Raw genomic sequence first — 144,179 nt, 5'->3', positions numbered from 1 at the left:
TGAGTGAATTTCGTTTCTTTCTCTCTATTAAATAAAACGACTTTTTCGAATGTTTGTCTCTGTGTTTTGTCTTGGTAGAGTAATATATTGCTCTACTTTCCCCTATTGTATTATTAATATGTAGCCGTTGTCAGAATGCCTAATCTCACAGACTTACCACTGTTTATAAGGTATTATTGTATATAACTTATCCCCACCTTCCCTTCTATATCTATAACCTCAGGCAATTAGATGTAGTAAAAAGACAAGCAGAAGTTAAGTTGCAGTTTAAATAATGTATTATTGATAATATTCATAAATAATAACAAAATGCAAAGTATATTTGAATATTGGCAACCATACAACCTGATTAAATGGTGATATGTAGTTCAGACGGCACACAGACTTGTAGTTACTTAAATGTCTCTAGTTAAGGCATCATTTGGTGCTCAGCTTTCAGCAACATGTCTGTTGAAAATGGCTGCTGAGCTGTGCTCTTCATTGTGTTGTCTTCATCACAGGTTAGCAAGAGAGAGATACTTCTTCATCATATGTTGGTTGGTAAGAGAGAGATTGTGAGGTTAAACACATATATTTATAGATGTTCTGTCCAACCCCGAGAGCCAATAGGATATCATGGTACTTAAAGGCCTCTGAGAGAAGCCAATTCCAAACAGCCATACCTTAGACCAATGGGGGAATAGAACATCTTAACACCTGCCACCCCCAAGACCATATGTCTTTAAGTCTTTCTTGCAGGGGTAGAAATGAATTAAGCAAAGAAACACTAACCAAACCGGTTTAAGGCACATCTTCCCCCAAATCCTGTTGTAAAATTCAAAGAGGCTCAGTCGTAAAAGCGGGGGGCAAACACGAATGCTTCTCACCAAAGTAACACTAAATTACATTGCTTTGCCTAAAACTCGAATAAAGACATACAAAATATTCATCAAGTTATATGTAAAATCTCACATCACAACACTCTGGGACTGCCAACAAGAAATCATTTCTGCTTTAGGGGGCAATACCAGCCTCTGAAACTGAGGATGGATTCACTTTTTCCACTGTAGACCTGAACAAATAATTGAAAAGGCAAATTTTCCTTCAAACATGTCCCCTTTATCCATAAGCACTGTATGCATGAAGATCTACCGTTTTGCTTGTTCAAATATGTTGAAATAGTTGACCGTTTCCATGGGTGTACTTCCTTTATAACATGCCTGGTGACGCTGCATTGTTTTGTCTCTTCAGGTTATTTCTCGGAAGTCTGTCTTTCATGTTTATCAAGGAAGCTGAAGAGCTTCCTCGGAGTCTCCCTCGCCCGTTTTTCTTGCTAACTCGTCTCCACTCCAATAAAGTGCAGCTCCTGACGCTCTCCCTCTTGTCTCCTTTTGTCCTCCCCCCAGGTATTACTACGATGGCGATATGATCTGTAAAGTCCAAGGCAAACGTTTTGTCTACAAGTTTGTGTGCGACCTGAAGACCCTCATCGGCTACAGCGCAGCGGAGCTCAATCACCTGGTGACGGAGTGCGAGCAGAAGAAGCTGGCGCGCATGCAGCTGCACAGCCTGGGCCAGCCAATGACGACTGTAACTCTGGCCGCTGCCTCCCTGCAGGGCGATAAGGACAGCAGCTGAGGAGAAGGGGGGCGCACTGCAGGGCAAGTCGGGGTCAGGGTTAGCCGTATAGAGGGCAGAAGGTGTGAAGGAGAGGCCTCATTCCTGCACTGCTGAAGCCCATTCCCATTTGGAGAGATGTTAAAGCCACTCGATGCACTACCAGAGGCAGCAACCAAACCCAGAATTCTCTCCCTGATAATGTTACATGCGTGTGCTTTCTCTCTACTTCTCTTGGACACCACTCTTCCTCCTCCTCCTCCTTTTTTTGATGTAGGCATGTTCTGTAATGCTGAAAAAAAAGCCTTAAACCAAAAAAAAAAAAAAAGAAAACTCTGCACTCTTCTTATCCGACTCTGGAAGTCTCCTGAAGTAAGAGTTGTGCTGGACTGGCCTGATGGGGGCGCCTTGGAGTAACGTCCTTGTGCTCATGTGTGTTTCTGGTCAGCTGCTGGCCATGTAGCAATATATAGAACTGTCAAGCTGCTGGCCTCCACTTGTTGGCCCAAATGTAGGTAGGACATTTACTAACATGGACGTCATCAGTGAAAAGCTGGGGCGCTAGGACAGTTGCTGGTCAGGACGTGGTAGACTAACCTGTGCCGGCTGACCGCTCTCGAGTAGGATATTACTACTGCTTGTGACCTGTCCTTGAAGACCAGGAGATGAAATATACTAGTTGACCACAATTTGGTGCCCATGACAGATTGAGCAGTGGTGGAACTCATTAGCTCTAGTGCCTGACCACCAGTAATGTTAAATCAGTATTGACAGGTTGCTTGGTTCTGGTCTCCCACCTATGGTCAGAGTGTCCATTTCTGTACATGCAACGTTCTGTTAGAAATTTCCCACAGATGCCAGCTGCACATGTTGCTGCTTGGTTGAAGTTTTCAAATTGTTTATATATATTAAAAAAAAAAAAAATCTTTAACCTGGTGGCAGCTGCAGAAGTCTGGATTGCTGTGACATGACTTGCTGAGAGATCTGACAAGCTTGCAGGAAGTCATGGGACACCAAGTAGCATTGTTAATACCAGCAGGGAAGGTCACACACGGGCTCTGTAATGCTTTTGGACAAGAAAAAAAAAAAGTTCCTTGTCTATTAGGTGGAGTGAGTGTGCGTGTGTGTGTGTGTGTGTGTGTTAGTGGACAGCAGCTGCTACTCTCCAGGAGCCGCTAATGAACTCGGACACCAAGTCCTGCCATGTGTGCAGTGACCCACAACTGCTGGCTTTTCCTTCTTGCTGTGTCCTTCACTTGGGACGGTGCTCTCTCTCTCTCTCTCTCTTTTAGGCCCCTCCCCTTCTGACAGTCTGTCTCTCTTCCTTTTAGGCTCCTCCCCTTCTGACAGTCTGTCTCTCTTCCTTTTAGGCTCCCCCCCTTCTGACAGTCTCTCTCTCTCTCTCTCTCTCTCTTCGTTATTTTTATTTTTTTCCACACTTGACATTTCCTTTGTATATAATTCAGTTTTAATACTTTTTTTTTTTTTTCTTCTTCATGTATTCACATTAGTTTGCGCTTTTTATACCGTTATAAGAATGTTTGCTTTTGATTTCCTTGTGTCGAAATCGGACATTTAATCATGATATAAAAAGATTATAATAAAATAAACATTTTGCATTTGCACATGTTGACCAATGTCTGGGCTCTCTTCTCTACCTTCTCCATCCCACCCAGCCCCACGTGGATACATTGGGGGTGGGTGGGGGGGGTCGGACTACATTCTGAGGTTCAGGCGCTTTAGAGGTCCTGGAGGACCACCATGGGTGCAGGTTTTCATTCTAACCCTTTTTTTTTAAATGAGTGCCCTGTTTGTGCTGCCAATTAACTTTTTGTGAATTCATTTTAATTGAATTGCTTGTTTTTTAAGTTCCCCTGAATTTCTTCATCATTCCTCTAAATTGCTTCATTTCTTTCCTTAAACAGAAATGAAATGTGAAGTGAGTGAGCCAACAGAAGACCAACTAAGTCAGGGCCTCAAACTCCACAAACAATTTCACTCCAACCAGCTGCTTAATGAGGTGCCGGTTCTTGCTGTTCATTAAACCCATTCTTTCATTCCATGGCTTGTCGCTGCTCACGTGATGCATTAGCGCAGGGTTTCCCAACCTCGGTCCTGGGGGCCCACTGTGGCTGCAGGTTTTTGTTCCAACCAGATTCATAATCTGTAAGTATGTAAGTAAGTGAAATAATTATTGTCATTCATACCATACAACAGTACAACAACGGATGCATAGCTGAACGAAATTACGTTTCTCCAGGCTCAATGTGCAGACATAAAAGACAACATACAGACATTACAAACATTTCACTTCTTACACAGAAAGTACAGTGCATCCAGAAAGTATTCCCAGCACATCACTTTTTCCACATTTTATGTTACAGCCTTATTCCAAAATGGATTAAATTCATTTTTTTTCCTCAGAATTCTACACACAACACCCCATAATGACAACGTGAAAAAAGTTTACTTGAGATTTTTGCAAATTTCTTAAAAATAAAAAAACTTGAGAAATCCCATGTCCATAAGTATTCACAGCCTTTGCTCAATACTTTGTCGATGCCCCTTTGGCAGCAATTCCAGCCTCAAGTCTTGTTGAATATGATGCCACAAGCTTGGCACACCTATCCTTGGCCAGTTTGGCCCATTCCTCTTTGCAGCACCTCTCAAGCTCCATCAGGTTGGATGGGAAGCGTCGGTGCACAGCCATTTTAAGATCTCTCCAGAGATGTTCAATCGGATTCAAGTCTGGGCTCTGGCTGGGCCACTCAAGGACATTCACAGAGTTGTCCTGAAGCCACTCCTTTGATATCTTGGCTGTGTGCTTAGGGTCGTTGTCCTGCTGAAAGATGAACCGTTGCCCCAGTCTGAGGTCGAGAGCGCTCTGGAGCAGGTTTTCATCCAGGATGTCTCTGTACATTGCTGCAGTCATCTTTCCCTTTATCCTGACTAGTCTCCCAGTTCCTGCCGCTGAAAAACATCCCCACAGCATGATGCTGCCACCACCATGCTTCACTGTAGGGATGGTATTGGCCTGGTGATGAGCGGTGCCTGGTTTCCTCCAAACATGACGCCCGGCATTCACACCAAAGGGTTCAATCTTTGTCTCATCAGACCAGAGAATTTTCTTTCTCATGGTCTGAGAGTCCTTCAGGTGCCTTTTGGCAAACTCCAGGCGGGCTACCATGTGCCTTTCAATAAGGAGTGACTTCCGTCTGGGCACTCTACCATACAGGCCTGATTGGTGGATTGCTGCAGAGATGGTTGTCCTTCTGGAAGGTTCTCCTCTCTCCACAGAGGACCTCTGGAGCTCTGACAGAGTGACCATCGGGTTCTTGGTCACCTCCCTGACTAAGGCCCTTCTCCCCCGATCACTCAGTTTAGATGGCCGGCCAGCTCTAGGAAGAGTCCTGGTGGTTTCGAACTTCTTCCACTTACAGATGATGGAGGCCACTGTGCTCATTGGGACCTTCAAAGCAGCAGAAATTTTTCTGTAACCTTCCCCAGATTTGTGCCTCGAGACAATCCTGTCTCGGAGGTCTACAGACAATTCCTTTGACTTCATGCTTGGTTTGTGCTCTGACATGAACTATCAACTGTGGGACCTTATATAGACAGGTGTGTGCCTTTGCAAATCATGTCCAGTCAACTGACTTTACCACAGGTGGACTCCAATGAAGCTGCAGAAACATCTCAAGGATGATCAGGGGAAACAGGAGGCACCTGAGCTCAATTTGGAGCTTCACGGCAAAGGCTATGAATACTTATGTACATGTGCTTTCTCAATTTTTTTATTTTTAATAAATTTGCAAAAACTTCAAGTAAACTTCTTTCACGTTATCATTATGGGGTGTTGTGTGTAGAATTCTGAGGGAAAAAATAAATTTAATTCATTTTGGAATAAGGCTGTGACATAACAAAATGTGGAAAAAGTGATGTGCTGGGAATAATTTCTGGATGCACTGTACAGGTGCTGGTCATAAAATTAGAATATCATGACAAAGTTGATTTATTTCAGTAATTCCATTCAAAAAGTGAAACTTGTATATTAGATTCATTCATTACACACAGACTGATGTATTTCAAATGTTTATTTCTTTTAATGTTGATGATTATAACTGACAACTAATGAAAGTCCCAAATTCAGTATCTCTGAAAATTAGAATATCAATTAAGACCAATGCAAAAAAAGGATTTTTAGAAATGTTGGCCAACTGAAAGGTATGAACATGAAAAGTATGAGCATGTACAGCACTCTATGTAGTTGGGGCTCCTTTGGCCTGGATTACTGCAGCAATGTGGCGTGGCATGGAGTCGATCAGTCTGTGGCACTGCTCAGGTGTTATGAGAGCCCATGTTGCTCTGATAGTGGCCTTCAGCTCTTCTGAATTGTTGGGTCTGGCGTATTGCATCTTCCTCTTCACAATACCCCATAGATTTTCTATGGGGTTAAGGTCAGGCGAGTTTGCTGGCCAATCAAGAACAGGGATACCATGGTCCTTAAACCAGGTACTGGTAGCTTTGGCACTGTGTGCAGGTGCCAGGTCCTGTTGGAAAATGAAATCTGCATGTCCATAAAGTTCGTCAGCAGCAGGAAGCATGAAGTGCTCTAAAACTTCCTGGTAGATGCTGCGTTGACCTTGGACCTCAGAAAACACAATGGACTAACACCAGCAGATGACATGGCACCCCAAACCATCACTGACTATGAAAACTTTACACTGGACCTCAAGCAACGTGGATTCTGTGCCTCTCCTCTCTTCCTCCAGACTCTGGGACCTTGATTTCCAAAGGAAATGCAAAGTTTACTTTCATCAGAGAACATAACTTTGGACCACTCAGCAGCAGTCCAAAGGCGAGACGCTTCTGACGCTGTCTCTTGTTCAAGAGTGGCTTGACACAAGGAATGCGACAGCTGACACCCATGTCTTGCATACGTCTGTGTGTGGTGGTTCTTGAAGCACTGACTCCAGCTGCAGCCCACTCTTTGTGAATCTCCACCACAGTTTTGAATGGGTTTTGTTTCACAATCCTCTCCAGGGTGCGGTTATCCCTATTGCTTGTCCACTTTTTTCTACCACATCTTGTCCTTCCCTTCGCCTCTCTATTAATGTGCTTGGACACAGAGCTCTGTGAACAGCCAGCCTCTTTAGCAATGACCTTTTGTGTCTTGCCCTCCTTGTGCAAGGTGTCAATGGTCGTCTTTTGGACAACTGTCAAGTCAGCAGTCTTCCCCATGATTGTGTAGCCTACAGAACTCGACTGAGAGACCATTTAAAGGCTTTTGAGTTAATTAGCTGATTAGAGTGTGGCACCAGGTGTCTTCAATATTCAACCTTTTCACAATATTCGAATTTTCCGAGATACTGAATTTGGGACTTTCATTAGTTGTCAGTTATAATCATCAACATTAAAAGAAATAAACATTTGAAATACATCAGTCTGTGTTTAATGAATGAATCTAATATACAAGTTTCACTTTTTGAATGGAATTACTGAAATAAATCAACTTTGTCAGGATATTCTAATTTTATGACCAGCACCTGTATATATGTGTGTGTTTGTGTGTGTATGTATGTATATATATGTATATATGTATGTGTATATGTATGTGTATATGTATGTGTGTATATATATATATATATATATATATATATGTATATGTACAGTGGTGTGAAAAACTATTTGCCCCCTTCCTGATTTCTTATTCTTTTGCATGTTTGTCACACAAAGTGTTTCTGATCATCAAACACATTTAACCATTAGTCAAATATAACACAAGTAAACACAAAATGCAGTTTTTAAATGGTGGTTTTTATTATTTAGGGAGAAAAAAAAATCCAAACCTACATGGCCCTGTGTGAAAAAGTAATTGCCCCCTGAACCTAATAACTGGTTGGGCCACCCTTAGCAGCAATAACTGCAATCAAGCGTTTGCGAGAACTTGCAATGAGTCTTTTACAGCGCTCTGGAGGAATTTTGGCCCACTCATCTTTGCAAAATTGTTGTAATTCAGCTTTATTTGAGGGTTTTCTAGCATGAACCGCCTTTTTAAGGTCATGACAGAGCATCTCAATTGGATTCAGGTCAGGACTTTGACTAGGCCACTCCAAAGTCTTCATTTTGTTTTTCTACAGCCATTCAGAGGTGGATTTGCTGGTGTGTTTTGGGTCATTGTCCTGTTGCAGCACCCAAGATCGCTTCAGCTTGAGTTGACGAACAGATGGCCGGACATTCTCCTTCAGGATTTTTTGGTAGACAGTAGAATTCATGGTTCCATCTATCACAGCAAGCCTTCCAGGTCCTGAAGCAGCAAAACAACCCCAGACCATCACACTACCACCACCATATTTTACTGTTGGTATGATGTTCTTTTTCTGAAATGCTGTGTTCCTTTTACGCCAGATGTAACGGGACATTTGCCTTCCAAAAAGTTCAACTTTCGTCTCATCAGTCCACAAGGTATTTTCCCAAAAGTCTTGGCAATCATTGAGATGTTTCTTAGCAAAATTGAGACGAGCCCTAATGTTCTTTTTGCTTAACAGTGGTTTGCGTCTTGGAAATCTGCCATGCAGGCCGTTTTTGCCCAGTCTCTTTCTTATGGTGGAGTCGTGAACACTGACCTTAATTGAGGCAAGTGAGGCCTGCAGTTCTTTAGACGTTGTCCTGGGGTCTTTTGTGACCTCTCGGATGAATCGTCTCTGCACTCTTGGGGTAATTTTGATCGGCCGGCCACTCCTGGGAAGGTTCACCACTGTTCCATGTTTTTGCCATTTGTGGATAATGGCTCTCACTGTGGTTCGCTGGAGTCCCAAAGCTTTAGAAATGGCTTTATAACCTTTACCAGACTGATAGATCTCAGTTACTTCTGTTCTCATTTGTTCCTGAATTTCTTTGGATCTTTGCATGATGTCTAGCTTTTGAGGTGCTTTTGGTCTACTTCTCTGTGTCAGGCAGCTCCTATCTAAGTGATTTCTTGATTGAAACAGGTGTGGCAGTAATCAGGCCTGGGGGTGGCTACGGAAATTGAACTCCGGTGTGATACACCACAGTTAGGTTATTTTTTAACAAGGGGGCAATTACTTTTTCACACAGGGCCATGTAGGTTTGGATTTTTTTTCTCCCTAAATAATAAAAACCATCATTTAAAAACTGCATTTTGTGTTTACTTGTGTTATATTTGACTAATGGTTAAATGTGTTTGATGATCAGAAACATTTTGTGTGACAAACATGCAAAAGAATAAGAAATCAGGAAGGGGGCAAATAGTTTTTCACACCACTGTATGTATGTGTATATATATATATATATATATATATATATATATATATATATATATATATATATATATATATATATATATATAATATGTATATATGTATATATATGTATATCTGTCAGTGGAGCAGGTCATTTTATTTTTATTATTTTTGAAAGTTCATTATGGGGCATGGCGCAAAATGAAACATAACGTTTGTAAGTACAGTGTAAAGGATGAGTATGGGAAATTTGGGCTTCTGACGTATATGTTGGAAGTCGCAGCAATAGTGAGGAGGGGTTTCCCCTATCTATACATACAGTTTAGGGGGTACACCTGTTCTCTCCCCCCTAACCCTAACCCTAATTTTATATGTACAGAGTTAGAAATATTTCTATAGATTTAAATGCTTAACTCGCTTTTGTCAATTTTATTATATTTTGTCCTTTCTCTGCACAGTTTTCCCTTATTAATGACAATGAAAAATTAGCAGAGCAAACACTGGATAGTCAAAGTCTGCAACTACTTTAGCATCAGACCCACTAATTAGTAAATAATGGATTAATGAAACAGAACAGCTAGAAAAGCAGAATGAAAATCAAGATGAAAATATTGTTAAATAGAAAAACAAATACATTATTCCCATATAACTGGTACATTTTAATATTTTTTGTATATATTTCTAATGCACTTTTATTACTATTCTTTTTCTTGTTTAATTCTTATGCCTCACATTGAGTCGACAGCACCTTCAATTTCATTGTTCCTTTGTAAATGTGACAATGACAATAAAGACTTAAGTCATATGAAAAGGTTTGTGAACCCCTCTCAGCCTGCATAATAATTGACTCTCCTTTCAACAGTAAAGATAACAGTGGTCTGTCTTTCATTTCCTAGGAACATCAGAGTACTGCGGTGTTTTCCAAACAGATTTTTAGTGACGCAGTATTTAGTTGTATGAAATTAAATCAAATGTGAAAAACTGGCTATGCACAAATGTGGGTCCCCTTGTCATTGTGCTGATTTGAATGCCTGTCACTGCTCAATGCTGATTGGTTGATGAGCTTATTAAGCCTTGACCTTCATAGACCGGTGTGTCCCATCATGAGATATAAAGGTATTTAAGGTGGTCAATTACAAGTTGTGCTTCCTTCCCTTTGACTCTCCTCTGAAGAGTGACAGCATGGGATCCTCAAAGCAACTCTCCAAAGATCTGAAAACAAAGATTGTTGAGTCTCCTGGTTTAGGGGAAGGCTACAAAAAGCCATCTCAGAGGTTTAAACTGTCAGTTTCTGTAACTGTAAGGAATGGAAATGGAAGGCCACAGGCACAGTTGCTGTTAAACCCAGCAGGTCTGGCAGGCCAAGAAAAATACAGGAGCGGCATATGAGCAGGATTGTGAGAATGGTGACAGACAACCCACAGATCACCTCCAAAGACCTGCAAGAACATCTTGCTGCAGATGGTGTATCTGTACATCGTTCTACAATTCAGCACAATTTGCACAAAGAACATCTGTATAGCAGGGTGATGAGAAAGAAGCCCTTTCTGCACTCACGCCTCAAACAGAGTCGCTTGTTGTATGCCAATGCTCATTTAGACAAGCCAGATTCATTTGGGAACAAAGTGCTTTGGACTGATGAGACAAAAATGGAGTTATTTGGTCAGAACAAAAAGCACTTTGCATGGCGGAAGAAGAACATCACATTCCAAGAAAAACACCTGCTACCTACTGTCAAATTTGGTGGAGGTCCCATCATGCTGTGGGGCTGTGTGGCTAGTTCAGGGACTGGGGCCCTTGTTAAAGTCGAGGGTCAGATGAATTCAACCCAATATCAACAAATTCTTCAGGATAATGTTCAAGCATCAGTCACAAAGTTGAAGTTATACAGGGGTTGGATTTTCTAACAAGACAATGACCCAAAACACAGTTGGAAATCTACAAAGGCGTTCATGCAGAGGGAGAAGTACAATGTTCTGGAATGGCCGTCACAGTCCCCTGACTTGAATATCATCGAAAATCTATGGGATGATTTGAAGCAGGCTGTCCATCACATTGAACTGAACTGGAGAGATTTTGTAAGAAGAATGGTCAACAATACCTCCATCCAGAATCAGACACTCATCAAAGGGTATAGGAGGACAGCGTCTAGAAGCTCAAAAAGAGCAAAAGGCTCAACTAAGTATTGATGTCATATCTCTGTTGGGGTGCCCATATTTATGCACCTGTCTAATTTGTGATGATGCATATATTCTGTTAATCCAATAAACTTAATGTCACTGCTGAGATACTACTGTGTCCATAAGGCATGTCAGATATGAAAAGGAAGTTCAGCCAATGAGAAACACAAATCCAAAGAATTAAGAGGGGGTCCCAAACTTTTTCATATGACTTTATATGTGTCTGTGTTGGTTTCCTCCCACAGTCCAAAAACATGCAGGTTGGGTGCATCGGCGATCCTAAATTGTCCATAGTGTGTGTGCGCCCTGCGATGGGCTGGCGCCCTGCCCGGGGTTTGTTCCTGCCTTGTGCCCTGTGTTGGCTGGGATTGGCTCCAGCAGACCCCCGTGACCCTGTAGTTAGGATATAGCGAGTTGGATAATGGATGGATATATATCTTATGTAGTGCATTTCACTTTTATATATTATGTAAAACTATCTTATATGGTGCCTTTTCCTAGTCTTCTGGTGTAAACATCTTGCAGGTACACCTCAACACATTTTGTGATTCTATGTAAAGAGCAGAGAGTGGTCATTTTGGGAGGATCAAGTGACTTTTCTGTTGATCTGTAATATAGTGCCTTACCCATCTGTCATATATTGCCTTTGCTGTCTAATATATATTACTTGTCTGTCTGTCTAACCTTTATAAAACACACTATATAGACTGATATTAATTTTATAGTGAGGTTTAATATAGTGCCTCTAGTTGTACGTTCACGGGTCCAGCTGTATAAATAAATGCTTTACACGCATATCTCTCCTTAAGCCGAACTCTTGAAAGTCGTTATTTAATTTTTAAACTTTTGGGTGTTTTGGAATGATAAAGTAAATTTCATAACTTTCATAGAATATGTTGATTTTTGTGAAAGGTGCTACATAATGTGCAGACGTTTTTAAAACAATAATATTTCAAGTTAGTGGCCGAGGAGAGGGAAGTCTAGGAATCTCTGCTCAAGCTGCTGCCCCCGCGACCCGATCTCGGATAAGCGGAAGAGGATGGATGTTTCAACTTTTCAAAAAGGGCATCTATACAGTAATTTTGCCTTTTGACGAGTGTAGTTTCCATTTTGACCAGCAGAGGGCAGCATTGTCTCTAATTTTTTTGGATTTTCCGCACAGCCTGCTGGCCTTTTCTTTTGAGGCTGAGCTAACGCGTCTGGCATCCGTGTGTCCCTTTTCTTGTGCATAGTGCCTTAGAATTGACACAATTTTAAAGTAAAAGGTCGACAACATTTTGAGAAAGCTATGCTGGTTGATGAGATCCAGCTGAAGAGAAGACCCTGCTCATTTTTGATTGCCCCTAAATGGAGCTGCTGCTGCTGGTGGTGGTGGTGGCTCACCCTGTGATCATCCCCTCCCTCACTTCTATTCCCCCCCTTTAGTCTTTGCCATATCATTTTCAAAGTCCACTTCATCCTGAGCACAGTCACGGAGGGCTGGAGCCCATCAGAGCAAGCACAGTACATCGAAGGGTGAACACACTGCCCCCGTGTGCCCTCCCAAAGTGCTCAATTACAGCTTTCCTTTCTATGGCGTCTTTATCAGGGCGACGAACGTGGCGATCCCGAAGTGGTCAGGCGGCATTTTTATACAACAGTATTTTGTTAACCTTATGAAATGATACATAAACACGACAGTTAAGTGACTCGCGTGGCAAGCGCCTCCTGTACAGACAAGTAAGCGAGAAGTGTCCAGCTACAGTCAGGACCAGGGCCGTGCGGTCAGGGGAGGCAGGTGACGGTCATCATACTAATAATGATGACATAAAGTAAATGTGTCCTCTGGTCTGCGCTATAAATTTTGTTTTTCTGTATAATTTGGATCATTTTTATGGTCAAAGTTCGCTGATTTGGCGCATTTCCTGTTCAATCGCAGGGGAGAAACGCGAGGTGCGGCGGCGACGAGACAAGCCGAGCCTCGGACTGCGCTCTCCTCACACACTGACGGGGTTAAATGGCGCGTGCCTGTCGCTGTCTCTCCGTATGTCACCAATGTAATGTGTGCAGTCTCGTGTATTACACATCCTGACTTACCACAGTGTGCCTAATATCTTTAATGAATGTGGGTGACATATTTAGTCTCGCTGATCGGACATAAAACTGCAGTGAAAAGGCGCAAGTTAAGGCCGACAGACAGACAGACAGTACCGTGCCGCCCTGAAGGGGGCGCATGTGAGCCTAACACGTGCAGAGGCGCCGAAAATATTAGAAAGTCAAGTGCACTGCAGCGGGCCGTTTATTTGTATTTTTTGTTCCGACTGACTGCCAAAATGAAAGATTAAGACTTTTAAAACTTAAGTAATATAAGGAGGAATTTTAAAAGAAAGTGAACGGAGATTTTCATGGAGAAAGAAAGGCGCATGGACTTCATTTACAAATAAAGGTAAGACCATAAACGGTTTTCAGTTTTATAAAAGATGGAATCAGACTAAGAGAAAAATCCAATATTTAAAAACTAAATTTTGACCTTAAATAAAATATTTTGTTTTTCTTGTTATCCATCCATCCATCCATCCATTTTCCAACCCGCTGAATCTGAACACAGGGTCACGGGGGTCTGCTGGAGCCAATCCCAGCCAACACAGGGCACAAGGCAGGGAACCAATCCCGGGCAGGGTGCCAACCCACCGCAGGACACACACAAACACACCCACACACCAAGCACACACTAGGGCCAATTTAGAATCACCAATCCACCTAACCTGCATGTCTTTGGACTGTGGGAGGAAACTTTCTTGTTATCCTTTTGTTGTAAAACATCAGAATTAAAAGCTGTTAAAAACTAAATCTTTCAATTAAAGTCAAAATTGAAATGCGTTTTTTTTTGTACACCACTCTATGCTTTCATTTTGTATTGAATGAGTTTGAATTGTGGAATTATGACAACAAATTAGAATACATGGAGGGTGAGGAGGAAATGCGCTCTCTCGCCGCTATTGTACCACTCTTTCTTAACCAAATATACACCTTAGCTGTATGTGTGTAAAGAATGCTGATGAGATATGAAACATAACCAGTAGTCAATATCCCAACTGAATAGTCAATAAGAGACTATTTTTGGTTCATATATTTGTAATTCTGACTATGGAGTCCGTGCCTCACCAGCCATGAACCTCGCCGCACGTCCCTGATTTAGTATTGCTGATCGGACATAAAACTGCAGTGAAAAGGCAGACAGTACCGTGCCGCCCTGAAGGGGGCGCATGTGAGCCCAACGGGTGCTCGTTGCTGCTGCTGCTGCTGTTCTTCTACGCAGAGGCGCTGATAAGTTAGCGACATCAGAAAGTCAAGTGCACTGCAGCACAGTGGCGTAGCTAGGGGTGGGCAGAGGAGGCGATCCACACATTTTTGGGGGCGGCATTATTGTCCAAAAGGCTCCGTACAATTCGTCTGCAAAGCAGCAGCTTTCGAAATATATCACTCCTGAATGAAAAAAGTTAAAATTCTCTAAATTTTTATGCACAAACACTTCAAAAATATTTTTCAGACTGTCCTTCTGTGACGGCATCAGACACCGCAATTGAAATTTATAAGGCGATAACAAAAAATAAACATAAACGTTACACCGAGAATAATTTCTAAGAAGATGAACAACTACTTTACAATTCATCATTTCGTTTCGTTATCAGTCCGATTGCATTGTTGCTCTGTGCAGAAAACATCCCCACCTATCACTTGTACACTACACTGGGTCTGCTTTTCGCAGCGTAATTATATTAGAGCACGGCTTATCAGTGCGTCTATACTATATTCTGGTCTAGTTATAAATATATGTGAAAAATTATTGCTGTTTATATATGAATAAATTATGCAAAATGTATCTTCATTTTTTACCTATACGTCATTTTTAATTTTCTATTTAAATAGGTTAACTTATTCAGATATGTTGGAGGGCGGGCAAATTGAAGCCCCGCCCCGCCCCGCCCCGCCCCAGCAGCACGAACTCGAGCTACGCCACAGCTGCAGCAGTTCGTTTATTTTCATTTTTTGTTCCCACTGACTGTAAAAATGGATGATAATATACAGCGCCCTCCACAATTATTGGCACCCCTGGTACCAAGATGTGTTCTTAGGCTTCTAATTGTTTTTTTTTTCCCCAAAAAAATAAAGGCTCACAACACAAAAAAGAGAAAAATCCAACCTTTAATTGAAGTACGTTTATTCATTGGGGGGGTTGGGAATCCACATTAAGAAATACATTTTTTTACATGAAATTATGTGTGCCACAATTAATTGGCACCCTTGCTGTTAAGATTTTGTATAACCCCCTTTTGCCAACAAGACGGCACTTAATCTTCTCCTATAACATTTCACAAGGTTGGAGAATACAGAGACAGGGATTTTTGACCGTTCCTCTTTGCACAGTCTTTTCTAGATCGTCCAGAGTCCTGGGTCCTTTCTTATGCACTCTCCTCTTCAGCTCACCCCACAGGTTTTCAATGGGGACTGAGATGGCCATGGAAGGAGCCTGATTTTGTGTTTTCTGAGCCATTTTTGTGCAGATTTTTGCCATATGTTTAGGGTCATTACCGCTTAGGAAACTCCAGACGCTTACGTTTGTGATTGGAAGTGAGAAAATATTTTTTCCTTGCATGTCTCCCAAACAGCTTGTTGGCATGGAGATAGCATCTTATGGTTGTCATGGAGACTTCGTGTACCCCCCCCTCAAGATACCACTCTTTGGTGCAGTTCTCTAACAGTGAGCTTTGGAGAATGATTTACTTCTCTTACCATCCTCCTCACTGTGCGTGGTGGCAAGATAAACTTGGGTCCTCGTCCAGCCTTGTTTGTCACTGTTCCCGTTGTTTTACTCTTCTTTATTATTCCTCTGACTGTACTGTAGATACAGGCAGGTTTAGGCGAGTTTTCTTGTAGCCATTACCTGACTTATGAAGGTCGACACACATGTGCCTTACTTGAACGGCATGTTCTCTTGTCTTTCCCATGTTGAAGAGTGGCTGTTGCAAAGTAAAAAAACGCAGATCGGGCAGGGTCGGAATAGTAAAGCTCTGCGCATGCGTGCGCTTGTGCGCGCAAATCGGGTAGCGACAGTGGCTAAGAGCAATAGGACTCTGTGTCACGTCATATTTATACCCCAGGGACACAGGGAGTCATTAATTACTAATTAAAAGTTCCAATTTAATCTGATCAACTTTAAAAACTAAACTAGAAATTTCAAAAATGCTTCAATTACATTTATTTAATAGGAATTGTTAGGGGTGCCAATAATTGTGGCACACATGATTTCATGTAAAAAATGTATTTCTTAATATGGGATTTTGTTCTTAAATGAATAAATGCTCTTCAATTAAAGGTTGGATTTTTCTTTTTTTATTGTGTGTTGTGAGCCTATATTTTTTGGGAAAAAATCATTTATTAGAAGCTTAATAACACATCTTAACCAGGGGTGCCAATAATTGCGGAGGGCGCTGTATATAATTATATAATATATACTAGCTGTGTAAGCCCGTGCTGTAAAAAACCCGAGGTTGAAATCGTCAGAAAAATACCAGCGTGCTCGCCTCGCTTGTGTATCCTCGAAGGTGGCGCTTTTACCCTGACTCCACTTCTCACTTCCAGGCCGGACAGACGGACACACTTCCACGCGTAGATGTTTATATATAAACAACTTGTGTATATTATAATAAAAGAGACATCAATTCAGTGATTTTGCTTCAGGATGCAGAACTGGGAGACCTCAAAACTACCGAGTCCACTGATTTGAGAGCAGCAGCTCAAAGGAACTGAACTCTACATGACGGGACGTGTAATGTAGGAGTCAATAAATCGGCAAAACAGGGGCGTGGCTCCTGGTAAGTGGGCGTGGTCAAAAGGGATGCCGCTGACAAGGGGAATCGTCTTGTGGGACTCGGCATGTCTCAGGTCACTGAATCTGTCAAACTGTCTAGCCTGCAGTGGGACTCTACTAGGGATAAGCGGGTTAGGGACACGGATGTTAAAAAAAAAAAATGGCGGGCTGTCGGACTCCTGACGAAAAAGCGCGGCACATCTCGGCCTCTCCCGGAAGTCGCTGCTCTCCAATTGTTCCCGCCTACGAGTCAGCGTGCACAGCGTCTCTGGAAGCAGTGAACGAGAACCCGATGTGTTTCAGGTTTGTGTGAATATAAAGTAAGGGATTTCACTTGAACTTATTAGCGTTGGGTGTCTTGTTCTGGGTCGGTAACGCTGCTCGGGGGTTCATTCATGGAGAATTCTGTTATAAGTCTGAGCGGGCTTCGAACGTGTTGCGGCGGCTGCCGTTTGTGATTAAGAGCAATGATTAACTGTTATTATGTATGTAGTGTATTTAACATTTGTTAATGTAATAACTTGATTTGAACTAGACATCGTGATTATGCGAGTTAGTTAAGAACGGTGTTTAAATTCTTTTTTTGTTGTCCCGCACCCCCCGACTCACCGGTCCGAGACGATCTCCACTTATAATACGCGACGGCGAGAAACTCTAATGTACTATTTAGGTGTTGGACCAAATTTTGTGCAAGGAATTGCACCCTTAAGATAAAGAGTAAAGCAACATGTGTCTTCAGCAATGATCAGCAGTGACTTGAGGTTGTGCATGCCACCCCAGAAGTTATTGGATAATAATAATAATAATACATTTTATTTGAAGCGCCTTTCAAAAAACTCAAGGTCACTGTACAATCAGGTTAAAAAATAAACATTCAATAACTAGAAAATTTAAAATCCAAATAAAACATCAGATAAGACAGCAATAACAGTTACAATGAATAAGCAATTTTGAACAGATAAGTTTTAAGATTAGCCTGAAATTGGTGAAGGGTAGTCATATTCCTAAGATAAGCAGGTAACGAGTTCCATAAGGAAGGTGCCGATCTGCTAAATGCGCGATATCCCATCGTAACAAGACGTGCTGGTGGATAATTTAAGTTAATGGAAAAAGAGGATCTGAGCATACGAGAGGGTTTAGTGACTTGTAGGAGCTGTGAGAGATATGTGGGGGCAAGATTATGAATGGCCTTATATGTAAGGACTAAAATTTTGTAGTTGACCCTAAACTTTATTGGCAGCCAATGAAGCTGCTGAATAACGGGTGTAATGTGATCAGAATAGGGTGTTTTAGTAATTATACGAGCAGCCGAATTTTGAACAAGTTGAAGTTTATGTAGTAACTTTTGAGGCAGACCAAAGAGAAGTGAATTGCAATAGTCCAGGCGGGAGGTGACCAAACTGTTGACTAAAATGGCAGTAGAGTGATTTGACAAAAATGGACGCAAGCGATTAATGTTTCACAGGTGAAAGTAAGCTGCTAGAGTAACAGAACTGATGTGAGACTGGAAAGATAACGTGCTGTCCAGAATTACACCAAGGCTTTTTATCTGATCAGTACAGGTAACAGAAGCATTGTCTATTAATACTGAGATCTTTGATGCCTTCACTATTGCAGATTTCGTGCCCATAAGAAGCACCTCAGTTTTATTAGAGTTCAACTGCAAGAAGTTGGAAGATAACCAAGACTTGATCTCAGCAAGGCAATCAGTAAGTGAGGATGGTGGAAGCGATACAGATGATGAAGTGGAAATATATAACTGATATGAGGGGCCAAAGGTGGTACTTTTCATAAAAATTGGGATAGACATTTGCAGCGCCATTTTATGCTCTTTCAAGGTTAGTGATCACAAATATGATATTTTTGATATTTAATTCTTTATCGGTGGTCCTAGACCTGTGGTAAGGTAAGGTCCGCGGCTGATCTTTTTAAATAAATAATTGAAGCATTCGCATTTTGGTATAGTCAATGAGAAAAAAATGTAATTATTTGTAGCAGAAACACGTAGAACCCAAACATCAACATACAGGAAGAAAGGCATGCATAGTGTCCACTGGTGTGCCTTTGCAGATTTCGTACACGTGTTCCATGTGATATGTTTTGATAAAGTCACCAACGTACAGCCTGACATCGCAGTCAGGACAGTAGAAGTCTGTTTCTTTGTGCATTTAATTTTTTTTTCTGTTGCTTGCATGAGAGGGTAGAATGTCCGTGCGAGATCCACCCGATCGGTGTGCTCCTTGTGTCACTGTAGGCGACCACAGCCTAAGACATAGAGACGTCAACATTTCCCCTGACGTGAACATTGACAGTTGGGCAATGATTTCGCCTACCAGCCACACACCTACTTGCACAACAGTGAACCTCAGGTGTCCAAATTCATCAGGCAGTTTGGTCGTAAGGTGCCATATGCACCCGTTTCACAATCCTTGTCAATGTCTGATGTCCAGTTCACCCTGTCATCACTATTGCTTGATTCAACTATTGGTTCAGTTTCAGTTTGTTCTAAAACTGGCGTTACAGCTTCTCCTTTATGTGCCATTGTGCTTTGCTCTAAGGCTCCACCCCACTTATGAATATTGATGAGTTATCAGAGTGCTAAAAACGCATAGCAACATTTTTTTTGCAGCATATTATTATTTTATCGACTAGATTGCATCAGAATCCTGTTCTGAGCCTTATTTGGGCTTAACGTTGTACATTGGATTATAATATTTGTATCCAGAGAGACATGGAGGACAATCATTTTATATAGAATTTCGTCAAAGAAGTTAACGTCAAAGAGATTAATATTTCAAATATTTTTTTCAACTATGAACTTTTACATCATGATGTAAATCATTATGGTGGCCTACAGAAATGTTTTAACAAATGAAATATAGCGACTGACAAAATGAATTTATTTTATTTTTTTTTACTTTACACGAAGAAAGACAAAAAGAAATATTGGTATTATGTTACACTCTTTTATAAGTAAGCTCACGCCTGCACTCGGGTCCCAATCTGGGTGGTACGTGGTGTGGTGTGGTGGGTGCGGCAATGCGCTGTAATCGGCGCATGCTCCCAACCTCCTCCTCACATCTTGTAGCAACACTGGAGATGCACCTTCCTTTTTAAAAAGAATTAGAGAGTGAAAGTTTCAAAGAAATGTAACACATTGGCCCTGTTCTTATGAAAACCCTAAACTAGGACGGCTTGCACTAATTTAGACATTTATTTATTTTTTGGTTGTGTCAATGTGGAAAACACGTGGTGGATATTCAATACAAAGAAAGGGTCGTCTCTTTCAAGCCCTTTCAGTAGGGCACACTATTGATCTATTGCTGCCATCTAGTGGATATGGAAGGCTTTTAAATTTGTAATATTTGACTTGCGATCTGTGGTGATTTATGATTTTTTTTTTTCTAAAAGATAGGAAATTTAACTATCTGATTTTAATTTTGTAATATTTCAGCTGAGATTTATTATTATTATTTGTGGTGATTTACGGATTTTTTTTGAAAGATAGTTAATTTCCTATCTTTCAGAAAAAAAAATCCATAAATCACCACAGATCTCTGCTGAAATATTACAAATTTAAAATATTTTATAGTTCATTTCCTATCTTTTAGGAAAAAAAATCATAAATCCCCATAGATCGCAGCTGAAATATTACAAAATTAAAATAATTGTTAGTTAATTTCCTATCTTTCAGAAAAAAAAAATCATAAATCACCACAGATCTCAGCTGAAATATTACAAAATTAAACTGTTAGTTAATTTCTTATCAATTATTTTAATTTTGTAATATTTCAGCTGAGGGTAGCACGGTGGCGCAGTAGTAGCGCTGGTGCCTCAAAGTTAGGAGACCTGAGGTTCGCTTCCCAGTAGTTTGCATGTTCTCCCCGTGTCTGCGTGGATTTCCTCCCACAGTCCAAAGACATGCTGGTTAGGTGGACTGGCGATTCTAAATTGTCCCTAGCCGGGTACTCCTGCTAGTAAATATATACACACATATATACACACACTAGCTGTGTAAGCCCATGCTGTGAAAAGCCAGGGGTTCTAGAAACTATTGAAATCGTCAGAAAAACACCTGAAATGTAGAGATGTCCGGTAACTGAAAGGAACTACTCTGGGCGTCTCTCTCCTAGGAGGATTCGTTTTGCCGAAGTGCTCGCCTCGCTTGTGTAGCAGTGGCTAAGTTAGGGTTTACAGAGATTACTTACCCCGAGGGGTAAGAATGCATTGGTACACTTCTACGTGCGTACAAACTGTACTTTTCCTTCTTATACAGACACCAATGCAAGGTTTATCCTAAAACTTTATAAATACCCTTCCCTATTGCCCTCAAAATATATTGTCCCAATACCTTTTAAAGTTTCCTAAACTCCCGCAACTTATTAATATTCTGTACCCAAAAATGCATCCAAACACCAGATGTGCATTCAGGGTCAGATAAACTCCCTTTTTATCTATGGAAACTATTCCTATGAATAAAACCGACAATCTCCAATTTGGCAATTTTAAGGTATGTCAAAGTTATAGATACCGTTAATACTTTTTGCTGGGGTTACTCTGAAAAATTCAACTTTCACTAGATTAGGGTTATCTAAACTAACTAACAAGGGTTACACCTATTCACTAAAATTAGGAACTCTACAAACAAACAAACAAGCAGAACACAAACTTAACATTACACACCCTTACTATTTAAGATTAGTCCCCTTATGTTAATGTTGATTGGACGCCTAAAGGAGACGAATTTAAGATTAGGCACCCCTTTTTTTTTTTACCATTTAAGATTAGGCACCCAATCTCGGACTTAACGAGTTTTCTGTTTCCTCAGAGGTGGAGTCCTTACCCCGACTCCACCTCTCACTTCCAGGCCAGACAGACAGACACACTTCCACTCGTAAATAGAGATGATCAAAGTGAACAATTAATCACAGAGAGCAAACAGAGCCATGACATTGGGGGGTATACTGAGGTGCCCTCGTAGGTAGAAGCCATTCCGCCACAGACAGAACTACTCTGCCTACTGGACAGGCTCTGGGAGTTACATACATAATTCAACATGTACAGAATCTCACAAAAGTAATTACACCCCTGACATTTTTGTAAATATTTTATGATATCTTTTCATGGGACAACACTGAAGATATGACACTTTGCTCACTTTGCTTTACGGGATTCGAATCGGCAACCTTCCGATTGCCAGTGCAGATCCCTAGCCTCAGAGCCACCACTTCATTTGGTACCTAGTACTTCTATAAAAAATGTGACTGACCTTAGTGAAAGCGTACTCAGGTTATCGTATTAACATACAGTATCTCACAAAAGTGAGTACACTGACTAAGACAGCTACTCTGAAATGTCCTACCATCTCAGGGAGAAGGAGCAGCTGCAAAGGCAGGTGTTAATGTAATCGAGCAAAATGACACCTCCACACAATGCAGCTGTAAAGTGTCATGGGAATAGCAGATGTTAAGGAAGCCCTGTCTGTGCCCCCCAACCCGATCTGCCATTTACTCTCATGCCATTGGGTGCTTACTCAGAATAAGCAGGCCATACATTGGCCAAGAAATTAGTTGGGTCCAGTGTTATGGAATTTGATTTGTATCAAATTATATAAATAAACAGGCAAATGAGATTATATATACTGTGTGTGTATATATATATATATATATATATATATATATATATGCGTATATATACACACACACACACACGACTGTGCCGTGAGGCGCCTACAGTATCACACAAGCTGGTGACCCTCAGAAACTTGGCTTCTGATTGGGTGGTGACTTTGGGTCTGCCAGATCTCCTCCTATCAGAGTTTCCAATTGCCTTTGCATTGTGTAAGACACCACTGGACTCAGGGAGACTTTTATTTGTTGTTTTTCGAATTTCTCCCAATGAAAAGGCGACACGTTGTTAGGATGATAATGCTCTGTCTTTTTTAATTTGTTTACTTGCCCTTAGCACTGGACTATCCTCCACGTCGTCCTGCAGAGGGTGGAGTAACACAGTCTGTTCCAACTCTGCTTTAAGACAGACAGGTGCGTTTTTAAATCATCGGTGCAAGTTGGGACACCTGTGGAAATTGTTGCAGAATATCTGTATGTCATGACCTGTTCCCTGAAGGCCAGTTTGCAATACTCTGAAATTCTCTTTTTTTTCCAGTTTTTGTTAACCTCAACTTTAAATTTAAGTTTGCTCTTTACCTTTTCACCAGTTTAGGTCATTCCTTGGGATTCAACGTGATTACAATTGAAGAAAAACTGAGGTGTTCTAAAACTTGTGACAACGTACACGAGTCATGAAATTGGAGGGAGTTTGAGGCATGGGTACAAGATTAAATAAAGGTTAACTAATTATCTCTCTATTATATTTAAAAAAATCCCGGGACGAGACTTTTTTGATGAGATTTTTTTTCAAGTCCCGCGAGACAAGACTTTGGCCACAAGATTTTTTCAAGTCCCGCCCTCCTCTCAACCATATTAAACCACACCCACGGTCCTCTCACTTCTCATTCGTGTGAATGCTTTTGACAGACACACTCTACTCTACTCTCTCAGCTCTTATAAATCTTTACGTTTTCCTCACTTTAAGTTCCCAATTAAAGAAGACACATTACAGCTCTGCTTGAAAGTTTGTGAACCCTTTAGAATTTTCTATATTTCTGCATAAATATGACCTAAAATGTCATCAGATTTTCACTCAAGTCCTAAAAGTAGATAAAGAGAAACCAGTTAAACAAATGAGACAAAAATATTATACCTGGTCATTTATTTATTAAGGAAAATGATTGAATGTTACATATTTGTGGATGAGCGACCTGGCCGTTGGGGAACCCATGTCTCAGTCCGGTAAGGTAGCTGTACAGAGCCAGGGGACGGAAGGCAACCGGACAGAAGTGAGGTCAGCTGCACCTACTGATAGGGCGACTGCCCTGTTGCAGGGCCCGGTATGGGCGAAGCAGGGGAGCTGCCAGTTGAACGGAGAAGACATTGGGTTTTTGAAAAAAGGGACAGCTTCCAGCCATTGTGGTAACTGTTGTTGTTTTTAAGTTTTTCTATTGGATTTTAACCTCCAGTCATCACTCGTTTTTATGGATTATTTATTTATGGATATTTGAGAGACACAGCACTTTATTTGGACACTGTTTTGTTGGTTTTAATAAAAGCACTTGTCATTTTTACACCATCCCCTTGTTTCACTGTTATGCCTCACTCACTGCCAAGCTCATCGGTGACATTACCAACGGTGTCGGGTTCAAGAGCTCCCTGAAGCGAACCCGCATCGTCACAACTCCCAGGACCGTGGGGTCAACTGCTACTACTCTACTGTACTCTACACTTCACCATGCCAATTCTAAGGCCCTGGGTTCAAGTCTTGCTACTGCCTTCTCAGGGAGGATAAGCAGCTGACGGGCACAGACAGATTTTAATCACAGGTGTAAAATGCAGCTAAATTTAATAATCTGGACACAACACAGAAACACAATGCAAGCAGGGGTCACCAACTTCAGTCCTGGAGGACCACTATAGCTGCCGGTTTTTATTCTAACCCCTTTGTTTTTACTGAGTGCCCTGTTTGTGCTGATAATTAACTTCTTGTGAATTCATTTTAATTGACTTGTTTTTAAAGATTTGTTCCTCTGAATTGCTTCATTTCTTTCCTTAAATGGCAGCCAAACAGAAATGAAATGTGAAGTGAGGGAGCCAACAGCAGACCAGCTAAGTCAAGGCCTCAAACTCCAACCAGTTGTTTCATTAGGTGCCGATTTTTGTTATTAATTAAACTCGTTCTTTAATTCCATGCCTTGTTGCTGCTCTCATTGTGCAATAGCAGACATTTCTGAAATTTTCTATGTGCACTGGTCAAATGTTTTTTTGGACCTGAGCAGATCAACATTGCTGAGACCTTCATCTTTCTTTATGCCAGTGGTTCTCAAAGTGTGAGGCGGGCCCCCCCGAGGGGGTGCGCGAAGATGTGAAAAAAAGAAAACAAAAATCGAAAATATGAAAAATACATCTATTGAAACTAAAACAAATTAACTTAAACTACATTCTGATACTAGAAAAATAAAGATAAGAGTTAGATAAATGTCAATAAAAGTAGGGATAATAAAATATGCATCTGTGATAGATCATTAATTTAAAAAGAACAAATTGGTATTAGTGGGCACCTTTCAAAAAAATGTTAGGGGGTGCACGATTAAAACTGTTATGAGAACTCAGGTCACAAATACTTAAAAGGTTGAGAAACACTGGCTTAGCCGTCCTGTTAATCTTTCTCTCATGAAAATCCCTCCAGATAGACAGACGTGTTCAGTGGCAACTTCAAGCCTTGCCCCCCCGATGCTGAGTAGGTGTTTCACTTGCACGTTGTTGAGCCGCGGAGTTTCCTTTGTTTCGCCGTTGTGTCTCTTCATCGGTGTCATCAGCACAATGTCGTTCTTGTGTGGCGGCGTTTGCTGCCCACAGGTCTTTCATAGCAAGTACAGAAATAATGTAAAAATGCATGCAGGTGCCATCTAGTGGCTGTGATTGAGTGAGAGCAGAGGGGACTGCTCCATACACACACACACACACACACACACACACACACACACACACAGAGGTCTTTCATTTATATACTAGACCACGTGTCGAACTCCAGTCCTGGAAGGCCACTGTGGCTGCAGGTTTTCATTCTAACCATCTTCTTCATCAGTGACCAGTTTTTACTGCTAATTAACTTCTTTTTCTTTAGTTTTAATTAACGTGACTCAGGCCCCTTAGTTGTTTCTTTTTCCTTAATTAGCAGGCAAACATTAATGAGACACAAAACGAGCCGCCACATGACCAGCTGATCACACAATATCTGAAAATAAAGAAAGGTGAAGGTGGTCTCAGTATGGCTGATCTCTCAGGTCACCAAAACATTTGAACGGTGTTCTTAGAAAAAAAACGAAAAATCAACAGCTTTGGAAATGTTTGCTGTGGCAAAATGGGAGCAGCAACAGGCCATGGAATTAAACAACGAGTTTAATTAACTGCAAGCATCAGCTGCTCATTAAGAGATTAGCTGGAGTGAAATTGGTTGGAGTTTGAAGACCCAATTTAGCTGGTCATCTGTTGGCTCGTTTCACATCTCATTTCTGTTTGGTTGTCATTTAATAAAAAAATGAATCACTTCAGAGGACTGAATCCTTAAGAACAGGGCTATTAAAATGAAGGGAAAAGAAGTTAATTAGCAGTGAAAACTGCTCACTGATAAGGAAAAGGGTTAGAATGAAAACCTGTAGCCACTGCGGCCCTCCGGGCCTGGAGTTCGACATCCGTGTACTAGACAAAGAGCCCGTTTCGACAACGTAAGATGAAACAGGCACGAGTGCAATAGTAGTAAGTATAAGCACCACAAACCTGATATAGGTGTATTGAATGAATGCGTAATTAGGCCTGGAGCTGTAGTCGAAATCGCCTTTCAGGCCTCTAGAGCTTTAATCGAAGTCGCCTCTCTCTTTGAATTTTTGCGGCCGTAAATCCGCCACCTGCCACGATGTCGGTCTCATAAGGTTTTTCGAGCAGCTGTGCAGATGGCAACTGCGCATTTGGCTTCGGACAAACGTGAGTGAGTGAGGAGACTGGCAAATTATATATAAGATGTCTAATGGTGCTTTTCCTATGTGTCTGTAATCTGTTTCAAGGCAACTTTAATATTTGTCCATTATGTATGATCTACAGTAGTGCCTTTCCTGTTTAAGTACATATGTATTAAACAGTATAGTGCCTTCCATATGTGTCTATATTTATTATATAGCACATTATATATCTGTCTATAATTCAAGTAGGTATAATAAAATATGCATCTATGATAAATCATTAATTAAATAAGAACAAATTGGTATTAGTGGGCTCCTTTCAAAAAAAACGTTATGGGGGCACGATTAAGACTTATGAAAATTTGGGTTGCAAATACTTAAAAGGTTGAGAAACGCTGCTTTATGTGCTGGTCGTGTTTTGGCTCATTTTGTATCTCATTATTGTTTGGCTGCTTATTAAGGAAAAAAAGAAAAACAATTGCAGGGTCCGAGTCTTCAAGAACAAGTCAATTAAAATGAATTCAAAAGAAGTTAATTAACAGCACAAACAAGTCACTGATTAAGGGTTAGAATGAAATGTGGCCCTCCAGGACCGGAGTTTGAGACCACTGGCCTAAATGCTGACCTGCTATTGGGCAGCTGCTTGTCCCTCCCACAGAATAAGCAGGCCACACATTGGACAAGACAGGAATTTAGGCCTCACTCACCCTGAAAGAACCACCCAGAGCTGTGTGTCTGATCAGTAGGCCTGTGCTCCAGATGAACCCAGAGGCCCCCCCCCCTAAGGGCACACAAAGCCTCTGCTTGTCCCTTTCTGAATCGCGGCCCCCGGGGAAACAAAGCCAAGGTGAGACACTTTTGTTTTTTTTTCCTTTGTAAGTTTATTTATGTAATACCAGTGTAGAAAGCTCTCCAAACAAAGCAATGTTTGTACAGTCCCACAGAAGTCGCTTTGGAGTCCAATCTAATTCTTCATATCAAAGCATTTCCGCAGGGCGCTGGGGTCCCTTGTTGTGGTGTTCCAAATGGGGGGGGGGATGGTCTGAAGTCTGAAAGACACATAGAGCCATGGAGTGCTCAGCTATGTATGCACTTTTAGGGGAACCCTGCACTGACCAGGCAGTTTAAACAAACAATATATATATATATATATATATATATATATATATATATTGTACAAATTCACCAGGGTTGGAAAAAGACTGCATGGATCACCGACAAACTGCCCCTCCTTTATGGAAGGCAGCACCACAGGTGGGGGGGCGATTGGGGGGGGGGGGTTGGGGGGTGGTGGCCCACCCAGTCAAGCCACCTGAGATTTGGATCTGATAACCGGAAGAACAGAACAGAATGGGTGTGAATTTTTAAAATTGTTAAAAAAATAAAAACAATGGAAAGCTGTCTTCCGGCATTAATGTCACATGGTGTCCAACTCCTGACCCTGGGAAATTCACTTGGCGAATTAGCAGGGACTCGCTGGAATAGAGAAATCAGCTTAGGAACACACAACAAACTGTAATGATGGAACGAGAGAACGTGAATGCCGAACATCGAAGGGGGGGGAGGGGCAACGCGGCACGGAAGAAAACAAATAAAAACGCAGCCAATTGTGTGTTGGGATGCCAGCGGCTATGACCTTTAACCTCTCGTCTATACACTGGGCTTGCAGGTCCCCCCCCCCCCCCCCACCACACCTTAACGTACGGCACCACAGTCAATGTGAGGTTTTATGGGGTTTGTTTTTTTTTTTTGTTTGTTTTTTTTTAATTTATTTTTTTAAATTATTTTTCTGGATTTCTTTTTAATATCACAAACACAGAAGAAGTGACCATCTATACAGAAAGTAATAATTAAAAAAAAAAAAAAAAAGCAGGTATACAATCAATCTCAAAAAGAAAGAAAACGATTCTTACAATGCATAGTCGTCCCCAAAGCCCTTCCCCCAACCTAAAAAAAAAAATAATCAAAAAATGCTGGCGGCCCCTCCCCGTCTCACAGAAGGGGGGGTGGCCCCCCGTGGACACCGACAATGAAACGTGAAGAGTCTTCATTTAAACCCCTCCCCCTGTTTCGTTTAAAAATCACGTGATCACAAGATACTAACTTTACAATCTCGCTAATACACAGTTCTCTACGTGAGAAAGTACAAGTCAAAATGGCGGCACACTTTTTTTTTTTCTCTTTTTTTGTTTCCTCGTCTTTATCTTTTCATGCACTAAATAGTTACAGCTATCGTCATAATATATTACACGGAAATTTAAAAAAAAACAAAAAAACATTCAGTTCGCAGTGATAGTTTCTGTCACGGTGCCTTTTTTTTGTTTTTCTCTCTCTCAAAGAAATGACAAATTCCATTTAAAGTATAGCACAGCTGTCACCCCAGAGCAGAAAAAGAATGGGGACAGAGGTGGGGGTCAAGTGGGGGTAGCCTTTGGAGCGCTTTGAAGAATTGCCGACAGGCTTGCGGGAAGGATGGGGTTAAGGGCTGCAGACTGAGCTTCCCGGCTGGGCACGCTACTGTGTGGCCTAGCAGTCGACACTGCACAAGGGCACGCCGGGCTTCCCAGCCTGGCACCTTCGTCCTTCACTACCCCCCATATATATATATATATATATAGATATATATATATATAGATATACATATATAGGTGACCTGGTAGACCACTGAACAGGGCATGCTGGGAAGCCAAAGCAGTCAGTGTGTCTGCATTAAGTGTGGGTTGAATGGCGACTGCTGCTCCAGTATCTTTGTGTGAGATGGGGAAGAGGGCACTGCAAGACGAGGGAAGAGGAGGTGGTGGTGGTGGTGGGGCTGAATGAGCCGGAGGTCAAGGTTTAGGCAAGAGGGAATGGGGTGGTGGTGGGGGTGTCAGTGTGATGTGGGCTTCCCACAAGATAGCAATGGGTGGCCCTAATTCTGCATCTGCTCAAAGAATTTATAGGTGGGGTTCTCATAGCCATTCTGCTGCATCTTTGAGAGGTGGCGCTCCTCAGGGGTCACTGCAGCATCCACCTGCAAGACAAGGAAAGACAAAGCAGTCAACTCTGCTATCCCCTCGTATTATAAACCCAGTAAACACCCTGACTATCATGTGCCCCTCACACACATACACGGTTGTACCTGCAACCCTTGCCAGCCTGTTGCATTAAATTAACCCTCCCAGTCGTCTCCCAACCCCCACCTCTTACCACAGTTCTGCCATTAAATAATAATAATTAAATGATTCCATACTACCTATCACCTGCCTGTCTGCACCTTTTCTCTCCAACACCCCCTTACTACTCCAAATGTGTGCCCCCCTTGCATTATTCACTTCACCACCCATCCCGTCCTTGCCCCCTTATTCTTCACCCTTCTACAAATTGAGAGTTGCCCCCTTCAGCTCCCCTAACCCCCAATTCCTTGTTACACCCCTCAGTCCCCTGACCAGAGACCTCTACACACACACACCTCACCCCCCCGTTATACGTACCTCGACCACTCCGTGGTGGATGGACGTGTACTGCTTCTTTCGCAGCATCACCAGTGTAATAACAATCACTGTTGCTATGACAACACCTCCCACCATTAGCCCAATAATAGCTCCTTTATTTGAACCACTATCTTCAGCAAAGAACACCTGCAGGGACACAGAAAGAGGGTCAGTGAGCCCACCAACGTGTTACAGTAAAACATTTAATACCGTCAAAATGGGTTGACTGGATGCCAAAGGATGGGCAGTGAGATGGCAAGGAGGGAGGTGGCAAACTTGCATAGATTAATCAACCGTCTAAATCTTGTGCTGTAAGGTCTTGCCAGTTACCTACTTGTATCTGGCACCCTGTTGTTTTTACATCTCTGTGCAGGCTGACCTTTCACACATTACCTGTTACTATGGTAACACGATGAAAGGCCGATGCCAGAGATTCCCAGAAACGGCACCATTTTACTGCCCCCTCAGGTGCCCAATTGCAAGCCAACAAGGCCACTCGGGACTAGAATCAGACATCTCCACCTCCTTCTGCATGTTGGCGCTTCGTGTTTGCACCACTGGGCATAATGCAACTCTATCACGCGAACCACAGGCAGCAAAAGCCAGTCACCAGGGAAGCAGTAGTTTCCATGACAACACAGAGGCACAGCACCTTCATGGAGTGCTAGATCAATTCACTTTCTAGGAAATGTTGTTAAAAGAAGAAAAGGAAAAAGGCATTGGCTGCCATGTCTCCTTATCTTCAGACAGTCACCTACCTCCTGGAAGCAGAGGTCTGCTGCTTTTCTTCAACTACTCCAGAGCAATAAGGTCGCAGAGTACACCAAGGGGCTTCACAGGAACAACTTCGAAGGCACAAAATGCAGGAACTACATCCTGAGCCAATGGTGCACACCCCTGCAGAGGTCAGCATGGCACTAGTCCTCGCTCCTGTTCTTATTTTGGCTAAGCAGGCCAGCATCAACAAGCGCCAAGGTAGGCAGAAAGCACACCCATCTGGGATGGGCATTCCTCCTGCTCTAACCCTCCACTTCCCAGGATCTGCCAGAGGTGAAGAAACTCTTACCAGTTTTTGGTGATGCACCTCATATCCCGAGTGTCGGACTTCTGCCTCCATCCTAACTTCAGGGACATCTTCAATCTTGATTCCTGTCAGGGCTGAGCCTACAACGAAGGAGGGTGCAGAACAGGGGAAAAGACATAGGAGTTAGGCATGGTATTGTGTCACGCCAGCGGAGGACATAGGAATAGCTGACTACTTCTGCATGTGGAAAACAACAAAAGGAGGGACAGCAAGAGAAACTGGTTGGAGGTCCACATACCTGGCCTTGTGGTGAGTCCTCGGTCAGCTGCTGGGCGGGCATCCACTGGCTCAACTGCGTGACAGGAAAACAAAAAAAAGGGAGGGGAAGGGTCAGCGGAGGGTACAGGTGTGGAGTTCGGTCAAGTAGCACCAAAACACCGGCTATTCTCCCAGCTTGCCACAATAGAATTTGGGCAAGCCGGAAGGCTGAATATTAGTAATGTAGGTGGAGCAGAAAACACACAGTTAAAGGTTCACAACCAAAATGAAAGGGCAAAAACATAAACCAGAATCCTAAACTGATTTTATTACCAACTACACACTCAAGGACTTCAAAAACATGGACGCTAGAAACGGAGCACCGCTCCTATGATATCACACGGTGATAAACAACATGGCTGGGACCATCTTTGGGAACTTCTATCCAAAAGCATGATACAAAATGTTGGCATGGAAACATCGCAACAGAATTAAATAACACCTTCTAAAGTGTACATGAAATGCAAACATGTATTCTGAAACAAGACAAACCTCACATCCTGCCGACTACACCATTCACTGTTAATGAACAAACTTAGAAAGCAAAATGTCAGAAACCTGAGCCTTGATTGTCAAATCTAGCTTTCATTCGATCACCTGTACCACCATTGGCACAGTCCAGCTTTTTCACTCCACCTTGGAAATTATTTGCCATGATAACTAGAATTCCCTCGTAAGTTCAAGTTTGCTTGGATGGAATTCAAAGATACACCCCCTGGCATGCCACCTATCTTGGTACGCTTTTTCACACTGAACACTGAAGAATACCACAAAGTAGTGTGTGTCGTAATGATTTTGGGGGTTAAGGAAGCTACAGAACACCTTCTGCTGTACATTTTTGATTTTGAAATGATAACGTTATATTTGTGGGGGTTTTTTTTTTCCTGCACTTCCATTTTGATTCTCATGGCCAAAATGTTTTTTTTTTGTAGTCAAGGATGTTTTGGTGATGCTATGATGTCCCTTTGTTACCTTGTGGTTCTCATAAGTTTCTACGTGTGATGTCATCACTATGACTGTATAAAAGATGGTCCGAAATGCGTCCTTTATGTGATGGTTGTGTTAGTGTCAAAATCAATTCAGGGACACTGGACTTTGTGTGTATGCTAGACGGAGAAATCAGATTGTTGAAATCTATTGAACTTACAGACTGATTCTCCAGAGGTCTTATTAACCTTCGATGCAGAAAATGCCTATTATTAGGTTCAATCTAGATATCTGTTTACCATACTGTGCACATTTGGGTTTAACTCTAATATATCCTGGGTTTAAAAATAGTTCAGAAATCTCAGTGTATATAAACAGTTTAAGCTACCGCATAAGTAACTCAAAAAATCGATCATAAAATTAGACCTCGACTTATACGGCCGTTCAAAAATGTGACACTTAATTTTTTAACATCTTCTTGCCTCCTCCAATCTTGTGTCAGTTTCTCAAACATATCGAATTTTGTTGCAGCAGCACAGTTACCAAATTCTTTCACCACTTCAACAACTTTTCATTTAAAACCAGCTTCATATTTTCTTCTGATCGAACGCTCCATCGTAGATAATGATAAATGTGTATGAGGGTGTGAGATACAAAAAACACAAATCAGTGCAAACGTCGCTTCGAAATAGATAGGGTATTACCATGTGGTCGCATAGGCACAATACATAGAAATAAAAGGCTGTGGGCTCAGTGGTTACTCTCTCAGGTGGGTGTTAGCATATCGTAACCTCTTGGATCAATAGCACGAGTTTTCCACATTCGACTTATATGACCGACATTACAAAATACCAGAAATTATACCGTAAGATTAAGCCCCGACTTATCTGCCGGCGAACTTAAACACGAGTATATACGGTATGCACAACCAGGGAAGGATGTTCTTGCCAAAACTTAGATAATTAAGTTTTAAGGATTTGGAGACGGAGAAGCAAACTCAAACGATATACTAAACTTTATATAAAAAAAAAATAAAAAGGACCCAAAACACTAATCAAAAGACAAAGTCGGAAATTATTGCAAGTACAGGGTGGTCCAGATCTAATTATGCAACTGTTCGACTGACAATCGTCTCCCCACCATTTTGGAATGCAGGGCAGGTGCTGCCATCTATCCGCAACAAAAAGAATTTTAAGTGAAATCTCTATGTGCAGGGCAGGTGCGGTGAATTCTCTATGTAATAAACTTAAGTTATAGCGTAATGAAAATTGCATAATTAGATCTGGACCACCCTATAGAAACACACTGAGGATTTTTAAATGAAATCTACGATCTCCAGCAGTGTTTTCTGTGATGCCGACCTTTAATTGGTCATGCCCTTCTAACAACAAGTTGCTACATCATAGCGAAGACTCAACAAAAACCCATGAAAAAAAATTATGCTGCAGAATTAACGAAAAATAGCAATAACCAAAATAAACTTTCTAACCAAAACGTACAAATAATTCTATAAGGAAGCCCTAACATGGAAAAATCTCAGGGAACGTATTCAGTGTGGGAATAAATTATATTGGTGCCCATTATCGCCTATGCTTTATGCAATTGCCATTGAACCACTTGCTATTCATCTCCATAAGAAACTATCAATAAAAGGGGTCATAAGGGAAGGTCTTTAAATGAAAATATTTATTGATGCCAATGAAGTGTTGGTTTATATCTCAGACCCACTGTCATCCACTAGCAATAAACCTACTAGGAAACGTCTCGGGATTCAAGATTAATTTTGATCATTCTTTGGCATGTCAGAGCAGGCTGTATAACATTGTGCTGATTGTATCACAATAGTTTAAATAACCGGTAGTTAATATTACAAGGAAAAATCTCAAACACGACTAAGTAGTATGATGGGAGACATCAAACATGATGTTGATAGATGATCCTCCCTCCACTCTAATTCACTCTGGAGAATCAATATAATCAAAATTAATACCCACACAAAGCTCCTGCATCTTTTTCAAAGCATCCTAATGTAACCCATCAAATCCTTTTTTATGAAGCTAGACTGAATCGTAACCTCGCTTTTTTGGGAATTAAAATTATCCACGCACCAAAAAAGGCGACTTGACAGAGGTCTAAATTTGAGGTTGACACAGCATCATCTAACATTCAGTTTTATCGCTGGACTGCAAATATTTATACAATAAAAAACTGGGAACTGGCAGAAATCCACAAATCTGTAGCTGCTTGGTTAGTCATGGAAAGGAAATCCTGTTGTAAATCCCCTCTGGATGCTTTACTCTGTACTCAAGTCAACACTAATAAGCGTCAGTTTACCAGCAATCCAGTGCTTCACCATTGATTAAAGACGTTGCGCTAACAGAGGACACATCCGAAAGCAGAAAAGCTTGTATGCATTACCTCATACAGACCATGGATAATCAGCTCTCTCAGCGGGCTTGAGCCAATGCGGTATACAAATATGGAAGACACTCAAGGTTGTGACATTTAGAGCTCTGTGTATTGATAAATCACCAGAACTAGGAAGCTCCAAGTTCTTCCAGCATAATCACTATACATATATATAAATAAAATCCAACGTCTGATTGTCCGTATGTCTGTCCATGAGAGACCTACTTAATGTTTGTTTCTATAATTTTCTTGAACATTCCAGTTGATTTTGTGACTTTTCTCAATGCGCTAAGAATCAAAGTTGGCTTACAGCAGCGATTTACAAGTGCAAAGTGAAGAGAGAGGCTGTGGGCCGACGGGGAGGCATAAGATTAATCAATTGGTGCTCAAATTATTTGACACGCTATCTCAGACATACACTTCAATAAATATCATTTTAAAACACAACAGTTCAGTCCATTATCCTACAGAATTTTTTAATTCCATTAATCCTCCTGGCATGCCACCCTACAACTTAGCATTGAAAGTAGGAGCACCGATTATCCTTTTGAGAAACCCGAGCCCACCCAAACTTTGCAGTGGTACCCGTCTCCAGGTCTGTCAGCTTCAAGCTGTCAGCTGGAAGCGATAATCATCACGGGATGTGGCATTGGCGAGAAGGTTTTAATCCCTCGCCATCCTCTAATCACGACAGACATGCCCCTTTCAATTCAAGAGATTACAGTTCACTGTGAAGCTTTGCTTTGCAATGTCAAGACCCCGGGATGGACACTCAAGTTGGCAAGGGTTGACCTTCGATCAGCAGGCTTCTCGCATGGTCATCTTTACATCGCTTTCTCCCGAGTTAGTTCCCCAAGAAAGCTATATGTCCTCACCCCTGATGGCAAAACCAAAAATATTGGATATCAAGAGGCCCTTGGATAGGAAAGCTATCAATAGAAATTCTTCTCAATACAAATTACATTGTTTTTTTTATTGATTTTTGAAGTTTGTCCTGTTTCACTACTATGCAGGCAGCCTGTAGGTCCGGAGTAATTACATTCATTGCATTCATAGTCTGAGTCTCGACGACCTGAATTGTGTGGGTGGTTACCTACCAGGTAACGATTTACTCCGGACCTACAGGCTGTCAAATAAATGAACCACATGCCGTGGCGCAGCGTAAAGGGGCTTCGTCTCTGACTCTGACGTCCGAGGTTCGATTCCTCGAGAGAGGAGCAGTAGAGTGTGTATGTCTGATGAGCCCAAATGAGGGCGAAACACATGTTGCGTACTCTGCATTATTTCACAGTATATTACATATATTCACACATATACATACATATACACACACACATATATATATGTATATAGATATATATAGATATATATATTCACGGCATTCGTAGTCTGAATCACAATCTGATTGTATGGGTGGTTACCTACCAGGTAACGCTTGTGGTTGGTCAGCAAGTCGGCTAACATCCGCCACGGTGCCCTCTTTCAGTTGCGCGAAGCAGATCATAGAATGGTTGAAATAGTTTGCTGTCATATAATGTAAAGAGTGCGCAATATATAGATAGATATAGATATACAGATAGATATAGATCAACCAGAATGTTCAAGCAAATTCTAAAAAAAAAACCCCGATCTAAATCCAATAAGTAGTTCTCTCGTGAAAAGCGGACAGACATACACTGGATTTTATATATAAATCTTTCACTAAGATTTTATTGATTGATGAAAAGTGTCCATGCTTTTATTTTACGAGTGATGTATGAGAGACTTATTTTTTTTACTTTTTAGTACAATTTTTAACTTAAACATAAGCATGGTTTTTAAAAAGTATTTTTTATACAGTGCATCAGGAAAATATTCCCAGCGCATCACTTTTTCCACATTTTGTTATGTTACAGCCTTATTCCAAAATGGATTCAATTCATTTTTTTTCCTCAGAATTCTACACACAACACCCCATAATGACGTGAAAAAAGTTTACTTGAGATTTTTGCAAATTTATTAAAAATAAAAAAATTGAGAAAGCACATGTACATAAGTATTCACAGCCTTTGCCATGAAGCTCCAAATTGAGCTCAGGTGCATCCTGTTTCCCCTGATCATCCATGAGATGTTTCTGCAGCTTCATTGGAGTCCACCTGTGGTAAATTCAGTTGACTGGACATGATTTGGAAAGGCACACACCTGTCTATAGAAGGTCCCACAGTTGACAGTTCATGTCAGAGCACAAACCAAGCATGAAGTGAAAGGAATTGTCTGTAGACCTTCGAGACAGGATTGTCTCGTGGCACAAATCTGGGGAAGGTTACATAAAAATTTCTGCTGCTTTGAAGGTCCCAATGAGCACAGTGGCCTCCATCATCCGTAAGTGGAAGAAGTTCGAAACCACCAGGACTTTTCCTAGAGCTGGCCGGCTATCTAATCTGAGCGATCGGGGGAGAAGGGCCTTAGTCAGGGAGGTGACAAAGAACCCAATGATCACTCTGTCAGAGCTCCAGAGGTCCTCTGTGGAGAGAGGAGAACCTTCCAGAAGGACAACCATCTCTGCAGTAATCCACCAATCAGGCCTGTATGGTAGAGTGGCCAGACGGAAGCCACTCCTTAGTAAAAGGCACATGGCAGCCCACCTGGAGTTTGCCAAAAGGCACCTGAAGGACTCTCAGACCATGAGAAAGAAAATTCTCTGGTCTGATGAGACAAAGATTGAACTCTTTGGTGTGAATGCCAGGCGTCACGTTTGGAGGAAACCTGGCACCATCCCTACAGTGAAGCATGGTGGCAGCATCATGCTGTGGGGATGTTTTTCATCAGCAGGGACTGGGAGACTAGTCAGGATAAAGAGAAAGATGACTGCAGCAATGTACAGAGACATCCTGGATGAAAACCTGCTCCAGAGCGCTCTTGACCTCAGACTGGGGCGACGGTTCATCTTTCAGCAGGACAACGACCCTAAGCACACAGCCAAGATATCAAAGGAGTGGCTTCAGGACAACTCTGTGAATGTCCTTGAGTGGCCCAGCCAGAGCCCAGACTTGAATCCGATTGAACATCTCTGGAGATCTTAAAATGGCTGTGCACTGACGCTTCCCATCCAACCTGATGGAGCTTGAGAGGTGCTGCAAAGAGGAATGGGCCAAACTGGCCAAGGATAGGTGTGCCAAGCTTGTGGCATCATATTCAAAAAGACTTGAGGCTGGAATTGCTGCCAAAGGTGCATCGACAAAGTATTGAGCAAAGGCTGTGAACACTTATGGACATGGGATTTCTCAGTTTTTTTATTTTTAATAAATTTGCAAAAATCTCAAGTAAACTTTTTTCATGTTGTCATTATGGGGTGTTGTGTGTAGAATTCTGAGGAAAAAAATGAATGTAATCCATTTTGGAATAAGGCTGTAACATAACAAAATGTGGAAAAGTGATGCGCTGGGAATACTTTCCGGATGCACTGTATATAAATGTTATTTTCAACTTTTTATTCTTGGGTTTGTTTTCTATCTGTTACTAGCACCATCTATTGGTGAAATTTTTATTCTTAATATGGAAATTTAATTTCTTAATTAACATGGATTAATTGATCAATTAATGAAACTGATTATGTATTGTCATCGGAAGTGAGTAAGTGTGCAAAATTTCAAATCATTTGGACAATAGGAAGTGAGTTAAATATCGATTACAAGATTTGTACCAGACAACAAACAGGGGAAGTTTAAAGAAGCATGGTAATAAATATCATGTTTGACACACGATTGTCAGATTACTTTGCGTTCTTATGAGGGTTGGTATGAAAGGTGTCCTATAAATGAAACACCAATATCAACAACTAGTTGACGAGGGTCATTTATGTAGCCTGCTGAAATCCACCAACTTCTTCACTCACAGTGCGCTATTTATCCTCTTTCTTCTCTGCACCATCATCTTCTCATGGCTTACCTTCATTCTCTGTGTTGGCAGGCAAAAAGTCGATGGGGTGAACATAACCCAGACCATCCAGGCCGATGACCCCCTCCTCGGATGGAAGCAGATCGATGGGGGCGGTGCGGCTCTCTGTCAAGGAGGGCATGAGGGCGTCATTTCCGTAGCTGATCCTGGGCTCACTCTGCAGGGCGGCCAGTTGCTCCTCTGCCTCACCCTGCTCCTTCTGTATCAAATCATCTGTCAATGACGGGAGGACAAACACACCATTATAAAGTGGGCAGAAATCACTCCAATCAGCTTTGGACTCCCGCCTGTGCTCCTTGAACTCATTTTTGCGCCTTCCAGTGCCCACAGTGACTTCGTCAGAGCAGGAGTACAACACGGAATCTCATTTCCTTATCTGATGAACCTTTTTTTTTTTTTAGCCCAAATTAGATGAACACACAGATATAGTTACTTCTTATAAAGGTTTTTCTCAGTAAAAACTGTATTTCAACAAAATCCATCGCCCATCAAATGATGACAAACCAGGGGTTTGTAAAAGACTGGAAAAAAAAGTTACAAAAAACTAAAGAGGAAACTTACAAAAGTGTAGATAAGGCTGTTTACAAAGAAGCAAAATATCAACTGCAAGTACCCGAGGCCATTAAGGGTGTCAAAAAGCAGATAAGCAGGTCAAGCAGGAACTGAACGTCTGCACCAGTGATTACTCCTCTGCTTTACAAGTAATTCCTGGTTACAAATGCTAGCTATTAAACCCAAAACACCCACAGGCCCCCAAAACTCTCAAGTAACCCATGTGAAAGAACAATGAACTGCTTAATCAAATTACTATTGAGGGTTAAAAGCTGACAAAGGCGTTCTGCTCTAACGGCAGGGTCTTCATCCAGGCGTCTGTCATAAGACAGGGCGCAGTAAGCTGACCGAGGACAATTTCCAGTTTCTTTAGGAACGTCTCGTCTATTTGACTCAGGAAAGATGACCTTCCCTTCTTTAGGGTCTATCTGACAAGTGAAGAAAAAATAAGAACAGATGGCCTATTAGCGTATTAAATTAAAATGCTTAAGTAAACGATATTGTTTTTGTTCTAAATAAGGGGAAGGAAGAAGAAATTATAAAAAGCCAATAGAAAGAAATGTAACTTTGCTCTTCTGCCTTGCAACGTAGAATCCAAGTACTCATCTGTGACTGAATAAAAATCGAATCAATTGAATCTGTCCTGTCTCCCTTTTTGGGGGAACGGTGGTTCTTCCACAATCCACCTAATCTGCGCACAGATTCGCTACCCGACCAGCTTAACAGTTTTTATTGATGATTTTTAATGTCCCCGTCCACCACTCAGATAATCAAGCCACCTTAACCTCTGAAGGGCCGTTCTTAGCAGTATGTGGGCCTTACGTGGTTCAGAAATGTGTAGGCCCCAGATGGTTTGGGGGGGCTCAGGAAGGTGTTCTAATAAAACATCCGGAAAAGGCCTTAGATGACCAGTAGGCCTACATGTACGCTTGTGTGTATGCAGAGTGGTAAAATATTGATTTTGTTCTGGATCTGGTAAAGGCCGGTAATATAGGGATATTTCATGATTTTATGGGGATCTCTCTGAATGAATCCAAAACAAACCTCTAAAATTAACGTTTGCCATAGTGCATTTGGCAAAGTTACGATGGTGTGACAATATTATTAGGGATTTAGGTGAAGATTGCAATTTGGATAATAAATTACCACTGTTAGTAAGACTAAGAGATGCACTGAACTGAATTTCCTGGGACTGGCACAGACGGCTGCAGTGCCAGGGGCATGACATGCCCCAGGCCCACAGCCCGACGACAACAACAAAAAAAAAAAAAAATTGTATGTCGGGGCAGTCACGGTTGGGGCCCTACGCGGATGCGTAGTTTGCGTATGCCTAAGAACGTCCCTGATCCCTGATCTCTTTCTTACAATCCAACTAACACCTCCCTTCCGAACATTTCTGAGCATCCAGTCCAGTGTGACAGAAATGTCCTAAAGCTCCTGGTCCGGGGACAGCATTACTCCCTCCACACCAAGACATTGTGCTGATCTTATTCAGACTGACGTAGAAACGGGACGGTTTGTGTTTTTATTATTTTTGTAATATATTATATAACCCATGTACAATTGTAACCACCTCCCCTATAGTTATGTCTCATTCTCCTGTAGTGTACTGCGTTTTTAGTCTTATTGACGACAGGACTTATTTTTATAACATTTTAAAATAAGGTGATACTGTAGTTTTTTTTTTTTTTATGTTTACTTTTTTTTTTACTTTTTAACTTGAATTACTTTTCAAAATAAGTTGATACACTAGTGATTCACTAATATACCATACGAGTACGAAATGAGTAGTAAACGGTATTTATCTATCATTTAATTTCATATATGTTTATAAACAAAAATAATATAATTGAAACAAACCGGGATCAATTTTCCAGCCCTTACAGAAAGTGTTAAACATATAATTACAAAATATGTTTGAATAGGTGCAAAAATATTTTGGAATTGTATTGTTTTTAGATCATTAACCCAGCCACAGGGGATGCACAAACCAGTGTGGTTCTTCGTGCTGGTCCCAAGCCCGGATAAACGTGGAGGGTTACGTCAGAAAGGGCATCTGGTGTAGAATTTTGACAAATCAATATACGGACAGTATGATCCACTGTGGCAATCCCTAACGGGAGAGTTGCCGAAAGAAGGAGAAGAAGATAGCTCGTGTATTCCCATTTAGGTAAAGCTTATGTTGCTGCTGGGAGAGGGGTCAGTGAGGCCAGCGGGGGTGGCGCTTACCCGGTGGTCCGAATGTGGATCCCAATGCCCCAGGGAAGTGACAGGGACAGGAGAACTATACATTTCGTATTCTTAATTCCAGTTAAGGGACACCTCACACTTAAAAAAAACAAAACAAAAAAAAAAAAACAGAATTATGGGTAAGGGGTTAAGGAGGACTTAAAAATGCAACACAAACAACTGAAAGCAAGGAATCGGTGGAAAAGAACAAACCTCCAAAAAAATAAATCCTAAGACAATCTTGGAATGGCATTTAGTGCATAATGGACCTTGCAAGGTGAAGATTGCATTGTCAATGAGCTTGTTCTTCAGCTTGGCTGGGCCTGCTCAGCCTTGCGAGAAGCAAGTCACTGCTGTGACAGATCCTTATCCCTTGTCCACTCTACTCTTCACCATATTGTGTGGCTCCTGACAAGATGACCAATGACAAGTTCCAGAATGACAGCCTGGAATGCGGTCGACAATCTCCACCGCCGTTCAAGCGTGTAGCAGCAAGATCACGAATGGCTGGGAGGCAAGATCAGTCATGCACATGGGCTTGATGGGCAAGACGATGCCTGTCATTTTTTTTTTTGGTCAGATGATAGCAGTGATGACCACCGCTAAGTGCTGCGGCAGCCATCAGTGCAGTCATGCACCTCCAGGGCTTCTAACAAATTGCCACAAATGAGCCGCTCGAGCTCAAGCCACCACTGCCTACTAACGCACAAGCTGTGCAATGAGAAGGGGACTGAAAGGGTGGGATCGTGTCGTAATTATCTTCGGCCACAGGGCCCACCCTAACCGTCTTCATTTCTCACTCTGCTCGTTCACACACTCACCAACTTGGTCCTGGATCTCCTCGGCAATGCCAGGAACCTTGTAGAGCAGCCCCAGACTCTGGTTCATTCGCTCCTCGATCACTCGCAGGTGAGTCAGCACCTGAGGGAAGAGAACAGGTAAAGTGAATAGGAGGGGTAACGCAGCAAGTAGAATAACCTGCACCGCCATGACACATGGCTGGGCTGAAGAGTCCGTCTGCATGGTGTAACCTCCAGCATTTTATATTTTATATATTATATATACACACACACACAGGCAGTCCCCGGGTTACGTACGAGATAGGGACTGTAGGTTTGTTCTTAAGTTGAATTTGTATGCGAGTTGGAACAGGTCCATTATTTTAATAAATACTATTGCTGACCAACTGTAACCAAGAGCTCTGCCAATGATGGAGTGTCACATCCCTTTCTGACCTTTTTATTATTTCTACTTTATTTTCCATGGTGATGGTTTTTCTCCTCTTTACTGTATCACCAGCACTTGCATGAGATTTGTGTTTCAGAGACATTGTTGAAGGGTGAAGACAAAAGGTTAAGATGAGCTCTTCTGCACGGCACTGTACACGCTATGACAGCAGGAAGGCACCCCTCGTCAGCACGTCTGATGTACTGACGAAAGACAACTTCCTGCTATGTACGTAACAGTGCAAGCAGGCTTGCTACTGAGAATGAATTGGGGCGGCGAGGGGCAGTTCACTACCCGCCCACCACACAGTCCCCTCCACTTGCAATACTGTATGCTGCCTGCAGCGTCCGCCCACCGAGAACGAACAGGGTGTGGCCAAAGGTGGGTAGTGAATCGCCCACCACCGCCCCCATTCCACAGGCAGCTTGAGGCACACTACAATGCTGCCCCACCCCATTCACCCTCAATGGCCTCCATTCAGCCACAACCGGGTCACCGCTTGCAGTATCACCAGCCGGCCACCGAGAAACGAACGGGGCAGCTGTATGTAGTGGGCGGGCAGTGAAACGCCCCCCTCTGCTCCATCCAGCTTGTGTCCTGTCAGGAGCAGTAGCTCAGTGAACTGCCCTATCAAGCCTCTGTCCTGGACACGAATGATAGCTGTGGCCCCGGTGATTATGGACCATGGGTCACCTTTTGCTGCCAGGAGCCGCCCGAGGGACACTACACTGTGCAAGCAATGAAATCGCCCGCCTCCAGCCTCCGTCCAGCCACCCGCTTGCAGCGTCCCCAAGCCGAAGATGACGGAGCGGCAGTTACAGAGGCGCATGCGTCGCAGCTGTGGCCCCGTTCGTAAGTTGTAGGTTGGATGTCCGTAACTTGGGGAGTACGTGTATATATGTATAAACTGCTCAAAAAATTAAAAGAACACTTTGAAAACACATCAGATTTCAATGGGGACAAAACTCCTGCTGGCTATCTCTACTGCTATGGTGATATGCGAGGAACAAAAGGATGGAAATAAAAATGATCAACCGACAGAGCAGGCATCGTCATGCACCAGGAGGAACCCAGGAGCCACTGCACCAGCATAGGGTCTGATAATGGGTCCAAGGATTTCATCCTGATACCCAATGACAGTCAAGGTGCCGTTGTCTAGCTGTTGCCTCCCCAGACTGACCATCACTGACCCACCACCAGACTGGTCATGCTGAATGATGTTACAGGCAGCATAACGTTCTCCACGGTTTCTCCAGACCCTTTCATGTCTGTCACATGTGCTCAGGGTGAACCTGCTCTCATCTGTGAGAAGCACAGGGCGCCCGCCAGTGGTGGACCTGCCAATTCTGGTATTCTATGGCAAATGCCAATTGAGCTCCACAGTGCCCACTAGAGAACGTCAGGCCACCCTCATGAAGTCTGTTTCCGATTGTTTGTTCAGAGACATTCACACCAGTGGCCTGCTGGAGATCATTCTATAGGCTCTGCCAGTGCTCATCCTGTTCCTCCAGCCCTGCTGATGGGTTAAGGACCTTCTATTAGGGGCCCTGTCCAGCTCTCCTAGAGTAACTGCCTGCCTGTCTGTCTCCTGGAATCTCCTCCATGCCCGTGAGACTGTGCTGGGAGAAACAGCAAACCTTCTGGCAATGCCGTGTATTGATGTGCCTGCCAGTGGGAAGAAGGGTCCGAGAGGACCAAGAGGCAGATCGGAGCGGCATCTGCAGTTATGCTGACATTGTAGCAGTCAGTGGTAATGAAGAGAGAGCCAAGTCCAAAGGCACAGCTCTCAATTTACTGGTCAACCTACAGTACGTTCCTGCCCTCACCTATGGTCATAAGCTAGGAGTACTGACTGGAAGAACTAGACGAGGGTGCAAGTGGCAGAAATTAGTCTTCTTTGCAGGGTGTCCAGGCTCAACCTCAAGAGATACGGTGACGAGCAGAGGCATATGGGAGGACGTCATAGTAGAGCCACTGCTCTGCTGCATCAAAATTGGGTCCTGGGGGGCGGCTTTCTAGGTGCACTCAAGGGGTGTGCCCGTTGAGGTGGTTCAGGCATCTGCTTAGAAGGCCCTTCAAATGGTGTTTCAGGCCTGGTCAACTGGGAAGAGACAGACTACTGGCCTGGAAACACACCTCGGAGTTGGAACTGACTGAGGAGAAAAGGGACGTCTGGGAGTTCTTTTTTTTTTTTACCATGATTGTTGTCCTTGGTGAGCGACAGAAGACGGATGGATGGATGGATGTGAAACACCAAACACTTGAACTTTCTAGTAAAACCACCTGGTGAAGAAAATCTGCCTCCTCCTCCTTCTCCTCCTCCTCGTCCTCCTCCTCTTCCTTCCCCTCACCCTCCCCTCCTCCTCTTCCTTCTCCTCACCCTCCCCCTGCTCCTCTTCCTCCTTCCCCTCCCCTGCTCCTTCTCACCCTCCTCCTCACCCTCCCCCTGCTCCTCTTCCTCCTTCTCACCCTCACCCTCCTCCTCTTCCTCCTTCCCCTCCCCTGCTCCTCTTCCTCCTTCCCCTCCCCTGCTCCTCTTCCTCCTTCTCACCCTCCCCCCACTTCTCTTCCTCCTCCTCCCCCCGCTTCTCTTCCTCCTCCTCCTCACCCTCTCCCTGCTCCTCTTCCTCCTCACCCGTCTCCTCCTCTTCCTCCTTCTATGAACCTGCTGTGGGTGCCCATCAGATCGTCTCCATCATCCTTCCATTTCTCTTAACAGGGTGGGTTGCTGATCCATTTACAATTTTTTTTAGCTAAGTATTTACTTATATTGTTTTATTTCCGCACTTTATTAAATATTTTATATTAATAAGAATGTGATTAAAAACACACACACACACACTTCTTCTACCAGTCCCTGGTGAAGTTCCCCATCTGCAGACTAGCATGCTGGCAGTCCGCCAAACAATGCCATCTGTCTGACAGACCTGGCTGAGCCCACCATCATGTGGGCATGGCCAGCCTACCCCAGCACTTTTGTCATTTCTAAAGGCAATTGAGGAATAACAGTGAGCCGCAGCTGCTGTTCCCAAAAAGCAATGTCTCTGCTCTCGCCGATATCCCATGAGGCACCTGAGGCAGCCAATTAAGATGAGGCGGGCGGGAAGTGGCTGGCTGACGAGTCCCAGGGGTCCGCTTGACTGCTGCCGCCATCGTCGGAGACAACAGCCGTTTATTAGCTCAGACCTCACACCTCTTGCTGGTAGTATTGCTGTTTACGTGTACAACGTGGCAGCGCACGGTAGAGGGCGCTATATAAAATACACAGTAGGCCACTGGGCCCAGTCTGATGCCCTGGTGCCAAAGGGATGCTGTATTTGAGAAGGTAAAGAGGCTTTCACCAGCATCAGCCACCCAAAAGTCCAAGGGCTTCAAAAGTCAAATAGCGACGTCCACCAGCCCTCATGTTTCATTGCAGGGGCCACCTTGAACTGAAAAGCACACAGCAAGACGGCAGCAGAAGGGCACAAAGGCTAACCAGTGCCAGAGAGTCTGCTTACCATTCATTTACGATATTTCTATTACATCTGTCTACCAATTAATCCGTCTATCATCTCCACCGACTTTAGCCCATCAAAAAAATAGCAAGGAGCTACTGGGTCAAGACGAGAGTCAGAATGGGGTGGGAACAGAAGACAACCAAACTGGTATGGTCACATTCAGCCAACTCAACGCCACCTGGAGAAGGGCAATGCTGGGCAGGGAGATTAATGAACATGGGCAAGTCAGGAGGAGCCTATGACCTGATACAACTATAAAGACATGAAAGGCACTATATAACAGATACTCGATAGATGTGAAAGGCACTATATAATAGATATATCAATAGACGTGAAAAGTACTATATAAAAGAGACAGCGAGATAGATAGAGAGAGAGAGAGCTAAGTGGCATGCCCCCCCCCCCCCCCATTAAAATATGTTACTGTGAGCAGTTCAGAGAGCAGAAGATGACCTGATCAAGTTAAAGATGACACCGTACTTGAATAAGTTAAGCCAAGATTTCATTTGTATTTGCATCATTCAAAAGCACAAAATACCAAAAAAATGGAAAGGGCCTGAAACAAAAGTTGGGGCTCAGTACTTAGCAAGACCCCCTTTGGCGAGTACCACAGCTTGTAAACGCTTTTTGTAGCCAGCGTAGTCTCTTTCAGTTCTTACTTGGGGGGTCTTTTCACCCCCTTCATCCTCCAAGAGGCTCCTAATTCTGTGAGAGGCTTAGTCTGCCTGGCCTGCCCTGCTCTCTACTGTGAGATCTCTCCACAGATTGTCATCAAGGTCAGGAGACTGCGAGGGTCTTGGCAAAACCGTCAGCTTGCGCCTCCCGAGGTGTTCCATTGGAGATTTGGAGGGGTCTTTCAGATCATTATCTTGTTGTTTAACGTCAACTTTCTAACAGATGGTGTGTTGTTTGCTTTCAGAATGTTCTGGTATTGACTCCACTCTTCCCACTTCCATGGAGACGTTCCCTGTGCCTGAGGGCTGCAACACAACCTCAAAGCCTGATTGATCCACCCATCCATCCTTAATAGTTGGGGACGTGGTCTTTTCCTGGAATTCGGGCCTCATTTTTTCTCCAAACATTTCTTTGCACCTTGTGGCCACAAAGTTCTATTTTGACTTCATTGCTCCACAGCACTTGTTTCCAGACTGCATCAGGCTTGTTTAGATGTTCATTTGCAGATGTCAGGCGCGGAGTTTTGTGGCTGGGATGCATGAGAGGTTTTCTTCTTCTGACTTTACCATGAAGGTCACATTTGTAGAACAGTGTATCACCACTGCAGGGTCTGCCAAATCTTCATGAAGGTCTTTCACAGTCAAACTGCCTTTCTAGCAATCCAACGAGCAGTTCTGTCAGAAAGTTTTCTTGGTCTCCACTGTTCCCGTTAACTGCCATTTCTTAATGTCGTTACAATCTGAGGAAACTGTCACCTCAAAATGCTTTGCTGTCTTCTCGTCTCCTTCCTTCTCCTACTTGGTGAGCTTCAATTCTTTAATTGCTTCAGAGTGCCAAGCAGCTGCTTAGAGGAGCCCAAGGCTGCTGATTGTTGGTTGATAAGGTCTGAGGAGTCGGAGAATTTCTACAAGCTTTGCACTTTGCATCACTAGTGGTTTCCTAACAATGACAGAGAACAAAACCAGAATCCTGACGAGGTAATGAAGGTCTGAGACCACATTGGGAAAGGTTATCTGAGACCTCAAATATCTTGGGGTGCCCATCACTTCTGCACAGTGCTCCTTTCCATTTTTTTCCCACTGCACAAAACAAAAACAATACACTCATCTAGCATAAAATGCCAAAAAAAAGTGTCATCTGGAACTTGAGGCCTTTTGGCGATCAGCTCACCTTTTGCTCACTTAACTATTCACAGGAACAGACATTTAAAGCAAAGGGGGTCGCAAACATCTCTGCAGAAGGGTTTCAAGAAAGATGATAGAGACAGAGAAACATGAAAGGTGCTATATAACAGAGCTAGATAGATATTAAGAAAGGCGCTATAACACAGAGATATTAAGAAAGGCACTCTATAACATAGATGTTAAGAAAGGTGCTATATAACAGATATTAAGAAAGGTGCTATAAAACACATATAGAAAGGTACTATAAGACAGATATTAAGAAAGGCGCTATATAACAGATAGATATTAAGAAAGGCACTATATAACAGAGAGATAGATATTTAGAAAAGATAGATGGATGTGAAAGGCACCATACAATAGATGGATGGACACGAAAGGCACTATAAGTGATAGACAGATAAGCATAAAAGACACCATAAGCAAATATATACGAGGTGAAAGGCACTATAAAAAGAAATATATATTTATGAAAGGTACTATAAACAGATAGATACAAGAGGCAGATGTGATAGGCATCAAGGAGACAGATACACTAATATGAAAGGCACTATATAAAAATGTATAAAAGGCACTGCATAACAGATAGATATAAAAAGCACCATATTAAAGAAAAATAATATGAAAGGCACTATAAACAGATACAAAGTCACTATGAAGAGAAAGTAGAATCATCGATATGAAAGGCGCCATAAAGAGATACATGGATGCACAGATATAAAAAAAATGCTATAAAAGGAGAGAGCGATATGAAATGCACCCAACAGACAGACACACACATGCTCTGTACAAGACAGGCAGTATAAGCGGATACACACTGTACATATACAGTAAAGGCACTAGAGACAGCGAGGAGGACGAGCACTAGCACTATAGCACTAGCAGTAGTCAGATTTCAGTCAGATTCTTACCTGGCTGTCTGATCAACACGCCACACGTCTCCACAATCAACAAAAGTGGCTTCAAACACAGAACTTCCTTTATAATTTTAATAAAACTGACAGCTTTAAGGTGCAACGAATCCTTTAGCAGACAATCTGATGTCCAAGTCTTGTTTTCCCTTTCAGGGTCGTGTGCTTGGACAACAGCTGGACAGTTCAGTGCACCACACACACACGCACACTTTCGAGTTGCTGTCCTTATATGAAGCTGGTAAACCCGAGAACGTGCAAACTCCACACTAAGGGGGTTACACCCTGGAGCTGTAGGGCCACAGTGCTAACTACTGAGCCACCATGTTACCCCCTCTTATCTTTATGGTCAGGCTGCTTTCATTTTGTACAGTAACTTGGGCAGCAACTATAGAAAACTGTATTGTTAAAATTGGTAATTTGCACATATTAGAAAAGCATTGAGAGAAGTAGATATAATATTTCGCCAAGCATTAAGATGTAGAAGATATAATTAAAAATATATGTGGCATAAGCCCTTTTATTATTTTGTATAAGCCTGAAAACACCCAACAGTTCATACGCCAAAGGTCAGACGTGCTAGAGAGCTGAAGAATGGGCCCCTCGCTTAGAGCAGGGAATGTGAACTCTCTGGTTGTAAATCACTGTAGGGGGAAGAGAATAGCCCCTCACCAGACAGATAAGATGGGCAGAGGGGGGGTTTGACACCCCCTCAGTGCTGAGAATTATTGGTGGAATTAATGGAGCAATGTGTTAGGAGTCAGATGAGAGAGAATAATAGCTGAAATGATAAGAATTGTAATAAAAGTAAAAGGTGCCCATTGCTGGGGGGCTCATTGTTCCATCTGAGTCGAGTCTGCATGTGTGCCATACAATTAATCCCAATTCTGCTGCCTGTCCTGAGACTCGGGGTGACTCTACTGAGGCTGAGGGCGCCCCTGCCGTGTCTGCCTTCTTCCACACAACCTTCATCACCGAAAGCAACACAAGAATGCGATCCAAAGAAAGAACACACTGTGAGGTGCAGTACCACCAATGGGCGAGATTGGACCTGATGGGGCTAACCTGACCAGCAAGGAGTGCTGATCTCAACCCGAACTGCAAACTTCTGAAAAAAAGGGGAAATCAGCTATGGGGAGAAGGAAAAATGAGGGGCAGAAAAGGAGCAAGAAGCTTCTAGACGGTGACATGAAATATCTGTAGGCCACCACTGTGGCCAAGGACTGTGCCACCCATTAGAAAGTGAGGTCCTTTAATCCCAGCCGGGTCAGATTTTCTTTTGTTTTTTTTTGTTTTTTTAAACCCCGGACATCTTATTCAGTACTATGAGGATTAAAAGTTGGTCCAGCTCTGATTATTATTTCTGAAGGGTATACTTAAGTGTAAGGATGACAATATTACTGACCAGTAGAGCTGCAGACCTCCACAGCTTTGCTCCGTGGACAAGCCAATCAAATTATAGCCATCCGATAACAGTCTGCTGCCTCTGTAGGACATGTCCGTCACGTTACATGACACACCCCTCTGTCACTTTAACACACACACAAACACAATGCACATTCTTCTCATAAAATATTTGTGGAGATTGGGGAGGCGTGTGCTATAAGTGGGCGTGGCCCGTGTTGGAAGGGTTTGTGTAGAAATAGGACTGAAGAATTAAATGTTTAAAGCGATACCGAAAATACAAATATTTAATATATTGTAAATACAATTCTCACATTACTGCACTTTACTAAAGGCAATAATAATAAAAAACAATACATATTAATAAATAATAAACAACATATAAATTATTGTTATTTATTGTTTATTAAAATAAATTGTTTACTATTAGTATTACTATTAACAATAAAAAAATTATTAACAATATAAACAAAATTATAAAAATAAAATATATAATCATTATTAAATAAAAAATAAATTATTGCTAATAGATAAATACAAATAATCACAATTATAGAAATAATTACTGCTTATTATTAACAATTAATAATAAATTGTATTTTATTGTTTATTATTATTAATTAAAATACTGTTTATTGTTAACAATTAATAAAAAAATAATAAACATATATAAATTGTTTATTAAATTATATAATTTATTAGTATTACTATTAATAATTTTTATTGTTAATATTAATATAACAAAAATAAAAAATACATGAAAAATTATAAAAAAACATTAAATAAAAAATTAAATAAAATAAATTATAGAAATAGTGTGCTTGGTGTGTGGGTGTGTTTGTGTGTGTGTCCTGCGGTGGGTTGGCACCCTGCCCAAGATTGGTTCCTGCCTTGTGCCCTGTGTTGGCTGGGATTGGCTCCAGCAGACCCCCGTGACCCTGTGTTCGGATTCAGCGGGTTGGAAAATGGATGGATGGATGGAAATTATAGAAATAATTATTGCTTATTATTTCATAAATAAATTGTATTTTACTGTTTATTATTATTAACAATTAAAATATAATAAACTGTTTATTATTAACAATAAAAAATATTAACAATAATAAACAATATATAAATTATTTGTTTATTAAATAATTATTTAATGTATTATTAGTATTACTATTAATAATAATTTTTATTGTTATTAATAACAAAAATTAAAAATACATCAAAAATTATAAAAATAAATCATTAAATAAAAAATTCCTAATACAAATAAACAAAATTATAGAATTATTGCTTATTTAATAATAAATAAATTGTATTTTATTGTTTATTATTATTAACAATAATAAATTGTATTTTAGTTTATTATTAACAATTATGAATAAAAATAAAATATAATAAATCATTATTAACAATTAATAACTATTATTTATTGTTTATTACTATTATTATTGCTTATTAATAATCATACAATTAAACGAACAATTAAACCAATTTAAGGTAAAATGACTTGTGTATTGTGAAAGTGGTTGAGACCAAAACCCGCAGCACCAGGAGGGCGCCACTCCTGAACTTGAGAAGCAGGGGTGTGAAGTGGCAAAATAACAAAATAAAGTGCTGCAGACTGAACATCCTGATTGGCTGTAACTCATGAGTGAGGATGAAATGAAAAGCTCCTGCCACTGGGACAGAACTCACTTAAAAAAAAAAATAACCCAAGCGCACACACTCTGGATAAATAAACAAATTAAAAAATAAAAGAAACACTAGAGACCCAAGAGGCTTGCTTTCACACTACTTTCCAGGCAGCAGAGGTGCGCTCGTCTAGCAGAGCCAACACCCACCGCCAGATGCTTTCCATAGCCATGCATATGTTTTTGCGCTACCTACTGGTGGAAAGCGGCATGACCCCCCCACTGCCTTTACGCCCAATGGAGCTCTAAAGAGGAGGACCTCATGGCTGTAGGGTGCTGTTAAGACAAATATGGCTTTGAGGCTGGGACACATTCAAGCTGTTAGCGCCTACCTGTGGTCGGATCTGGGCAGCCTTCTTGGGGTCGACCATGTGCACGTGCTCAAAGTGTTTCAGTGTGTGCTGCCGGTCCTTCTGCTCTGCACGCACATACTTCTTCAGAAGGTTAAACACATGGCGAGGCTGTGGAGAGGAGGACAGTCACTAGCCGGGCACAGTGGTGGTAAAGCACTCTTTAGACACAAGATGGAGGGATGAAGACGAGGGACAACATACAGAAAGGAGGAGCACAGGGACACCACCTGCCAATGAGAGTCTGGCACAGAGTACACAGAGGAAAAGAGCACACTATGTCTGATCATGCTGAGGAGGACGTGGACAAACACAACAGCAATGGGCACACAAGAGGCCAGGCACTACATCTGTGGAACACGCAGAGGACAGAGATGCCACCTCTGCAGCTGGTATGATGGGAACAAACAGGCCTGACTGGACAGAACAGTCTCACTACCTCAGAGGAAAGGAGCATTACAGGAAAAATAAATAAATAAATAAAAAACGGTGACGACATTGAGAGAACAAGTACTAGCTGTCCCCCCCCCCCCCCATAGCCTTACAAAGAGGAATAGGCTGAAGACAGAGAATGAGCTCCAAGGGGAGAGGCACAGACGATGGACCATTCAGAAATACATAAAAGACACAGAGGACAATTAGTATAAGGGAGACGGGCACCACACGGACGAGAGGAACTGACCATGTGCCAAGTAGTAGAAGGAGTAGATGAAGTGCAATGAGATCAGAGATACCACCAGCCTACTGAGTGTTAAAACGATACGGAGAGAGAGATGCGGGATGAAGACAAAGAACAGGCAGGGGATGGACCACACACAAAATGAGCTCAGAGTGGACGGGAACATCCAGAAATATGACAGAACACACGCCTCAAAGACAAACACCACTTGGACACAAGGAGCTGACTGGGTGCCAAGCACAGAAAGAAAATGAATGACTGGGAGATGAAGTACAAAGTACGATACAGAGAGAGATGGACTGAAGACAAAGACCACACGTGGAAATGAGACACAGAGCTGTCGGACCAATCAGATACGAGGAAAACCAAGTCTGCCTGGACACGAGGAGCTGACTGTAAGCCAATCACTTAAAGGAGAGGAGTACTTGGAATAGATGAAGTACAAAAGAGACCACCGGCCTGCAGTGTGTTCAGAAGAATAAGACAGACGGGCTGAAGACAAAGACCAGACACACCACTAGCAGATTGAGTGGCCAGGGCACAGCTAATGGACCAATCAGATACAAAGACAAGTACAAACGAGGAGATTAAAAAGATAGAGGAGGTGACTTTGTGCCAATTACTTGACACTAGAAGCCCTGAAGCCTACGAAAAAAGTCGTAATTCCGGGTCACCGTAAATTCCTTTGCACCTTGCACCTACATTTACCCAAATCATTGTAGACACGGAACACACATGAAATACAAGTGTTCCAGATAATGAGATATTATTTACCCTCTACAGCTCCCGGCACCTCACACCCAGATAAACAGATTTGAGCTGCGTCGGTGGTAATGGGACAGCAGGCTGCTTGTGCTGATCGACACATTTGCAAAACAAAAGACGCTGATGAAGAGGTGCAAAGGGATTTAAAGTGGGCCGAGATTACAAGTTTTTTTCGTAGGCTTCAGGGGTTCTAGTGGTAAAGGAGCAGAACAGTTGGAATAGATGAAGTACAAAGGGAGACCACCAGCCTACTGAATGTTAAGATGCATAGAGAGACGGGCTGAAGTCAAAGAATAGACACACCAACAGGTGGAATAAGCTCAACGTGGACACACAGTCAAGAAAATTATTCAATAGAGAATAAGTAAAAAGGAGACAAGCACCACCGGGAGATGATGAGCTGAAAGAGAAAGAAGAGTGCACTGCGTGCCAAGTACAGAAAGGATGCAAAGACAATGATGGAAGTTCAAGGAGATGGGAGAGACCACCAACCTACTAGCTGTTAAAAACATACACAGAGATGGGCTGAAGATAAAGAACAGACGCACCACAAGTGGAATGAGCTCAAAGTGGACACAGAGAGGCGCAGGCGCGACTCACTAACCAGAGAGAACAGGAAGGAAAGACGCCACCTGCAGGCTAACCTGAGGAGTGAAGGAGGTGCAGAAGGAGACGGCACAACAGCCAACGTCACACATTCGCATCTCATGTGTTTAAGTTCCGTAATGTGACCTCGTTGTTAACCTCGTCTTTTTCTCATTATGTTTGATCTTCCCTAAAATGTGCGTCCATACAGCTGTTTTAATAAGCTGCTCCTCTCTCTGCATTTCAATTTACCGTAATGTCCAAACCGCCCCCCCCCCCCCCCCCCCCCCCCCCCGACCCGCTGGTGTCAGAGCTGACTACAGGCCCACAACCTGACTCTCCTTTTTTTTTTTTCTTTTGTTTTATTAATTCTGTTGCCCCCCCCCCCCCCACACCTCAACGCCCCCCCTCACATTTCCCGCCTGGTAATGTTGATAGCGTGGCAGAATTGATCGCCTCCATTTCGCTGAGCTTGCTTACTTCACGAAGGGATGGGTCCATTAATGTCAAATCCTGGCTGAATTATACTGCTGTTAAGATTACTGTATAGATTTTATTTCAATTTAGGGTCTTAATGTTTTCTAAGCCCTCCCTAAAACTCATTTAAAGTGTAATCACCTGATGGGATTTCTACATTTATTTTTGTGAATTACAACTCTCCCCAAACACTCCTTAAAATCAGAAATCACAAAAAAAAAAAAAAAAAAAAAAAAAAAAAAAATGGGTACATTTAATGTAACGAGTACTGAAAATACTCAAGATGGGGCCACAAAGGACAGCACGGTGTCATTTAAATAAGGTCGCGCTATGATAATACTGGTCAAAATAAATTACTTACGTTCAATACATTAAATTAAGTTTGTTAAAGAAACGGTTGATTAAACCTTATAAGCCAATCGGGGTACACTAATTGTTAGCCGTTTACCTTATTGAACAATATTCTGAATTTCCCTATGGGATTAATAATATTTAATGAAAAAAAACAAAATTCACCTAAGAGACGGCAATACTCAAGTTGTCCACCAGAGGGGGCAGGATATAAGAAACTGCTGTGGCGATTTTATCCTTTAACTGTAAGAAACACTTCAAACTTGGAAAATGTGGCTGGGCTACCACAGTCTTAGTTAAGAATAATAAAAAGGAGTGGCACTGAAGAAGGAGTTTATTTTGAATTGAAACTCGTGCGGTTTACGCTCATTTCGGTTTCAAATCAAACAACCAAGTAGAGCCTGAAAATGTAAAAAAAAAAAAAAAAAAAAAAATGTCAACACGGTTTCAAAAACTCAAAAATCAAATGGTTTGTGACTCGTTTTCTTTGGTTACTTTATGTTAATAATTTTCCACTTTTAAGTTAACAAATTTGTTAATTCCCATCATTTGGAATTTACTTTGGCTTTCTAACGATCTTTTCATTCTGTTAGTCATAGGGTGAGCCTGAGGGGGCAGGCCCCCCCCCCAACACTGGAGCTGGGGCCACCAAGGGCCTACATAATCCATGAGGAGGGCCTCATTTTGCTTTTTTGCTCTTGCTTGTTTGGCGGTCTTGTATTTGGAGTTCTAGATTACCGTAGTCCCCCCGTTTTTGAAATTCAGGGTTCAGAGTAAAAAAAGCACAGCCATCGCACTTAGGAGACAGAGACGATTCACACGAGAGCTGTCAGATGAGAGGAAATCTGCAGATTATAGGTCCATGTCTGAAGATTAAAAGTAGAGGGGCAGAACCAGCGGAGAGGGCCGAGGTCGACTTGTAGACGGAGACTCTACAGATGGGGTTATGGCACAGGAGACACACAGGACGTTAACAAGGGAAATGTGGGGAGATGCAGCCTGGACAAACCGCCTACAGTATGAGCAACCATCCCGATGTGGCTCTGAGTAAAGAGACGCGACCCACAGGCGTAGAATATGGTGGAGAGTCACATGGAAACGCCAGCAGAGACGAAATATGGGGAGTACAGGCCCATTTCCGAAGGGTAAGAACAGAAAGTAGAAAGAGCGGAGAGGACGGGGGGTCTACTTTGGGTGAGAGACTCTACCGACGGGGTTATGGCACAGGAGACACGCATGATGCTAGCAAGGGTACAGTGGAGAGACACAGCCTGGACAGCAACAGGCAACCACCAGCAGAGAGAGGGGATGCGCTGAAGGTCGATTGAGTAAGGAAATGCCACCTCCAGAAAACAAGAGATGCTACTTGAGGACTGAAACGACTTGCACAACATAGACCAGGCTCAGAGTAACCAGACACAGCCCGATGACTTGCAACATGGATGGAGAGTCACGCAGAGATGCCAGCTGAGATGAAATATGGAGGGTAGAGACCAACGTCTGATGAGTGAGGGTAGAAAGCAGAAAGAGTGGAGAGGAACTGAGGCCTACTTGTGGATCGAGGACCAACAAACAACCACTTGAACAGAAGAGACTCACAACCAGACGGACCAGCCTGTAGGCTCAGAACATGGAGAAGACTCACACAGACATGCCAAATGAGGTATAATACGGCCCAAATCCAAAGCCTAGGAGTAGAATGCAGAAAGAGCAGAGAGGAGCAAAGACAACGATGTCTCATAAGAGACTCTACCGTGGTACAGAAAACACACACACACCATTATCAAAGGAACAAAGGAGAAACGCGGCCTGGGGACCATCGGACAACCCCCTATAGTAGGAGCTGACAGAAAAGATGTCTCTCAAGGCCAAACGAGTAGAGAAGAGCTGACAGCATGCAATGTACACAGGAATTAGAGAAGCCACCTGAAGTACGAGTAGATGGAGATGGAAGAGAAGCACACCCTTGTGGACCTACCTCGGCTTACAGGCTTAGAAAACAGAGATGGGTCACACAACGAGAAACTAGCTGAGAGAAAATCAGGAGAGCGCGGGGTTCCACAGGAAGCATATGAAGTATAACAGGCTGAAGGAGGAGAGACCCACAGGTTTAATACGTCAAGAGCATAAGAAACAAAACGGCAGAAGCAGAAAACAGCCTGGAATGAAAGGTCACCCCAAGCGCTTAAGAATGAAACACACATAAGACCAGAGGTGGACCCCACCATATGGAAGAGACACGTCCATGCTCTCTGGTCAAGCAGAAAGAAAACACACTAAAGGAGAATTCATGATGAGGGGCCACCTGCAGATAAGGTTTATGGAAGGACAGGTACACAGGAAAGACACCTTGGGAGTCTGACTGGGCAGAAGTCACACGAAACAAGAGAAGGGGTTTCAACTGAAGAGGCATCAACTACAACATCAACAGGATTCATAGAGACACAGCAGCAAAGACCAACTGTGGAGCCTACAGTTGTGGCCAAAAGTTTGGAGAAGGACCCAAGTGTTGGTGTTCACCAAGTCTGCGTCTTCAGTGTCAGATGTTTCTCTGGTAGACTGAAGTAGAATGACAAGCAGTTCAGAAGTTTCAAAGGCTTTGACTGACAATGACATGAAGTTGATGCCCACAGTCCATATTTGCAGTGTTGGTCCTTCTTTCTTTTTCAATTGGCCCTGGCAGGCTGGCAATCAACCTCTGGGCCCAATCCTGACTGATGGCAGCTGCCCATTCTTGCAGAATCAGAATTGGTGGGTTTTTGTTTGCTCACCCGCCTCTTGAGGATTCTCAATGGACCATCTTCACAGCATTATAGCAAACCCCCCCGGGCAAAGCAGTGCACTGGGACCTCCTACCTACACAACCACTCAGCAAGTCACAACATACATAGACTAGCATGGGGGCTTGTGGGGGGCAACTGCCCAGTGTGCCCATGCGTTAAGACTGTCTGGGGAGTTTCCTGTCCTTGGACCCACAAATTTCCCCAAGCCACTTACTTGTCACTTTGGCCTTATGGCCCGGTGCTCCGTCATGCTGGATTGTTCATTGTTGGTCACCAAGCTGTTGACAGAACTTGATCTCGGAGGATGTTTTGGTCCCATTCTTTATTCCTGGCTGTGTTCTTAGGCCAAATTGTGAGTGAGCCCTGCACTGCCTTGGCTGGCATGAATGGTCTCAGGATGCTTTACTTTTGGCGTGACACAGGACTGATGGTAGCACTGCTCACTTTTTCTTTTTTTCTGGAGGTCCCAAACAATTGGAAAGGGGATTCATCAGAGACAATGACTTGACCCCAGCAGTCCAATCCCAGAATATCAGTCTGTCCTGGATGACTTCTTTGCTGCCCTTCTTGACACCCACCAGGCCATCTTCTAAAAGTCTTTGCCTCCCTCACATCTGCCTTCTGCCATTCCTGAGGAAGCTCTGCCCTGGCGGTGCCCCCTGATCCCAAGCCATGAATAAAGAATGGGACCAAAACATCCTCTTAGTGCAACTTCTGCCAACCATCCAAGAAGAGTTTGGTGACCAACAATGAACAATCCAGCATGATGGAGCAGCGGGTCATAAGTGACAAGTAAGTGGCTCGGGGAACAAAACATTGACATTTGGGGTTCATGGCTTGGAAACTCCCCAGACCGTCTTAACGTATGGGCACACTGGGCAGTTGCCCCCCATGAGCCCCCATGCTAGTCTATGTATGTTGTGACTTGCTGAGTGGCTGTGTAGGTAGGAGGTCCCAGTGCATTGCTTTTGCAATGGGGGGCCTATAATGCTGTTAAGATGGCCCATTGAGAATCCTCAAGAGGTATGTGGACAAACCAATACCCACCAATCTGGATTCTCCAAGTATGGGCAGCTGCCATCAGTCAGGATTGGACCCAGAAGTTGACTGCGAGCCTGCCAGGGCCAACTGAAAAAGAAAGAAGGGCCAACACTGCAAATATGGACTGTGGGCATCAACTTCATGTCGTTGTCAGTCAAAGCCTTTGAAACCTCTGAACTGCTTGTCATTCTACTTCAGTCTACCAGAGAAACATCTCACAAAAAGATCTAAAAACACTGAAGACACACACTGGGTGAACACCAACACTTGGGTCTTTCTCAGAACTTTTGGCCAAAGGTGCACAGGTCCACGGAGAGAAGTGTAAGGTGAACAGAGGAGTGAGTCTGACTCGAGGACCGACACCAACCAGCTTTATGGGGTACAGAAGACCCAAGTGATATTAGCATGGGGGAAAGAAAGTGGTGGGACGCAGCCTGAAGAGCAAGGGAACACCCACACCTGCAGTAGGAGCAGGTAGAAGAGATGCACCAAAGGCTGAATGAGTAAAGACAGGGGGACTGCAGAGAAAGAACAAAGTCATGGCAGTCACTGCCTGAACGATAGAAGAGATGCACGCCATGCAGACCAGGCTCGGAGTAAAGAGACGCCGCCTGATGACTTCCAACATGGAGAAGAGTCACACAGAGACAACATTTAGAGATTACAGGTCCATGTCTGAAGAGTAAGAGCAGAGAAGATGGTAAAGGACTTAGGCGGACGTGCGGTTCAAGGTTGCTCGTCAAGTATCGATGAGAGGGGTGGTAGGAAACACAGAATGGAGTCAAGACAGCATGGTGGCCTGCCAGCAGCATCGTTGTGAATGAAATGACAAAAAAAAAGGTCCAAGTCTGGCCAGTGACACACATACACATGCACGCTGGCACAGCCGCCTTACCTTGGGGGGCTCGGCCTGCAGTGCGGTCAGGTAGTTCTCAAGGGCAATCCGTCGGCGGTCATTCAGCATCGCCTCCACGCGGGCCATGTGGGTTTCCACCAGCTGCTGCCGCTCGCTGGCGGCCTCCTGCTCCAGTGTCTCGACCTTTTCTTGGAAGTGCTGCCATAATAAAGGGCACACACACACACAAAAAAAAAAAAATCAGTAAATGAGGCCCATTGTGCCCACGAGACTGGCATCTTACTGTTTGTTATTCAAGCAGATTTCTGCATCCGGCCAGCAGGTCTCTTCATCAGGCATGTCTTTGGCAAGCCTGTGACCGATGCCATCTGTGCCCTGTCCTGAAATGGGACAAAGGACGCCTTATCGGTTTTATGATGATCTCAACTACTACCACTTCTTCTTTCGGCTGCTCCCGTTAGGGGTTTCCCATCTTATGACGATCTCGACGATGCTGTTTCCATGTGATGACTGGCACCACAAAACAAAATAAGGGGCATATAGACCTGGACATTCACTCGCCATCTGTCTGTACACATGTGGGTCACTTTGGCCTCATGCCAAGCTGGCCACTATGCCCACCAGATGACAGATACGAGCCCTGGGTCTGCACCCACTATACTCACCCTGACTTGCTTGGTATCCACTGGCCACTCTCAATCTCAAGAGGAAACACTTCAACATGGAGGTCCTTAACCTGTCAAAGGCCATGAGGTCCACAGCCTGAATTGTAACCTCATTCTGGACGTTCTTTTGGCTGATCACACATGCCCACCTCACTCTGGATAAGCACATTCAGGTGGTCTTCAAGGGCAATTTGTCGCCAGTTGTTCGGCTGAATGATGATCAATGAATCAAGCCCTCTGCTCCCAGCTGACTGACCAGTGCCCTCCATTTACTTAAACTCCTTCACTAGGGAGAGCTACAAGACGACCATGACCTGGAAATTTGAGGTGCCAATACTCCTCCTAACTCTGGGAGCATGCATGCTGGGGCCTGATGTGAGCAAACTGCACTGATGACCCCCTCCCCCCATGGGTCCAAACAAAAATGTCAATCTGGTAAAGCAGGTACCAGCTGGCATGCAGCAGCGCACCCTACTGGACACTATGGGATGAACAGCTCGAGAAGGCCTCAAGTGTTCTTGGGTCACCTGTCGCGCTCGGTGGGGGGATTCATAGGCCGCTGCCCGTGTGCAGCTTGTTTGAATGGACCAAGGAGGATATGCCCACCGCTCTGCCAACTCAAAAGTCCGGGACAGGCTACTGGCCATGAACTGATAAACTGGTCACTTTACTTTTGGTCTTCAATCCGATTCTCCTCCACGGCAAGCAGTCTTATTACACAGTGAGGGTCACTTTAAAGTCAACACACGTCCCATTGTCCACTGAGGTTCCACGTTCGCTTTTCACACTTGCGATATTAATAACAGATTTCATTATCCTGCACATCAACACGCAGTTTCAAGCTGGAGTTTTGTCATCGTCTTTGCTAGCAGCGTTGCCCGTCACTCCTGAACTCACCTGGATGACGGCCTTCTTGTCGGCACGTGGCAGGTTCTTGGCCTGTCGCTCTGCCTCTTCCCACTCCCTCATCACCTGGAGGAACAAGAAGATGGAGATGGCAAAATAAGAATTAAAAAAAAAAAAATTATTTATACTGTGGACACTAGAGGTCGCTGTTGCCTCTTTCAATCCAACAGACAGACACACTGCACACTGGGTAAAAATCACCAAGAAGATCTTTAATGGAGTTTCTTCTTAATGCAGTGCCCAAAAGCACCTCCACAAAGTAACAACCACTGTTCAGAAATCTCTCCTCCACTCCTCCCACCATGCTCTGTCCTGCTCAGCTTGGCGAGTCTCCACCAGCCCTTTAAATAGTCTTTGACCCGGAAGTGCTTCTGTCCTTCTGACCACGTGATTTGTCTGCACTTCCAGGTCCGATGGAGACTTGTGGATTTCTTCAACCCACAAGTACTCCTGTGATTCCGTTCCCATGGCTCATGAGTGTTTCCGGGCTATACGGGAAATAGAAATTCTCAAGCCTCCCTGCAGCGTGTCCTGGTGGCACCTATGGCACCCAGTAGGGCTGTGAAGCTGGACTCCAACTCCCATGGTGCCCTGCGGGAATCTGGGGTGCCGCTATGCTGCAGGGGCATCTCCATCTGGCATTCTGGGGGAGGCATTGACCCTCTGTAACTGCATTCCCCCATTTTTCTCCTTTCTGGGCGTCCCGGCCAGGTTGGGCAGCCAGCCGTCCGTCACAATATATTATATATTGTATAGAGCCAGGGGGTGGCAGAGTGTGCCAACTCTTTCATTTCTCCGCAGACCTGTTTTGGGTAAATCTGCCTCCCCCTGATGACATCACTTCCAGTTCTGGCCCTGTTGATGATGTCACTTCTTCCGCTCTCCTTTAAAGCTGCCATCTTTTTACAAGCAAATAAGTTCTGTGTTGGACTCGAACCTGTGCACATCTGTACAACCAATTTACTCTTTTGCATGCATTAAATATTACATGGGTAGCTGCCCAAAACCTTTTTGGGTTATTGTCTATCCTTCACTATATTATATTATATATATATATATATGGGTGGCACGGTGGCGCAGTGAGTAGCGCTGCTGCCTTGTGGTTAGGCGACCCAGGTTTGCATGTTCGCCCCGTGTCTGCGTGGGTTTCCTCCGGGGGCTCCAATTTCCTCCCACAGTCCAAAGACATGCAGGTTAGGTGGATTGGCGCTCCTAAATTAGCCCTAGTGTCTGCTTGGTATGTGTGTGCGCCCTGAGGTGGGCTGGCGCCCTGCCCGGGGTTAGTTTCCTGCCTTGCGCCCTGTGCTGGCTGGGATTGCCTCCAGCAGACCTCCGTGCCCCTGTAGTTAGGATATAGAGGGTTGGATAATGGATAGATGGATATATTATATATATATATATATATATATATATATATATATATATATACATATATATACACACACATATACAGTGCATCCAGAAAGTATTCCAGCGCATCACTTTTTCCACATTTTGTTATGTTACAGCCTTATTCCAAAATGGATTAAATTCATTTTTTTCCTCAGAATTCTACACACAACACCCCATAATGACAACATGAAAAAAGTTTACTTGAGGTTTTTGCAAATTTATTAAAAATAAAAAAACTGAGAAATCCCATGTACATAAGTATTCACAGCCTTTACCGTGAAGCTCAAAATTGAGCTCAGGTGCCTCCTGTTTCCCCTGATCATCCTTGAGATGTTTCTGCAGCTTCATTGGAGTCCACCTGTGGTAAATTCAGTAGACTGGACATGATTTGGAAAGGCACACACCTGTCTATAGAAGGTCCCAAAGTTGACAGTTCATGGCAGAGCACAAACCAAGCATGAAGTCAAAGGAATTGTCTGTAGACCTCCGAGACAGGATTGTCTCGAGGCACAAATCTGGGGAAGGTTACAGAAACATTTATGCTGCTTTGAAGGTCCCAATGAGCACAGTGACCTCCATCATCCGTAAGTAGAAGAAGTTCGAAACCACCAGGACTCTTCCTAGAGCTGGCCGACCATCTAAACTGAGCGATCGGAGGAGAAGGGCCTTAGTCAGGGAGGTGACCAAGAACCCAATGGTCACTCTGTCAGAGCTTCAGAGGTCCTCTGTGGTTAGAGGAGAAACTTACAGAAGGACAACCATCTCTGCAGCAATCCACCAATCAGGCCTGTATGGTAGAGTGGCCAGACGGAAGCCACTGCTTAGTAAAAGGCACATGGCAGCCCGCCTGGAGTTTGCCAAAAGGCACCAGAAGGACTCTCAGACCATGAGAAAGAAAATTCTCTGGTCTGATGAGACAAAGATTGAACTCTTTGGTGTGAATGCCAGGCGTCACGTTTGGAGGAAACCAGGCACTGCTCATCACCAGGCCAATACCATCCCTACAGTGAAGCATGGTGGTGGCAGCATCATGTTGTGGGGATGTTTTTCAGCAGCAGGGACTGGGAGACTAGTCAGGATAAAGGGAAAGATGACTGCAGCAATGTAGAGAGACATCCTGGATGAAAACCTGCTGCAGAGCGCTCTTGACCTCAGACTGGGGCGACGGCTCATCTTTCAGCAGGACAACGACCCTAAGCACACAGCCAAGATATCAAAGGAGTGGCTTCAGGACAACTCTGTGAATGTCCTTGAGTGGCCCAGCCAGAGCCCAGACTTGAATCTGATTGAACATCTCTGGAGAGATCTTAAAATGGCTGTGCACCGACGCTTCCCATCCAACCTGGTGGAAGCTTGAGAGGTGCTGCAAAGAGGAATGGGTGAAACTGGCCAAGGATAGGTGTGCCAAGCTTGTGGCATCATATTCAAAAAGACTTGAGGCTGGAATTGCTGCAAAGGTGCAGCGACAAAGTATTGAGCAAAGGCTGTGAATACTTATGGACATGGGATTTCTCAGCTTTTTTATTTTTAATAAATTTGCAAAAACCTCAAGTAAACTTTTTTCACGTTGTCATTATGGGGTGTTGTGTGTAGAATTCTGAGGAAAAATATGAATTTAATCCATTTTGGAATAAAGCTGTAACATAACAAAATGTGGAGAAGTGATGTGCTGGGAATACTTTCCGGATGCACTGTAGATATATGTAGATAGACAAACAAAGGCATGTATGTAGTGGGAAGAGGCATGTGTATATACACACACTGACCCCTGGTGGACAAGTGAGACGCACACAAATCAAGAAGAAGAAATGGCAATTACCAACAAAAAATGAGAAACCCCTCATGGGCAGAAAATAACCAGAGGATTCAAGCCAAAGTGTCCGCACTCGCTCTGCCAGGATGCTTCTTACAATGCGGGACGGAGGTCCGTCGTCCCCTGTGGCGGACTCTGGCAGTGGCATCAGGGTGGAGCAGACTGTGCCAATCTCTGGGTTTGAAATTAGCAAACTTCAGCCTGAATATGTGCAAAGCAAGAGCGGAGACCGTTTTGCGTCTTTCTAATTGCTGGCCCCCCAGATAAAGTCAGGGAGGGAGGGAGGAGCACAGGGAGGAGCCAGTGACAGATGCCTTAGCCGCACACCACCAGCACCACAAAGCAATACTGGCGCCTAGTGGCTGTTAAATAAAATAACATGGCTCATGATTCTACTTGGCTATGTAAATAAAATGCCAGGCTGCCAGTTCAGAGCCCACTGTGGCCCCTCGTTATCCACTTCTGTTGCTTAGTAACGATTCAGAGTCTTTACTATTATATTTAATAACGTGATGCTGTGAGAGGTGGTCATTCGGCATCTCATCAACACATAAAACTTTTTTTCCAAACATTCCTTCATTTCCAGATTGTATCGAGAGTCCCACTGCCCACCATCAAATCCATCCCTACCCCACTTGCCCACCTGGGACATCTTCTCCCGATGCTTGGCCTCCAGGCTCTCCTTGGCCTTCTGGAAGTGGGCATGCTCGTTCTCATCGCCGGGTGTCTCCAGGTACTTGTCCACTGCATCCGGGGTGCTAGCAGCTGTGGTGGGCACTGGGTACAGAGAACAGGACAGATCAGGCCTGCAGCAGACAACAGAGCCCCTCCCTTCCATCATCATCATCATCTTGATCATTTTCAGAAACCCCAAACCCATCACCACTACCCGTCTGTTTACCACTCCAGTCAGATGAAAAGAGACGGAAAATTCTGGATGCATTAGAAAGCAGGCAGACAGAAAGCACACCACCAGTGGCCCCCCAGAGGCTGCCACTCAGAGGAGTGCTGGAAATGGCATCCCCATCAACAAGGGCTCCGTAAGTGGGCATTAGGGAGTCCGTCCAAGATGTCACCCCCTAACTATTACAGATTTGTATTGGAAGAAGGTTAGAGTTTGGCATGCTGGGGGCATCTAGGTGGATCCCACGCCCAGTGTCCTCACCGGACGTCACCCTCTATGGACCCACCTGGTCAGTCCTGAGAGGCTCTGATGCACCAGTTTGAATCCCCCCAAAAAAATAGCGGAAAAACTGGGGCATCTCCACACAGTGTGATGGACAGACAGACGGACGGACAGACAGACCCCCGTGAGAGAGCAGCACAGAAGAGGCGAGACGGGTGTTAGTGACCAGTCAGTGAGGATAGTAGGAAGGAGTGGACAGGCAGACCCTCCAGTAAGTGAAGACGGTGACAAGCATGGGACAGACACGCCCGTTAGTGAGGACAGTGCAGAAGAGTGGACAGACAGGCGCCTCAGTAGTGACCCAGTGCCCCCAGTTAGTGAGGTCAGTGATGCTACGTGGACGGGGCTCCCACTTACGCACGTCGCCGCACACCGACATGCAGTAGTCTTCGGTCTCAAAGTTGTTGCGGTTGCCTCCACAGCCGCCGTAGATGAACTGGAAGCACTGGCCTTTGGACAGGTCGAAGAACCAGCGGGGCAGCATGGCACGGCAAGGACCGGTCAGGGCCTCTTCTGAGCACACCTCTGAGAGGAGGAGGAGGAGGAGGAGAGTGAGGGCACAGCGGGCAACACTGCGACTAGGGGACAAGCCTTTCAAGCTACCTGCAGCCCCCTTTAGCAACTGGGCCTGTCTGGAGGGGGAAAACCACACAGACAGACAAACCGACAGACGGGCAGACACACTACGTCCCCTATGGCATAGGGACAGGACCTACATTCACCTGGATGGCATTCCCAATTCGAGCCAGTGGCAAGAAGGGGACACTGAGCTTAAAGTGTACAGGAGGGGAGGATTTATGGGATGAAGACACAAAGACATGGAGGACCAGACTCGTCTACCTCACAACCTGTAAGCTGCACTTGAACGTCACCTTCAAAAAAAATCATTAGGCATCACGGGCGGAGAGCGGGCAAAGAAAGGACAGCGGGCAGAGGTCCTCTGCGACGGTGGAGGGATGGGGCAGGGCATCTCACCTACGTAGGACAAGGACCTGCCTCACCGATGGGGAGGGGTCAAACGTCACGACTCTTAACCATATAAGGTAAGGACACCACTGGGAGACGAGGGATAGGGTGGGGTCTGAGGTGGGTGGAGTCAGAAGTGAGACTCAAACATATAAGGCAAGGATACCACTGGGAGACAAGGGATGGGGCGGGGTCTGATGTGGGTGGAGTCTGATGGCAGACTCTTAACCATATAAGGCAAGGACACCACTGGGCGAGGAGGGATGAGGCGGGGTCTCATGTGGGTGGAGTCTGATGGCAGACTCAACCATATAAGGCAAGGACACCACTGGGAGATGAGGGATGAGGCGGGGTCACAAGTGGGTGGAGTCTGATGGCAGACTCTTAACCATATAAGACAAGGACACCACTGGGAGACGAGGGATAGGATGCACTCAGACGTGGGCAGAGCCAAACATAAGACTTAACCATATAAAGAAAAGGACCTCTATGACAAGACAGGGATGGGATGGGGTCAAACATCATGACTCTTAACCATATAAGGTAAGGACACCACTGGGAGACGAGGGATGGGGCGGGTCTCATGTGGGTGGAGTCAGAAGTCAGACTGAACCATACAAGACAAGGACACTGCTAGGAGACAAGGGATGGGGCGGAGTCTGATGTGGGTGGAGTCAGACTTAACCATGTAAGACAAGGACACCACTGGGAGAGGAGGGACGGGGCGGGTCTCATGTGGGTGGAGTCTGATGGCAGAGTCTTAACCATATAAGGCAAGGACATCATTGGGAGACAAGGGATGGGGCGGAGTCTGATGTGGGTGGAGTCAGAAGTCAGACTCTTAACCATATAAAGCAAGGACCTGCCTCACCAATAGGGTTGGGATGCACTCAGACGTGGGCAGGGCCAAACGTAAGACTTAACCATATAAGGACAAGGACCTCTATGACAAGACAGGGATGGGAAGGGGTTAGATTCCTAAACATACAAGAGAATGGGGTCGGGGCCCGATGTGAAACTCTTAACCAAGACAAGGTCCAGGGATGGGGCAGGTCAGATGGCTCAAATGTTAATAAATAATAATTCTTTGCATTTATACAGCGCCTTTCTCACTACTCAAAGCGCTCAATGTTTGACTCTAAGATATGCAGAACAAGTACATATTCATTATATAGTGCCTTTCAACTTTTAATCTAATTTCTTCTCTATTTATTTTTGATATAGCGTCTTTCATATACTTATTTTTTTTAATGCTACATGTCTTTCTGTTATATAGCACCTTCCTTCTCTCCGACAGAGCACGTTCATTTATTTTCAAACAGCCCCTTCATCGCTCATATCCAGGCACCTTTCTTCTCTATGCCATAGGGCCCTTGCCCTCTATATAGTGCCTTTTACGTCACCCTCTGTAAAACCTAAACGGGCTCAGATCTGCCTGTAAAATGGACTTGTACACTTCCTGCTGGTTAGACACCCCTAGGTATCACACACACACACACACAATGCCCATCTGATGAGTGTTTCCTTCAGACGGGTCCTCAGGGTAACCAAAGAAGCAAGCCTGACTTGATATAGCGCCTTACTGACGACTGCACCCAACCCCCCACTAGCTAGCCAGGCGACCCGCTCAAGATAACACAGCGGCGACTGAACCACCCAATGCACTTCAAAGACATCCTGCGGGTGAAAGTCCACTTCAGCGGGTCTGGCAGACCACCTCGGCGATAATCTTTACTTCATGCAGCACCCCTCCCTCGACACCCCACCCTAATCACGGCCCAGTAAGGCCCTCCCATCTGCAGCGAGTTTTATGCACATACCTCTACCTAAAGACTGGAGTCCTGGTGTTGGCCTCATATAGCGCCTTGCACGGTGCACACTGTGGTGTCGCTCACTCAGTGCCACATCACATACTTAAACCACAGCCCTCAAGAACACATTTTAGCTGCCCTCTGCTGGTGGGTGGCCCACAGAGCAGCAGGCCAAAGTCAACTCGACCTCTCAAACCCCACCATTGGGGGGCTATGGTTTACAGCGGGGATGGCATGAAGCTCATACCACACCTGTAGGGGTGTGGTGGTGAAAACAGGTCCGTTCAAATTGGTGCCCTGTGACTGGCACCATGAGGGCAAATTCAAGTCTTAGATGCCAAAAGCTGCATTTCCTCCAGTCCACAAACGAGGGGCACACAGCGGAGGCTTACCTCGGACGACCTCCTCAACGGACTCAGTGGTGGTGGTAGTTGTGGTGGTCATGGCCACGATGGTGGTGCGCTCGCTGGCCTCTCCTTCGGGCTCTTCGTCAACCTCATCCTCATCATCTTCATCATCCTCACCCATGGCGGGCTGCAGATCCTCAGTATCTTCTACTTGCACCTCACGGGGCTCCCTGAGAGAAGATGGGAGGAACAGAGATGGTGAGCACGGGGGTTCAAGGGTTCAATGACTGCATGCCAGTCGTATGTGATGCCAACATTGAAATCGATGAAGAAGAAAGCAGCCCCAGCTTGGAGGGATGATCATATGGAGACGAGGTGCCAATCACTGGGCACAAGGAGTGCTGCTCTCGACAGAGTCATTCACAGGAGCGTTCATTAAAAGGGTGGTGGGCATACATTAAGGTGGGGGGGGGGGGGAATGGCTCAGCACTTTAGAAATTTGTCATACCCGCCCTCCACATAGTCAGCGTCCGCACCGCCCCACCACACATCCGAGTCGTCTTCTTCTAACTCTGTTGAGTCCAGCTGGCTGGCATCAGATGGGCAGCAGACAAACTCCACACCACGAAAACGGTCGATGCCACAGGGCAGCAGCATGCCATAGTCGTGCAGGTTCATTGAGCGGTCGCCACAGGACTGGGCAGGAGAGAAACATATGGCACAGTAAATAAGGAGACTGGCAATGCCTAAAAGCTGTTAAAACCAGCCCAACGGTGCCCATTAGACGATGTCAGCACCCACCTCTTTGGCCACCGTGTGCCAGTGCAAGTGGCTCTCACACATGTCCATGCGCTCCTGGTGGAGGAACTTGCACTTGTCAGGAACCAGCAGGGCATCGCTGACAAACTCGCCAACTGCACATAGAAAGAGACAGAGAGACAGACATGTAGAGTTACAGGTGGGCACCAGCCAAAAATCATCACCATATACATCCACCTCGGACATGGCATCACCGTTCACCCGTTGGCCGAGACTTACCCAGGCAGCGGTAGGGCACCACGATGTGCGGGTGGCTACGGCAGTTTTTGCGCCCTTTCTTGCACCAGTTCAGGATGGTGGCAGGCTGGTTGGCCTCCACTACGTTGGTGATCTGCAGTTCAGGGTAGACCTGTCAAAGACGATACCAGTTAGTAGGAAATGCCAATGGGTAACAAAGTGACTGAGTGAGTAAAGTTACACACAAAAGGCAGGCTGATCACGTGGGGCAGGGGGCGATGCCCACTCTGCCAGGTGGCACTAGTGTCTTTCCCACCAGACAGAAGCCTAGAGCCCCAAGGGGTGGTCATCAAGTGGGCTGCAGGCTCACAAACAGAACCCTGGGGTCACTGAGCTGCAATGAGGCCTGCGGTGAAAGGCGCTATAAAGTAGTAGCAGATGTACTGCCAGGTTGTATGGAGCCCAGAACTGTTTTTACATTACGTAAGATAGGTGGAAAGGCGCTATATAAGGCGACTGATTGGGAGGGAAGGTCCTATAGAAGACCTGCACAGTGACACTCGTGTCCTTCACAGCTACACAGACAGACAAACAGAAGTGAAACGCACAGAATAACAGAGGGACAAAACGTAAGAGAATGGCAGACACGTGTGAAGGCGCTATATAGCGGACAGACAGACGTCAAGGGTACTACTCTTGTATATAATAGAAAAAAAAGAGAAATGTGAAAGGCGCTATATAACAGATACAAATGTGAAATGAACCACAGATGTACAAAGTTCAACAGATATCATAGATGGAACTGTGATTACATAACAGATATATAGCGCCTTTCACGTCTGTGTAACAAATGGAAAAGGCACAACGCAACAGAAACACACAGAAGGCTCTGCCTAATAGAGAGCTGTAGAAAGGCGCAGACACGTGAAGTGCACCGCGTAACAAACAGACGTAAGGCACTCTATACAACAGACACGCAAACTGTAACAGAGGGGCCGACGGACGTGAAAGGCGCTATATGGCACATGGAAATGACACGACATAAAAACGGACTGGTGGACACTATGAGAGACACCTAGAGTAGACACGTGTGACATGACTAGATAACAGACTAGAGGTGAAAGGCGCTATATAAAGTAGACACATGTGACATACACAATAACAGACAGATGTCTGGATGCTTACACCGGCTCCCGGGCAGATTTCAAAATCCTTCTTTTAACATATAAAGCATTACATGGCCGAGGTCCGGCTTACTTGTCTGAACTTATCATGACTTACAAACCTGAGCGCACATTAAGATCTCAAGATGCCGGTCTGCTTATGGTTCCAAGGATTAATAAAATAACAGTGGGAGGTCGAGCTTTTAGTTACAGGGCCCCTAAACTGTGGAGTGGTCTGCCTGCTACTATAAGAGATGCCCCTTCACTCTCAGGCTGAAGACTCACGACTTCAGTTTAGCACACCCTGACTAGAGCTGCTGATTAACTCTACATCTCTGTTGTTAGTCATTAGCACTAAAACATAAGTAACATGAGAGTTAGAATTGGATACTAACCCTCACTTATTCTGTTTCTCTTCTTGGTACTCAAATGTGACACTTGGTGCCACGGCACACCTGCCAAGTTGTTTTGCCTGCCTAAGGTAAAGTCATCCCTGATGGAGGATCGCAGGAATCGTGGGAAAGAGGGGTCCTTTCATTGGATCGTGAGAAGGAGGGGTCCTTTCATCGGATTGGCTGGCCCAGCGCTGTTTCAGCCATGGAATGGCCGAATGGGGGAGGCAGCTTGATGGCCGAGGTCTGCAGGACTCCAAATCTTCTTATGTGGTATCATCTACTGTTAAATTCTGCTCCGTACTTCTAAAATATTTGTTTTGATACTGTATTGAGGATTTGTTCTGTTCTGTGTATTGTATTGTATTGTATTGTATTCACCCCCCTTCTTTTTGACACCCACTACATGCCCAGCCTACCTGGACAGGGGACTCTCTCTGAACTGCCTTTCCGGAGGTTTCTTCCATTACTTCTCTATAAGAGTTTGTCTTCTTAGAGAGTCACGGCTGGGGGGCTGTCAAGCGGCAGGGCCTGTTAAAGCCCATGGCGGCACTTCTTGTGTGATTTTGGGCTATACAAAAAATAAATTGTATTGTATGGTATGCCACAGATAGTAGGTAAGTGACAGACTGACAGACAGTGCTGGCACAACATAACAGATGAATTGGTGCTACGCGATAGATAGGCAGGCGTGAAAGGCGCTATAACAGGGATGGAAACGACACCACATACGAACAGAGTGGGACACGCTACGTCACACCTGTGAAGTGCACAACGTAACCAACACACATGTAAAGACTGGCAGGCAGATACAACACAGATAAATAGGGGAGAGACTGGTAGGCATGAAAGGCGCTATATAAACTAAAGCAACTGGCACTACACAACAGAAACACATGGAAGGTGGCAAGTCACCAAGAGACGTAGGAGGCACTACATAATAAGTGACTGGCAGACAAATGAAAGGCGCTATATAACAGACTAGTAGACAGAGGTGAACTGTACTAACAGAGAGAGACGCACTGGCAGACATGAAAGGCGCTATCTAACGTACAGAAGCACAGGGGAGAGGCACTGGGACAACACACAACGGGAGCAAATATTAAAAAATAAAACTAAATGCACCCATGTACTCGGGCAAGACTGCGTCTCTGGTGGGCACACTTGGCACCGTATTCACAAGGGTTGCCAGTGACTCGAATGTCACTTCACAGCAGTTCTGTGCCCCGTGGCATCACATTCAACATAACTGCCACCCCACCTTTGCTAGCTTTTGCCCCATATGCCCCAAAATGGGCACCTTTCAGTGTCACATCCTGCACGTCTTCCCCTGGATGCCCACTAAGGGGGAAGTTTGTTTTATTGACCCTTCTCTCCTTCCCATGAATGACCAGCGTGGCACCGGAGTCGGCTGCGGGTTTACTCTCGCCCTAACTCGCCACGGGACGCTCAGGCTCCAAGCTCTCTCCATCTGGAGGTCACGTCTACGATTGAAAGGCGCTATATTTAAAATAAAGGGGTGGGTGGGTTGTTTGTGCCAAGCTATGCGACATGACAGAGAATCAGCTAAGCTGTGACCATGTTTGCCAGTCACCCAAGAGAGAAATGCCAGGATGCTTTCCCTATACTTCTCCCTCCTTAGGTATATTTGATGCCCCACTATGATAAACCTTCATGCCTAGTTAGATGCCCACAACAGCCTGAAAAGCTGGCAGTGCCAAGCATTTCTTATTTTAGATAACCATAGGTTTCTGTGGCATCCACAAACTCCCAGATGACCTCCCTTCATCACTGCCCACTGCTGATGCCCCTTCATGGTCACTTTAGATCTTCTTGATTATTTTAAAGAGGACTAATTATGCCACTGCAGTGCCCAAATAAATTACCTGATCTTCAGTGGTGCAGTTATGGCATATATTTATTTATTCATTAAGCAAGAAATATGGTCAGCATCACCTACTTGTGAGCGGGCACCAAACTGTCTGAAGCAGGTGGGCAAGCCCTACCAATTAGAAATGACTAAACAGTCCATCGCACCGTGGGCACAGCCAAAGACAGTTGGGCACAATGCCACTTACGACTAACTAGCGCCATGATACTTAAACCCACACTTACCTCCTGGCAGTACTGTAAGATGCCTTCTTTGGTGCCAATGCAGCTCTTGGTGCCACTAGGGTCCGACTCCCACTTGCCCGTCTGCACATTAATATGCATGTTGAGTTTGCCACAGAACATGGCAACCTGGGGCTCAGCCAGCAGGCCGACTGCTCCATCAGTGGGCACCTGGAAAAGAAGACAAGGATACCAGCTTACAAACAGGATGGCAATCAATCAGACAGACGGGCTCTCGGAAGTGGCGCTCACTGGAAGGTAACTGGCGAAGCACTTCAGTGGGTGGCACAGCAGGACTCTGCTATAGTATAGCGCCTTTTTTTAAGTGCCAAGACCAAAACAACCCGTGGGTAAGAAATGTTAGTGAATGACCACAAGGTGGCGCTAACTTACTTACAATGCAACGAATACGAATGACCTGTGTGGGCACCGCAGTTCAACAATAGTGAAAAATACAAAGAAAAGTGTGAGGGGTGGTGCCAGAGTGGGTACCAGTGGGCGAGCACAGAGGGTAGCCTGACCCGCCAGAAGGTCACATTTGTCTTCATCGCTACTTGGAGGTGGGCCGTATTTTCTGAACTGCCTTTCATGGCAGCAAATGCCAGAAGAGACCACCGGTGCAGGGTGCCAGAAGTGGCATTATCTATACGCCACCTCCCAACGGTGCTGGCAGTCAGTCTGGTGGGATCGAACTCTAGCAAAGGCGCTATATAGCGTGCAGAATACATCAGAACCAGTTTAAACCAGATTAAAACGCACTCCTCAGGTTTACGGGTTTCCTTTTCATGCCCAGTGGTGTGAGAAAACGCCCCGTGGCCAGAACCGAGACCTTGACCTGTGCCAACTGCTGGCCTTTGGCCCGTACCCGAAGCTGCCACGTTACAAAGTGGGCTAATGGATGAAAGAAAGGTGCCATGCTTCACCATCTGCCATTACGAGACTGGGTGGCACGGTGTCTCGCTGTACACGGTAATTGTATAAATAAATCCGATAACGGGATGGCGCTGGCGCTCTGTGACATCACCTTTAATAGAAAGGTCTCCTCGAGTCTGGGTAATTCTGCCCGTCCCATGTGGCACACACCCTCCTGCCCAAAGTCATCCCCAATCTTCCAAGTTGAGGCCTCACCCTGATTGGTTCATCACACACACACAGAGAGTGGCGCCCCCTTCTGGTGCACCCGCAGGTTACAAGACAGACTCACACTCCCTACAATCAAGCAGAAGGCACCCAGACGCACATTCAGGCCGATCATGACATTGGGCCGGACAGTGGGACCCCTTTCATACCTGGCAATGTGCGGCACTGCCCGCTTGGAGACTACCCCAGGCGGTGCAAGCACTGGGGGCAGCCACCCTGTCTCTCTGGACTGTGGAACTGAAAGGCGCTATATACGAACATTACGCTGGCCAGCCTGCACTCCAACAAATGGTATCCCCTATTATAAGGAACTCTGGAGATGAAAGGCGCTATATATGAACGAAAAGCAACAGGCCAGGTAAATGGGGTCTTTCATTTTAGAGACCACTGAAAACTGAAAGGCGCTATACACTTACTGTACATTACGCTGGACACCTTGCACTTGAGCAAATGGGGTCTTTCAGTATAGAGTACTGTGGGCCTGAAAGGCGCTATATACGAACATTACGCTGGGCGGCCTGCACCCCAGTAAATGCTATCCTCTATTACAGAGGTACTCTGAAAGGCGCTATATGAATGAAAAGCCACATGGCAGCTTACACTCAGTAAATGGGAACTTTCATTCTACAGCACATTCAAACTGAAAGGCGCTATACACGTACTGTACATTACGCTGGGCACCTTGCACTCGAGCAAATGGGGTCTTTCAGTTTAGAGTGTGGACCTGAAAGGCGCTATATAAATGAAACGGTTCCAAGGTAACACGTGGTGGGCACCCACACCACTTGAACTTCTGAGAGGTGCCACAAAGGGCCCAGCTCTCCACTGTCAAGAGATACTGTACGGAAAGACAAAGAAAACAAAGCCGCAGCTCACATGCCCGCCTCTGCCCGCCAAAACACCAAGGGCACAAAGCGGCCTTTTTATCTTCTGTAGGGCAAAAAGAAAAACAAAACAAACAAAGAAAACAAAGGCCTGCCATGCCACGTGCCACCACCTGCCCCCTCACACAGAAATGTGCGCCTCGCTCAGCAGAAACGCCTTTATCAGCTAATCCGAGCGGCACCAGCGAAACATCGAGACGCGGGCACACAACAGCCGCTGGCACTGCACTTTCCACGGGGTCACAACCCCACCTCTCAATCCAGCAGGACTCGAGGAGAGAGCACCAGAGTCGGGGGGGGGGGGTGGGTAAAGGGCAGCGCCAACAGCGTCTCCTTGGCACTCACCCACCATGAAACTGGGCTGTGGCAATCACAAAGTGCCACTCTCACCTCGGCATTAAAGAGTGGATGATAACCTGGCATTACCAGCAAACAGCATTTTGACCAGCCTGGCATTAATAGCAATCTATAAAGTCAATGGACGACAAATGACCAAAAAAGGAGAGACGGCACTCCATGCTGGTGGCATTATGAATTAAAACACAAAGGAAAACGTGCCACCTCCTCTACCCTCACAGTAATGAACCCGGGTCCACAAAGTGGTGAAGCAGCTGCACTATAAGTGTGCCACTCTGTCGCCAAGTTTGAAAGAAAAACCAACTGGCATCCCACCCAGTGCTTGCTCCTGCCTTACACCCGATGTACGGGAACTGGCAAGCATAAAGAATGGCTGACAGACACCCTGGTCAAGGGGGGCATCGAGAAAGGGTGGAGTCTGGGGTAGTGAGACTGATAGGCCTCCTTTAATAAGGGGCGGAGACTTCAGCAGTCAGTCTGACAGGCCTCGTGCTAAAGGGGGAGGAGTCTTGAGCAGTACGATTGACAGATAGACCTTCTCCTAGATGGGGGTGGAGTCCTGAGCAGTTTGACAGACAGGCCTCCTGCTAGAAGGGGCGGAGTCTGAGGCAGTCAATCTGACAGAAAAGGGCGCAGTAAGATTGATGGGTGGTAAAACTGACAAGCCTCCTCGTAAAGGGGGCGGAGTCTTGAGCAGTCAGACTGACAGACCTCCTCCTACAGGGGCGGGGTCTTGAGCAGTCAGACTGACTGACAGACCTCCTCCTACAGGGGTGGAGTCTTGAGCAGTCAGACTGACTGACAGGCCTCCTCCTACAGGGGCGGAGTCTTGAGCAGTCAGACTGACAAACCTCCTCCTACAGGGGCGGAGTCTTGAATAGTGAGACTGACAGACAGCCCTCCTCCTACAGGGGAGGAGTCTTGAGCAGTTAGACTGACAGCCCTCCTCCTACAGGGGCGGAGTCTTGAATAGTGAGACTGACAGACAGCCCTCCTCCTACAGGGGAGGAGTCTTGAGCAGTTAGACTGACAGCCCTCCTCCTACAGGGGCGGGGTCTTGGCTCATCTGATATACATAGACTGCCTCCTTCAAGTCAGACTGACAGGCAGGCCTCCTGCAGGTGGCAGAGTTTTGGCCCATCTGATAGTCACAGGCCTCAACTTAAGAGGGCGGAATCTTGAGCAATCAGAATGACAGACAGGCCTCCTCCCACAGGGGCGGAGTCTTGGCTCATCTGATATACACACAGGCTACCTCCTAAAGTGGGCGGAGTTTCGAGCAGTCAGAATGACTGACAGGCCTCCTCCTACAGGGGCGGAGTCTTGAGCAGTTAGACTGACAGCCCTCCTCCTACAGGGGCGGAGTCTTGAGCAGTCAGACTGACAGACAGGCCGCCTCCTACAGGGGCGGAGTCTTGGCTCATCTGATATACACACAGGCTACCTCCTAAAGTGGGTGGAGTTTCGAGCAGTCAGAATGACTGACAGGCATCCTCCTACAGGGGCGGAGTCTTGAACAGTCAGACTGACAGCCCTCCTCCTACAGGGGCGGAGTCTTGAGCAGTTAGACTGACAGCCCTCCTCCTACAGGGGCGGAGTCTTGAGCAGTCAGACTGACAGACAGGCCTCCTCCAACAGGGGCGGAGTCTTGAGCAGTTAGCCTGACAGACAGGCCGCCTCCTACAGGGGAGGAGTCTTGGCTCATCTGATATACACACAGGCTACCTCCTAAAGTGGGCGGAGTTTCGAGCAGTCAGAATGACTGACAGGCCTCCTCCTACAGGGGCGGAGTCTTGAGCAGTTAGACTGACAGCCCTCCTCCTACAGGGGCGGAGTCTTGAGCAGTCAGACTGACAGACAGGCATCCTCCTACAGGGGCGGAGTCTTGAACAGTCAGACTGACAGCCCTCCTCCTACAGGGGCGGAGTCTTGAGCAGTCAGACTGACAGACAGGCCTCCTCCAACAGGGGCGGAGTCTTGAGCAGTTAGCCTGACAGACAGGCCGCCTCCTACAGGGGCGGAGTCTTGGCTCATCTGATATACACACAGGCTACCTCCTAAAGGGGGCGGAGTTTCGAGCAGTCAGAATGACTGACAGGCCTCTTCCTAGAGCTCTGGATTCTCTGGGTATCTGACTTGAAGATTTTGCGGTGTGCGACCCAATTGAAGAGTTTCGGGCAGATGCAGGCAGTTAATCTCGTATTCAGACGCAGGCGGTCACGGCGTAGAACCACCATTTGCTCTTTGAAAAGTAAATAAATGAACTTTGACCGATGCTATTCTAATCAATCCTGTTTCACTGTAAAAGGGCACACACTCTGCATACCGAGTCCAAGGGCACAGCAGCTGGCAAGGCTTAGCAGGATGAGACTGCTGGTCGGAGTTCCGTTTTCCTTGTTTTTCCTCCCGTTTTTAACAATCCACTCGGACTCTGAGGCGTTTAGCTGGGAATGTGTTTGGCATGAGTTGGATCAAAACATCAGCGCTGTACAGTTCCTTATTCAGAAAGTGAGCCACTCCCCACAGAGGGCTGATGTGTATAAACCCCGCCCATATGCCCACCTCCCAAGAACAACAACAGGAGAGTTTCCTGGATGTGGGGCGGGGCCAGAGGCGGGAGGGTGGGAGGGGTCGAATGGCTGGAGTTTTACCATTTAATGTTCACACAAACCCCTTAACCCTCAACTTCCACCCAAAATCTGCGTGGACTACATGGGACTACAGCTCTGCCAATGTATGCCATTGTTGCATTGGGGTACAGTGGGGGGTCGGGGGCAGCATTTAGTTTCCAAGGTAGGGAAACTGAACAAATCAAAAATTTCATTAGTAGCAAACCGCTAACAAAACAGAAAAATATAACATGAATCCTGCTTTCTACAACCTGCTGTAGTGTACTAAAAAGGGGAGGAGCCTGATAGATGACCCCACCCACATCATGTTCACACACACACCCCCCCCCAAATCCTATTACTTAGGGAGGGGTCCCCAAACTTAAGTCCACCTCACTCCATTTAACACTCAGCAGTGATGAGTGCCCAGTGCCCTATCAAGTTTAAACAGGTACCCAGCTGGCACCCTCTCTGTTCTGCCATCCTAATTATAACAGACCAGAAAGGCGCTATATAATAATAACAGAAGCATGTACACCACAGAACAACATGTAAATGACTTTTTTTTTGCCCCCACACAATGGGCAAGGGTGGTGGCATCAGTTGATAGACGCACAGCACACATGCCAGTGATAAAAAGAAAGGCAGTGAGACAAAGGCGCCCAGAAGGCCAGGCGGCAGCTAATCAGGAGCAGCGAGCAGCAGCCGATAATAAAAGGATAAGAAGAGATAGCGGGATTAGCAGCAGGCAATAAGGCGCCCGCCGCCTGCCTGGCCACCCGCCCGCCACCAGCATTTACAGATGCTGAAAATCGCCGAGATTAAAACGAGTTAGCAAATGACGCGGGTCAAAGCCGCTGCTCTCAAACTGCAGGTGCACAAAGCAACTGCAGCCGATTAAGGGGGGCACCCGTGAGGGTAGGAAAGCCTTCAGCGGAGTGCCCAGCATGTGCAGAGGGTGGCACGTGCTGTTAACAGGCTGGGTGCGGCGGGTGGCCCATTTCAGGTCCTGGCATATACGTACATCTCCTGGGATCACAAAATGCCACATAAAACAAAGCTTGTGCCAGCTCCTTGTGCCACTGCCTGCCAGTCACCCTACACGAGCTGTTTATTCACTCAGGATGGAAACAAACGGAGGACGAGCCTAGAAAAGGCTGGCATGGAGGGTCCACACGTTTACGTGGCATTTCATCTTCAACATATGTATACAGTATCTGGAAAAGGATGGGGGCTTCAGACTGGCACGGAGGGTCCACATATTTATGTGACACTACTTTCAATATATATACAGTAAGGATGGGGGCTTCAGACTGGCACGGAGGGTCCGCACATGTACAAGGCACTTCTCCTTCAGTGCATGTCTAGTGAGAACAGAAGCAAGCCTGCCACCTTCACAAGGGGGATTGATTTATTTATTCTAACCGAGCCTTTACTCTCGGTGCAGCTGCCCACCTTTGTTTGGGTGGTCTCTCTTGCCACGTTGTGTTTTGACCTCTCTGACCTCAGCGCCACGTGGCCAGGTGACCACAAAACTGTGCCCTCCATTTACAGTAAGGCTGCTTAGTCATCCTTAAGAGGAGAGGAAACAAAAGGAGGAAGAAACAAACAAAAAAAAGCCCCCCGGGCGCCGAGAGCTCCGCAGCGAGACGCACCGAGGAAACCACAGATTTGCATAGGAGACCACAAGTCAAGTGACAAAGGGAAGCCGAGCGCGCGCAGAAGAAGCTGAAGGCTCCAAAACTCCCAGGCGTCCTCCGCTTTAAAAACCCCCAAAACGTCCAAACGCCGACGGAAACTAAAAAACTGAGAGGGTCTTTCAACAATCAAGAAATAACACAGCAGGAAAATAAACCAACCCTGGCAGGAAATCCACACTGAGCGGGCAAATCATAACCAAAGCAGACCTCAAAACCAAAAGGGTGGCGTAGGAGTTGGCACCGCTGCCCTCATCCTCACGGTCGGGGCTTCAAGTTCCCAGTCACCATCTGCACGCTCTCCCTGTGCTTCACGTTTGGCAGAATGGCGCTTGGCACTGCAACCCCAACCTTTGAAGAGTCACGGGTTCAAATGGAGCGTGTGCAGACCTCATTGGTGAACTTGGCATACGCCACTGAACTCGGCCCCCTCTGCTCTCACTCTCTGTGCCAACTCCTTTGGTACCCACTGAGACCCAGCAAGAGCCCCCAATCTGCCCTGAAGTGGGTCTGACTCGACACTCTGGGATGGCACTTCACGCTACAAGCGGATACCTCATGGACTGGTCCACCAAACCGAGTGCCCACGCCATGCCACACCACACTTCTACTTCATCGCGTTCTCCTTTACTCAGTGAATTTATGCGACTGCTGCACTACACGCCACCTGGAGCCCTAATGAGGGGCTTCTGTGTCGACCCCTCAATTACAAGTGCGTTTGTAATTCACCAACGTCCTGCTGCACATCACTACACCGACACTCCGATCGGAGCGGGAAACTGGGAATCAATCAAAACAAAACCGAACCTGCACTGGGCACACAGGACTCAAGAGCCTGCTAATGGAGTTTGGCGTAGAGGCAGGCACACCGTTAATGTCACCGAGCCCATCACCGGGGGGGCATCCAAATCTGTCACAGCAACCTCAATCCTGCTAAACCCAGTTCTGGGGTGTCACCGTCACTCTGGGCATACCCTGGACTGCAGTCGGCCAGCCAGCCAATCACAGGGCAGAAACTCACATTGAGCCACTGGCATGCGCTTGAGGGCAACTGGGAACAGCTGATTAGGGAAAAAAAGTAATTTATTTAATATAATGCACAATATGTGTCAGACACACACACACTTTATATACTGTGTGTATTTAAATGTACAGTATACAAATTATTATATATATGTATACACACACAAAATCTCTATATATAAATACATATACATTATAATTTATATAATATATATTTAAATACACAGTATATATAAAGTGTGTGTGTGTATGTGTGTGTGGATACAGAGTGAAAGTCACACTGACACACGATAATAAATAATAAATAAATAGAAGGCACTATATGATAGATAGATAGATAGATAGATAGATAGATAGATAGATAGATAGATAGATAGATAGATGAAAGGCACTATATGATAGATGAAAGGCACTATATAATAGACAGATAGATGAAAGGCACTATATAATAGTCAGATAGATGAAAGGCACTATATAATAGATGAAAGGCACTATATAATAGACAGATAGATGAAAGGCACTATATGATAGATGAAAGGCACTATATAATAGACAGATAGATGAAAGGCACTATATAATAGATAGATGAAAGGCACTATATAATAGATAGATGAAAGGCACTATATAATAGACAGATAGATAGATGAAAGGCACTATATGATAGATGAAAGGCACTATATAATAGTTGATAGATGAAAGGCACTATATAATAGATAGATAGATAGATAGATAGATAGATAGATAGATGAAAGGCACTATATGATAGATGAAAGGCACTATATAATAGACAGATAGATGAAAGGCACTATATAATAGATAGATAGATGAAAGGCACTATATAATAGTCAGATAGATGAAAGGCACTATATAATAGATGAAAGGCACTATATAATAGACAGATAGATGAAAGGCACTATATGATAGATGAAAGGCACTATATAATAGTTGATAGATGAAAGGCACTATATAATAGATAGATAGATAGATAGATAGATAGATAGATAGATAGATAGATAGATAGATGAAAGGCACTATATAATAGTCAGATAGATGAAAGGCACTATATAATAGATAGATAGATGAAAGGCACTATATAATAGACAGATAGATAGATGAAAGGCACTATATAATAGATAGAGATATGAAAGGCATGAAGACGAAGAGATTCTGCTTCGGGTAAACAGATATGTGACAGTGACGGTCACTTGAACTTCAGCTGCCACCTTTAGGCCACCACAACCATTTCAGAGACGGTGACACAAAGCCACCTGTTTTATAAAGTTTGAAGACTCCTTTTGTGAAGGGGGGTCAGGGTGCGAGTCATGAATTTGGGGGGGTCCCTGCCAATCCTACCTGTACACTTGCTGGCCCCTCGTTCTCAAGCGGTCTCACAGTACGCCCCTGTAACCCCACCCTTCACCAGTACCAGGCTTTTTCTACAGAGGATGGCATCGGGCAGGCACTTTACCAGATAGAGGAAAACACAAGGGGGGTCTTTGTCCACATGAGGCCCACAAAACCTTCACACAGGGCACTGGCTTGCTGGATGGCACCACCCAACATGAACTGCCATCAAAATGCCCAGCCTGGAAGACAAAACAGCTAATCATTCAGACAAGTAAGAGTTCAGGTGGCATTTAGCTGCCACGTCCCTCGAGCATTCATGGAATCGCAAAAGGTGCGACAGAAGGACATCTCAGATCGCTGGTGTCACCGATGTGTAAAAGGTGAGGTGAGACCCCGACCTGGAATGTGCACGGAGAGCAACAGCAAGACTGAGGGCATGGAGGCCATGTTCCAACAACAACCACAGCAACAAGAACTTCTCCCACCTGATCAGCAGGGCCGTCTCCGTATCCATAGGACTCGATTATTAATAAAACACTTAAAGAGAAAAATGCGACAGACTGAAAAGATCCGTTTAAGGCTTCAAATCATTTGGAGGATATTCTTTGGAAAGGAAAAAAATGTACACTATAAGAAGCTGACATGGCAGACTAAGGCGCCCTAAAATGAAATAAGGTCCGAGACTGGCAAGGACTGGGCTTCTAATTAATGCAGTGGGGTTGGGACGGGCACTGCCCACAGCTGGAAAAACGGCGGCGGCCTAAAATACTTCGCTCCTTTAGTCCCGGATATCCTTACGGATTTTTGCGCACCCCCTTCAAAACAGTTTGCGGCACCCGCGACCAATCCGAACTACACAGAATATAAAAGGGGGGGGGGGGGGGGGAACTGACGGGACGAAAGTGCCCAGTTTGCGGCTAAAGTCGCCACATCTGAAAGTCATTCGCAAAGCCAGCAGCACTGACAGAATATCCGATGGCTTCAGAAAGCGCGACGGCGACCTGAACTCGTGTAACGTGCGCACGTCACAAGCGCTCAAAGCTCCTCGCTGCAAACGTCAAACTGTACGACTGTCCGCTTTTGGAAATGAATTCTGGGAAAAGCGTGCAGCGTTTCTGCGCTCCTTACAACTTTGCTGCGATCACGTGAAAGCGCGTCATAAAGGGCTGGCGATGCGATGGCAGCGCAAAACTGTCGTGGAACTGCAGCCGCCCCTCCTCCTCGTGATGTCGGATTAATGGGGGGGGGGGGTCTTCGTCTATCCAGTAACGTGAAACTCCCCCTGCTTACACTCTTGTTGGCAGCTTCACGCGCACGCGCGCGCGCGCACACACACACACACTACACGCCGCGAGGCTGCGCACCTCCTGACCCGGCAGCCCACCGTCCGTCTGTTTAAATGTAGCGGGCGGTGCCACGCGGCGCTCCATGCGCAGGCTCAGATGACGGGACGAGCTAATAAACGAGCCACAAACACGCAGGCCCTCATTACAGCGGACAATAGCAGGAAGGCTCGGCGTCGCCTTACACCCAGCGGCCTGGGAGGTGCGAGCAATGACGTCTGCTCGCAAACAAGAGGATAAAAGGAAAGAAAGGAAAGCTTAAAAATGGCATTTAGGGTGAAGTCGACTTCAAAACGAGGCCAAGCTGCCCACTAATCTCTCTAGGAATTCCAGCACTCAAAGCGCGCTCGCTCGCTGCCAGTCACGGGCTCTTCGGAGAGCTCAAGGATTTCCGGCGCCCGCTCTTCTTGCCAAACCGCATTCCTCATCTCGGCCGCCGCTTGGGCAGGAAGGCGCTCCCTGTCAGCGGGGCGTAGCTCATCCTGCCGAGGGGCACGGGGACGAGCCTCGGCTTGACTGCCTTTTAGTTGGTGGTGACTGGCGCGAGTGCGCGTGCGCGACCTCCCCGACTGGAGACATTTGGGCTCTCAACTCAAAAAGGCGCTATATACCGTGCGCGTGACCTGCTCTCCTTCATGGACTACGGGGTTGGGCTGGAAAGCAAAACGGTGACGGTCCGAGCCGATAAAGTGAGCAACTGTCACCCCCGATCTGCTTAGTGTGGGGGGGGCAAACCTGCACTGTAACTTTAAAATGCTCTCAGTAGAGAAAGGCGCTATATTATATAATATAATATATAGCCTCACGAGGGCCAACCACACGACCTCTGTGATCTTCATCGAAAAACTGCTCCGCTAACTATGGAAAGCAGGGCGCTACATCTGCTAACTGCCTTCAATAGTGAAAGGCGCTATATAAAACACAACGGGTGCCACCTCTGTGCACTAAACTAACTAATCATGAAGATACATTTGCGACATTTGTAAAACGCCTTTTATACACACAGCCCCTATATTTACATTTACTGATTTGCCCTGACGCCTTTATCCAAAGCGACTTACAAAGACTTGACATTCGGTCGGTTCCACTTCTTTTGTGTTTCCAATGGGAGCCCAGGCAAAGCGAAGTGACTTGCTCAGGGTCACACAGTGGTGGGGTTTGAACCCACAACCTCAGGGGGTCTGGAGTCCAGAGCTTTAACCACTGCGACCCACCGCCTTGTATAAAACAGCACAAGTGCCACCTCGGTGACCAGGGTGCCCGTCGTGCCTCCAGCTGCAGAACCAGGAAAGTAAGTCAGTCCGCTACGTCAGTGTAGAAAGGCGCCATATAAAGCAGCAGGAGTGCCAGTTCAGCCACCGCCTTGGTGACCCGTCTGCTCTTCATCACGAGTGCTTCACCGACTAGTCCTCTAACTACATAACTAATACAAACAGAAGTGTAAGAATAAGATACTCCTTATAGGTGTGAAGGGTGCGGGTGGTAACCCGGTGTCTATAGAAATGGAAAGAATTATTGGTATTATGAACTCTGTCTCATCTCCATCTCCATATCTACCTCTATATGTCCATATTACTAACCGAGAATGATAAACCGGATATGGACGCAGGAGACATAGTGTGCAGGCGCCGACAGCGAGCGAAGTCTGATCCACTGCGAACGAAGGAGTCGCAGCTCAAAAACGAAGGAGCTCAACTAACGGAAATAAGAAATGAGGCAACGTGCCCACAGGTAACCACACAGCCACACAATAAAGAGGATACACCACCAAAGCAAAGCGAGTACAGACGATACGGAACCCTAACCGTCCACACCACACAGCATAGTCAAACCCGAGATGGTACGGAGGGCACATGCGCCAACCACGACTAACATACACTAAACATACACACAGGTATAATATGAGCCCAACTAACGTAAATAAGAATTGAGACAACGCGCCCGTAGGTAACGACACAGCCACACAATAAAGAGGATTCAGCCCCCCCGCCCCAGAGTGAAACGGGGAAAAGTACGGAGTCCACAAAGGTCCACCATACACAGCATCATAGTACGAAAGGCGAAGGCGCCTACAACGCGTAATAAGAATAAACGAACGCTCCGTTTTAAACGTACGTCACCCTCATACGTCCAAACTGTACAGCATAGGTGAGTCACAGTACAGTGATGCATTATTAACAGTACAACCACAGAAAACGCTCCGTATTAACAGCAAGTGCAGTTATTCATATTACTAACGGTACACAACGGAGAACTAATGGAGTCACGATCACAGCTCCACAGGCGCCTACAACGCGCGTCTGAAACTGCGGCACACATTCTGTAACGAGTCCACTATTAGTGAACATTCATTAGGAGTAATAAATACACTCCCTTTGTCTGTCATCTACACCTTTACACTCCAATATATCTCAGACATTCGATCAATGTATTTCGGGTTACCCAACACCGGGGGTAGGCGAGCAGAGCCCCCTTGTAGATATATAATCCAACGTCTGCCTGCCTGGCCGTCTGTTTCTCACGACTGAACTACTTCACGGATTGAGATCGGGTTTTTTTTCTAGAATTTGCTTGAACTTTCCGGTTGATTTTGCGACTTCTCCCATTGCGCTAAGAATCAGAGTTCACTTGAGGTTCCGATTTACTTGTGGGAATAAGAGAGGGGAGGGGGAAGTGGGCGGGGCCATCCTCACTGTCCTGCTTCACTACTATGTGGGTGGAGCCAAGGGGGCCGGCTAATCTCTCTCGCATGCATACTCACAAATAGACATATATTATATACCGTATTTACTCATGTACCACGCGCCCTCGTGTACGACATGCACCCTAATTTTTACAAATAAAATTGGGACAAAAACATTTTTGTCCCGTGTACGACACGTGTTGTGATTGTATAGGAAGTGTTTATGGCACGTTTTCTGCGAAATGCCCTTCTGTTTTTGTTGCATGACGAAAGAGTGAGCGAGCAAGAAAGAGAGAGAGCGCAAACGAGTGAGCGAGAGAGAGAGAGAGAGTGCAAACGAGTGAGCGAGAGAGAGAGAGAGCAAACGAGTGAGCGAGAGAGAGAGAGCGCGAGCAAACGAGTGAGCGAGAGAGAGAGAGCGCGAGCAAACGAGTGAGTGAGAGAGAGCAAACGAGTGAGCGAGAGAGAGAGCAAACGAGTGAGCGAGAGAGAGAGCAAACGAGTGAGCGAGAGAGAGAGCAAACGAGTGAGCGAGAGAGAGAGCAAACGAGCGAGAGAGAGAGCAAACGAGTGAGCGAGAGAGAGAGCAAACGAGTGAGCGAGAGAGAGAGCAAACAAGTGAGCGAGAGAGAGAGCGAGCAAACGAGTGAGTGAGAGAGAGAGCGAGCAAACGAGTGAGCGAGAGAGAGAGCAAACGAGTGAGCGAGAGAGTAGAGCAAACGAGTGAGCGAGAGAGAGAGCAAACGAGTGAGCGAGAGAGAGAGAGAGAGCAAACGAGTGAGCGAGAGAGAGAGAGCAAACGAGTGAGCGAGAGAGAGAGAGAGAGCAAACGAGTGAGCGAGAGAGAGAGTGCGCTCAAGCGGAAGAAGTAAACATTACAGAAAAAAATTTCCTCGTGTACGACATGCACCTGATTTTCTAATGCTAATTTTTGGGAAAAAAATGTGTGCGTGGTACACAGGTAAATACGGTATATGAGAGAGAGAGAGAGAGAGAGACCAGCTGAAATACCCAGTGTTGCCCAGGAGGAAAATTAAAGTTTTTTTTTTTTTGTTTGTTTGTTTGTTTGTTTTTAATTGTTTGAGAAAAATCATTAAAAAAAAAAAAAAAAATTTTAAAATAAAAATAAATTAACAAACAATGAAGACTCTCCAATGTGTTTGTCTTGTGCTCCTCTTGTATGTATGCCAGTGCTGGGCGGTAGGACTAATATTCCATATCACGGTATTTTTCTAAGTTATCCCCGTTTCACGGTATTTTTTCCCATACATGAGTGGATGTTCACCACATGTTCTACTGTAATTACTTCAGCTGACTGGCTAAGAAGGACGTGTTCCACTGTGGTGAGAACTGTACATTTTAATATGCACACAAGTATTAATACAAGTTTGTTTGCATGGCCCCATGAAGTGACAGTTTTCAAGGGGGTGACACTAATGAAGAGAAGGTATCACACTGCCTGACAGTTGCAGTCAAAATTAAGAGCCTTTTTATTGAACAAATTTTGCAAACAACTTAAAACTATGATTTTGACAACATATTGTCAACCATCCAAAGAGACATTTAGACTCCAGAGGTGTTTGTCAAACGTTGGATTGCACTGAACACGTCTTCGAAAAGGAATAAATAGTAAATATTTTTTGTAAACCAACTCCACGTTCTGTTAATGTTAACAATCAGTCCACTGACACGTTAGCTCTATGGACTGTAATGGCGTCGGTCCTCACGATCCACTGCTTGTTTTTTTGTCGTAGGCAGTCCCTCCAGCTAACGTGTCCACAAGTGACGTCTGACTCGTGTCCTCTCGCTGTTTCAGTTTTACCCGAGGACGTGGCGGGTGCCAATCTTAGTTCCATACATTCATGGTACACCAAAGCATGTGTGCGGCTAAGGTGGTGCAGCAAATTGCTCATGTTGACAACTTCAGCTCCACAGCATTTACAGTAAATAGTTGTTTGGTCCACATCCGACCTTTTAAAACCAAAGTATCTCCAGACCACAGACGCGGCTCCTTTTTTCGGCAAAAGTTCTTCTGTGTCATCACGTTCAACTTTATCATCTGCTACAGCTTCAGTTTTGGAATGTTCTCTGTCCATTTTCACCACTCAGTACCTCCACTAACGCATCTACTCCACTGCATGTGTGTTCAGTGGTGCAGCAGTGAAGAAGGTCCCCCCTTAAACAGTTTCCCGCTGCACCACAATCTAAACACTGGTCAGGATATTTAAACTGGTGTTGTGGTAGAAGAAAAATCTAAATCATAACAAAAACAGTTTTCAGTATGAACCAGTATACCGCCCAGCACTAATGTATGTTACCATGCAGGTGACACTCAGATTCCGGCCAACTCAATTTAATTTCAAAAGCAACAGGCGGGCGCAGTGGTGGCACTCAAACATACAGAATGCTGGCAGTCACCTCCAGTTCACCCCCTGGTGGTCGTTCAGAGAGTCAACTGAATGATGACATAACATACAAGACCACAAGATCACCCCCACCCCACTCAGAAGGGGGCGAGTTAAGGTTGATTTCACCCTACAGTAGCAGTTTAGTCAACCAATGAGGAACACGTGTGCCAAGTGTCATGGAAATCACTGCAGCCGTTTGGAGGTGATGCTCAAACACACAGAGATAGATAGAGAGATAGATAGAGAGATAGAGAGATAGAGAGATAGAGAGATAGATAGAGAGATAGATAGAGAGATAGATAGAGAGATAGATAGATAGATAGATAGATAGATAGATAGATAGATAGATAGATAGATAGATAGAAATGAAAGGCACTATATGATAGATAGATAGATAGATAGATAGATAGATAGATAGATAGATAGATAGATAGATAGATAGATAGATAGATAGAAGAGAAAGGCACTATATGATAGATAGATAGATAGATAGATAGATAGAAATGAAAGGCACTATATGATAGATAGATAGATAGATAGATAGATAGATAGATAGATAGATAGATAGATAGATAGATAGATAGATAGATAGATAGATAGATAGAAATGAAAGGCACTATATGATAGATAGATAGATAGATAGATAGATAGATAGATAGATAGAAATGAAAGGCACTATATGATAGATAGATAGATAGATAGATAGATAGATAGATAGATAGATAGATAGATAGATAGATAGATAGATAGAAATGAAAGGCACTATATGATAGATAGATAGATAGATAGATAGATAGATAGATAGATAGATAGATAGATAGATAGATAGATAGATAGATAGATAGATAGAAATGAAAGGCACTATATGATAGATAGATAGATAGATAGATAGATAGATAGATAGATAGATAGATAGATAGATAGATAGATAGATAGATAGATAGATAGAAAAATGAAAGGCACTATATGATAGATAGATAGATAGATAGATAGATAGATAGATAGATAGATAGATAGATAGATAGATAGATAGATAGATAGATAGATAGATATTACTGTATATCTCCCTAAACTAAAAAACAAATCCTATGACAATATGTGACTTTTTTCCTTTGATGAGATGTGATCTTTGGAAGAGAGACAGAGAGACACTTTCATGTCCCACGAGATGGACAAGTCACGTCATACTCACAACCTTTGGATGCAAGTCCTGTGATACACATGCAGAGAAGGTCTGAGATAATGGAAGGATAGGAACATTAAAAGAATTCTCAATAAAAGAAGAGTAAAGAGCACAAATAAATGGAAATATGACTTGGTGAAATGACAGGACAGAGAAAAGAGCTCAAATATCCAGCTGCTGTTACAGACTTTGAAACGAGATGCAGATCATGAGGCCCAGCAGCAGCACAGCTGATCGAGCAAAGAGGAGGTGAAAAGCTGTCTGTGCTCCTCATTGGATCTCCGTTTTAAGAGGGGCAACTACATCTCCTTGGGGTGTCATCAGCCCCCCACTTCACAATGGCACATAGCGCCGGCAAATGGGGGGGTTGGCGAGCAAAGCAGGCAGGGGTGAACACCACTAGTGTATGTGTATACAGTATGTGTGCGTATCTATCTATATGTACACCTGTATCTAGCCATCTCTACCTCTCTCTCTCTCTCCATCCATCTCTATATCTCTATCTATCCATCCATCTCCATCCCTATCTCTATCTCCATCCATTCATCTCTCTGACTCTATCCATCCATCTCTACCTCTATCTCTGCATCCATCCATCTCTATCTCCAGCTCTATCCATCCATCTCTATCTCCAGCACTATCCATCCATCCCTAGCTCCATCTCCATCTGTATCTCCATCTCCATCTGTATCTCCATCTCCATCTGTATCTCCATCCATCCATCTCTATCCGTATCTCTATCTCCATCTCTACTCATCCATCCATCTCTCTCCATCTCTATTCATCCATCCATCCATCTCTCTCCATCCATCCATTTCTATCTGTATCTCCATCCATCCATCTCTATCTGTATCTCCATCCATCCATCCATCTCTATCCGTATCTCTATCTATCCATCTCCATCTATCCACCTCTCTCCATCCATCCATCTCTATCCATATCTCTATCCATCCATCTCTCTCCATCCATCTCAATCAATAAGTAAGTAAGTAAGTAAAGTGGTGCTGGTGCCAATTCAATGCCCACCCCATGACGTGATCTTCAAGTCCCTAATTACTTGTATGCTAAGCCTTCACACAGACAGACAGACAGAATTCCATAAATGGTATTTTTCAGACTCCAGGAGGTCTAAAACGTCGAGATGTTTCTGGAGGATTCCAGTCCTTTCCCTCCACTTCCTAAACATGACAGCCAGGGAGGACTACAACCTCGAGAGCTTCATGAAAGTCTCGCCATCGAATCTTTGGACGACTCCAGTCCTCTGTCCCGACACTACACATATGAGAACATAAAGAGCGCGACTTGAAGAAGCAAGCAGACAGCTGAGGGGGTGAAGCCGCCAACTAAACACAGAAAACAATCAGCAGCCCCCAAAAGACCAAACAGCCGAATGAACGACAAGACCAAACGAGAGCATAGAGGAGACTCAACTAGTCCGAGAGAAATGAAATGCACAACAGAAAGAAAGGAAAACAAAGTGGAGAGACGACTGAACGAAAAACAAAACACAAAGAACAACAGACGAGCAACTGAGCGCAGCCGTAAACAATCAAGTGACTGAACAAAAGGAGCAAACAGCCGATGAAATGAAAGAGTGATGGAATAAACACCCAAAGGAGGAAAAGGAACAAAAAAAGGACACAAACCAAGTGGTCCTGATGACATGAAGACCAAGATGGCCGACTGGGAGACCAACAAAGAGAAGGCCAATCAGATGAGAGTGTGGGGATTAGAAGATCACTAACGCGTGTGACAGACGGCCCCGGGTTCACACTAACAAAGAGGCGCCCTGACAGGAGCCAGCAGACTGGGCCACTGAGCCGATCGGCCAAACAAACGACGGATTAAACAAAAGGATCAAACTACAGAACAAGCAAACAAATGAAGGAACGCATACAAGAAAAAACAAAAGGGCAAACAAAAGAAAGGAGGAATGAAAGAAAGAGAAAGAAACAACAGTGACGTGCGGAGCGCGGTCTCCGTGAAAGGCGCTATATGCGCTGGGCGTGCAGTAATCCTCCTAACCTGACAGAGAGACAGACAGGACCACCATAAGGCACACGGTGGTCCCCTCGGCCCATCATGAAGTCCACGTGGCGGGTCGCTCTGAAGTGTTCAAAGGCAGCGCTTACGGATAACTCCGAGTCTCCAAGGTGTGTTACAAATCTCTGGAAGGGGATGTGAAAGACGAGATGAGGAAGAAGACGAGGAGGAGGAGGAGCGAGACCACCTGTGTGCTGGCACTATATGAAGTGCAGACTGACTGGACAGCGCCACGTTGTGAAGTATAAAGCTCTCGCTCCTTCACCGTGGCCGTCACAATAACACAAGGTGGGCAGGCGGCCCCCCCACAGGACAGCCCAAGCCACAAACTCCAAACTTCAAGCCAAGGTGGGACTGAGAAATGGGGTGAAGGGCAGCAGAGCCCCCGCCATTTGTGGCACTGGACTCGCTGAGGGAGTTGGCACTGCAGGGCAGCCTCCCGTCACACTCCTCGTGTAAGTAGGACTCCCCTCGTGCTTCATCATGCCAGGGAGGACTAAGTGGCCACTCGACCAAAGAAGACCACCACCAGGCCAGGAGGACGACTCGGGCTCCGTGACACAAGTGTGGAGACTCAGTGCGAGCTCAATTAAAAAGACAGACAGACAGACGGCCCCGGGTTCAAAGCAAGCATGGCCAGCATCTCACTGCTGCCCCCTACAGGGACCACTCCGACACGGTCACGGGGTACTGCTGTTATCTGGAAAAACTGAAGTATTGAAAACTGAAAGTGGCACAGGAAGTCTGCCACCTCCACTGGGTGAGCCCACAGGGTGCCCACATATGGCAGAGCTTTAATGCCATCTGATGAAGTTGGTACTGTGCCGATAAACCTGTGGCAGGAACACAATGGGCATTAACTGGAATGAACCCACACTGGCGAGTCACTGGAGGGGATTCGGAAATGAGGAACTCATTGGGAGGATGGCACACATCACTGCAGTGGGCACTCAGATGGGGAGACGGGCACATCATACGATATAAAGAGTGTGTGTGTGTACATATGTAACATGTTTATTACACACACAGACAGACAGTAGCACTGCAGTCAAGACTGAGGTGGCAGGTTCAAATCCCACTGCTGACACCACAGGACCCTCAGTGAGTCACCTCACCTGCTGGGCTTCAAATTTAAGGACAACAGAATTGTAACCAACTGTGCCCACCATGAGGCCTTCTCACCTGATGTCTGCTAATAATAATAATTAATACCACCACCACTATAGTGCCCTTCACACTCATCGGCTCGGTCTGCGCCTCTTTACTACTCGTCTACCAACTACAGAATGACTTTCATGGGCATCTGCATGCTGCTTCACCGTCTTTGTACTTATAGAGCGCCTTTCACATCCATCTACCTACCAACTAGGACCGGCACTGCGGTGTGGGGTTCAAATCCTACTGCTGACACCACGGGACCCTCAGAGACTCACTGAGGACAACAGAAATGTAGCCAACTGTGCCCACCATGTTCTGAAGTGGACTTCTCATTTGATGTCTGCAGAGTCAGAGAGAAAGATGGGAGAATAAAAGGCACAGATAGAGAGATAGGATGAAAGAGAAAGAGAGGTAGAGAGAGAGATAGAGAGGTAGAGAGAGAAAGAGAGAGATAGAGAGGTAGAGAGATAGAGAGAAAGAGGTAGAGAGAGGGATAGAAAGAGAGAGAGATAGATAGAGAAAGAGGTAGAGAGATAGAAAGAGAGATAGAGAGATAGATAGGATGAAAGAAAGAGATAGGGAGGTAGAGAGAGAAAGAGAGAGGTAGAGAGAGAGAAATGAGAGAAAGAGAGAGGTAGAGAGAGCAAGAGAGAGGTAGACAGAGAGGTAGAGAGAGAGAAAGATATAGAGAAAGAGAAAGAAAGATAGAGAGGTAGAGATAGAGAGAGAAAGAGAGAGAAAGAGAGGTAGAGATAGAGAGAGAAAGAGAGAGAAAGAGAGACAGAGAGGTAGATAGAGAAAGAGAGAGAGAGAGAAACAGAGGTAGAGAGACAGAGAAAGATAGCGAGATAGAGAGAGAGAGAGAGAGAGAGACAGATAGAGGCACTATATAATATATAGAGAGATAGAGAAAGAGATAGAGAGGTAGAGAGAGAAAGACAGAGAGAGAGAAAGAGAGATAAAGGCACTATATAACAGAGAGAGATAAGAGAGAGATAGAGAGAAAGAGGGAGAGATAGATAGAGAGGTAGAGAGAGAGATAGATAGATAAAGGCACTGTACTGTATAATAGAGAGAGAGAGAGAGAGAGAGAGAGAGAGAGAGAGAGAGAGAGAGAGAGAGACAGAGAAAGATAGAGATGGAGAGAGAAAGAGAGAAAGAGATAAAGGCACTATATAATAGAGAGAGAAAGAGAGAGGTAGATAAAGGCACTATATAATAGAGAGAGAGAGAGAGATAGAGAGGTAGAGAGAGAGAGAGATAAAGTTACAATATAACAGAGAGAGAGAGAGACATTGTAGCGTAGTTGGCAGGATCCCATAGAGACAGACAGACAGATCATGTAAGGCACTTTATTAAAGATACATCAATTTGTATCCAGGGGAAAATGAAATTATTTACGATCAAATTATTTGTTTGAAACCCCCCCCCCCCCAGTGAGATTCCTCCTTTTTTTTTTTTTCTTTTCGTTTCTTGTCATTTCACATTGAGGCCAACTGTCTGGCTGGCAGCCCCTGAAATGCCCCCTGCGTTTGCCACTCGTCCAGCTGTGACCCCAAGTTTCAAAATGAGTGACAGAAAGAACAAAGAGAGGCACCGGAGGTTACGAAGCCCCCCGACTCGATAGCCCACCAGGTCACGTGCCCCCCAGAGAGAGAGAGCGGGTTAGCCAGATGATTTGATGCGCCGGTGCAGGTGGGCCGCAGATTGAGATTTTTTTTTTTTTTTTTTTTTTTTTTTTTAATAACAGCGCTAAGCCCCCCCCGGCCAGTCTCTCCTGCGACCCCCCTGCCCACACATCTCCTTCCCAGCTGGTGGCCGATGCGATTTACAAACCCCGAATGTGAAAGCCTCCTACTGGACGTTCGGGGGTCAGGTCAGTATGGAGCCAAGTCTCCTCCAGGCACCTTGGTGAATCTACGCCATGAAGAATTAGGGGAGCTTCGAAGGCCAAAGGGGGGTCCCAGGCGGGGTACTAGCCAGGTGTACCTAATAAAGTGGCCGGCGGGTGTACATGTCCAAATACAGAACTTTATTTCTTCTACTAATCGGATCGGTCAGTCAATTCTTGATCATCTGCCCCGGTGACAAGTGACACGTCCGTCCCCGATGCATCGGTACAAAGCAGGCTGCCATTTCAATCTCCTCACTTGAACGTATTTTGCTCCTGGAAATTCTCAACCAAAATAAAAAGGTCCCCCGCCGTTGGCACGCGGAGCGATCCACTGTCTTTGATTAATCCCAAACTCTGCCAGCCCATCAAACTCGTGAAGACATCCCATCATTAGCCGTTGAAGTGACTTCCCAATCGCGACGCGGACTCCACTAACACACCAACGCTCCGATCAGTCCACCAATCAGCTGACGCGTGAACTCGGCGGGCTGACCAATCACGTGAGCTCTTGGGTTTGTTCTACTTCAGGTCATCCACTCGAGTAACGAATCTGCCGATTTGCTTAGGAATCGATTCTTGGAATTAACACTGGGAACGGCAGGAATTGGGGAAGCCCCGTCGACCAATCAGCTATTCCACGCGTGAATTCCCTTCATAACACCAACTGACCAATCAGTGAGTTACAGGCATGAATGGCGCCGTTTAGTCACTCGGTTACCTCGTCAACAAGCTAATCACTGGCCATCGATGAATGAAAACAAGCCAATGACTGCGCTGGTCCAGCTCGGCCTCAACAAGCTCACTCAATTCATTCATAAATGAACGGGTCAAGCAAACCAACTTGGAAACACAAAACAATTACACCGCCCACAGGGGTCAGTGCTAGCCCCCCCTTACACACCCCCCCCCCCCCCCCACGTCACTGCCTGTGTGACGTTTCCACACCTTCCCTGAGGCCACCAAACACAGGCAGGTCACAATGACGAAACTGCCAGGCATCTTCAAAACAAGGCAAATCAAGCTGAAACCTTTCAAGCGTAGTCGGCAGGATATCAGCAAGAAAACCCGAGAGAGAGAGAGACACGCAACTCGGCCTTCTGGGAAAATGAAATGCAATCCACACGCAAACTGGCGAGTTCATTGTGGCCCGGCGTTGTCGTCTCATAATGACAAGAATATCAAACCAACAATCGATGGGTCTTCGCTGCGACACACGACTTAATCGTCCACTCAAAATGAAAAATGTGTGTGTGTGTATATAAAGTGGACTGCGTACAATTTGTGAATTTTTATTTACATCCATAACAGGCTTCAATAATCGATAACAAATTTTTGAATTAGTAACGGGTCTTTCAAAAATGCATCAACTTATGAAGCTCATTATGGATGTAAATAAAAATTCTTTCCGGAACCTTCCTGTGTGGAGACTCCAGGCCGGAATCCCCTAGAGCTCGGAGCGCCCGCGTCGATGACATGTTTCAGTTTTCTTTTTTTCGATTTGTAATAAATCTGCAGATGTGTCTCGTTTTCGATTTCTCCAAGTGTGAGGTCGACTGGACCGATTTTCGTTTCTTTGGACTTATTCCTCCGTACGATACAAGCCAGCTGAAGAAACGGCATTCCAACCTCTAGGGGGCGCCACTGGCATCTCGGGACACGAGGGTATCATTCATTCATTCTCCCCGAGTGCTCTGACCCTCCTTGGCACTGCCCTGCCCCTGTGTGAGTGAGTGTGTGTGTGTGTGTGGCCAGAGGGCTCAGACTGCGCAGACTCGACGTTCTGGAAAGGAGACCCCCTTGAGCAGAGCACTGAGCCGCCATATCCCCTCCACTACCCTTTAAAAACCTCAGCGGGCACTGGCCCTGCTATCAATCCCCCTCTTTAAAGTGAGACTCGACATGTTCACCCTTAGCCGCCGCCCATGTGTGTGCCAGTCTGCCCTCACCCCAACAGGACGAGCGTGCGTGCGACTCGAGAGGCGATGAAACCAAATCTCGGCGATGAGGCAGAGCGGAAATAGTTTTGACAGCGCGGATTAATTCTTTAATTAGGTATCTACTCCCGTTGGGGGGTTGACTAGAGGCCAGAGGGTCTTTAAAGGCCGTATGCGGTGGTCACTTGGCAAGCCCTCGGGTCAAACGTGGCCCCCCCCCCTCCACATTAAATGGCGACGGCGGGCACCGAGTGCCCAGGCAGATCGAGAGCGACAGCTGAGCCGCGACTTCCCACTGCAGCTCTTCACGGCTCGGCCGTCTGGATGGAGTCGGCACCAGAGCCCCCCGCCGGCCCCCCCAAGCACTCTGCTAAACCGAGCGCGAACTGCACTTTCCATTCGAGCGTCCAATAAGGTCAGCGCACCGCATGAAATGCGCGCCAGATTGCCAGGCTGACCCGCCGATCCCCCCCCCCCCCGCCCGTAATGGGGGGGGGGGGGGACAGAGAGATGGGCGCACCTGACGTGGCACTCCAGCTGATGTCAAATTGGCAGGCAAAACAACGAGGAGAATACAAAATGAAGAACATCAGCAACCAACCACGACGGGGGGCACAAAGACGGCAAAACTGCTGTCTAAAACATTACATAAGTATCAGGGCACAGTGGGCATCTGCACTCACGAGGGTCTAGATGGGCAAGACAGACACTGGCATCAGCGCAGACAAAATTGGCATATAAATCCTAGTGGTATCTGGACTGGCAAACCTGCATCTTGGTAAATTAACCCAAGGGCAGCCTGGTAAACACACTGGCATTAGGGCAGGCAAAGCCAGCATATAAACCCAAGTAGCATCTGGACTGGCAAACCGCTGCACCAGGGTTAAAAGAGCAAGCAACACACCTGCATCTTGGCAGATAAACCAGCTGGCCAGTCACCTGCGCCTGAACAAAATGGGCATAAAAAAAAAATATATGCCAGCTTTTCAAGTGGTAAACCGCTGAGCAAAAACCTGCAGACAACACACTGGCAACTTGGATGGGAAAGCAGATGGGCACTCAGCGTGTGGGCAAAATGGGCGGGCAAACTTCATGGTAGTGGCACAGCAAACAGCTGAAGCTGGGCAAAACACATCGGGATCTTGGCAATCATGTGCTTCTCAGGGAAAAAAAAATGGGCAGGGCAAACCAGATTGGCAAACATCTGATCATCTCAGTGGGCAAAACTCTGTATCTGTGCAAAATGTCCAGGAATGGGGGGGCAAACAGCTGATTCTGGGCAAAACGGACAGGCAAACACACTGGCATCAGGGCATTTGAAACAAAGCCTAAAAACAAACAGTCATTTGTAAAGTGAACGATATCTGTACGAGCAAATGACAAAAAGAGCGGGCAACACACTGGCATCCCAGCAGGCTAAGCAGCTGGGCAGTCACCTGGAAATTAACAAAATGGGCATAAAAAATGTCACCAGCTTCTGAAGTGGCAAGCAGCTGCTCCTGGGCGAAAAGAGCAGATGACAAACTCCCACACTTGCATCTTGGCTGGCAAACAACATGGGCAGTCTAAAGCTGGGCAAAACGGGCAGGTCACCTCTACCAGCATCTATATTGGTACTAGTTGCCAGGCAAACAGCTAAACCTGGGCAAAATGGGCAAAACATATCAGAACCTTGGCAAGGAATAATGTGTGTCGTGAAAAAAAATGGGCAGGCAAAGCAGAAGGGCAAACACATGCCCATGAGCAAAACGGGCAAGAAAAGATGAACTGGGCATCTGAGCAGGCAAACCAGCTGGGTAATCCTGTATGGTTCTGCAAAATGGGCAAAGAGGACAAGCAGCACACTTTCATTTCAGCGGGCAAACCAGCTGGGTAATTGTGTATAACTGGGCACGCCAGCAATCAGACTGGGCAAACACAGAAGACAACACCCAATCATCTTGACATGCAAACCAGCTGGGCAATCATCTGCATCGTGGCAAAACTGGCGTGTAAACTCAACTAGCATGCACATACCTGGCACTGTGGTGGGCAAAACCAGGTGGATGGCCATCAGCCCTTGGGCAAAACTGAAAGGAAAACCAGCTGGGCAAAATGCAAAGGCAACTCGCCCAGCTCAAAGCTGACAAACCTACTGGGCAATATGGGCATGGCAAACCCCTGCACCTGGACTGGCAGCCGGGTAGAACACAGCAGGGCACACATCTGCACCCAGGCAGCCAAACCAGATAGGCAGGAGTTTGCCAACCCAATTTGCTCAAATGCATAGGGCTGGGCAAGCCGTACTCGGATAACGAAATTGGCAGGGCATGCCCCTGCAGCATGGCAGGAAAAACCAGCTGGGCATAGAAAGCAAGTCAAAATGGGCATGTGGAATGTGATTGATGCCACTCCCTAGAAGCAGGTATGATGTTTGGTGGCTCTGATCAGCAGGCTGGAGCCCAATTACCAAGAAATGAAGGGCGACTTGAGGAGCCCATGACAGCGGTGGGCGACACGACAAAACGGCACAGCATGGCACTGTTGATGTACTGGCCACCCATAAGGCATCAAGGACCACCAGATGATTAAGTGAGCAGCTCAGGTGCCACGGCAAACCAATGGCTCATCGCCTGCTGCACCAGAACAAAACAGATGGGGAAATCTGGGCACAGAGAGAAAGCGTGGCACCTGTGGAAACTGCCAGCAGGGCAAAGTACAGAGCTGGGAAAACACAATCAATCATCAGGGCACAGCAGGCAAACACGGGCAGCCGCGTCAATCCACGAAACATCTGCGAAACGCGATCAGCGGAGCCGTCTGGACAAACACCTGAATGCCAGAAGTGCACACCTGAACAAACAGGGCAAGGGGAGGGCGGGCAAAACACGCGAGCAGCCTGGCACAGAGGCGCGCCAGGCAACAACGGGGCCCACAGAAAACCCCGTCATGAAGAATCGAATACAAGCGGAACAAATCAAAGAGCAGGGGAGCGTGACGTCCCGTTATGGCAGAGGCGGCGCGTGACGAGCTCATCTCACTTGGCACAAAGAGCAAGCTGAAAAGACAGAGGCAGCGGAGCCCCCCGGGCAAAGAGAATCGATTCGGTTTGGTCGTCGGAGAGGAGAGGCGTCCAAAGAGCGGGGGCAAGAAAGACATGACAGGCGTCTGTGTGTGTGAGTGTGTGAGTGTGTGTATGTGCCCAGACGACCGAGGAAACGTATGCTTTTGTCAGAGGGGACCAAAAATAAATAAATAAATAAAAACTGGGCATGTGCCCACCGCTGGTGACGGACCACTGGCGAGGGGCATTTCAGACAAAATTAAAATACATGTGACAATCAAAGAAAAAAGCCCAATGACTTGTGAGCATAAGCTGGGCGCCCACATCACGCTGCTAGGACTGTTCCACTGAAGGGGTCATCTCGTTGGCTCTTCATGGGGTCCCCCGTCCCATCTGGACGTCTTCACTGACTTTTGTGAAACCACCGACATCCTCATCCTCATCTCTCAGAAGCTCATAGGGTAAGCCGAGTCAGCTTAATATTCAACCGGACAGAGAGACCCCCGGCAGTCTGCATCTATAACGCCATCTACTCTTCATCTGGACATCTTCATAGAGTTTGTGAAACCTCCGACAGCTTCATCATCCTCCCTCAGAAGAGTCAGCTTGATATGTAACCGGACCCTGAACTTCCTGACAGATAGACCCCCGACAGTCTGCATCGGTAACGCCAGCTACTCTTCATCTGGTCAAAGGAGACACTTAACATAGACATCTCCATTGACTTTGTCCAACAGCCAACATCACCATCATCCTCTTCATCCCTCAGAAGCTAATAGGGCAGATGAGTCTGCTTGGTACATATTGTGACAGAGAGTGACACACAATCAATCCCCCACCCCCCCGACAGTCTGCATCTATAACGCCATCTACTCTTCATCTGGACATCTTCATAGAGTTTGTGAAACCTCCGACAGCTTCATCATCCTCCCTCAGAAGAGTCTGCTTGGTATGTATTCAGACCATGGACTTTGTGACAGAGAGAACCCCCTAACCCCCCCCCGACAATCTGCATCTATAACGCCATCTACTCTTCATCTGGACCAAGGGGACACTTCTGATAGATTTCTTCATAGACTTTGTGAAACTGCCGACATCATCATCATCCCTCAGAAGAGTCAGCTTGGTATATAACCGGACCCTGAACTTCCTGACAGACCCCCGACAGTCTGCATCGGTAACGCCAGCTACTCTTCATCTGGTCAAAGGAGACACTTCTGCTGGACGTCTTCATAGATTTTGTCCAACAGCCAACATCATCATCATCCTCCTCATCCCTCAGAAATTCATAGGGCAATTGAGTCTGCTTGGAATGTAACTGGACCCTGGACTTTGTGACAGAGAGACCCCCGACAGTCTGCACCAGTAACGCCATCTATTCTTCATCGGGTTCTGTCCCATCTGGACGTCTTCATAGAGTTTGTGAAACCTCCGACATCATCATCCTCATCCCTCAGAAGCTCATGGGGTAGCCGAGTCTGCTTAATATTCAACCGGACCCTGAACTTCCTGACAGACTCAACAGTGTGCATCGGTAACGCCAGCTACTCTTCATCTGGACCAAGGGGACACTTCTGATAGATGTCTTCATAGACTTTGTCCAACAGTCAACATCATCTTCATCATCATCATCTTGCACTTGTTCTGCGTTTATCTAAATGTGGCACTGCGGTGGTCCTGTTATTTCATGTCACTGTATGGTGCAATAAGCTGTAGGGACAGCATGACAATAAAGTCACCTGACCTGAGCTGACTGAGGCGGTGGGCTTCAAGTCACAGTAACTCCACTACCCACTGGGTGACCCTCACTCAGCAAAGTCACTTCACTGGCCTGCACTGCAACTGGAAAAACACGAGAAACAACCACCACGTGATAATCAAAATAATAAAGGACTGTATAGAGGGACCTCCACAAGACCACCTACACAGAATAAAACAACTCAAGGCAGACCTACAGATCAGCACAATATGCCAGCGTGCCCTTCCCAAAGACACCCAAATACAAACACGAGAGCTCAGGGGCATCCCTGTCTGCCCCCCCACCCCACTTCACACACGTCAGGTGACACTCAAGACGCAGCACGCTGCTTGCCATCCATTCACTTAACTCACAAGTGGCCATCTTAGCCCGCTCTGGAATAGATGTTTACATGGGCATGAGGTGCCAACTAAGTGCCATTAATTGCATTTATCTGTCAGTTCATCTATGTAACAGCTACAAAAAAAAATCCAAAAAGAATGCACTGTGAAAAGTGACCTCCACCGAGTGTGTGTGTGTGTGTGTGTGTGTGTGTGTGTGTGTGTGTGTGTGTGTGTGTGTGTGTGTGTGTGTGTGTGTGTGTGTGTGCTCACACAGTGGCCCTGCCCCCAAACAACCCTTTGGCCTGTAAATTCAACCTTGACTCCTCCTACTGAGGTTTGTTGCCGTGCAACAGTAAGCAGATTGCAGATGCCTGGTGGGAGGGGCAAGAGACTGAGAGGAGGAGACCTGACTGACACACCCAGCTCTGACATCATGCGGTCAGCCGGCCCAGGCTCTACACACACACACACACACACAGTACATACTGACAGATAAACACTAATATACATGTGTGTGTGTGTGTGTATACATACAGATAGATAGATGTGAATGGCACTATATAAACAGATATAGAAACTATATAATAGAATAATAGACACATATCTATATATAATATTATATATATAATTATGTACACACACACACAGTATAGTCACACATAAGTGAGCCTTAGACACACCTTAAAGGCTTATCCAATGGTAATTCCACCCCAAGTGGCGGGGTGGCGCTGTTGCCCAGTGCCTCTCCCCCCTTTTCTCCTACAGATCAGACGACTGTCAGTCCCTGTGATGTCACTTCCAGGTCACCATTTCCTGGCTCCGCCCCTTCTGCTCCAGCATCTTCTGAAGGGGTGCCGTCGCCATTTTGAATTTGTCTCATTTTTGACTTCAGTCTAAAAGGACCTCTGTATAAATTTGGCAATTTTTGTCATTTGTCTTCTATCAATTATATGGGGTTCATCTTAGAGGTGCCCCAACATCTATTTTACACACACAGTCATGCAACCCTGGGGGGTGTGTTACAAGTTTTGGGAAAAAAAATGAGATTACGCCATCGCCAACACATATTTCGCTTGCTTCCCCACTACTAGGGAGGCCAGGTGATGTCATCTCTGATGTCCCTTTCTGTCACCTGCAGTCATAAATGTCCGCTCACCCAGACGCCAGCACTCAGACCAACAGGGAGCTGCGCCCGTCTTTTGCTTATTTTGAACTGGCCGCTGCCTCTTTGTCCCCGATGCCTGCTTTTCTGTTCTTTCTTTGGACACTATCACCAAGGACGGGCATCTCTCGACAATCACCTAATAGTGTACATGTGCTTGGGTGGGCACTACTGGTGGTGCAGTATACTTACTGGTAACAAAACAAAAAGAAAAATTTTCAAATGGCGCACTACCAGCAGTTTTACATTTTCAGTACCAAAAGTAAACGGCACTGAAGTGGTCCGCTTTCCAAAACGGGCCCATTCCGGCATTTTCTTTCCAGGCTCCATTGGATTTTCCCTCGGAGATGTCGCTCTAATCAGACACCCACAAAAGCCCCCCAGCGGCCGTCACAGACCCCCAGCTCGCTGCTGCCTGCCCGTCCTGTATTTATAAACGCAGCCTCCCGACTTTCTAGGTTTATTCTTAGTGTTGTTTTTCTTGTCCAAACGTCACGCCGGGGGGGACGGCCTCAACTCCCACCACAGACAAAAATAGACGCCACTGTCATCCTGATCCACTTGGGGCCCCGAGCTTCAAAGCACAGAGGAGGTGGAGGTGCCGGCGGACCAGGGCAATCATTTTTTTTTTTGTTTATTGTCATTTTCCTGAAGGTGACTAGACAGCACTTGCAGATTTACACCCCCGTGACAAACCTCAGGAGGGGCAGTTAAAGGAAATGCACATCAAGAGTGATTTGACCGCCCCCCCCCAGAGCAGCTTCACCGCTGTCGCATAGCAACGGCCCGGCCCCCCCCCCTGTGGAATACACCGCCAAAAAGGAAACAATGGATCTTCCCTGAGCCCCCCCCCCACCAAAACAAGAGCACAGAGTGGCAAAAATCAGGCTGAAGAGCAAACGCAACGGCGGCTCTGCTGCAGCATTGAGGAGCTTCAACGTGTGTCACACCACTTCACGTAAACTCACCAGATGGAAACTCCACAAAGTCCTCACTAACAAAGGAAGGAGGCCATCGGGAAACACCTCAGTAAGCGGCAAGGACGGAGGGGGCCAACCGGCGCCTGGAGGGCTTCAGGTCTCGCCTTTCTCTTTGTGACGTCTGACTCACAAATCTGACAAGCATGCAACGGGGCCACGTTAGATACGCGTGAAAGGCGCTATAAAAAAAAAACAAAAAAAAAAAACCGGTGACAGTGAGGGGCACCGACATGAAACACACGACGAGAGGGACGGAACTGCCATCTCTAACAGACAGAAGTGAAAGGCACCGTGACAGGGACAAATAGTAGCAGTTGCCATATTGTCACATGCACAGAGTCCAGGGGATTCTAACTGGCACTGCCAACAGCCAAGCTTTCTGGCGCCATGTTGGACTGTTTTTACATTTTATAAGACAGAATTAAAAAGCAGTATATGATAGAGAGATAGAGAGAGAGAAAAAGGAAAGGCACTATATAATTAATAGATACATGTGAACGGCACTATATAAGAGATAGTTAGAGTGAAAGGCACTATAGATAGATAGATGTGAAATGCGCTATATAATAATAATAATAATAATAATAATAGAGTGAAAGGCACTATAGATTACATAGATAGATCTGAAAGGCACTATAGATAGATGGATGGATATGAAAGGTGCTATATAACAATAATAATAATAGATGTGAAAGGCACTATATAATAGATAGAGTGAAAGGCACTATAGATAGATGGATAGATATGAAAGGCGCTATATAATAATAATAATAGATGTGAAAGGTGCTATAATAATAATAGATAGATATAAAAGGCACTATAGATAGATAGATTGATAGATATGAAAGGAGCTATATAATAAGAGATAGAGAGTGAAAGGCACTATAGATAGATAGATGTGAAAGGTGCAATAGATAGATAGATAGATAGATAGATAGATAGATAGATAGATAGATAATTTTTTAATAATTTTTTGCATTTATATAGTGCTTTTCTCACTACTCAAAGCGCTTAGCAATTGCAGGTTAAGGGCCCTGCTTAAGGGCCCAACAGAGCAGAGTCCCTTTTGGCATTTACGAGATTCGAACCAGCAACCTTCTGATTGCCAGTGCAGATCCCTAACCTCAGAGCCACCACTCCGCAGTGAACAGCACTGACATGTAACACGTCACTATTCTCCGGTGCCGTTTTTCCATTTTATTAGGTAGACACTGTATGTGTGAACTGCACAATATAACAGACAGATAATAAAAGGGACTATAAAAAAAGCATTATAAATAGATATGAGCACAACAAAATACACAGAAAATATGAAAGGCACTATATAAAGACAGATGTAAGATTGATGGCGAGATATAAGACACAGATCATTAAGCAGTGCCTTGATCGACAGACAGATCAATGAAAAGGGTTTAGACAACGAGAGCAGTGACAGATGGCCATATGAGACAGAGAGAGAGTCACGTGTGAAGTGCACCACATGACGCTGACCCTGCCCTCTGACCTCCAAAGGTCATGCAAAAAAAAAAAAAAAAAGTCAATGACTCCTCAGGGATCAATAAAGAACATCAAATCAAAAACACTACGATAGTAAAAGAAGCTGGTGTCATGAAAGACACGACATAAGACAAGGACTGACAGAGAAGTAGGAAGTGCACAACATAACATACAAGTAGAAGAGCACCGCGGTGAGCCTGCTGACCAGCAAACAGAGTCCAGTTAGATTCTTACCCAACTGACATGTAACACTGAAAATAGTTTAACATTTCATAAAGAAGGAGGCAAAACACAGCACATGATAAAGAGATGAGATAAGGGACTGCACCATACATCTAGTTAGATATACAGGGTGCTATATGACACAGAGAGAGAGAGAGCGTAGTTGTCAGGAATAGATAGATAGATAGATAGATAGATAGATAGATAGATAGATAGATAGATAGATAGATAGATAGATAGATAGATAGATAGATAGATAGATAGATAGATAGATAGATAGATAGATAGATAGATAGATAGATAGATAGATAGATAGATAGATAGATAGATAGATAGATAGATAGATAGATAGATAGATAGATAGATAGATAGATAGATAGATAGATAGATAGATAGATAGATAGATAGATAGATAGCTTTCCCGTCTCTATCTATCTATCTATTATATAGTGCCTTTCACTCTATCTATCTATCTAATCCTGACAACTACGCTCTCTCTCTATTACATAGATAGATGGAAAAGACTCTATATGATAGATAAAAAAAACAGACAGACAGATGGATACTATATAATGGAGATAGAAGGTAATATTATTATTAATAATAAAATCAAAACTGGTTGTCAATGAGGTCCACTTAAGTTGCAGAGGTCCAAATAAAGATGAACAACAACAACTCCGACAATAACAGTTAATAATAAATTCATACTAGTAAAAAAAAAAAAACCATGATGATGATAATGATAAGAACACCCATAATAATACCAGTAGTTAATAAATAATCAAAACTGGATGTCACAGTAACGTCATATTAAAGATGAATAATAATAATAAAAGAATACCCACAATACCCCCCAAAATAGTTGTAATCATCATCAAAACTGGACAGCACAGTCAATTGAGGTCCAATGAAGTCACGGAGGTTCAAATGATGATGACTAGTAACCATGTTAATAATAATAATAATGTGCCCATACAGCTAATAACACAATAATAATGATGATGACAATAACACACTTATTTCCATTTCCATGTACTTATTTGGCTGACACTTTTACTCAATGCAATTTACAACATTCGTGACACAACGGGTGACATTTCTTTTGGTTTTCCCAGGCAGCCCATGTGATTTGCCTCACGAGGGTCACCCAGTGGTGGGATTTGAGCCCAGAGTCTGAACTGCTACACCACACCGCCTGCACAGAATTAGAATTAAAATCATAACAGCAGCCAAAACTGGACATCATGGTTGCCAGTGTCCAATCAGATCAGGTTACATGAACTTTATTAACCCCATGGGGGTGAGAAGTCAGGCAAAATGACCCTTGTGATTGGCTAAATAAAAAGATGACCTAATGTACGCTTCTGAGGCAACTCAGGCCCCTTCTTGCAAATTGTAATCTTTTAAGTTGGCCAATCAAAGGGGTGACTTTGTTTGACTGCTCACTTCATCCATAATGGCTAAGAGGGAACAACACCTGAGTACTACTAAACCTCAAGGGGAAATTCAAATAAATGTGAATAATAATAACAACAGTAATAAAAAATATGATAATTAGAACACCAATAATAATACTAATAAAAAATGTAAACTGTACATTGCAGGCCCTGAGGCCCAAATAATGATGAATGACAACAGACCCATAACTAACAAAAAGTACTAAATAATAATAAAATGAAAAAGTAGCAAGGGGTATACTTGGCGAAGGTGGAGGAGTTTAAATACTTGGGATCAACAGTACAGAGTAATGGGGATTGTGGAAGAGAGGTGAAAAAGAGAGTGCAGGCAGGGTGGAGTGGGTGGAGAAGAGTGACAGGAGTGATTTGTGACAGACGGGTATCAGCGAGAGTGACCGTGAAGGTCTACAGGACGGTAGTGAGACCAGCTGTGTTATATGGGTTGGAGAAGGTGGCACAGGAGACAGAGCTGGAGGTGGCAGAGTTAAAGAGTGTGACGAGGATGGACAGGATTAGAAATGAGGACATTACAGGGTCTGCTCAGGTGGGAGACAAAGTCAGAGATTGTGTTGGTTTGGACATGTGCAGAGCAGAGATGCATGCTGGGTATTCTGAGAGAAGGGTGCTAAGGATAGAGCTGTCAGGTAAGAGGAGAAGAGGAAGGCCTAAGAGAAGGTTTATGGATGTGCTGAGAGAGGACATACAGGTGATGGGGGTGACAGAGCAAGATGACAAGGACAGTAAGATATGGAAGAAGATGATCCGCTGTGGTGACCCCTAACGGGAGCATCCAAAAGATGAGGATTAAATAATAATAATAATGACAATAGAAAGTACTACTACGACTAATCAATCAACCCCAGTAACAATGGTGATGTCAGAGCAGCCACACTAATATAAAACAGGAGGTCACATGACTAAGGGGCACCATCACTTTGGCACCACTCACCACTTAGCCTTTGGACTTTAACCCTTGAGGCTGTGGGTTCAAATCCCACCGCTTTGAGACCCCCGAGTGCGCCACTTCACCTGCCCGCATTACAACTAGAAAAGGAAGACAGGGGCAAAGACCAAGCGTATGCGTAACATCAGTCACGTTGGACTAAAGTGTTGCCAGATAACAAGCAGGCACACGATTAAGAACCCTAATAATGACAGAAGGGTGCCAAGGACTCGCAATGCCAGCTCCTCATTTCACCCTCTCCAGTCTTCCTCTCGTGTGCTGTGCGTATTTTGTCAGCGCTGACTTTATTGGTAGCCAGTAAATATGCAGAAATGGGAGATTTGGCCTTCCTAGAAATGACAAACCCAGGCAACAAAAAAAAAAAATAAAAATAAAAACGAGAAAGCAGACGCAGCAGGAAAACACCCAGCGGACAAAACAAACGTTCACTTCTCAAGTAGGCGCTTTACAAGAAATGAGAGAGAAAAAAATTCCACATACAAACAGAAAAAAAGAGTAGAAATACGGAAAACAAATAGAGGGGTCCCCAATGGACGAGTGGTCCGAGGTTTCCGTTCCTTACTGTCGATGCCACTGTGACTTCTAAGATATTTTTTTCTTTTTCAGAAAGGCACATTCAATTTGCACCACAAAACACTTTAAATCAACTGGCACAAGGACACAAAGTTAAAAAGCACAAACACACACACACACTGCGGGGACTTGGCACAAATCTCCCAGTCTCCTCCAACAAGTCTGCGTGTGCCACAACAAGTGAGCCCCCCACACACACACAGTCGCGTCCCCCCTCGAGCAGCACAGCAGATTCCTTCTGGTTTTCCTGCCCGCTGTGACACACAACTCTTCAAACGGGAGGACGACTAACCCGTCTCAAGTTGCCCAACCTTTTGTTTCCACCGCTGACCTCAAACCATCTCAAGTATAAAAGCAGACAGGTTGGGCGGGCGCTTCACTCCTGGCGTCAGCGCGCCAGCTTTCACGTGCCACTCCTTTCCAAAGACCGGTCTGTCGATGTGCCGACTTCAAGCCCACAAACTGCAGTCAAACGTCTCGAGCCGCACTTGAGGCAAACCGAGGGGACACAATGAAGGGGGCAGAGGGCTTCCATCAGGTTGTCATGATTAGGGGGGGCAGCGACGGTGGATCTGCTTAAGCTGTGCCTTCAATTTAAAAAAACTGCCCAACTGTGCCACTTAATTACAGCAGCAGCAGGACCTCAACTCATAGAGCCTGACCAGGGCAGTCGATGGCCTGTGGATGTCAGACAACACAACCAGGGGGCACACGGGGCGCCATCACCCAGACCACCAGGACAAGATCAGACTCACCCTTGAGTTCTCAAGCAGGCCAGCGAGTGCCCATATAAACCCTGGACACGTATTTATAGGAAGTCACTGGGCACTGGGGGGCATCCTGAAGGACTGGAAAATGACAAATATCACCCCGTTATATAAAAACAGAGGGTCCAAGCAACTATAGGCCAGTAAGGTTAACGGGCATCACAGGAAAATTAATGGAAGGAATTAATAAGATTGAGCAACACTTGGCAAGGACATGCAGGAGTTTAGTGAACAGTCAGGGTGGGCTCAGAAGATGGAGGTCGTGTTTGACTAACATGATGGACTTCAATGAGGAGGCAACAAGAGGATCAAAGTGGAGCAGATGAGATTATTAATCTGGGCATTCAGAAAGCGTTTGATAAGAGGGTGGGCATCACACTAAAAGAAGTGGCAGTTCAGGGTATGGGGTGGAGAAGAATTGGCTCAAACACAGGAAGCAGAAGGTGATGGTGTGAGGAACCTCATCAGAATTGGGTGACGTTAAGAGTGGTGACCAGCAGGGGGTAGTGCTGGGGCAGGTGCTATTATTAATAATAATTGATTTAGATAAGAATATAAAGAACAATCTGGTGAAGTTAGCAGATGATGCCAAGATAGGTGGATTGGCAGATAATCTGGAATCCATTAAATCATCACAGAAGGACTTGGATAGCAGACAGGTTTTGGGCAGATTTGTGACAGCAGATGACATTTAATGTCAATAAATGTAAAGAATTACACGTAGGAAGTAAAAATGTGAGGTTTGAATACACAATGGGCGGTCTGGAAATCGAGAGCCCACCATATGAGAAGAATTTAGAAGTCGCAGTGGACTATCAACTGCCAGTCAGTGTTCAGAAGCCATTAAGAAGGCTCACAGGATGTCAGGTTATATAGCGCCTTGATGTGTGGAGTACAAGTCACAGGAGGGTCTGCTCCAGCGTTATAACACACTGGTGAGACCTCATCTGGAGTCCTGGGTGAAGTTTGGGTCTCCAAAAAGGACATAGCAGCGCTAGAGAAGGTCCACAGAAGAGCAACTGGGCTGATTCACGGCTACAGGGGATGAACAAAGAGGAATGACAGAAGGAGCTGAGCCTTAAGGAGATGAAGAGGAGACCTGACTGAAGTGTTTAAAGTGATGAAGGGATTAAGTCCAGTGGATTGAGACAGTGACTTTAAAATGTGGTCATCAAGAACACGGGGGGGGCACAGCTGGAAACTTGTGAAGGGGAATTTCACACCAACATCAGGACGTTTTTCTTTACACAGAGAACCACAGGCACCTGGAATAAGTGACCAAGTAGTGTGGTGGACAGAAGGACTTTAGGGACCTTCAAAACACGACTTGAAGTTACTTTAGAAGAATTAAGTGGACAGGATTGGCGAGCTTTGTTGGTCTGAATGGCCCGTTCTTATCTAAATCTTTCTAAGGTTCTAATAAATCCAGACGTTGCTCAGAAGCCATTAAGAAGGCTAACAGGATGTCAGGTTATATAGCGCCTTGATGTGTGGAGTACAAGTCACAGGAGGGTCTGCTCCAGCTTTATAACACACTGGTGAGGCCTCATCTGGAGTCCTGGGTGAAATCTGGGTCTCCAAAAAGGACATAGCAGTGCTAGAGAAGGTCCAGAGAAGAGCGACTGGGCTGAATCCAGGGCTACAGGGGATGAACAAAGAGGAATGACAGAAGGAGCTGATCCTAAAGGAGATGAAGAGGAGACCTGACTGAAGGGTTCAAAATGATGAAGGGAATCAGTCCAGTGGATCGAGCCAGTGACTTTAAAATGAGGTCATCAAGGACACAGCTGGAAACTTGTGAAGAGGAATTTCACACCAACATCAGGACTTTTATTTGTCACAAGGGGATCCACAGACACGTGGAGTAAGTAACCGATTAGTGTGGTGGGCAGGAGGACTTCAGGGACTTTCAGAACTCGACTTGACGTTATTTTTGAGGAATGAAGCGGATAGGACCGACAAGCTCCGGTGGACCACATGACCCGTCCTCGTCCGGGTGGTCCCGACGACGACTGTCCCCCTTAGTCGTACCTTCAGAAGCCCAACTCCCCATTACTGTGCTGTCTGAACTCACTGATCGTTCTACGACTTTTCTTCAGCTCTGGTAATTTCAGACACGGACACTCGGGCTCCTGGTTGCCATGTTTGGTGTCGCCCTGGCATTAAATAAATTAAAAACTAAATGTAGCCCAAGACAACACGAAAAAATTCCAAAACTTGACAACATCCGTCTGTTCTCGAGTGACTAACAACGAAACCAATTTAAAGGGTAATGAAACCCCCACCACCCCGCCACACACACGTAACATCAGCAAGTTTCAGTCTCCACTTCTCGTATTCTGGCCGCTCCTTCACGGGTTCCTCTCAGTCGTCAGCGAACACGGGTGGTCCACAACCTGATGGAACATTTCCACAAAAGCTGCTTAAAATGGGAAATGTGCGAAATGGGGGAGGCGTCCCAGCATTTCTGGTCTGGACCGGACCACTCACTGGCGGACCCCGAACCCCCCCCCCCATGCATTGATTACATTCCATACTGCATCTACAAGACCTTTTTTTGGTGGCCAGATCATCTCTTTTATGTCACAACTGGGCTGCACTGGTTTATTGCATCATTAGGCCAAGTCAAACTGTCCACTGGTGCCAGTCAGAGAGGTCTTAACGCTGGCCCAGGGTCATCTGGTAGTGATGAAGCACCGGGCACTCGCCCACAATCCAACTCGGGAGTTTATGGAATCACACCTCTGGACTGGCACACTCAGCCAAGCCCAGCTCAGGTGGCACTCTTGATCTCTCAGCTTTGCCACACTTATGGATGGCAACAGCCCAGCGCTCACAGTCACACCACACACAGGCTCACCAGCCACCCAGAATGGTGTCCCAATGCCAGGCACTCAAACTGGTCCTCTACCTTCTACTCCCAAAGGTCCAAGAGAGTTGGACCTAGGAATCGTGGCTGGGGGACAAATTTTACAACTCCATTATAGGTTTTCATGAGGGCACCATTAATAGGCTGCCAGGCGACACCAGTGCCCCGCTAAGCCTTTCCAGGTTACGGAGAATTCACCACAATCTCTGCCCTCTCACTTTACCGTTTTCTACTCTGTCAGGGCACGGCAAACGCGAGATCTCTCTACCATTTCTGAGGTTCAAGTCAGCCGTATGCGTGCGTTTCTTCTCTCCTTGCAGTGCCATTGTACTTCTAGCTGAGCACTTGCTCGCTCACTGGCTGTCAGTACTTGAACACACTTGAGACCCCCCAAGCACATTGGATTTTGTCAAGTCTGGTCTGACTGAATGGCTGACCACACTAACTCTCGGAGATCACGTAAATGAAGCCTGCAAGTGAAACTTGTAGAGAGGAGGCGAGTAATGAGCCAGGGTTGGAGTGGGGGGGGGGGGGGGGGTATTTATTTATTCTGCTTGTCTGTTATGTTTATTTTTAGTGTTGGCTGTTCCCATTTTTTTTGCTGCCTGTGCTATAAAATAGTTAACATTTGCGTCTGAGGAAGAGATGGACCACTCTTGAAAACAAGGTAGACCCCCAGTTCTGTTTTTTAATTAAAAAATTCCTTGCATCGACCTGTGTCTGGACAACTGGCATGGAAAGTCCGGTGTGAATTTACAGGCGTCTCTCCTCGCTAATCACGACATGTGGCATATCGATTGGCACACGCATGTAGGAGCTGCACTGGACTCTATAAAGGAGACGACAATGAGCCTCTAATCCTAATTTATTACGCTTTCATATCCCCCTCTATTATATAGCGCCTTTCACGCCCCGGTTATCATGGTGTCAGGGGATGGAGACATAATACATGTTGATTAGCACATCCAAGTATGAATTTTACCGGACACTGCAGACAGGACAATAAGGACCCTATAAGCTTATTATATAGCGCCTTTCACATCTAGCCCCCCTCTATTATGTAATGACTTTCATGTCTCACTCATCCTGGCACTGGAGAGTGCGCTAATGTGGTACATGTTGATTAGCACATGCAAGTAAGGCTGTCACTGGACTCTGGGCACAGGAGAGTAAACCAACTATATAGCGCCTTTCATATCCATCTAGTATAACGTATCCATCTTATTATGGCTTGTTTGAATGGTGTCCCGAGGGGGGCTCAGGTAAGACAGGCAGACGTCTCGAGGTCAGGCAGGTCATTACCAAAGAGTGTAAGAATGTCACTGGACTCTGTAAACGCGACATAGCGGCACTATAAACTGTGCATTCATATCTTCATCATATAGCGCCTTTCATGTCAGCCTTTACCATTCAAAGAGTGGCAACACGCTGCATGTTGATTAGCACATGCAAGTAAGACTGTCACTGGACTCTTTACACAGGACAATCGGAGCCCTAAAGGACTATTATGTGGCGCCTTTCATAATTAACAATACATTTAATTATTAATTATTTACATTGTGCACCCCCGAGAGTTTTCAGGTACGGCAGCCAGAAGTTCCAAAGTCAGGGAGTTCCAGCCACCGATCACAGTGTGGGAGAGTGACGGCCTGCCGCATACTGAATCACACACCGTGGACTCAGTACATGTGACAATAAGGACCTTATAAACCTGTTATATAGCGCCTTTCACATCTGGCCCCCTCTATTATGTAAGGACTTTAACGTCTCGCTCATCCTGGCACTGGAGTGTGCTACTGTGGTACATGTTAATTAGGAAATGCAAGTAAAAATGTCACTGGACTCTTTACACGGGACAACAGGAGCCCTATAGATCTATTATGTAGCGCCTTTCATAATAAATAATACATTTTATCATTAATTGTTTACATTGTGTGGCCAGAAGTTCCAGCCACCGATCACAGTGTGGGAGAGTGACGGCCTGTCGCATACTGAATCACACACTGTGGACTTTGTACATGTGACAAAAAGCACCCTATAAGCATATTATATAGCGCCTTCCACATAAGGCCCACTCTATATATTAATGAATATCGGGTTCGCTTCCCGGGTCCTCCCTGCGTGGAGCCTGCATGTTCTCCCCGTGTCTGGGTGGGTTTCCTCCCACAGTCCAAAGACATGCAGATTAGGTGCATGGGCGATCCTAAATTGTCCCTAGTGGGTGGGTGTGTTTGTGTGCCCTGCCCAGAGTTTGTTTCCTGCCTTGCACCCTGTGTTGGCTGGGTTTGGCTCCAGCAGACCCCTGTGACCCTGTGTTAGGATATAGCAGATTGGAAAATGGATGGATGGACTCATCCTGGCACTGGGCAGTGCTAATGTGGTACATGCAAGTACGAATTGTACTGGACGCTGCAGACCGAACAATAAGGACCCTATAAGCCTGTTATATAGCGCCTTTCACATCTAACCCCTTCTATCATGTAATGACTTTTACGTCTCACTCAGCCTGGCACTAGAGCGTGCTAACGTGGTACATGGTGATTAGCACATGCAAGAAAGACATTCACTGGACTCTGGGCACAGGAGAGTAAACCAACTATATAGTGCCTTTCATATCCCTCTAGTATAACGAATCTGCTTCATTATGGCTTGTTTGAATAGTGTCCTGAGGGGGGCTCAGGTAAGACAGGCAGACGTCTTGAGGTCAGGTGGCTCCTGCTCACCCACCATACCACATGTTGATTACCACACAAAAGCGAACAGGACATTACTGAACCCCCGTCCACCTTCCCTGGCCTATTATATAGCGCCTTTCACCTCCACTCTCTCTATTATGTAGCGACTCTCACATGTCCCCTAAGCGGGCAGCTGCCGAGTATTGATGTGGCACGTGTGGACATTCAACACACAAGGACAGACCTCCCCTGGCCTCGGCATACGTCACGATGTCACCACTGACGCCCCCCGACTTACACAAGCAGGAGGACCGACACTCTCGACCCCTCAAACGGTACTCGGGTGACGTTCTTAATCTTAATGATGGACGTGTGAGTGAGGTGTACGCTCTCCACCCATCACACACGCACTAGTGAAGTGCACACTCGACCCACAACACAGTGGCATTTTAAAGACACACACACACACACAGGTGAGTGAGGTGTACTCTCAGCCCCACCATTTCACTAGAGGGTGGTCACCCGCAGGCACCTACAAGTGACACTCACTCCTCTTACTCACACACACAGACACCTTCTCAAGCCCCCCCCCCCCCGGCAGGTGTGCCGCTCATTCCAGTCACTCCCACCACCGCGTATCCAGTACGTACCTGAACGTCACTCACACAGCTTCACTACGCACTCCTAACGACTGCACGGCTATCCTCAGTCAGTCAGTCAGTCAGTCATCGTCCAACCCGCTATGTCCTAACTACAGGGTCACGGGGGTCTGCTGGAGCCAATCCACAGCCAGCACGGGGCACAAGGCAGGAAACAAACCCCGGGCAGGGTGCCAGCCCACCGCGGCCTCACGCAATCCTTTTCACCAATTTGCACTCTCATTCCCTACAAACATGGCCACATGTGTGTGCACTGTCCCCGTAATGCTCACTCTGACTTCACACTCCGACTCCAGACCTTGCATGCTGCTGTGCTCACACGCCAACGGAGACGATAAGTCACTCTCCGACATTCACACTCCTCATCACACAGGGCTGTGCTCAGCTACTTTACTTTGCTGCTCACACTTGGCTTCACTCACCGTCACTGACACACTTGCTCAGACTCGCACTCTCGGCACACAATACACACAAGCTCACCCTCAGTTGTTGCTGCTGCCCTAGCACTCCTCTGAGCACTCTCATTCACTCCCGATAGTGCAACTCTACCTTCAGGCACTCTCACTCAAGACGTGCCCTCCTACCCTACTCTCCTGGAAACTCCCATTTCACACACGCACACCCACGTGAGCTCACACACACGTTTTTTTCTCTTTCTTTCCTTTTAAGACAGTTACACTGAGCAGTAAATCACTTTTGTGCACACTGTGGTTCACACTCACATACACTTGAGCTCACACCTGCTGGCACTCTCATTCAATACAAAACAGGGCCTCAAGTGAACTGTGCATTACACACTCACACACAGTAGGACCCCTCGTGCACACACACACACACACTTGCGTTCACAGCCACTAGACTACACCGAGTCATAGTGTGGTGTCGTGGTCAAGGCTTTTGAGGTTGGGGGCTCAAATCCCACTACTGACACCAATTGGGGAGTCACCTGAGCTGCAATTGGACAATCAAAAGGAAAAAAAGTCACCAATTGTGTCCTGAATGTTGTCTCTCTTGCACGCTCCTTTTCACACACACACACTCACACCCGGTGGCACTCACACTCCACACAGACTTAGATACACTGCACATCACCCTGTTTCTCATAACTCACACCCACTGGCACCCTCACTCAGGGCAGAGACGGTGACACTGAACTGCAAATCACCTCACGTGCACTTCTGTTCACACCCGCATACGGGTGCCCGAGGGTGTGAGCTCAAGACAAACAAGGAGACGGCGGAGCTGTGAATCACACTCTCCTGGCACAGTCCGTTTCGCACGCACACACACACACTTGAGCTCACTCCCACAGGAACTCTCTTTCAGGACAAAGAGGGCTCAACATGTCACATTCTTTGTCACACCTGAGATGACAAACGCAAGCTGGGCTTACCCGGAGTGGGAGCGTCAAGGACTACACAGACCTGTAAGTCACACTCACACTGAAGTGTAAATCACACTCTTGTGCCGACTCCTCTTGACACACACACACACTCCTACTGACTCGAATACAATGAGCTGTAAATCACACTCTCCTACTCACACTCGTACAGCGGAGTTCACACCCGTTCACGAATGACGGTGCTGCACTAACACACCGTAAATCCCGCTTGGCTTTTCTTAGTTAAACGACGACCCCCCCCCCCCGTCAACGGCACCCGCACAAACACCCACCCAGCCAGCCATGCCCTCCCCAGCCTCGGTACAACACGGCTCCCGGCTGCTCGGATATCCGGACCCCCGAACCTGCCTCCCTCCAGACAGCCCCCTGACGTCTCGCCCGACCCCCCGAGCGGCTGTGCTCTATTCGTGTTTAGCGCTCGGCGCCGCAGTGCAGAGGCGCCATCTTCTCTCTCTCTCTCCTCCCCTGACCGTCTGCCTCCATTCTTGCGAGCGACGCTTCCCATTATAGAAAAATGAAAATGTCGAACGTTTGGGGGGGTTTGGGGGGGGAAGCTCGCGAATCGGCTACAAAGAAGACTCCCCGCGGCCGCGCGCACAGCAGGAGAGCGCGTGCACCTTTGTTCTGGGGGGCTCGAAGCCTTGGAAAACGATGCGCCGCGCCGTCCCCTTACATCCATCCAAGCTACAGAAGTGAACCCCGGCGTGAGGTTTCTCAGCGGCGAACAAAAGAAACCCGACATATGTCCGCTCCCTCTGCGGCTTCCACCCCAGCAATCCCTCCTCCTCCTCCCGCCTCCAACGCTCGCGGCGACCCCGGTGGAAAGCGCTTACCTCCGACGCCAGAGCCGTAGAAACGGCGAGGAAAAGGAGCATCGCCATGTGTCGCGACATTGTACGTCCCGCCAGCAGTATGTCCGAAATGTCGCGCTGTGCTGCGCTTCGAATGGCTGTAATCCCCCAGCAGTGCGTGTGCACGTCGCTACTGTATCGCTATCACTGAGGATGGAGACAGAGAAGCGCTGGCTCTCCAACAGCAGCTCGGGGCTCGCGGTCACCTGATCGGAGACGAGAAGGAGGGGGCGGCTGGGCGAGCGCGAGAGAAGGAGTCGGGGCGCCACCTGGCGGAAACTGCCGGGATTGCAGCCGACTCAGCTAGACTCCCACCCCCGCTCAGAGACAGAGGGCTAACTCGATTACCAACACTTTCCGCGAGCTGGAATTCTCACACGTGTGCGCGCCTCTCGGGCTGCTCGTGCTCGGGCGGCTACACCTGGATCGTGTAGGTAAGCCGTTCGCGTCATCGCACTGAACGCCACCCTTAAGACGTTCGGATTTTAAATGAGCTCAGTTGCATATTTTACAATTATCAAGCGGCCCTATGAACAGTGCTTGTATTGTGTTTCGGTCGTTGAACGTTTGTCTTCAGGAGGTTCTTACCTCCCACTGGACAGATCTTCTGATAGGCGGCAATAACCTCAGGGTGCATGCGTGCGTGTGTGTGTGCGCGCGCATGAGCGCGTGAGCTTCATGATGGCGGACTGGTGTCCCGGCTATCCTTGGTTCCAACTCAGTGCCCACATCCGGACACAGACTCTGCGGGAGGTGCATTCTTCAGAGAAGGCAAATGAGGAGCGTGAAGACCGCTGCCATTTGGTCATATGATGACACTTTTCGACCCCACCTTGACATTGTCGTATTAAAAGTGGCTTTGGGAAACCGGACTCGGACAGCTAACTTTACACATTTGGCTGACACGATTATCCGAGGTGACTTGCAGAATCTGAAATACAATTGCTTACTTTTTTTTTTTTTTACTGTAGGAACACAGGTAAGTGAATTGAGTTGCTCATGGTCACACATTACCAGTAGTGGGATTTGAACCCACAACCTTAGTGTGTGAGAGCAGATTGAAGCACCACAATGCATGACGACTTGCTGTTGCTGAGGATTCACTGTAACAAAAGGACAAGAGAGTCCTCTATGTATTTGTGCGTCCATATGGGTGCTATGTCGGTTTCATTCCAACAGATGGCGCATCACAAGCATTTGTAGTAAGACATTTAATTGCATTTGTTATTCCAACAGATGGCACGACTCAAAAATTCTTTATATAGTGGTTATCTCACTAATCAAAGCACTTCTCATAGTGAAACGGGAGTCACTTCAACCACCACTAATGTGTGGCATCCATCTGGATAATGCAATGGTACAGCCATTATTGCGCCAGTATACTCAACACACATGAGCTATTAAGGTGGTGAAGGGGTGAGAGCCAATTAGGGACAGGGGACCAGAAGCTCAGCCGTCGTGGACAATTTAGCCAGGACATCAGGATACACCCCATTCTTCCCGAAAGATGCCCAGGGATCTTTTACGACCACAGAGAGTCAGCATTTTAGTTTTATGTCTCATGCGAAGGAGGGTGCCATTTGTACAGCACAGCATTGGGATCCACATTCAGACCACAGGGTAAGCGCCCCCTGCTGGTCTCACCAACACTTCTTCTGGCAGCAGCCCAAGCTTTTCCTAGATGGTCTTCAGACCCAAACATGCTTAGCTTTAGGTGGATGACCTCTTCTGAAGTGCAGGTGGTATATGGTTTGGCTTCTAGTAATAAAATGCACTGCATTTGTCATTCCAACAGATGGCGCATCACAAAGATTTGGAGTAATACAATGCAGTTGTATTTGAGGTATTAGGTGGTGAAGGGGTGATAGCCAGTTAGAGACAGGGGATGATTAGGGGGCCACAGTGACTCGGCCGTGGTGGACAATTTAGCCAGGACATTGGGATACACCCCATTCTTTCCAAAAGATGCCCAAGGATCTTTTACGACCACAGAGAGTCAGCACCTCAGTTTTATGTCTCATTCAAAGGAAGGTGCCATTTTTCCAGCACAGTGTCCCTGTCACTGCTCTAGGGCATTGGGATCTAGATTTAGACCACAGGGTTAGGTTCCCCTGCTGACCTCACCAACACATAGCAGCAACTCAAGCTTTTCCAAGATGGTCTCCAGACCCAAACATGCTTAGCTTCAGGTGAAATGACCTCTTCTGAAATGCATGTGGTATGAGGTACGGCTTCTAGTAATAAAATGCTGTCCATTTGTCATTCCAACAGATGGCACATCACAAAGATTTGTAGTAATACAATGCATGGTGTTTGTCATTCCAACAGATGGCGCATCACAAAGCTTTGTAGTAATACAATGCAGATGTATTTGAGCTAATAGGTGGTAAAGGGGTGATAGCCAGTTAGAGACCGCGGACAATTAGGGGGCCACAGTGACTCAGCCGTGGTGGACAATTTAGCCAGGACATCGGGATATCAGTCTCATGATTCTCATTGGTTTGAGAGGAGAGAAAAAAAAATCAAGAAAGAGAAGGTTAACGGAGAAAAGAGCAAAGATTAGAGGACAAGACGCACGGCAGTGGAGTGAGGGGACAGCAAGCACTCCAGAGACGCAGTCTGAGCATTCAGGGAGCAGCCAAAGGGGCTCCAGGGGTCGTCCTACAGGCGCCAAAGCGTGGCGGTAAGATGATGGAGCCGGGCCTGGTGACCACCGGAGGTGTCGGCGACACAAACCTTTTCAAGGAAGACTGTGCATGCTGGGGGTCTCGTCTGTCACTGAGCAGACCTGATGGGTGAGCAGGGATGGGGAGACGAGGAGAGGCACAAGCGACAGAGAGAGGAGCACCCGGTTTTATCCTTCTGATTATTGAGAAGTGCTTTTCACTCCCACAGCTTCTTGTTTTTATTTTGTATTATTTTATTGATTGACATACGTATTCATTGAGAAGACCCTCCTCTGCACTTTATTTATTGGCTGGACACTTGCTGTGTTGTGAATAAAACCTGCCATATCCAAGCCTGTTTTGTTCATTTGTGATTCCTTTGTTAATGTTAATATCGTCGGGCATTTCATTTCCTGGTGTCTGTGCCACTTTCTGTCATGTTGCCCGTGTTTTGTGGGTGGCCACCTGCCCTTCGCTGTGAGAGACCTCAGCCAAATGAAGGCTGGGAGAGCAAACAGTCCCTTGGGGTTCATAGGGAATGCACTTTGGAGTTGGACTGCATTTTTGAAGATTTACTGGATGTTGACACCCTGTGCTTTATTTTCGAGTTTGTCTTGGATTTCTGGTTGGGGCTTTGTTCACTTTTGGGATAATGCATTGTCTTATGTGCCTTTATGCCTTTTGCACTTTGGAGCTCATTTTGTGTAAATACAGCTTTTATTTATAAAGATTTTTGTTGTCCTTTTTGTATGACTTAGATAGGTAGATAAATAGATATGAAAGGTGCTATATAATAAACAGATAGACAGTGTAGGAGGAAAACAGAGATCTTGGCCAAGAAGGAGAAGAATTTATTACATGGATAGGAGGTTAGACAGGAACATCAAACAAACTGGCCGGTCGGACAGAGAAATAAATTTGTGCCTATCCAGTATGGTTTAGCAGATGGACTAACACAAGTCCAAGATCGGTTCTATCCTCCCTGCACCAGGTGGCAGTTGTCATCACGTGACTGACCAGTTAGGACACCCACAGGGGTTTTTGGGAGTTGGAGTCTAGAAGTGTAGACTGTTTTGAGGGGTCGGAGGAGTTCCCTGCTACATTCTTTAAGGCCCAGAAGTGCTTCCTGGAAGACACAACGTGGGACTGGAAGAATTCCTGAGTCAACCTTAAAAGGAGCCCAACGCCTCACATTGGGGTGTCAGAGTTGGGAGGCAGCAGGCAACAATCAGCACAGGTAGTAAGGAGGAAGAATTGTTTGTCTTTATTGTACAATTGTGACTACATTTGGAGAGGTGATTGTAAAAATGTGCCGTGTGTGAATAACTACCCTTTATTTGATCACAGCAGTGTGTTGGACATTAATATGTTCTGGGTTTGGGGCTCAGGGGCACTCCCTTGTGGTCACAGAAGATAATATATCAGGCACCATAATAGATAGATAGATAGGAAAGGCACTATATAATAGATAGATAAGGCACTCTATCTATCCATTTCTATAATATAGTGCCCTATCTATCTGTCTATCTATATTTGTAATATAGTGCCTTTCCTATCTATATGTTATAAAGTGCCTTTCTATCTATCTATCTATTATATAGTGCCTTTCTATCTATCTATCTATCTATCTATCTATCTATCTATCTATCTATCTATCTATCTATCTATCTATCTATCTATCTATCTATTATATAGTGCCTTTCATTCTATCTATCTGTATTTGCAATATAGTAAAAAATCTTGGTGTCATTTTTGACTCCTCCCTCACTTATTCCGCCCACATAAATCACATTAAGAAACTTTCTTACTTTCACCTCCGTAACATATCCCGTGTTCGCTCCTTCCTCTCCTTCTCTAATGCTGAGAAACTTGTCCATGCTTTTATCACATCCTGCATCGATTATTGTAATTCCCTACTGGCAGGTGCCCCTTCTAATCTTCTATCACAGCTCCAGCTTATTCAAAACTCAGCTGCAAGAGTCCTTACTCGAGCCAGCAGCAGCGAGCACATCACACCCATCCTGCTCTGCCTTCACTGGCTCCCTGTGTCCTACAGAATCGAATATAAAATCCTACTAATAACCTACAAAGCTTTAAATAACCTCGCACCAAACTACATCAGTGACCTTCTCCATCACTATGTGCCTGCCCGCCCACTAAGGTCCTCTGATTCTGGTAATCTTGTTGTGCCCGTCACTAATCTACACTCCATGGGTGACAGGGCCTTCAGCTGTATAGCACCCAGACTCTGGAATGACCTACCAAAATTAATCAGGTCAGCTGACTCCATGAATTCTTTTAAAAAACAACTCAAAACTCATCTGTTCAGGAAGGCTTTTAGCTCTACTTGACTTTATTACCTTTCTCTCAGTTTACTTCTCTGTCAAGATGCTCATGTAACCTGTGTGTGTGTGTGTGAGACCATTAATTATGTTGTCTGTTTTTTTTTTTTTTTGTTTTTTTTTTCAGAATTTACTGTCTTAATCTTCTTTGTTTATTTATCTGGTTTGTACAATGCTATATACTGTATATTCTGCCGTTCTTTATTTATTCTGTAAGTGCCTTGAGCATGGGAAAGGCGCTATATAAATAAAATGTATTATTATTATTATTATTATAGTGCCTTTCCTATCTATCTATCTGTTATATAGTGCCTTTCCTATCTATCTATCTATCTATATGTTATATAGTGCCTTTCCTATCTATCTATCTATTATATAGTGCCTTTCATTCTATCTATCTATCTATCTATCTATCTATCTATCTATCTATCTATCTATCTATTATATAGTGCCATACACATCTATCTATCTATCTATCTATCTATCTATCTATCTATCTATCTATCTATCTATCTATCTATTATATAGTGCCTTTCATTCTATCTATCTATCTATCTATCTATCTATCTATCTATCTATCTATCTATCTATCTATCTATTATATAGTGTCTTTCATTCTATCTATCTATCTGTCTATCTATCTATCTATCTATCTATCTATCTATCTATCTATCTATCTATCTATCTATCTATCTATCTATCTATCTATCTATTATATAGTGCCTTTCATTCTATCTATCTATCTATCTATCTATCTATCTATCTATCTATCTATCTATCTATCTATCTATCTATTATATAGTGCCATACATATCTATCTATCTATCTATCTATCTATCTATCTATCTATCTATCTATCTATCTATCTATCTATCTATCTATTATATAGTGCCTTTCATTCTATCTATCTATCTATCTATCTATCTATCTATCTATCTATCTATCTGTCTATCTATCTATCTATCTATCTATCTATCTATCTATCTATCTATATCTGTAATATAGTGCCTTTCCAATCTATCTATCTATCTATCTATCTATCTATCTATCTATCTATCTATCTATCTATCTATCTATCTATCTATCTATATCTGTAATATAGTGCCTTTCCAATCTATCTATCTATCTATCTATCTATCTATCTATCTATCTATCTATCTATCTATCTATCTATCTATCTATTATATAGTGCCTTTCATTCTATCTATCTATCTATATCTGTAATATAGTGCCTTTCCTATCTATCTATCTATCTATCTATCTATCTATCTATCTATCTATCTATCTATCTATCTATCTATCTATCTATCTATCATGTAGTGCCTTTCACATCTCTCTATCTCTTATCTCGGTATACAGTGGTGTGAAAAACTATTTGCCCCCTTCCTGATTTCTTATTCTTTTGCATGTTTGTCACACAAAATGTTTCTGATCATCAAACACATTTAACCATTAGTCAAATATAACACAAGTAAACACAAAATGCAGTTTTTAAATGATGATGTTTATTATTTAGGGAGAAAAAAAAATCCAAACCTACATGGCCCTGTGTGAAAAAGTAATTGCCCCCTTGTTAAAAAATAACCTAACTGTGGTGTATCACACCTGAGTTCAATTTCCGTAGCCACCCCCAGGCCTGATTACTGCCACACCTGTTTCAATCAAGAAATCACTTAAATAGGAGCTGCCTGACACAGAGAAGTAGACCAAAAGCACCTCAAAAGCTAGACATCATGCCAAGATCCAAAGAAATTCAGGAACAAATGAGAACAGAAGTAATTGAGATCTATCAGTCTGGTAAAGGTTATAAAGCCATTTCTAAAGCTTTGGGACTCCAGCGAACCACAGTGAGAGCCATTATCCACAAATGGCAAAAACATGGAACAGTGGTGAACCTTCCCAGGAGTGGCCGGCCGATCAAAATTACCCCAAGAGCGCAGAGACGATTCATCCGAGAGGTCACAAAAGACCCCAGGACAACGTCTAAAGAACTGCAGGCCTCACTTGCCTCAATTAAGGTCAGTGTTCACGACTCCACCATAAGAAAGAGACTGGGCAAAAACGGCCTGCATGGCAGATTTCCAAGACGCAAACCACTGTTAAGCAAAAAGAACATTAGGGCTCGTCTCAATTTTGCTAAGAAACATCTCAATGATTGCCAAGACTTTTGGGAAAATACCTTGTGGACTGATGAGACAAAAGTTGAACTTTTTGGAAGGCAAATGTCCCGTTACATCTGGCGTAAAAGGAACACAGCATTTCAGAAAAAGAACATCATACCAACAGTAAAATATGGTGGTGGTAGTGTGATGGTCTGGGGTTGTTTTGCTGCTTCAGGACCTGGAAGGCTTGCTGTGATAGATGGAACCATGAATTCTACTGTCTACCAAAAAATCCTGAAGGAGAATGTCCGGCCATCTGTTCGTCAACTCAAGCTGAAGCGATCTTGGGTGCTGCAACAGGACAATGACCCAAAACACACCAGCAAATCCACCTCTGAATGGCTGAAGAAAAACAAAATGAAGACTTTGGAGTGGCCTAGTCAAAGTCCTGACCTGAATCCAATTGAGATGCTATGGCATGACCTTAAAAAGGCGGTTCATGCTAGAAAACCCTCAAATAAAGCTGAATTACAACAATTTTGCAAAGATGAGTGGGCCAAAATTCCTCCAGAGCGCTGTAAAAGACTCATTGCAAGTTATCGCAAACGCTTGATTGCAGTTATTGCTGCTAAGGGTGGCCCCAACCAGTTATTAGGTTCAGGGGGCAATTACTTTTTCACACAGGGCCATGTAGGTTTGGATTTTTTTTTCTCCCTAAATAATAAAAACCACCATTTACAAACTGCATTTTGTGTTTACTTGTGTTATATTTGACTAATGGTTAAATGTGTTTGATGATCAGAAACATTTTGTGTGACAAACATGCAAAAGAATAAGAAATCAGGAAGGGGGCAAATAGTTTTTCACACCACTGTATGTATGATACACAGTATATACTGTATTTCTATAGAGTACATGCAGTGTACAGTTTGTATGTGTCCTCGTTGCTGTCCTAAGGAGACACGCAGGTAATAATTTAATTGCAGACGTGACAGTAAACCTGACTTTGACCCTGAGTTGTATTTCTCTGAGACGAGGGTCCAGCCTCAACTCACGTTGTAGTGAATCGTAATGCCCCTTGAATGGATGGCACACTCTAAACTGGACCTCATTACAGCACACGCCGTGCCCCCCTGGACAGGGAGTTTGGGTCATTCTGGACTAGCGATTGACTGCCGGACCCCCACTTTTCACTGCACACATTCATTGGGGCGGGTGCCTCCTGCCAGTCTACTTGCACAGTGCAGCTCTCTTTTATCGAGTTCAGGATTGGCATTACCTGGTGTTTTATAAAGCAGTGCCCACAAGGTCAATGACAGGGTGGTCCATCCATCAATCTTCATATTAGATAGATAGATAGATAGATAGATAGATAGATAGATAGATAGATAGATAGATAGATACTTTATTATATAGCACCTTTCAGCATTTTCTATCAAAAACATAACACAACAAACTGAGTTTGGACTTCGGATTGTGAGGCTGTGGGTTCAAATGCCACTCCTGACACCTGTGTGACCCTCAGCAGGTCACATCACCCACCCACCTGTGCTCCGACTGGAGGAATTAAAAAAAGAAATGGAACCCACCTTAAATGCTGAAAATGACCTTCGATAAACCTGCCAGTCAGTCAGATATTATTATTGGTATAGTAAAAGATATGGGCAGGCTGGCAGTGCCAGTGACCCCCCCTCCCAGACTGGTGGACCCCTGGAGTCTCCCATGGCTGAGCCGCTGCCATGTTTTGCAACCCCCCTTAATCATCACAGGCAGCGGTTGGGGGGCTCACGGTGCACTAAGCCGACATTTAATTAGGCAGGACGCTCATTAGGCGACAGAAGTTCATCTTCCTGCTCCCGCGCCACGTGCCTTCAATGAATGGCTTGAAAATGAAGCTTTCATGGGCAGAGCATAAGCTGGCGCGGTCTCCTTTATTACCGAAATCTCCGTCTTGTAAATCGCACATTTTTTTTTTAATATCTTTTCATTCTTTCTCTGCTGGTTTTGAATTTTTCAGAAACTCATTAGCAGTTGTCATCTGGCGGTGGATTTCCAGGCGGCTCATCCCGAAGGGGATTCTCTGTTTTATCTTTTAAGGACGTCCTCTGTTTGACTCACTCCACTTCGTCTTCGGTGTCCGTTTGCATGGCCCACGTGCAGCCCAGTCATTCCTCCTCTGGACCAGTGGCTTCTGGGAGGAGCGCTTGGGCAACTTCATCCTCCACCACCCCCCCCCCCCCCCAAGTGTCACACAGCTTTGTCCCAACTGGTGCCACCTCCCTCCAGTGTGTGCTCAGTCAATCGGCCGACACTCCAGGGCAACACATGCACAGCCACTGGTGGACCACCGAAAAGATGGAACACAGAATGTGGCCCACTGACCGCGCCCAGGACTGGGTGGGCAAATACTAGTCCTGGGCAAAATGATATGGGCCAATCACTAATGACCAAAAAGGCAGTGCAGAGGTGGACCAGCACCAGGTCCTGGATGGGCCGCAGGCCTTTAAGTGCACTTTGTCTTTCAGACAGAGTGCCCACCAATCCAGTCCTGCCAGCCTAAAACTGGCCTTTAAAAACATTGGCACAGGTACGGCCACCACACTAACCTGCAAGTTCATCCACTCCTGGACTGGCAGCCTAATATGGCACATGGATCATTAAAGATACTGGCACTGGCAACCCACTTGTAACCTCATCGAATCCTGCCAGTCTAAAACTGCACTTGAACCTTTGAAAGCATCAGCACTGGCACCTTGTCTGCAATTCAAGTTTAATCTGATTTTGATCTGATCTGATAGGCTGGGTTAGACTACAGCTGCCCTGTGACTCTGCGTCAGATAAAGTGGGTCAAGAAAATGGATGGGTGGGTAAGACCCCAACAGATAGGCAGAAAAGACGCTACATAAGATAAATCGACAGAGGGGGGGAGTCAATGAAACAGGCAGAGAGACTTGGAATGCACTAAATAAGAAAGAGGGAGAGAGAAACATAGATAGACAGACAGATAGATAGATGTGAAAGGCACTATATGATAGATAGATAGATAGATGTGAAAGGCACTATATGATTGATAGATAGATAGGATAGATAGATAGATACCTGCTGTGGGTTGGCACCCTGCCTGGGATTGGTTCCTGCCTTGTGCCCTGTGTTGGCTGGGATTGGCTCCAGCAGACCCCCGTGACCCTGTGTTCAGATTCAGGAAAATGGATGGATGGATGGATAGATAGATAGATGTGAAAGGCACTATATGATAGATAGATAGATAGATGTGAAAGGCACTATAATATAGATAGATAGATAGATAGATAGATAGATAGATAGATAGATAGATAGATAGATAGATAGATAGATGTGAAAGGCACTATAAGATAGATAGATGTGAAAGGCACTATATGATAGATAGATAGATAGATGTGAAAGGCACTATATGATAGACAGATAGATAGATAGATACCTGCTGTGGGTTGGCACTCTGCCTGGGATTGGTTCCTGCCTTGTGCCCTGTGTTGGCTGGGATTGGCTCCAGCAGACCCCCGTGACCCTGTGTTCGGATTCTGCAGGTTGGAAAATGGATGGATAAATAGATAGATAGATAGATGTGGAAGGCACTATATGATAGATAGATAGATAGATAGATAGATAGATAGATAGATAGATAGATAGATAGATAGATAGATAGATAGATAGATAGATAGAGCCTTTCACATCTAACTATATCTATCTATCTAACTATCTATCATATAGTGCCTTTCACATCTATCTATCTATCTATCTATCTATCTATCTATCTATCTATCTATCTATCTATCATATAGTGCCTTTCACATCTATCTATCTATCTATCTTATATATAAGTAAGGCACTATATTATAGATAGATATGCTATACAGTATTTAACAGATAGATATAAAATGTTTTCTATGATTTAAATACAGATTGAAACGAATAAGAAAGTTGGTCCACAATAGACAGAGAGATATGAAAGGCGCTATATTAAGCTCTCCCCAGTTTTTCCTACTTCCTGTTGTATATTATTATTTAGTTGTAGTTGATGCCAGTTTCACTGTTGTTTTAATGTTAATTGTTGTTTTTTTGCCATGAATTTTTCTTCTGGTCTATAAGGTGACCTTGAGTATCATGAAATGTGCCTTAAATGTAATATGGTATTATTATTATTATTATAATTATTATTATTAGATATACAAATGTAGATACAGAGAGGTAGGTGAGCAGCCATTTTCCACACTGAAGGTCTTCTTTTCCTTACCTCCATTGTCAGCAGTGTGCCCCTCCCAGCCCTGGTGGTCCCCCTCACACGCTGTCTGTTGCTCTGCTGGCCGCCTGCGCCCCCTTCAGGTCAGGTAGCCCCTCTGCAGTGCACGTCGATGAGCCGCCTCCAGCTGTTAAGTGGGCTCTCGCCTGAGTGCTGCTGCCCAGGCTGGGTCAGCACTTTTCACGCCAGGCCGACCACACGCCATCCTGGAGGCTCCAACAAAAAGCCAGCAGCAGCCTGAGCTGAGACACTTCATTTCTTTTGAGGATTATTATGGGATGTGTGGACAGGAAGTGCTGATTGGTGTAAATTACGATGGGGCATTTGTCTCATGCTGAAGATAAAGGGCTCTGATAAGGCGGGCAGCAGTAAAACACAAACTGTCACACTGTAAAAACTGAAAGAGGAATTACAGCTGGTATAATCACTCACTATGTGCCTGGTGAATGGGCATCACTTCACTGCCAGCTAAGATTAAACAAAATGTGGGGCAGAACTCCCCTTCCCCCCTATTTACACATCTGACATTTTTGAAAGCTGGTGTCACCTGTAAGCATCCAGATAAAAGCCTGTTGACAGGACAAAGTTGGCACAGACACACAAACACCTCAGGAAATTTCCATGAAAGGAATCAAATGGCACACACTAGTTAAGCTGAGAGAACAGGGTGGAAACACGATAAACTCTGAAATCAGTTCTGCGACTTGTCCAAAATCCTTGCTGTTCCCAACAGTGGTGCCACATTGGCAGTCCTTCAAAGTCCTCAAAAAGATGTGAAGAAAAAAATAACATTGTGGTGGTGGTGGGGTGGGTGGTTGACATCCGGTGCCTGAGTTGTGAGGGTGAAGCTGGCAAACTTAAAAATAAATTGATTTGGAGACAGCTGGCACAAACCTAATTAACTTTCATATAAACTCAGCTATGGCGGTAGGCAAAGCTGGCACACATCCAAAACCCCACATAAACCTACAGATATTAGGAGGGGTAAAGCTGGCATGCACCCAGCAAAATGTCAAAAAAAGAGGCTGGGAAGAGTGGTAGTTCACAACTGGAAACCAATGTACTCTCATATGAAACCTAACCAACACGCTGGACAAAGTTGCCACACACACCCTGCCCTAACCAAATATTCAGCTTAAAGCTTGCCATGTAGCCAGTTAACTTTCAGAAAATCCCACTAAGGTTGGCAGCTGGCACACTCCCAGTGACATGACTTATAAGTCCGAACTCGTTGGTGGGCAATGCTAGGTCAAACACAACAGGTTGGTGTCCGTAGTTCACAAACCCAATGAAGAAGGGTGGTGGCTCAAAGCTGGCATGCTTCCCCCTAGATGGTGGCAGCGCATGGTAAAACGTTGTCACTGTGTATGTGTGTCCGTGGCAGATACGAGCGCCAGAGAAACTTGTCCAGAATCTGTGAGCAAAGCAGAGAAGCTCGGAATTTAACAGCCGACATCTGCTGCTACTAAGCGTCCCGATCCCCGCCCACGCCGACAATTCACCAATCAGAACGTATAGTACCCGCTAGAGCCCGCCCCCTCATCTTTGACGGGTGATGGTGACAGCTTCACGCGGCGTCACTGGAATGAAGAAATGAAGGAATAAGCGGCAGAACACATTTAGTGAAGCAGTTTGTGGTCACGTATCACTTTATTACTTATTTATTTATTGTCTCATTTTACAATACGCTTATTTATTTGCGTATTTAATTATTTAAAAAGTATTCCTTCGCAGGGCCGGCGGCAGAAGGTTTAAATGTTGCTGGCTGTGTATGGACTTAAAGAGCTCTGCGGGTTGGGGCACAGAATAAACGGTTTAAGGACAAACGCTTCATTTTGAAGTTAAACATTCACTATAATTGATAATTGATTAAAGAAAATAAAATTTGCTTCCTAATTTCTGAATCAGCAGTGGATAAAGTGTGGGGGGAGGGTTTGGTGTTTCTGGTGGGGTTTGTGACTGGCGGCGCTCTTTGTGGGAATGGCGCCCTTGTCCCTCGTCAGGGTCCGGACCGCAGGGGGACACGCTCCTCAGGTGGCGCTGGACTAACTGGGCGGGTTCAGAATAATAATTATATACATTTATATAGCACTTTTTTTTTTGTAATACTTGGTCCAGATGACATACCTGTGGAAGCATGGAGATGTTTAGGAAAGATGGCAGTGAAGTTTTTAACCAGATTGTTTAATGGAATCTTGGAAAGTGAGAGGATGATGAGGAGTGGAGAAGAAGTGTACTGATGCCGATATTTAAGAATAAGGGGGACGTGTAGGACTGTAGTAACTACAGGGGGATAAAATTGATGAGCCACACCATGAAGTTATGGGAAAGAGTAGTGGAAGCTCAGTTAAGAAGTGAGGTGATGATTAGTGAGCAGCAAGATGGTTTCATGCCAAGAAAGAGAACCACAGATGAGATGTTTGCTCTGAGGATGTTGATGGAGAAGTTTAGAGAAGGTCAGAAGGAGTTGCATTGCGTCTTTGTGGACCTGGAGAAAGCATATGACAGGGTGAGGAGAGAGGAGCTGTGGTATTGTATGAGGAAGTCGGGAGTGGCAGAGAAGTACGTAAGAGTTGTACAGGATATGTATGAGGGAGGTGTGACCGTGGTGAGGTCTGCGGTAGGAGTGACGGAGGTGGGATTACATCAGGGATCGGCTCTGAGCCATTTGTTATTGTTGATGGTGATGGACAGGCTGACAGACGAGATTAGACAGGAGTCCCCGTGGACTGTGATGTTTGCTGATGACATTGTGATCTGTAGTGATAGTAGGGAGCAGGTTGAGGAGACCCTAGAGAGGTGGAGATATGAGAGGAGAGGAATGAAGGTCAGTAGGACCACCAAGACAGAATTCATGTGTGTGAACGAGAGGGAGGTCAGTGGAATGGTGAGGATGAGGGAGTAGAGTTGGCGAAGGTGGATGAGTTTAAATACTTCAACAGTACAGAGTAATGGAGATTGTGGAAGAGAAGTGTAGAAGAGAGTGCAGGCAGGGTGGAGTGGGTGGAGAAGAGTGTCAGGAGTGATTTGTGACAGACGGGTATCAGCAAGAGTGAAAGGGAAGGTCTACAGGACGGTAGTGAGACCAGCTGTGTTATATGTGCTAGAGATGGTGGCACAGGAGACAGAGCTGGAGGTGGCAGAGTTAAAGATGCTAAGATTTGCATTGGGTGTGACGAGGATGGACAGGATTAGAAATGAGGACATTACAGGGTCCACTCAGGTTGGGAGACAAAGTCAGAGAGGCGAGATTGTGTTGGTTTGGCAATGTGCTGAGGTGAGATGCTGAGTATATTGGGAGAAGGATGCTAAGGATAGAGCTGCCAGGGAAGAGGAGAAGAGTAAGGCTTAAGAGGAGGTTTATGGATGTGGTGCGAGAGGACATGCAGGTGATGAGTGTAACAGAGCAAGATGATGAGGACAGAAAGATATGGAAGAAGATGATCTGCTGTGGCGACCCGTAACTGGAGCAGCCGAAAGAAGAACAAGAAGACTTGAAAGCAGCCTGTGTGCAGCAGTTAAGAGGGTCTCGGACACATCACTGGAGTTGTGCAAGTTGGACCTGCCTTCATCTCACCTACAAATCATCCCTGAACAAAACTGCATTATGGTGGGACAAACCTTGAAACCGCAAGTCCAGACTCCTCCATGTTATATACTGTAAATGAAGAGACTAATATACCAACCTGCACTGGAAGTGATTGCTTACCTGGCTGGGAGGTCATAATGGAAGGATGTGAAAATGTGAAAGGACCAGCAACCCGGCTGGGATGGTTAAGTGATCCATATCCCAGTCAGGGTAGAAAGAAAATGGACGGACTGGGCAAACATAGTTGTCAGAGGCAGCTCATTCCCCCTCCAACTCAATAGGTGGCAGTGTTCCTTCAGGCGGGTCCCAGTTAGAACTCCCACAGGGCTCCATGGGAGGTGGAGTACAGAAAAGGAGTCCATGCTGCTGCTTTGTTTCCATCCAACCCAGAGGTGTTCCAGATGACCACTGCTGTGACACCGGAAGCATTTCTGCAGCTGGCTTAATAGAAGCAACCTTGAAGAGTCAGATTCAGGAAGCAGCAAGTGACACTCACTTGAAGGAAGGAAGGAAGGAAGGAAGATGAGAAGAAATTGCTTAGTTAATAAAATTATTTTGGCTGGTGCTCGATTGGAAACCTGTTGGAGATTTAAATAAAATTCTTTATTTGAACCTGGAGTTGTGTTAACTTATATTGTGTCTGAAGTTTAGGTGTGTAGAGGCGCCCCCTACTGGTTGCATTGGCGTAGTCAGCAGGATTTCCTGGATCCTGAATACATTTATATTGTAACCAAACCAAGACCTTTAAATCCTCGGAGATACCGAGATGGGCACATAAAAAGTCAGGAAAGCCAGAGGACGAGGACGAAGCAGACACCCATCCGATCTGGGAAATCAAGCAGTTATACACACAACTGGCCCATAGGCCGAGTCCAAGAATGGGACCTGTGCGCACATTCTGGACGGCCTCTTCAATGAGGTATTACCTTGAGGTGGATAGTAATGAGGTACATACCATCGAAGGGCCTTTTAATTGGACTTGGAGTTGGGTTGGGTTACATTGTGCTCAGGGGTGCCCCCTACTGGTTACCATACATGTGAGACCCCAAGGTGACCCCCCCACCTCCACTCCCCATCTGCTATTCACTTCTACCTGGACTGCCCATAAAGGGTGCTAAAGACCCTGATACCCTCAAATTGTAGAAATGCCTGGTCTATCGAATTTACCGTTGTGTGTGTTTGTTTCAGGGTCTTCCTAAGATGCTGTTCTCAATTTCATTGTAAAGGTGTTGCTATGTGATATGTCGCTCCTTGAAATCAAAAAGGTGAAAATGACATCTGTGACAACTGCTACACCCAAGGTACGGTGCCCAGCCACTAAACCATAACACAGTGACATACAACACCAGTCACAGTGGCCATGTCAGAAATTCAGCTCATGAGACCCCTGACGTGACGTGACGTGACAGAAACCCCTCCAATCATACGACAAGTAAGATGCAATCGGGCATCGCAACCTCTCTCATACTGCAGGCGAAACCGTGGCTGATGAAACTGAAATTTGGGGGGGTGGGGGTAGGCCATCTAATGACCCCCTGAAACTTGGGCATGGGTGCACTTACTTTTTCACACGAATGTGATTGACACCATTGCTGGAAGTGTCTCCCACTCTTCATGAAAATCAGAAAATCAGGTACAAAAATGGCACCTTAACAACACCATGTATACCCATATCTCCTGACATGGCCCTAAGACGACACGACAACGACAAATAGCAAACCACGCTAAGCTTCAGAGCTTTAAGTGAGACGAGATCCTCCCTCCTGATGTTCTGATCATTAGGAGGTATTCCAAATTCCAGTCCTGGGAGTCCCCACTTCACACTCGCATCACCGACCAAACCGTTCGGGCAAGACGTCAACAGCATCCAACCATTGATAAACAAATCGAGCAGCAAAGGCTGAGGGGGTTCAGCCACGTGTGCAGAAACAGACTAGAGACAGCGACCCACCCAGTGAATGACACACCGGACTGCGCTCAAGAAAATGTGGACAAAACAAGTGGGGGAAGATATGAAGATCCGACAACTTGACCTGAACCAGGCCAAGACCCTCACCAAAGCTTCATGAAGCGAGTCAGAAATCCTGTGGCACCCACAGCAGGGTATTGGTTGTGTGGCACCAACCGCCTCCCCCGACCACCAGCTAGGGATCAGAGAGAGAGAGAGAGAGATGGTGTGCGTGATTCTGATTGGAGGAACTTGAGATAGTGATAAATAGAGGGGTCCACTTACTTTTTCCATATCTACAATTTGCATTCATTCACTTATTTCGTTTTCCACCGCTTACCCAAGACCACAGTCCTTGCGGTGAGGCCCATATGTCCCTTTCCCCCCAGTCACGGGTCCCAAGGTGTTCCCAGACCATCTGGCTGATGTAATCCTCTCAGTGCAACCTGGGTCACCACCTCAGTTGGCTCTTCTCAATGTGAAGGGTCAGCCGCTCTACTCTGAGCCTCTCCTGGATGTCTGTGCTTCTCCTCCTCACATCTCTAAGGTAGACCCCCAGCTCATTTCCGCCACTTGTGGACCATGGGTCTTCTTCCAGCTGGTTTTGACCATAAAACCTCTATATCAGGACCACCTCAATTGGCTCCTCTCAATGTGGTGGGTCAACTGTTCTACTCCGAGCCTCTCCTGGATGTCTGTGCTTCTCCACCTCACATCTCTAAGGGAGACCCCCCAGCTCATTTCCACCACTTGCACCCCTAATCTCATTCTATCGGACATTACCCAAAGCTCATTTACACAGGTGAGCGTAAATTGAGAGCTTCACCTTCTGACTCAGCTGCTTCGTCACCACTGCAGATTGGTATAGTGCCCCCTCAATCCGTCTGTTCTTCTCACCACCCCTTTATTTCCCCCCTTACTCGTGACCAAGACCCTGAGGTACTTAAACCACTCCACTTGAAGCTGTGACTCACCTCCCGCTTGGAGAGGACAGTCCACCTTTTCCTATTGAGGACCACGTTCTCAGATTTGGAGGTGCTGATCCTCATCCCTCAAACACAAACCGTCCCGAGACGAGCTGGAGTTTACACCACCATGAAGCCAACAGGACCATGTCACGTGCCAAAAAAAAAGCAGTTGATGCAATTACAAGACCAGCGAACTGGACCACCTCCCGTCCCCAGCTGCACCTTGATGTTCCCGTCCATGAAGACCACAAATGGGACAGGAGACAAAGCACACGTCCTGGTGGAGTCCAAATTTGCATTTCTCTTTATTAAAATTATACACCCAACTGGCAAATGTAGATGTGGCCTGAGGTTCGTCCAATCACATCCCCCTTTATCTAATGACGTCATTTAAATGAGGAGCCAAATCCCGATTATGTCCACAAGAAAGAACATCTCATAGGGTGTCCTCATACCATAGTGATGGGGGGGGGCTGACATGAGGAGGTGATAGTTTGATTGAGTGGGCTGGGTGGGGAGGGAAAATGTGATATTGGGGGGGGGGGCATAGGCCATCTAGTATGACCCCCTGGACCCGGGCATGGGTGTACTTACTTTTTCACTCGAATGTGATTGCTGGGTGTGTCCTCTTGTGCCATTTTAGGAAGTCCTGATCATGCCACCCGTAACCCCTGAGTCGTCAATACAGACTGTCACGGTGTGGCATAAATAAGAGTGTGAGGTGTGTGTGTGTGGGGAGGGGGTGTGGTTTCCAGTCAGGTCATACATGAAGAAGAAGATGAAAGGGAGCCCCGTCAGACACCACCAGTGCCCTTGCCGTCATATCAGCAGACATTTCCTTCCTTTGTGCCAGCCTTCCGACGGGAAGAAGAAAGAAAGAAAGCAAGCGTGTGAGCGAGCGGCCGAGTTCATTAAATGCCGACTCACATTCCCACGCACCTCCAGTCACTCAGTAACTCCATTAATCCTTCATATGGACTTTCATAATCGGAGGCACCTCGAGGCTCTGCGCTCGGTAACGATTTACAATAAAACACCAACATAATTAACGCAAACATAAAAGAAGAAATCAATCCTAGGAAGTCTGGCTGGGCGCCCTGCAGGAACACAGCAGGAGGTACTGGGAGGGGGGCATATGGGGGGGTGGTGGAGTCCAGTCGGCTCATAGGGACCTGCGGGGCATCAGATATTATAGCGCCTTTCAAACTGAACAGCACCAGTGCTACAAAGCATCTTTCATGCTCACCAGCACCACCACCCTGTCATTTTAAGTATTGTGCTTCTTCTGAATGATAAAATGTTAAGCGATCAACGGCTCCATCAGAATAACATCTATTTATTTATTTATTTACTTATTCAGCCAAAGGCGAGTGGTGGCTCAGTAGTTAGCACTGCTGACTCATATTCTCTCTGGGTGTCTCCTTCTGGATATTTCCAGATTTTCCTTCCAAACCCTAAGCAGATGTGCCTTTCTGGCTAACTGGTGACTCTTAATGGTCCCAGTATGAATGAGTGCTGTGGATGTGAGTGGGCCATGTGATGGGCTGGTGTCCTGACTTTCCCAGATGCACTCGCTCCCCATGACCCTGAGTGATCAGCAAATAGACGAATGAGAAGTGGCGGTCTTTATATAGTGCCTTTCACAATGTGCTCTACCATAAAGTATTGATGAGTGATTAGCCATTGATTAATATTTACAGTGGGGGTGAAGAGCTAAGCAGGTTAGACAATCAATGGGTTAGAAACAACACCTAAGTGACTCTTTTGTAAGTCGCTTTTGATAAAAGCGTCTGGTAAGCAAAGAATTATTATTATTATTATTAAGCAAATAAATATTAATGTAAATGTGAATGTCTTCATATAGCGCCTTTCATAATGTGTTCTACCATAGCAAAGTACCGATGAATGATAAGCCATTGATTAATATTTACAGTGGAGAGGAATAGCTAAGCAGGTTAGAGAATTGATGGATTAGAAACAACACAAAATTGACTGTCTTTATATAGTGCCTTTCATTATCTACTCTACCTTAAAGACATCAGTAATAACAAATGATAAGCCAATAATTAATATTTATAGCATGTTGATGCTATCCCTACCAGTCTATTCTTTATATGGTGCCTTTCATAGTGAATGCCATCATAAAGTCAAGTATTCTTCATAGTGTCACACATTAGAAGGCATCATGTGGTGACTCAGTAGTTAGCATTACTGCCTCTGAGGTCCACAGTCCCGGGTTCAAATCTGAATGAGGGGGACCTGTGATGGACTGGCGTCCTGCCCAGGGTTGGTTTCTGAGTTGCCACCCCTAAGTGCTGCTAGGATAGGCACCCGCTACCCTGAAGTAGGTGAGTAGGTTAGAAACAAGGCATAGGGTACTGTCTTTATATGGTGCCTTTCACAATGTGCTCTATCATAAAGACACTAGCAAAGTATTGAAGAATTGAAAGACATAAATTAATAAAATGGCACAATAAAGCCATTCCTACCAGCAGAGACTGAAAATGAAGAAAATACGATACAATACAATACAATACAATACGATACAATACAATACGATACAATACGATACAATACGATACAATACAATACTATTTACTTTGTATGGCCCAAAATCACACAAAGGAGGGCAGCAATGGGCTTTAACAGGTCATGCTTTTTGACAGCTCCCCCAGCCTGGACTGTCTAAGAATACAAGGAAAAACTCCAACCCCCCCAAAAAAAAGAAAACCGAAGAAACCTCGGGAAAGGCAGTTCCGAGAGAGTCCCCCTTACCAGGTAAGGTGGGCGTGCAGTGGGTGTCAAAAAAAAATCTATATATAATATATATATATATATAAATATAATGCCTTTCATGCAGAATGGCGTCATAAAGACAGACGCTGTTTTCAGCCTTACTTTCCCATGGTGATCCACACTAGAAGGTACTTTAGTGGCTCAGTGTTTAGTTAGCACTACTGCCTCTGAGTTCCAGTTCCATGTTCTTCCTGTCTCTTTGTGTCCTTTTCTGGGAATTTCCAATGTGTGGCTAACTGGTAACTCTAAATCGTCCCAGTATAAATAAGTGTGTGTGCTGGAGTATGTAAGTGAAATTTGTGGTGATCTGGTGTCCAGTCCAGGGTTGGCTCCTGACCTTCCCCTGGTGCTCCATGTACATAATGGTCTTTATATATTACAAAGAGCTCTGCAAAATATTAAAGAATAACAAACCATTTACTAATATGTATACAGCTTTGCCACCATGGCTGCTGCACAGACCTCATATAACTCATAAAAGACTAAATCTTGATATAGTGCCTTTCACTCTGAATGCCACCATAAAGACTTTTTTCTTTAACCCTTACCTTTACATCATGTGCCACACTAGAAGCCTACAGTGTCTTTCACAGTGTGCTCTGTCATAAGGAACTCTGCAAAATATGAAAGAATAGCAAGTCATGTATTCATAGCTATAGAGCTTTGAAGCCTCTGCTGTTGTACAAGCCTTTATATAGCGCCTTTCATTAAATGAAACAATAATACTTTATATAGTGCCTTTCAAACTGAATTTCATGTTAAAGAAATGTATATTATATAGTATATTGTTATTCATATATATCAAGTTATTATATAGTGCCTTTCACATATATATGTCTATAGTATAGTGTTATTCATATATTATTCTATTATATAGTGCCTTTCATACAGTATATATAAAGTATATTGTTATTCATATATATCAATCCATTATATAGTGCCTTTCTTATATATATATATATATATATATATATTGCATATTGTTATTCATATATATCAAGTTATTATATAGTGCCTTTCACATATATATGTCTATAGTATAGTGTTATTCATATATCATTCTATTATATAGTGCCTTTCATATATATATAAAGTATATTGTTATTCATATATATCAATCCATTATTAGGTGCCTTTCAAATATATATATATATTGTATATTGTTATTCATATATATCAAGTTATTATATAGTGCCATTCACATATATATGTCTATAGTATAGTGTTATTCATATATCATTCTATTATATAGTGCCTTTCATTATATATTTATTGTATATTGTTATTCATATATATCAAGCTATTATATAGTGCCTTTCACATATATATATATTTATTGTATAGCGTTATTCATATATCATTCTATTATATAGTTCCTTTCATATATATATATTGTATATTGTTATTCATATATATCAAGTTATTATATAGTGCCTTTCACATATATATGTCTATAGTATAGTGTTATTCATATATTACTCTATTATATAGTGCCTTTCATATATATATTTATTGTATATTGTTATTCATATATATCAAGCTATTATATAGTGCCTTTCACATATATATGTCTATAGTATAGTGTTATTCATATATCATTCAATTATATAGTGTCTTTGATATATACAAAGTATAGTGTTATTCATATATATCAATCTATTATATAGTGTCTTTCATATATATATATATATATGGTGTTACTCATATATCAATCTATTATACAGTGCCTTTCATATCTATCTGTTATATAGTGTTATTCCTATACTGTATATACCAATCTCTTATACATTGCCTTTCACATCTATCATTGTATTATAGTGGGCCTGCGATTTACAAAATTGCTTCCTTCAAAGCCCTCCATCAGGCTCTGTCCCCCTGGGTCTCTTAGACACTCAGCCAGCGCTTTCAGAAGAATTCTAAAAGAGGCCACTGGGAATGAACTGAACGAGGTCATTAGAAGAGCGGCCCATGCTGTGCTGTGCTGTGCCATGCCGCCCTGCGCCGCCGCCGCTGCTGTGCCCTGTTATCCCGGTGTCACTAGTCAGTTCTTTATAAACAGCACAGACAGAAATCTGACAGAGGTGGGCAGAGCTCGATGAACCATATGGGCACTAGGGTGAGTACCCAGGGTACTAGGACTCGGGTGGCATTGCTATGGGGTGCCAACTGTAAAATGGTGTGCTCAATTCTTATGTCATCAGTTATTGTACATTATGTAAAATGGCTCCTTTGGGTTGTGTGTGCTTTTGATTGTGCAAAATGAAAAATCATGTATTTAAATCATAAACATCTAACTTAAATGTTAACTGTCCCATGTCAAAGATGAGACAAGAGGGACCAAAAGAAGGTTTGGGGCATACTCCTGTAAAATTGATCCTGGCTACTAAAATGATTGAATGTTGTGTACAAGTGTGAACAGAACTGACTGGTGAAGTTGAGATGGTGCGGTAGAGGAAGTGAGGTCATTATGACCAGACCCAGAAGTGACAGCATCAGGGCTCGTGACCAGAAGTGATGCCGTCTGGGCTGGAAGTGATGTCATGGAGGGCAGGTCGAATTTCCCATAATGGGTCTGCAGTGGAAAAAGAGAAAGGATCAGTGCACCACGCCACCCCCTGGTCTGGTGTGGAATTACCTTTAACTGCCTTCCAATGTGTGACACCGAGTTAAATGGAGTTTATTTAACTTAACTGGTAAATACCCAACTTAAACAGTAAATGTCCCTCCTAAATGGCAAATGACTCATTTAAATGGTTAAATAGTGGAAATACATGGAAAACACCCAGCTTAAGTGGTGGCTCTGAGGTTAGGGATCTGCACTGGCAATCGGAAGGTTGCCAATTTGAATCCCGTAAATGCCAATAGGGACACTGCTCTGTTGGGCCCTTAACCTGCAATTGCTGAGCGCTTTGAGTAGTGAGAAAAGCGCTATATAAATGTAAAGAATTATTATTATTATTAACTATACACACTTAACTAGCTAACTAAGCTAAATGTCCAAGCTGAATGGTAAAGATCTGCCTTAAATTGTAAATATACCCACTACAATGTCAATTTATTTATATAGCCCATTTAAAACAAAATAGGAATGCTGTGGCCAAAGTGCTTTACAATAAAAAAACATACAATTAACATAAACAGAAAAACAATTAATGAACATAAATAAAATAAATAATAAATAGAAGTCAGATTACATAATCACAATGAGGAAACCATCTGATGGTCACGTGAAAGCAAGTGAATAGAAATGAGTCTTTAAACTTGTTTAGAATTGTAGACGACTCCTTTTTGTGATGAGGTAAAGAGTTCTACAGCCGAGGGGCAGCAGCTACCAAAGCCCGGTCCGTCCCACTTAAGACCGCGTACGCGCCCGCATCATGGCTGCCACACGTTCCCAGCGTTCATTTGATGCGTCCTCTGAGCAGGTCCTCAGAAATGAACGCGAGTTGTAGTACCAGCAAAACGTCAGGGGGGGCGCAGTGTGCTAAAAGTCGGAACGTGACGTCAGAGCTCTTTGTGTTGGCAGGCGTGGGTATGTCGTGCGTGTGCCATGGTCGGCTGCTTAGTGAATTGTTGGTGGGCGTGGCTCTGTCGTGTGTGCGTCTTGATTGACACGGACTTAGTGAATTCTTAGAGTTGGTGGGCGTGGCTCTGTAAGTTGTCATTGTATCCCATGGTGTTAGAGTTGGTGGGCGGGGCTATGTCGTGCGTGTGCCATTGTCAGCTGCTTAGTGAATTGTTGGTGGGCATGGCTCTGTCGTGCATGCGTCTTGATTGACACGGACTTAGTGAATTCTTAGAGTTGGTGGGCGTGGTTCTGTGAGTTGGCGGGCGTGGCTCTGTTGTGCATGTGCCATGGTCGGCTGCTTAGTGAATTGTTGGTGGGTGGGGCTCTGTGAGTTGGCAGGCATGGCTCTGTCGTGCATGCGTCTTGATTGACACGGACTTAGTGAATTCTTAGAGTTGGTGGGCGTGGCGCTGTGAGTTGTCGTCGTATCCCATGGTGTTAGAGTTGGTGGGCGGGTCTCTGTGAGTTGGCGGGCGTGGCTCTGTTGTGCATGTGCCATGGTCAGCTGCTTAGTGAATTGTTGGTGGGCGGGGCTCTGTGAGTTGGTGGGCATGGCTCTGTTGTGTGTGCGTCTTGATTGACACGGACTTAGTGAATTCTTAGAGTTGGTGGGCGTGGCGCTGTGAGTTGTCGTCGTATCCCATGGTGTTAGAGTTGGTGGGCGGGTCTCTGTGAGTTGGCGGGCGTGGCTCTGTTGTGCATGTGCCATGGTCAGCTGCTTAGTGAATTGTTGGTGGGGCGGGGCTCTGTGAGTTGGTGGGCATGGCTCTGTTGTGTGTGCGTCTTGATTGACACGGACTTAGTGAATTCTTAGAGTTGGTGGGCGTGGCGCTGTGAGTTGTCGTCGTATCCCATGGTGTTAGAGTTGGTGGGCGGGTCTCTGTGAGTTGGCGGGCGTGGCTATGTCGTCATATCCCATGGTTGTCTTGCGTGCCCCGTCGGCTGCTTAGTGAATATTATATATATAGATTGTAAAGCACTTTGACCACAGCATTACTATGTTGTTTTAAATGTGTTATATAAAAAAACTGACATTGACATTGATATTGGTGGTGTCGCATATTCCCGATCGTAGTGACACGATACATTTTATAGTTCTCACATTCTGTACCGTCTTTTTTTTTTCCAGGGCTTCCTCTGGACCTGACAGCAAACAGCAAGAGATCACCACACAGAACACATTACATGTATGATATTCCAACTCTCTGCACATTTAGAATATTACGATTTATACTTGATGTCACTTTCATGATGAAATGCATTAAAGTATGTGTGTTACGTTTTACAGACAAATCGTTCATTTTGTTTAAATAATGAATACTGTGAATAATTACACACATGTTGTGGCGGAGCGTGAGCGCTGCTGTCTCACAGGGAGTCACGTCGCTGATATTCCCTGCCTGGAGTTTCCTTGTTTTCCTGCTGGGTTTCCACAGTGAGCTCTGGTTTCCTTCCAAAGATATGCAGATTTGGGGAC

General features: G+C 45.1%; 2 protein-coding genes across 3 annotated transcripts in view; one reads left to right on the top strand and one right to left on the bottom strand.

The window, feature by feature from the left end:
* The window catches only part of gabpa (GA binding protein transcription factor subunit alpha), a 60,210-nt gene extending 56,981 nt beyond the window's left edge, over nt 1–3,229 (top strand). The window contains exon 10 of the mRNA XM_028792910.2: nt 1,386–3,229. Coding sequence (XP_028648743.1) covers nt 1,386–1,617 — 232 coding nt within the window. The 3' untranslated portion in view covers nt 1,618–3,229. The remainder of the gene's footprint in view (nt 1–1,385) is intronic.
* A 25,837-nt stretch (nt 3,230–29,066) lies between these two features.
* Nucleotides 29,067–118,634, bottom strand: appa (amyloid beta (A4) precursor protein a). Of its 2 annotated transcripts, XM_028792932.2 has the most exons (17): nt 118,430–118,634; nt 73,545–73,712; nt 69,917–70,046; nt 69,680–69,792; nt 69,387–69,574; nt 68,924–69,108; nt 66,112–66,279; nt 65,212–65,345; nt 61,355–61,429; nt 59,832–59,990; nt 52,238–52,366; nt 42,147–42,246; nt 38,536–38,757; nt 31,253–31,306; nt 30,997–31,094; nt 29,931–30,077; nt 29,067–29,470 (listed from the first exon to the last, which is right to left on the bottom strand). In XM_028792932.2, the coding sequence occupies exons 1-17, from the start codon at nt 118,487–118,489 to the stop codon at nt 29,369–29,371; spliced, it is 2,232 nt and encodes a 743-aa protein (XP_028648765.1). In that variant the 5' UTR covers nt 118,490–118,634; the 3' UTR covers nt 29,067–29,368. The 2 variants fall into 2 exon arrangements, with proteins under 2 accessions (XP_028648765.1, XP_028648766.1); XM_028792933.2 differs by lacking the exon at nt 66,112–66,279 and having other exon boundaries at nt 118,430–118,633.
* Between the last annotated feature and the right edge of the window lie 25,545 nt (nt 118,635–144,179).

Source organism: Erpetoichthys calabaricus, chromosome 4, assembly GCF_900747795.2.
Source record: "Erpetoichthys calabaricus chromosome 4, fErpCal1.3, whole genome shotgun sequence".
Taxonomy (NCBI): domain Eukaryota; kingdom Metazoa; phylum Chordata; class Cladistia; order Polypteriformes; family Polypteridae; genus Erpetoichthys; species Erpetoichthys calabaricus.
Note: the sequence above shows the minus strand (reverse complement) of the source record. Positions and strands in the feature narration are given on the sequence as shown.

What these genes read in the sequence shown, in the direction of transcription:
- appa (XM_028792932.2), bottom strand. Translation starts at nt 118,489, where the DNA reads ATGTCGCGACACATGGCGATGCTCCTTTTCCTCGCCGTTTCTACGGCT. An exon ending in ACAAGAAGGCCGTCATCCAG is followed by an intron (nt 59,991 to 61,354) that starts GTGAGTTCAGGA and finishes TTATTATGGCAG; the next exon opens with CACTTCCAAGAAAAGGTCGA. An exon ending in TCCACCACGGAGTGGTCGAG is followed by an intron (nt 29,471 to 29,930) that starts GTACGTATAACG and finishes CTTGTCTTGCAG; the next exon opens with GTGGATGCTGCAGTGACCCC.